A 122,791-nucleotide genomic window follows, 5' to 3' on the forward strand; every position below is an offset into this window, starting at 1 on the left:
GACACCAAGGTCTACTGGATCCAGGGAAGGACTCGGTAGAAACTACTGAGTGACGTGTTCACTCAGTAAAAAGCACTTTCCTTGTTTCCTATTTCTGTCTCCTGAGCAGTCCGCATATTAAAACAGCCTTGATTATGATGGTTCAAGACAACAACAAAGGTTTTCCAGATGTCTGCCGCTTACATGCCATCAAGTTGTCTCTGACAACGCTCCAAAATGTCCTGTCCTTTGCCGTTCTTGTCAACTCAAGGTTGTGGCTTCCTTGATGGGGTGCATCCATCTCATCACTGGTCTTCCTCTTCTTCTGACTTTTGCTAGCACGTTTGTCTTCTCCAGGGAGTTGCACCTTCTCATGAAGTGTGACAGCTTCAGATTTGTAATTTTTGCTCTCAAGAGCAGCTCTGGCTTGAAGGGATTCACTTGTTCCTTTTTCTGTCAGTTCTGGGTATTCACAAAGCCCTCCTCCACCATATTTCAAGCACATTCCTTTTCTTCCTGTCAGTTTTTTCCCCCATCCAGCTTTTACACATTTGGCCCTTGTCAATTAGTGGAGCTTTCCATCCACTTCACCGATTATCTCAGAGTACTGGTTTGGAGCAATATCAGTCACTTGGAAAGGCTCAACTCTTCCTCTCTTCTTCTACAGAATGTCCCTGCTGCCAGGTGTACAGAGGGTACCACAGGCAAGTTCCAGAAGGGAAACCCATTTGCTGCTATGGCTGTAGCCATTGTCCGGAAGGAACCTTTTCTAGCTGGGCAGATATTGGAAACCTTAAAAATCACATTAAAGAGCATCATTTCTGAGACAAGAGTGAAAGACAGGAAAACACGGCAAATTTCACAAGAATGTGCTCTAAGGTTTTCCTTTAAAAATGATCCGTTTAGATCAGAGATCCTCAAACTTTTTCAACAGTATTCTCCCACACAGCTTTCTCTGAGTAAGCCGCTCTGCCTCAGCCTGTCCACCCCGGGCTCGGCGAGGTGGCCACTGTGGTTTGCTCTCTCAGAGAAGGCCATGTGGCCTGACCACCCCTGGGCCCGGGGGCAGCAAGGTGGCAGTGGGCCTGAGCCTGGAGGCAGTGAGGCAGCGGTGGGCTTGCGTGCAACGAGGCAACGGCAGGCCCGGAAGCAGATGCGGGTGCAGTGAGGTGGCGAGATGAAGTCGAAGGCGAAGGCAGTGGGCCCAGGCCCACGCATGGTGAGGCAGCGGCAGCTTGCTCCCTCGGAGAAGGCCACGCGCTCTGGCCACCCCTGGGCTCACATAATTAAAAATAGATTTTAAAAAGATATTTTTCTTACCTTCAATCCTTTTTTAGTTTCTTCATCTTCATCACTCTTTCTCTTCCACTGTCTCTCTTCTGTTTCCTGCTCTGTATTCCCACTCTGTATATGCATGCAATTGGGGGGGGGGGGGGGCTGGCACACGCACAGCTGAGCTGTTGCAAGTTGGCGCATGCGCTGGCTCTCTCTGCTCCATTTTAAAGAATGATGCCTGCACCGGCTCAGAGTTTTTGGACTCACTTGGAGATCATTTTCTCCGAGCGAGTCCAAAGCCTCTGAGGCAGGCGGAATAAATGGGCATGGCAGGCCGGATTTGACCTGCGAGCCCTAGTTTGAGGACCCATGGTTTAGATAGTCTTTCTCATCATAACTATTTACACAGAAGAACTTTGTGCTCACTGCCCAGTTTTCTTGCCTAAATGTTTGAACACCACTTTTCCAACTTCTTTTGGCTGTTTGACCTGTTTGAACCAAACTCTAAACTCAGTAGGTGCTTGGTCATTTTCATAAGAACCAGGGCATGATATCACAATGCCAAACAAACTGCCATTTTTGCCGGAGTGTCTTTTGACATTTGTCCCCAGCCTGTGTACCAATGTTGAAGGATAGTTTGCGTTCTAAAAAACAGTTTGAATAATTTGTTCATTCACGGCCAACCTGGCTCCTACAGAAAGAATATCTTAGTTTTTGGAGATACTTTAGCAGCTCTTCTTCCTTTCAAATGCAGCTAATTGTGCCCCCTGCCCAGAAAAACAACATCCAAATTGGATCCAAGATCAATGCATCTTGAAAAATCTCAACATCTTGTCGTATCAAGAGATCCTGGGGTTTGTTATAGCGCCTTTAGCTCTTTTCCTCTCTCTGATCAAAACTCTCGTACTGGCAACCTTAATAAAATACTGGGATATGCCAATCATCAGAGCCGACAAACAACACCTCACCTACGTGCTCCTCATCTCCCTCCTGCTCTTCTTCCTCTGCACCTTCCTCTTCATCAGGTGCCCCATCACCTGTGTTTTGCGCCAAGCTGCTTTCAGCATCATCTTCTCTGTTGCCATTTGCGCTATCTTGGCAAAAACCGTCATGGTGTTGCCGGCCTTCATGGCCACCAAACCGGGAACTGTGGCAAGACAACTCTTGGGGAGCCACCTGGCAACCTCCATCATGCTGGTCTGTCCCCTCGTCCAAGCTGCCATCTGTGGGGTCTGGCTGCTGACCTCTCCCCCTTTTGTCAATTGGGACTTCCATTCCCTGGCTGGAGAGATCATCGTGGAATGCAGCAAAGGCTTGGTCGCCATATTTTACACTGCCCTGGGCTACACGGATTTCTTGGCCCTCATCAGCTTCACGGAGGTTTTCCCAGCCAGGAAAACGCCTGACAGCTTCAATGCAGCCAAGCTCATCACCTTCAGCATGCTAGGTTTTTTGCAGCATTTGGATCTCCTTCGTGCCCACCTACCTAAGCACCGAGGGGAAGGCCATGGTGGCCATGAAGTTCTTCTCCATCTTGGCCTCTGGGGCTGGTCTCCTTCGGTGCATCTTTCTCCCCAAATGCTACATTATTCTCCTGAGGTCCAGTCTCAATTGTAGGGATCACCTAAAAAAAAAAAAAATGTAATTTTAGCCCTTTGGGGAAATTCCGTTTGACATTTTCCAGTCATACACATTACCTTCATACTAATTCTTACAGAGATTGTGATCACAATTCATTTTATATTGAAATAAAACCATCCAATGAGTCAATTATTTGCATAAAAGGAGTGGGTGGATTGGTATCCTGATTGCTTGTGTATTTCAAGTTATTTATTTATTCTCAAGGTGCATATAGTGCTTTATATCTACACAATTTCCAGAGAAGTCAACAATGAAGGCCCCCCAAAATAAAAAGGATAAAATGCAATGGTTAACAATGGAATAGCAATAGAAAGAGAGTTTCAATAAAAACAGAAGTTGGTCAACCAAAAAGGATTCCCAGAATGATGAAGTCTTTAACAAGAATCAAAAACAACATGTGCACATGAGCTCCAAGGAAAAGGAGTTCCACAGAGCAGCTGTCCCCCACAAGGAAAGCTTTTTCTTTCTAGAGCCCAATTGGGTCATAGCTCCATACTATAAATGGAATACATAAATAATAATCATTGAACCATCAGGGAAATGGCCTCCAGTTACAGCAGTGAGTAAACAACTTGGTAAGGGAGTTTCCTGGTCCCATATCGTTTGGGGTTTTATACACTAGTACTACAGTGCATGGGTAGGGACTCAAGAGACCTGGGTTCTAATTCCCGCTCAGCCATAGAGTCAACTGGGTGACTTTGGGCCAGTCACAGGCTCTCAGCCCAGCCTACCTGTTGTTGTGGGGATCACACTGAGAGTAGGAGAAGAATGATGTAAGCTGATGTAAGCTGCTTTAAGTTCTTTAAAAGAAAAAAGGTGGAATATAAATCCAGTACACACAGGCATTTTGTAATGTTTGCATCTCCTCTGTGCCAAGTGACCTGCGAACCAAGGGAAAGTCCATGATGGCTGGGGAGATCTTTTCCATCTTGGCCTCTGGGGTTGGTCTCTTGGGGTGTATCTCCTCCCCTGCCACTCCCCTGGAATGGGGTCTCCGAAGCGGTATGCCTGACATGTACTTTGTATTCTTTTGAGCATCAGATGAGGACCTTTTGATTACACCGGCATTTTAACAATTTAACTTGTAAACTTTGTTTTTATATTTGTTGTTGTTGTTAGTTGCGAAGTTGTGTCCGACCCATCGCGACCCCATGGACAACACTCCTCCAGGCCTTCCTGTCCTCCACCATCCCCCGGAGTCCACTTAAGCTCACAACAACTGCTGCAGTGACTCCATCTAGCCAACTCATTCTCTGCCATCCCCTTCTTCTTTTGCCATCTATTGTTCCCAGCATTAGGCTCTTCTCCAGGGAGTCCTTCCTTCTCATTAGGTGGCCAAAGCATTTGAGTTTCATCTTCAGTATCTGGCCTTGTAAAGAGCAGTCAGAGTTGATCTGCTCTAGGACTGACAAGTTTGATCACCTTGCAGTCCAAGGGACTCACAGGAGTCTTCTCCAGCACCACAATTCAAAGGCCTCAGTTCTTTTATATATTCCATTTCATTCTGTATACAGCTTCTGTGCTGAAACGTAACAATTGCTAATACAGTTTTGTTCCTTTAAATTGTGTGTATATGTCTTTTTAACTTTTCCAACTTTTGTTTAACTTTTGTTAACCACCCAAAGAGCCTTGGCTATTGGGCAGTATTAAAATGAAATAAATAAATAGATGGTGAAATCTAACCCTTTGTGGAATGCCCCAGTATCCTGGTATTTAGAATACTGTCACATTGAGCATTTAGAACAGTGGTCCTCAAACTTTTTCAATAGCGGGCCTGTTGAAAGGCTGCGGTGACAGTCGCAGGTCGGTGAGGTGGGGGTGCCTGGGGGCGCGCGGGAGGTGGCATCAGGCGTGCACAGCAGAGGCTCGCTCGCTCAGAAATCTTCCAGCGAGTCCAAAACCATCTCCGAGCGAGCAAGTCCTTGCCTCCCCGCCCATGCCACAAGCGCGTGCGGCAAGCAGCAGCGCGGGCCAGATGGATGGCCATGGCAGGCCGGATCCATCCCGCGGGCCGTAGTTTGAGGACCCATGATTTAGAATAATATAGCGTATTTATAGAGCTTCCCCATTTAGAACGCAATATGCTGAGTTATTTCTTAAATACCAAGCCCTTTAGTGTTTTCTTTTTGGTGATACTAAACTTCTGATGATGCCAACGTGGGAAGTAGGTTTCTTTTTTAGTTTTCATTTGCAGGGGGACTTCACCAAACCTCAAGTTTCCCTTGATCATGCCATTTTTCGATTCTGTGAGCATTTACCGCTGCCTGAGTTCACCATTAGAGAGAACAATGCGTAAAGGCAAGTATATATAATCACAGAACTGAGTACACCCCTCACATTTTGTAAATATTCTATTATATCTTTTCATGTGACGACCCTGAAGAAATGACACTTTGCTACAATGTAAAGTAGTGAGTATACAGCTTGTACAACAGCGTAAATTTGCTTTCCCCTCAAAATAACTCAACACACAGCCATTAATGTCTAAACCACTGGCAACAAAAGTGAGTACATCCCTAAGTGAAACTGTCCAAATTGGGCCCAAAGCGTCAATATTTTGTGTGGCCACCATTATTTTTCAGCACTGCCTTAACCCTCTTGGGCATGGAGTTCACCAGAGCGTCACAGGTTGCCACTGGAGTCCTCTTCCACTCCTCCATGACGACATCACGGAGCTGGTGGATGTTAGAGACCTTGCGCTCCTCCACCCTCCATTTCAGAATGCCCCACAGATGCTCGATAGGGATTAGGTCTGGAGACATGCTTGGCCAGTCCATCACCTTTACCCTCAGCTTCTTTAGCAAGGCAGTGGTTGTCCTGGAGGTGTGCTTGGGGTCGTTATCATGTTGGAATACTGCCCTGCGACCCAGTCTCCGAAGGGAGGGGATCATGCTCTGCTTCAGTATGTCACAGTACATGTTGGCATTCAAGGTTCCCTCAATGGACTGTAGCTCCCCAGGGCCGGCAGCACTCATGCAGCCCCAGACCATGACACTCCCACCGCCATGCTTGACGGGAGGCAAGGCACACTTGTCTTTGTACTCCTCACCTGGTTGTCACCACACACGCTTGAACCAAATAAGTTTATCTTGGTCTCATCAGACCACAGGACATGGTTCCACTAATCCATGTCCTTAGTCTGCTTGTCTTCAGCAAACTGTTTGCGGGCTTTCTTGTGCACCATCTTTAGAAGAGGCTTCCTTTTGGGACGACAGCCCTGCAGACCAATTGGATGCAGTGTGCAGCGTATGGTCTGAGCACTGACAGGCTGCCCACCACCCCTTCAACCTCTGCCGCAATGCTCGCATCACTCATTCGTCTATTTCCCAAAGCCAACCTCTGGATATGATGCTGAGCACGTGCACTCAACTTCTTTGGTCGACCATGGCGAGGCCTGTTCTGAGTGGAACCTGTCCTGTTAAACTGAAAGGTAAGCGAGTTGAGGAGGGGTGGATGGCACTCAAAAGGGAGATTTTGGAGGCGCAAGCCTTGACGATACCTCTAGTCAGTAAGGTGGGGAGGTGGAGGAGAGCGTCGTCCTGGATGTGAAAGGAGGTGGTTAGAGGGATTAGATGAAAGAGGAACCTCTGTAGGAAATGGGTACTGGGGCAAATAGACAAAAGGGTATACCAGGAGGAGGAGGTCGCAGAAGGATTCTTCACAAGGCTAAGGCTGATTACGAGCTGAGACTTGCCAAGAATATCAAGAGCAACAAAAAGGGCTTCTTTCAACATGTAAATAGGAAGGGGAGACAAGTGACTGGGACCACTAAATAAGGAGGAAGGAGATCCAGTGACTGATATGAGGGAACAGGCACAGATGCTAAATGACTGTTTTGCCTCTGTGTTCTCCCCAAAGCAGGACAGGGGAGATCCGCATAGGAGATTAGATGAGGCTGGGGACTTAGGGGCACAGATCAGAGGCACCCCCCCTTGAAGTTGAGGGCTGCTCAGGGCATTGGACATTACAAAGGTGCCAGGCCCTGATGGGTTACACCGAGAGTACCTAGAGAGTTGGCAGGGGTTCTCTCAAGCCCGCTGGCCTCCATTTTTGAGGCCTCATGGAGAACGGGTGAAGTTCCAGAGGACTGGAGAGTGGCATCAGTGGTCCCAATTTTCAAAAAGGGAAGTAGAAAGGACATGGGGAATTATAGACCTGTTAGCCTTACGTCCATTGTAGGAAAAACAATGGAAAGGCTCATAATAGAGAGAGATATAGTGATGCTAGATAGGGAAGGGAGGCTGACAGCCACACAACACGGCTTCCACAAAATAGGTCCTGCCAGACAAACCTTGTGGAATTCTATGACAAGGTTTCAAGATGGCTGGATGGAGGGGACGCAGTGGATGTGGTTACTTGGATTTCAGCAAGGCCTTTGACAAAGTGCCCCATGATATTCTGGTGGAGAAACTGAGGAGTTTTGGGATACACCAAAGCACTGTCTGGTGGATTAGGGCATGGTTGACTGACCGAAAGCAGAGGGTAACCATTAGTGTGGAATCATTGGGATGGTGGCCAGTGACAAGCGGGGTCCCCCAGGGCTCTGTCCTGGAGCCGATCCTGTTTAATCTTTTCATTAATGACATGGAAGAAGGGGTGAACAGTCTGCTGATCAAATTCGCAGATGACACTAAAACTGGAGCAGCGGCCACAACTGAGGAGCAGGTACTCCAGATCCAAAAAGGATCTGGACAGACTACGGAAGTGGGCAGGAGACAACAGGATGGCGTTCAATGTGGACAAGTGCAAGGTCTTGCATTTGGGGCACAGGAATAGCTGTCATAAGTACAGGTTAGGTGACAAGTGGCTGGAGAGCAGCGCTTGTGAAAGGGACCTCGGGGTACTGGTTGACTGCAGGCTAAATGAGTCAGCAGTGTGATGCGGTGGGCAAGAGGGCAAACGCCACCCTTAGTTGCATAGCCAGAAGTGTGGCTTCTAGATCAAAAAAGGTATTACTACCACTCTGTATGACTCTGGTGCGCCTGCAACTGGAGTATCGTGTTCAGTTTTGGGCCCCTCATACCAGAAAGGATATAGCTAGGTTGGAGTCAGTGCGGCGTAGGGCCACAAGGTTGGTGGCCGGTTTGCAGGAGATACTGTATGAGGCGAGACTGAGGGAACTGGGTCTCTTCAGCCTGGAGGAGAGGAGACTCAGAGGGGATCTGTTGGCGACATACAGTTGTGTGAGGGGGTGTCACACGGAGGTGGGCAGAGACCTGTTCTCCCCTGCAGAGGAAGGCAGGACATGCTCCAATGGAGCCAAGCTCAGGGAACCAAGGTCAAATTTAGATGGCAGGAAGCATTTCCTGACAGTTAGGACCCTGAGGGTGTGGAATGGGTTTCCACAAGAGGTCGTTGAGGCCCCATCGGTGCGGGTGTTCAAGGACAGGCTGGACATCCACATGGTGGGCATGTCGTGAGTGGAGCTGGCTGGTGCCGGAGGTCAGACTAGATGGCCCGGGAGACCCCTTCTGACTCACTCTGTTTCTATGTTTCTTAACCTCTGTATGGTCTTGGCCACCGTGCTGCAGCTCAGTTTCAGGGTCTTGGCAACCTTCTTATAGCCTAGGCCATCTTTATGTAGAGCAACAATTCTTTTTTTCAGATCCTCAGAGAGTTCTTTTCCATGAGGTGCCATGTTGAACTTCCAGTGACCAGTATGAGAGAGAGAGAGAGAGAGAGAGAGAGAGAGAGAGAGAGAGAGAGAGCGCGCAAGCAATAACACCAAATTTAACACACCTGCTCCCCATTCACACCTGAGGCCTTGTAACACTAACGAGTCACATGACACCGGGGAGGGAAAATGGCTAATAATGCCCAATTTGGACAGTTTCACTTAGGGGTGTACTCACTTTTGTTGCCAGCAGTTTAGACATTAACGGCTTTGTGTTATTTGGAGGACAAGCAAATTTACACTGTTGTACAAGCTGTATACTCACTACTTTACATTGTAGCAAAGTGTCATTTCCTCAGGGTTGTCACATGAAAAGATATAATAAAGTATTTACAAAATGTGAGGGGTGTACTCACTTCTGTGATATACTGAAACATGCTAAATTATGGTAAATGTCACATATGCAGAGTGGGGATGCTAACTGTATGGTATCAGGTCAAATTTGGCCAGTTAGGTTGACAGACAGGGCAACTATAAAAAAGAGTAGATCAAGTAAGGAAATGCATATTGAATATTCATGTTGTTAATCACAGACGAAGCTTCAGCTATTAACAATACAGAAATAAAAATGGAGGCTTATAAATATTAATAAGTAATACTTAGCTACACAGAGGTCCCATTGAATTCCACGTGGATTTTCAGGGGTAAGTGCATTTAGCTTTGCATCCTAATTTCCACTATAGAATATGTTGGGATTATTGTACAACTTCCATAAAACAAGGAGCATACCCCACAGTTCTAATGCGCCTATTGTGCAACTCTCTGGTTTAATTGTTGGGAAGGCCTTTTGCACCTTTGCTTTTTTTTCAGCTGTCCCCTTCTAGCTGTTCCCCCCCCCACCCGGGGGGGTTAATGTTGAGTTTGCTTGATGGCCACCAGATGGCAGCAGATACGATAGAAGATAAACACAAGAGTAGCTGTCTTCCAAGATGAGCCTTTTTTTAATTTTCATTTTTCTAGGCTGACTTTTAACTGACACCTGGCCAGTGCCAGCTCAAATCACTGTCAGCAGTTTGGAAAAGGTTGATACAGACAAGCAAGCATGCCAGAATGGTCACACCATGCGATGCGAACATTGCTTTTGTAGGGCCAAGATGAGCCTTTTAGGAAGAGACGAAGATGCTTTATACTGAATGAGAATGTGGGCCACCTCCAAGGTTCCACAGGGAGGTTCCTACTAGTCTTACCCAGAGATGCATTGATACCTTCCACAAAAATGTCCTCTATTGCCCCCTTCCAGCCCAATCCTACAGAGACAGAAAGAAAAACCTCAGTCAGCAGGACTTGGGAATGCTGCAAGTTGTACTTTCTTCCATCTAAACATACAACGGATTGGACCCTAAGTCCTCTATTTCCTACCCCTCTGATTCCTGATCTTCCCTTCCTGCCTCATATTAATTCATTATGTTATTTATTGGATTTATATCCCACCTTTTTCTTTTTAAGGCCTCAAAGCAGCCCACATCATTCTCCTCCTCCTCCTCTTCATCTTACCCCCGCTCCACAACAACCACCCTGTGAGGTAGCTTAGGTTGAGAGTCTGTGACTGGCCCAGAGAGTCCCTTGGCTGAGTGGGGAGAATGACACTAACAGGGGAGATGTTTCTTAAACTTAAGTTTTTTCTTAATCAAATTAATGGCATTAATTCATTTTTATATTTATATTTCACCCTTGTTCAAGTAAGGAATCCAAGATGTCCACATAACACCCCTCCTCTCCCCTCTGCTGTATCCTCATAAGGACTAGAACCTGGATCTCCCAGGACCCAGTTCAACATGCTAGCCATTGTCTTGCATAGTGCATCCAGAAAGAGCTTTTTCCATCCTAAACTAAGGGGAGCAGGGCCTAGAAGCACCCACATCAGGAAAATGCTTGGTGATTTGTTGGCACCATCATTATGATGTGAGGCCTCATTTCAGTACCTTGTTTGCACAGCATATTGAGCGTATCTTATAAACTGGCCAGAGCCTAGCAGAATATACACATACCACAATGAATGAATGAATGAATGAATATCTGAAAGGCCCAAAAATGTCAAAGCCTTGATTCGTTACACCACTCGCACCTGGGAACAGACGTCCACACGCTTTGGTTTCAAAGGCCCAAAAGGGAACAAAAGTCAATCACACAAACCCAGGGGGGGCATGTGATTAACGCTTTTAGGAAGCATTGATGCACCCACCAGTATTTGAAACTCTTGGGCCCAAAGCCTCCTCAGGGAGTAAGCCTTGGTGAAGCCAAGAGAATGTACTTCCAAGGAGGTAAGCGCAGGATTGTGCGCAAGCTCAGAAATATGCCAGTGGAGCTGAGGTATTAGAAAAATGTGCCCAGGCTTACTGTGACCCATGCTGACAACGCAAAATGCCTTTAATCATTATTCAAAGCACATTCCTAAAGGGATGTCAAAAGTGTTTCACAAGGCAGTGAGCCTCCGAGTCAGAGAAGAGCTCAGTCTTGCACGTTCTGTTTGGTATTATGGTTCACTACAATGAACAATCAAAGTGAAGCCATGTCTGCATTCTTAAGAAGGCCCATCTAGTCCGGCCCTGGGTGCAAGAAGGAGAACGGCAATGTCCCTTCTGCCCATGCTCCCCATCCAGGATTAGCCACAGCTGCCTTGGAGCACCCGATTCTCCCTGCCCCAAAACTATATGCAGATGTTACCTTCACAGATGGAAGGATAGGAGGTTTGCTGCTGTTGTTTAGCAATGAGAAGAAACTCTGAATGTGTACAAAGCTTTTCTTCTTGTACAATTCAGTCCTAACTCAAGCAAAGCCTCCACTGAATGCTTGTTTATGGCCCCTTGGTTAACAGACATAAACACCCCCAAATTGGGTGCATGAAATGTGATGATTTGCCCAGGAGGTTGGTTTGGCACAATTTGGAAAATACCTGAACAACCAGAACCTGTTGAAAAATACCTGAACCAGCCAAACTTGCCCAACTAAGTTAAATAATACTATGTCTAGCATTTCAGCATTGCTGGACGTCACTACAAGCACAGCAAAGTTAATTTATAGCCAGGGAATGTTCATATATTTAAAACAGAGTGAGATACCAAAAGGGGTGGGAGGAGGTAAAAGATGAGTCCAAGTTACTCCGTGTACTGTAGAACCAGGTATTGTGCCCTGTGAGTAGCAACATGCAGTTACAGTGTTTGTTATCTCCTCTGCGAAGCACAGGATCCCCAGATGTCTCAAGACAGAAACAACGCAAAACTGCTTATAGTTATGTGCACAAACAACTAAACTCTACCATGGGGTGAAGAAACCAGCAGACTCCCACAGAGCAGCACTATAGCAAGAGAACAAACCCAGCAGGGAACCTGTAAGCCCTTGACTAGTGGTGGACCTTCATCTCCCTTGTCCTCCCACCCTGCATTTTCACTAAATGAGGTTTCTGGCCTACCCAGCTGTCATGCAGGAGGAGCGAAGGAGTTTGGAGTGTCTGCAGAATATCTTGCTTGACTTCCCCTGCCCTCTTTTTCCTTCCATCCCTCTCTGAGGTTGTTTTCCCAACTTCAGCATGGTTCTTCCCCTGTCATCTGCAAGGGGGCAGGGGAGGTGGGGATGAACTCCAGTTCCCAGCTCTGAGTTCCCCATATGAGAACCTGAAAAATTCTATGGGAGATCTAAAGCAGGGATATGAGACTAATGTGCATGCTTCATGGCTCAGATAATTGATAGGGAATGATTAATACTTCTACCATAGGAACAGCCTAGTGCATAAATTCCATTATATTGTGCTTTTCTGAAAATGAATCTTTAGGCACTGAGTCAGAACAGGGTATTGTTAGAGCTCCTACCCAAATGCTCTTTCAACAAGAGCGCCTCTTTATTTTGACAGCACTTCCCCATGAAATCGCAAGTTCCAATAACAGAGCAGTGCCTGTCTTCGTAATGCAAATTGACCCAACAATAACAGGGATTAAATGAGATCAGCGAACCATCCCCCTTTCCAAAAATGAGAGCTGATGGTAAAACTTCCCACCCCACCGCAAGGCTGAAACACAGTTCTGCATATTGAGAATGGCTAAGCCCTGTGCACAAAGGAGCAAATTACGGGAAAGGAGATTGACTAAATGAAAGCGATCAGGGAGGAAGTCAGCATAAAAAACACACCACAAACATTTTTAACCAGCCATAGATGCTACCATATTCAGTGGGACTTACACCTGAATAAGAGTCCTACCTCTTCAAACCTGGGATTTTAAAAATGTACCCCAAAGAGATAATACCACAATTTTAAGGTCTGCTGTGCAAAGCAAAGCATTGGAAAGGATCCCTTCGTGCTTAGGCCCCAGCAGGGTTTTCTTCTGTATAATACTGGCTTAGCACTCAGGTCAATTTTAGTACAGAACTGAATTTATTTAGTTATTTATTTAAAATATTTATATGCCATCCTGTTGCAAAAAGCCTCAGGACGGCTTACAACATAAACTACAACATAAATTCCCAACCCACACTGGCTGCAGTTATAAACACAGAAAAGACAATATTAAAAGTTATTAAAATATTGCTGGAATAAAAAGGTCTTAACCTGGCGCTGAAAAACAAATAACGACGGAGCCAGGCCGACCTCTCTGGGGAGCGCATTCCATTGAATGGATTCAGGATAGTTGTACATTTGTTAATTCAACCCCCCCTGCCCCCCTTTACCTCTCCTGATGCTGGATTTCCAATGTTACGAAGGTATGTAATACATAAATTTCCACAAGGGTTGGATTGGCCTTTCCAAGGTTGCAGCTTTCTCTCTACCCTAATAGAGATCCAAGCAGTATTTATATATATTTTTAGTTACTATATTTATATCCCACTTTTTTTGTTTCAAGGATTACCTAACTGGATCACAGTGTTCTTCCACTCTGCATTTTTAAAAGAAAACTATAACAGAGTGTAGGCATACATTAAAGTGTAAATACATTTCTTTGTATTTTGTAATCTTGCAAACTGCATTGACAATTGCATATAGATAGCTCTATACATTCAATTTAAGTTTCCTGGAAAGTGGGTAAAAGATGTTCCAAACAATTTTCAAGTGTATGGACACTTAGCAACATCTGCATATAGCTTACAGAACAAAAGCAAACAAAAAACCATGTGCAAAATCAAATAATTAAAAACATTAACAATATAAAGGAGGACAAAAAAATTCCTTTTAGCATAAAGGGAATACATTACCTGGCAGCTTAGACAGAAATTAGTCAGTCTTAAAATGGCCAGAGCCAAAAAGAAAATCCCAAGTACAACAGGAGTGCAACAGCACCATCCCACCCATGTTCCACAGCAACAGGGATACATGGGCATGAGGACTAGTAACCTCCTCCATAGCCACCACCACCACCACTTCCTCTTCCAGAAACCAGTCTAGCTATGTGCTCTGAGAAGTATTTCTTTTTCACACTGAAGTTCCTCCTCTCCATTCTATCCTTGCCACAACAACCTTGTGAGGTAGGCCAATCAGGACCAAAGTAAGTCAGGGAGTCCGATGGCTGAGGGGGGGACTAAAGTCTGGTTTTCCTGAGTCCTAGTCTAGCCCCCAAACCCCCACACCCCACTGGAGCTCAAAATACCCCTATAAAATGGGCCTGGGATTAAAACCCTATGCCTGTTCAGACAGAAAACGCCACACAGCAGGCCTGCTGGAAACCCACAGAGTGCAAGGAAGCCAGACACCTACAGCAAGAGATCGAGGAGAGGGCCCTGAAAGAGTCTCGGAAAATATTTCGGGATTTTTCCCCTCAGACCCTTTAATGCATGTATGGTTTTTCCTTGTTTTTTACTACCTTTCCCCCCATCTGGAGGCTTTCAGTGGAGCCCTGGGATGGAGAAGAGGCTATCTCCCAGCATAAGGTGTTTTCATTTGCACATCTTTTTTCCAGGGAGCGCCACGCGGGGAATTTGGGCCCCCTAAAATTAGTCCTCACAGGGCTGTCACGTAGCCAACGCCGTCCTTCGCGCCTTCAGCGCATGCGCAGCCAGCTTCGCGCGCTCGGACGCCCCCCGCCCCCGCCGCTGATCTTCCTAATTGATTCGACCGACAGCTTCTTTCCAGATAGCCTAGACCGCGAACCAATCGACCAGCTTAGCTGACATCCCATCAGCCAATAAAAGAAGAGATTTTCTAACCTGGCTCCGCCCTCTCCCTAGTGATCTTTTTTTGGTTATGGTTTGTCCCTCCGGCGCATGCGCTGTCTTAACCCTCCCCCTCCTTTTTATTTTTCCTCCGCCACGGCGCCTCAGCCAATCAGAAGCGTCCTCGTCCCGAAGGGAGGGGCGAGGTGCGAAAATCTTGTTTACATCAAGGAGAGAACGGGTGGGGGGGGGAGGACGGTAGGAAGAAAATTGGGGAAGTAGGCGAGGCCATTCCCTACTATACCGGGAAAGGGCGTGACCAGTGCGTATTACGCCACGGGGAAGGCGTGGCGTTCCCTTAAGGAGCTGAATGCTGACTGCGAGCTCGACGTGGGCGTGCCACGCCGCTGTACGTCGGGGGGCGGAGTTTCCGCCCACTCTTTATAAAGGCTGCTGGCGGCACGCCGCCGTCCGCCATTTTGTATAGCTGAAGGAAGAAGAAGTAGAGGGAGCCTCGCCGCGAGGGAGCCTGGGAGGAGGCGGAGGGGGCTCAGACCCGACCGGGGGTTCGGCGACCAGGGGGCGGCCCGGATGGTGAAATCCTCCCTGCAGCGGATCCTCAACAGTCACTGCTTTGCCCGAGAGAAGGAAGGAAATAAAAAGACGCAAGTCGCCATGCCCGCCCTGCCCGCCAACGCCGCTTTGAGGAGGTGAGAAGGAGGCGAGGAGCCGGCGTGGGAGGCCCTCCAGACGGCCGCGGGGCCCGCGCCTCAAGCGCCGCGGCCTGGCCGCGCGGGCCTCGCCCCGAAGCCCCGCCCGCCGCGGGGGGGCAGAAGGGGCGGGGCGGCCCTGGCCACGCTCCTCCCTCTCCGAGCAGCCTCCTTGGGGAGGGAAGCTTCACGGGGGCGGCGGAGACCCTTCTGGGTTCATTCCATGGATGCTTTTCCATTTCAGCCTTGCCCTGTCGCCTCTGTAAGTCAGAGGGACCCAGCACGGGGTCCTCCCGCTTTCCTTTTTCGGTGGTTTGGTTTACAGCTCACATCACGGCAAGCCAGCGTGTTCAGAGGTTAGGGTCGTCCACCCCATGGGGCAGGTGGCGAGTTGCGTCCCTCGACTTACTCCGACGGCTTGCCGAAGATGGTGTTGGAGTGCCCCTCCCATCATCCTCTGGCGGCATGGTCAAGATCTACGGGAGTTGTAGTTCGTTATCCCACCCCCAGCAGGGAGTTGGAGCTGCTGTCATTCCTAATCGGAATGGGTGTGACCATGCTGACTTGGCAATAATTGAGAGCTCTAGTGGCCTTAGAACACCTACAGAGCAAGGCAACAAACACCAAGTGCGTTTATCCACTTCCTCTAATATTTAGAGCATTTTTGCTCTTTGGCTGAAAGGCCTCCCAGACTGACTGGCGGACCATAGAAAGAATTCGGGTCCTGTCCTTGTGATACAAGTAGAAAGTATGTGGAGGAAAAGGGAAAATAAACAGTTATGTTCTGTTACTCGCAAAGTCGTGCCTGGCCTATCGCAACCCCATGGTCAACACTCCTCCAGGCCTTCTTGTCCTCCATCATCCCCCGGAGTCCACCCAAGCTCACACCAACTGAGACAGTGACTCCATCCAGCCACCTCATCCTCTGCCGCCCCCTTCCCCTTTGGCTTTCCATCGTTCCCCGCATCAGGGTCTTCTCCAGTGAGTCCTTTCTCCTTATTAGTTGGCCAAAGTATTTGGGTTTCATCTTCAGTATCTGGCCTTTAATGTGTTATTCCAGCCTTATTTTTTCTTAGACTGGTCTGCCTAATAACTAAATTCTGGGCATAGTGAAAGGAAAGGCGGGGTTTTACTCCTCAATTGTCTGTTTTGTTTTTGTCTCTTCACTCCTGGACAAAATTACACACATCAGCTTGGTAATGATGTTTTTCTCAAAATTAGTGGAAACATTAGAGACAATGGTGCTTTACCCCATTAGTTAGAGGCTCAGATTTTCAAGTGGCTCAATCCCTCAAAAACATAATGGTTATTCACAACACCTGACACCCTGAGAAGAGAGATCTGGCCTATTAAGGCACCCACTCCTCAGCAAAGAAGGAGATCCTGCTGGGTGGGGGGGGGAGGTGAGGGAGAGGCCAACCTGTGTTAATAGACAGGTAACAATTCTGCTTTCTCCCTCCACATTACTTAAGACCATTAATTATATTCTAATTAGGAAACTGGATTGAGGCCTCCATGGGGCCATTAGGAGAAAATAAATGCTGTTTTATTTTGAGACTCCCTGGCTACATCCAACACTTTGAAAAAGAATTAAGATTTTTGAAAGTGTGTGTGTATGGTAGGCATGGCTATCAAGCTGGGGAAGAATTAAGTCTTCATGATTTGGATGGAAAAGAAAGATCTATCTGACTGTTGGAGGAAATGGGTGTGCATTAATGTTCCTCCAGGAAAGAGCAAGATGAGGAGGCAGCAGAAAGAGTCTGTTATGCAGAATTTCTCCTTTCCTTGGTGGGAAACAGACCCTTCATTCATTAAGGGAATTGACTGTCTTCCTCTCTCTCCACCTCCTCTCTCCCTGCCCAGCCAGTGGGAAATATGCCTATTCAGGTACCTGCCACCCAAGAATGAAGAGCCATGAAATAGGTGGAAGAGCAAAAATGCATAGGGCATATCTGTCCATGCAAGGAAATGGGTGACCAGCTCAGTCCCTCCCTGACAAAATCATGCAAGCAGGCACTAGACAGCCAGGAAAGATGGGGACCTTATTTGATCAGTTGCAAGGGCTCAGTTTCATTATGAAGACACTCCCCGTTCTCTACCCATCCAAAGCAGTATCAGGGACATGTTTCTGTCAAGAAAATGTGTCCCTCCAAGGAAAAACGGCATCCTGCATCCCTGAAAAGGACTTCTGGGGTAGGGGGAGTTAACCTTTTTTAAGTAGGGCCAGTGGCAGAGAGAAATTTGCAGTTGACTCCGTCAGTGCAGCCTGCTGGTGTATTACTGCAGAATGTTATACCTATTAATCTAAGCAGTGACGGGTTTGCTACAGTAAAGGGGAAGTCACTGTGTTTGTGCTGAATTTCCTCTATCCCTCGTGTAGGTTCCAGTAAATGCTCATGTAGTTATGTAACACTCTGCTTTGGGCTCTTAGGTAATGCCAGCCTTGACCAATACACTTTAAGGGAACGGACGGGGGGTGGAGGGGGGGTAAGTGTGCTGAACTGTAACTCTCACCCTGTCTGAGGGGACAAAATCCACTTGGTCCTGAAACCCTTCTTGCCAAGCCAGTCCTCAAATGTTGGGGACATCGTGGACAAGAGCTCAGTGTGTACAGTAGTCAGACAGATTTGGCGCTGTAAGCCAACTCCACCTCGCATAGAAGCAGAGATCACTAACATAATGGCTCTTTCCTGACACCACTGCGCCATACAAGTTTGAAACAAGCCAGCTGTGCACACTTCCCCTCCTACCCTTTGGTCTCACTCACAGCAGAGTATGAGGCTATTGGCCTACCTGGAGTAGGCAGGGAGGAGAGGATAGGCCTGTGTAGCAGAGGCTGTTGGGCGAACAGCTTAGGGAAGCGGGTGCAGCGAGCCATGCCTCCATAGCAGGAGGCCTTGGGTCTTTTCATCCAATTAGGAGTTTATAATGTTGGGTACAGTTGTGAGGTAAGTGTCTGCTTTGGGGCAAGGGGAACTGCCGTTTTGAGGATTTCCTTCCTTGTGAGCTTTTGGTTCTTGAGGCCCTGTGACAGGATGCACTGCCTTGCCAGCAACAGCTGCACCAGCTTCCCCTTTTCTCTTGCAGGCAGACAAGTAGTGGCCGCACTTCAGTGGCCCAGCATAGACAAGTGAACTGCACAGGCAGGACAGGTCCTTCAAGGAAGACCTGGCAAGGTGCCCCTTGCCCAAGGGAGTGCTTACAAAGGCCTTGACTGGCTCCCTTGGAGAACTGAATCCACCTAGTCCTTCCTCACTTGGCCTTGCTGGTTTTTTCTGGGCTGGGGTGTGACTGCAGAAGGCTTTCTGTCACAGGCTTCGTTCTTGTGCTGCTGACCACCACCTTCCTTTTCCCCCAAGCACAGTAGTAAATTTGTAGCTGGTCTAAGAAGGGTCTTGTTTTACCCTTTTCAAGCACCTAAGAAGGAACTGTTTGACCAGATCAGAGGTATGGAATTGGGATGCACCTGCTGTCAGTGAAGGCCCTATTCACTTCTGGATTCAGTGGTTCTCCGTAAACTGTGTTTCCCAACCTTCGTTCCCTGCCAAGGTGTTGGGATGCATTTTTTCCCATGCCCAGTGCACAGGAGTGATGACACTCATAGTACAACCATACGTGTAGGATTGAAGGAGTAAACTTTTATTTATAGCTTTTATATCCCGCTCTTCACAATATCTCGGGAAGCATTTTCCATGTATCCCAGACTGGCCTTGCAGCCTGACTGTATCCCATCATTTGGGGCTTTAATGCCAGCAGTTCCAGCAGTCTGTGCCCAGGCAGAAGTGACTGAAGCTGGACAAAGAAACCAGTTCGAATCAATCTTTTCCAAAGTGCTCTGCTCACTGTTGCTGAGTTCTGAGTCATATGAGGTGTTTTCTGGGGCTGTTCAAAATGGTGGCCATCTTTCCCCACTGTTGGTAGCATTTGCAAATGGCTGCTGGCAGGATGGTTGTGAGGATTTTCCTGAGGGAGACCTTGATCTGTTGCATCTGGTGTCTGATGCAACCAGAGCAAGCTGGCAGGGTGAGGGGTGGTGCAGAGAGGAGGGGCTGATGAGGACAGCGATAGTTGGTGCTAAAAGGAGAAAGATCTCATTGACTTCACCCAGCTTTGCTGTTGACATAAAATCTTTTCTGTGTATACTAACACTGTGTGGTATTTTTCTCAATGGGCAGAGCATTTAAACAGTAACTGCAGGCACTGAATTCTCAAATAGCTGCTGGTAGTCCTCCCCCACCCCACCCCACCCCAATTTACCTCTTGTAAAGTTCTAGCTTCTAACTGTAAATATGCTGCCTTGAAATAGGATGTGCGTCAGTGTTGGAAGCAGCAAGCTTGCATGCTGACGTGCATGTTAGCATGTTTTCGTGCAAACTTGCACTTCCGGAATGGCGAGAAGAGTCACAGTCTTTGTGGCAACCAGTTGGGAAATTGTGGGGACGTCAGTTTGAGTCACATGCAGACACTTACAGACGCTAATATGGAAGTGAGTGTTTGTGTCATAGTGTGGATGTTAGATCATTTAAATTTCTGAGAGCAAGCTAGATCTCTGACACTTAGTACTGTGAGATTGGTGCTTCTTAGCAAATACTATTTAGAAACAAGGGCCTGTTTAGTCTTAGATGTGATATCATTTGTCCTTGGGAAATAAATTCTGCTTTTTCCTGGTACAGCAGAATGTAGAGTCAAAACGGTGTATGGGGGAGACAACTTGATTCCTTCCCCCAAAACTTCCCCTCAGTCATTTCCTCTCACTTCAAGATCACAAACCTGAGGGTGGGGAGAAAGCCGCCATGGGTTCCTTTTTTGCCTGAAGTGGGGGGAGAAAGTCCTGTAAAGAACCTCTTTGCACTTCGCCCTCTCGCTCATACGTTCGCTTGTCTTCCCAGTTCCAGGATGTCCTTCAGTTGTTGTAGTAACCTGGGTCCGGGGCCTCGGTGGTGCTCCTGATGCCCCTCACCCACCCCTGAAGATCCCAGGTGGGCGAGGGAATAGCCAGAGGGATCACAATCTTTCAGCTAATTTATTCTACTCCGTAAGTATGTGCATCCTCGAAAGTATGGCTAATGCAGGGTGTTCTGTTGGGGCTTGACCTGTTCTGGCGCAGGAGGTGTTGCGGGGGCTTGCTTCTAGGTCATCCAGTAATTCCTGAGCTGCACCTACCTCCAATGATTCGGAGTGTGTGCGACTTGGTAACAGTGGGGCCAAGTTGCTGGGGGGAGAATGTGGCCTCTGCTCCTGCAAAGGGCACATTTCTAATTCTGTGCAGCCTTAAATAGCTGCAAATCTGCTTTGCTTTCCTAGGATAATCGGCTGAATGTAACAGAGGAGGTAACATCAAACAACAGGACGAGGGTCCTGAACATCCAGTCCAGGCTGACGGACACAAAGCACATCAGTTGGAGAACTGTGCTGAACAACAACAACCTGTTCATGGAAATTCCCAGCGGCGCTTTGCCTGAGGGGAGCAAAGACAGGTAGGCCAGACGCAGATGCCACCATGTTGAGACCAGGAGGAAGGGCCTTGGCAGACTCAGAACATCAGCTGAGCCACATTCTTAATGGTCCCTTCGGCATTTGTTCTCAGATTCCTTTAAGGATCCTCTCACCTCAAGATGCAGGTTACAGCATCGTGTGTGGTCTGCATCTTGCACTTGTTGTGCCTTATCTACAGTCCTGCTGCCCCTCCTGATGCTATCTGCACCTCTCTCCAAAGGGGATGCAAACTGTTGGGAATGAACTTCAGCGTGTACAGCCCAGGGGCCTGATTGGAGTTGCAGTCCAGTCCTCTCGGGGTCCCACGTGGCCAACCCCTTCTCTTCCAGCTCCACTCATTGGGTGACTTGAGTGCACCTTTGTCTCCATTCCAGAAAGTTGAAATGCTTCCCCCCTTAAGGGGCAGGGAGGACTTCAGACTGCCACCCCTTGAGATTTTCAGGATTGTGGCTCTCCCTCCATTGGAACTTGCCCCTGAGAGGTTCTCCAAAATGTCGTTTGGCCGATGGACTAAAAGGGCCCCCCTGCCCCTCTCTCTGTGTGACTTAAATTGAGCCTGTGTTTGAGCAGCTGTCAGTGGAAGTTGTCTGGCAGGAGCTGGGCCTTGGCTAGGGCTCTTGCTTGAACCAGCAAGGCACTTGAAGCTTCAGTCTTTGCTGGTGATGCATCTGCAACCCCTTTTTTCCAGAGAGGGATGGAGATAGCCTTTCTTGTGTTCTTTCTACCCCTCAAAAGGAAAGAAGGGTGCACGTGCTCCCTAAGCCAAGTGGGCGCATTTTAATTCTCCAAGCCAGATCTCGCTAGCTGGATTAGTTGGGCATTCGTGCCAGATCTTTGGGGGACCATTCTGCTCAGAGCCCTCTTAAGCTGAACGTGGCAGCAGTAATTAATTGAATTGGTGCAGCTTCTACTTCGGTTATTTCTGTTCCGTTGCATAACCTGCAGTTGCGCCTTTTCTTTCCTTCTGCCAAAATATGAGCCTCAGCCACTTAAAAGCTTTAGAGGGACACAATCTCATTGCTTCCCTCTTCCCAGTTTTGCAGTTCTTCTTGAGTTCGCTGAAGAACAGCTCCAAGTGGGCCATGTGTTCATTTGCTTCCACAAGAACCGAGATGACAGAGGTAAGGAAGGGAAGCTGTCTTTTCCGCTGGTTTGGGCAGCCCTGAACGGCTGAGGGTATGGGCTTGGGTGCTTAGCCAAGTCTTGCTGCCACATCCTAGATCCTGAGGAACTCGCAGTAAACCTCTTTTCTCCTCGGCAGCTTCACTGCTCCGTACTTTCAGCTTCTTGGGCTTTGAGATTGTGAGACCAGGGCATCCCCTTGTCCCCAAGAGACCCGACGCTTGCTTTATGGCCTACACATTTGAACGAGACTCTGTCGAAGAAGACTAGACTGCAGTGTTTGCCTTGTAGAGCTTTCTTGTTCTTTGTCGGAGATGAATCGGTAGAAATTTTGTCAACATCTTAGCTTAATACATGGGCATATGTGTGCACACATAAATGACTTGGTCTTCGTACGAATTATTGTGACAGGCTGCTCTGGTGGTGGTGTGGGGGGGAGATGTTGAAAATTTCCTACTTTTGTCATCTTTCTCTTTTTTCCTGAATTTGTCCGCATGTTGTGATTGTGCAAAAAATAAATGCTCACTCCAAATTAGCAGTATATTTCTTGGAAGTTTAATATTGTGTGTTTGTGATACTGAAGTATTTGCTTTAATTCTAAATAAAGGTTTATATTTTACTTTATTGCTGGTTTTAATATTTAAACCATCCCAGAATTATATCCCTTAATCTTTCTTGGGGTGAGTGACTTGTATCCCCAGAAGAGCAGGTTTGGGTTCAATCTGGGCATAGCACTTCTTACATAATATAAGAAGTGGTGGCAGGGCCGAAGACGAGTTGAGGGGCACAAAAGCACCCTCCTGGCAGCCGTGAGCCAAGCTGGGAGAGCCCTGGAGGGGCTAAGCAAGTGGTGGTGGGTCATGTCAAGAGTGCAGTCTTAGGCATGTTGGCCAGAACGTCCTACAAGTTGCAGTGTTTGCTTGCCAGCACAACATGGCTAGGTGGGGAATGCTGACTTGCAGGACTACTTCTGTCTAAAATATTCTACCCTAAGTCAAGCATTTCCTTCTTGACCCTTCTATCTCGGGTAGAGCTGATGGATCTGGGGAGTTCCAGATACAGATACCAAACAGTCACCAATGCACTTCAGTGTGTTATGAGCAAACCCAAGTTCTGCTTTCCTGGGGGATCCTCTGGGCCACAAGGCTGCAGCATCTCCATGGAAGATGGGCCTTAAAACTCCAAAAAGGCGTCTAAAGATAAATTTTGCAGAGGATCGAGGTCAAAGAAAATGCTTTATATGCACCAGAAAAAGAAAGCAACCTTTGCAGGAAACTAAGTCTGTTTAAGATGTCCAAAGAGCAAGGAAAGCCCTTCCGAAAGTGTGCCTTTCCTCCCACTTCATTCTCTTCCCTCTCCAGTTCCCTGGACCACTTTTTCTGTGTTCTCCCCCTGCCTTCATGGCCTGGTGTCCAATCACAAGGGCAGTGCAGCCAAGTGTTGCAATATCCCTTCATCTTTCAGTCCCTATAGGTAACTCTTCCACGGCCTGGTGCCTTCCAAGCATTGCTTTCCTCCATCGCCCCCCTCTGCCAACTGGGGAGGTGTGGGTGACAAGGACTGAGAGACTCCTACCCTTGAAGGGCAGCCTTTAATTACCATTATTTGCAACTAACCACAAAGTTGTCCCAAAACACCTGGCACCGGCATGTGGCAGGCAGGTATAAAATGCCCTACTCAACCGCAGGCAAATGCTTTGGGACTGATCTGGGAAGTTTTTAACGTGGTCCAATAGGAACCTGAACTCTGGCGTGGTAAGACATCTCACAGTGCATCCATGCTTTCGGTCATACATTAGGTGGGGCCCCACACATCTTGCAAGGTAGGCACCAATTCATAGACTAGAGTTGGAAGGGGTCATGAAAGCCATCGGGTCCAACCCCGTGCTCTTGCAGGACAGCAAGTTACACCATCCCACTTTAATAAACCTGTGATAAGTGTTTCTTGTTGAGGCCAACTAGAAGGATGATGAAGAGCATATCTAAGAACAAGGCAGAATTCTGAAGAGGTAAAACAGTCTTCCCAAACATGTTCACTCAGGCTTTGCTGGACTACAGTTCCTACGATCCTGCATGGCTAAGACTGATCACAGTAGGCTAGTTGTCCAGCCCTGGGCTGGCCTTCCAGTTTCTACTAGGTCAGTTTCTTTACAACAACTGCTTTTACTAATGCTGTGGATACACTGACCTTGTGGTTTAAAAACTGCCAGTCTTTTTCTGTTCAGAAAGCAAGAAAGGACAGCAGAGTTGCAGAGGCAGGCACTTGCCTCCAAAACCCACATTCCGCAACACTTTATTTCAAAACATTATTTACCATGTCCTCCTTCCAAAAGCATTGCAACATGTGCAAAGACGATGAAAGCAAGTGCATAGTATTTCATAAACTGGTATTTCCCGGTTATTTAAAAAATTCATACAGTACCCCATCCCTTTGCTACTTAGCACCAGGACCAGCCACAACCATACATGTGATGTTGTGTCTCAGTCATTTCTCCCATCCACCCACCCTGCATGGGATCTCATGACGCAAGCTTTTGAACCAAAGCTTGAACTGCCTTAAAAACATTTGTGAAAGATGACGCTTTTACCCAGCCCCTTTGCTTGCTATCTTGAGCACAATTCCTGAGTTCAGATTTGCTTTGGTGAAGGGCTGACCCATGTTCCTCCCCATTCCTGTTTAGTTCCTGATTTTAGGCCTCTAAACATCGTTTCTTAGATCTTCTGCACGTAATTCCCAGGAAAAAGGCCTTCTCGCCCATGGAGACGTCCTTTCCACCATCCAGATGGATCTGCAAAAGTGGAAACCAAAATAATGTCATGTTTACCATTTTTCGCTCTGATGGAGTGGTTAGAGTTGGACTGAAGAAACATATTCAGATCCTCTCACCCAACCAAGGGTGCAAATGAAGCTTGTGCACTGTTTTAGAGTAGGGGGGGATGCAGAAAAAAATTGGAGAAGTGTCACCAAGTATGTGGGGGGGGAGCGGGGGAGGTTGTAATAAAAATGAAAAATACCTTTAAGGAAGAAAACTTAACATTTCCAGCCAGTTGTTTACATGCAGGGTTTCTTTTTTTTACTTTTTGGTATACATGATAAAGCTTTCTCAAGTCACTTTCCCTTGGCCACCTGAAGCTGCAGGTGGCTCCACCAGTTCAGTGGAAATTAGGCCTAAAATGGATATGGTTTCTTGGATGTCTCGTGGAAATCCTGGTGACTTTGATAGTTCAATGGGATTAAATGCAATTTTAAGTTTTGGATTTGTAGCTCTCTGATCTTGCGGTTTCTATCTAAATTGATACTAGATTAATGCAGGCAAGGGATGTTGGATATAATCCATGCCCTTCACCACCCAAGAATCTGGCTGCAGCAGCGTTCATGAACATTGGGTATTGGTTATTTAAGCAATTACCTCTTGCAAAGGACACACACACACCCAGTTGATACACTTCCTGGAGCACCAGAACTGCCTTACCTTCCAACAAGATATCTATCACATCGCCCACATTAAAGCTGAGCTCATCCACATCCTGCCCGATATATTGGTACAGAGCGCGGCAGCGCGGTCCGGAGATCTTGGGCTGTGGCTTGGGCCGCCCCACAGCAGGAAGTGGCCTCTGACTGATACTTCTCTTCCGTTGTGTCCTGCCACGTTGGAGGCAAAAACAAGTCAGCCCAGAACGCTGCGCAAATAAGTCAAAACATGAAAAGCAGGCAGGCCTGCTCAAGAGCTTCTGCTACCTCTTTCTCTGGCCGTATGCAAGGAGGATATTGCATTCCCACGAGAAGGTGGAGAATGCAGGACAGGGGTCTCAAGCTCGTGGCCCGCGAGCCAATTGCCGAGCCGGGCAGGGCACGGGGGAGGGCCCTGCGGCCTTCAAAGCGCTGGTGGCACCCGGGGCGGCCTCAGGGAGCAACGCGGGATGAGCGGCCCACCACCAGCGCTTGATGCGGCCCAGCCTCACCCAGACTCTACTTCCAGCGGCCCCCAGGTAAGGTGAGTTTGAGGCCCCTGATGTAGGAGGTATGGGATTCCTACTTGAGAAGCTCCATTTATGAGGATGGGGAAGGGCTATTCATCAAAAGGTGCAAGTTTCTAGCCCTCATGACCCCAGTCCTCTACCAGCTTCACTGGCTTCCCATCGAAGTCCAGGCTCAATTCAAGGTGCTGGTTATCACCTATAAGGCCCTTAACGGCCTGGATACCTAAAGGAATGCCTTCTTCCCTATTTGCCCTCCCCTGAGATCGGCAGCAGAGACCCTCCTCCGGGAACCCTCCGTGAAAGACATCAGGAAGCAAAGTACCCGGAGGAGGGCCTTCTCTGCGATGGTGCCCCGCCTATGGAATGCACTCCCCAGAGAGGTCCGCCTGGTGCCATCGTTATTTGTTTTTCGGCACCAGGCTAAGACCTTTTTATTTCAACAATATTTTAATAACTTTTAATATCAGTTTACAGGTTTTAATCCGCAGCCAGGGTGGATCTGGATTTTATTGTATTATGTTTTATTTTTTTTTATGTAAGCTGTCCCAAGGCTATGCGATGGGACGGTATACACATTCTCTAAATAAACAAACAAACATTTGAAGGCATTTAAGGTCTTGCCTGCCAAAATTACAGAATCTAGGGCAGTGGCTGAAAATTTCTATTGGTTTGAGATGTGTATCATTAAATGGTATGCTTGGTACCATTCCATTTGCTACCCTACAGCAACAAAGCCAAAACAACTATGTAAAGTTGTTTATAGTGAGGAATAAATTATGGAAATAGGATGCTGGCACCACTTTGCATGTACAAATTACAGGGTTTTTCTGACACAGAAATTGAAATCCCCATGCTGGTGCTTATTTTTAATCTTTTTCAGCAGTCATCTTTGGATAAGCAGACATATGACATGTCAGCTGCCTTGGACATGACTAAGATAAAGTTGGGCAAGAATTTCAGTTCACTTCTTTGTTGATAAGAATTTCTCAAAATCTGCAAACGTCTTCACATTCAAGATGGAAAACAAATCGATATACATCTATATATTTAAGAAACCAAATTGATCCTTCCTTCCATCCTGGAAAAGTGCTTAGATTTTCCAGCCCTGGGTTTGCTGCGGATTTAACCATGCTGAAAAGCTGCATGCTTAATCAGAAAAGTTGCCCCCCACCACCCCGGCCCAGCAGGTCATTAGTCAGAAATATGAGAGACCTTCCCCACGTGGGAACACCTGTACCTACTGAATTCTGCCAGTGCAGATGGCAGACCCTTTTGAATAAGAACCCTCCCAAATGTGTTCAGTTCTTCAAATTTGGGAGAGAAAGAACTGAAGATGTAAAATAATCTTCATAGGGAAGAAAGGAAATTAACAGATTTGGATATCCTTTTCCTTGAGGTTGGATCCAAATTCATCCTGTGTCAACTGTACTGCCGGAAGTGGGCTTCCCCACCCCTCTTCCCATGGCAGGCCCTCCAGCCCGCTGAAAACGCTATGCAGGGACTCGAGAGCCCCTGCAGGATGAAGGGAGGTATGGGAGAGAAGGGGCACCCCCCATAATTGTGGGGAGGGGAATTCTGCATGCGGAGCCCTCCTCTTGCAGAATGTCCCTATGAAGTCAACCTTGGATCCAATCCTTGGGAAATGCTTTGACAAATACCCCAATTTAAAAGCCAAGGTGAAGTTTTCTCCAGAGACAGAGCGGTTGTCTTTCTGGGGGAAACCCTACGCTCTGGGTGATAATCCAAGCGCAATCCAGATGGTCCTGAGCACCACTGGAGAGGATATGGCCTCTTGCACATACCCTGCCATGCCCTGGTCTGGAACGTTCAGGAACTCCATGTTGTGGTCGGATGGTGTCCGTGCCTTCACCCGCCGGCTCATTCCTTGTTTGGGGAGAGCAGTGGCAGGTGGCGCTTGTAAGGGTCTCTGCGGAGAACTGTACATCTGCGTCTGCTGTCTGTTGTTTCGAGAAAACGGCACTGACCCATTCCTGCAGCTGCCCGGAGGCGGTCCCCCTGCAAATGAGGGGTTACGGCAACGTTACAAATATATCCACAACATCTAACCCCCGCTTTCCCCTCTCCCTGGCCCTCTGGAATGGATCCTTAACATGCCACAGGTTGGTTAAGCGTAGAAAAGGGAATGTTCAAAAGGAGGCAAGGAATGTCTGGTTTAGTTCCAATAACATTGCACAGAAATTCAAGAAGGGGAACTTAGTGGCCCCATTGAGAGCATCTGGATAAATTCAAAGGGAGCAAAAAATAAGAAAAACATAGTTGTTGGCATATATTACCGCCCACCCAGTCAAAAAGAGCACAAGGATGCAACCTTCAAAAAGCAACTTGCCAGCATTTCCAAGAACAATGCAGTCATCATGGGGGACTTCAATTTCCCTGACACTGTAATGTGCTGGGAGACAGATTCTGCCAAGCATGGCCCCTCCAAGAGATTCCTGACATGTGTTGCCGACAACTTTCTCCAGCAGAAAGTAGAGGAAGCTGCGAGAGGATCAGCTATCCTCCATTTAGTAGTAACTAACAGGGAAACTGTCACATTGAATATTTCCTGTGTGTGGATTACGTCTGGGCAAGGTGTGTTTGGACAAATGCAATGTAAAAATAAAGTTTTCTTTTTGAAGCAGTACCCTAACAAGGGGGTTCTGTAGAGCTCCCAAAGTTGCTTAGGAAAGGCTTTTCTAGACAATGCATTTATTGTGGCTATTAATCACACTGTCTCCTCTCAGATGCACCACAGCAGTAAGATTTGAGGTCCACCTAAACAGCTTTTCTTTTCCTGCTCTCTAAACTTTAGCCGAGGAGCTGTGCTAAGCAGTATAGCACATGCACCAGGAGAGGGTCCCATTTTCCCTGTTGCAATTTAATAACTCATTTTCCCAGTTTGGAAAGAAGGAACAAGCCCTAAAAGTACGGAAGTGAAATGGAAGGATGCACTATTGGCTCAAGAGCCCATAAACAACAGCAAATACGGAAGGAATTGTGCACATACAATAAATTCCTCCTGTTCGGAGTCTAGAGAGTCACCTTTGGCCACAAAGCCCTGTTCCTTGCAAGGAATAATTGTTAAGTATTGTCACCAAATTGGCAGCAATCTACTAGGCAAGCCAAGTTTAATGTTCTAGCTCATTTTTTTCCTCCATCTTCCAACCATCCTGCAAAAGTGTTGATCCATACATATTGTTTTGCGTATGTCTTCTTTTACTTTTAGGGTATCTCTGAAAATAACCTATGTTAATGTTTTTGAGAACTTGACTTTTATGTCATGCACCTTGCAAGCTTTGTAGATCTCTGTGCTTTCCTTTAATAAAAGAAAAGAAAAAAGAAAAGAAAAGAAAAAAGGAACTTCTAGAACTTTGAGAAGCACAGAGAAAAGCAATACAGGCTATGCCTGTTGAAATTTCCAACTAGTATATGTGGGATTTGTCTAATCAATATCTTATTTGTCTCTGGAGAAACCTGTATGTGGTTCAAGAAGCAACAGTGAGAAGTGGACACGGAACCAATGATTGGTTCAAAATTGAGAAAGGAGTTCGGCAAGGCTGCATACTGTCGCCCTGCCTATTTAACTAATATGCAGAGCACATCATGAGAAAGGCGGGGCTGGATGAATCACCAGTTGGAATCAAGATTGCCGGGAGAAATATCAACAACCTCAGATATGCAGATGATACCACACTAATTTTATTGTTGTGAGCCGCCCCAAGGCTTCGGCAAATGGGGCGGCATAAAAATGTTTAATAAATAAGTAAATAAATAATGGCAGAAGGTGAAGAGGAACTAAAGAGCCTCTTGATGCAGGTGAAGGAGGAGAGCACAAAAGTTGGCTTGAAACTCAATATTAAGAAAACTAAGATCATGGTATCTGGTCCTATCACTTCCTGGCAAATAGATGGGGAAGAAATGGAGGTAGTGACAGATTTTACTTTCCTGGGCTCCAAGATCACTTCAGATGGGGACTGCAGTCAAGAAATTAAAAGATGCTTGCTCCTGGGGAGGAAAGCTATGGAAAATCTAGGCAGCATACTAAAAAGCAGAGACATCACCCTGCCAACAAAAGTGCGTATAGTCAAGGCTATGGTTTTCCCAGTTGCAATGTATGGATGTGAGAGCTGGACCACAAGGAAGGCTGAGCGCCAAAGGATTGAGGCCTTTGGATTGCGGTGCTGGAGGAGACTCTGCGAGTCCCTTGGACCACAAGGAGATCAAACCGGTCAGTCCTAGAGGAGATCAACCCTGACTGCTCTTTAGAAGGCCAGATACTGAAGATGAACCTCAAATATTTTGGCCGCCTGATGAGAAGGAAGGACTCCCTGGAGAAGACCCTGGTGCTGGGAAGGATTGAAGGCAGAAGAAGAAGGGGATGACAGAAAATGAGGTGGCTGGATGGAGTCACTGAAGCAGTCGGTGTGAGTTTAAATGGACTCCAGGGGATGGTGGAGGGCAGGAAGGCCTGGAGGAATGTTGTCCATGGGGTCATGATGGGTCAGACACGACTTCACAATTAACAACAAATATGTGGGATTACTGCACTGTGTTTTCACAAAAACCCTGCAGGGTAATTAGGTTGAGAGTTTTCAGATCTTCACTTCCAGATCTTCAAGTGAACAAGGGAATGCAGGCCAGATTCTCTTTGGTTTTGGTTCAGTTCTGTCTTCACTGAACTGAAGTTACACAGCCTCTTCACTCACAGCCTCAAGACTTTCTTTGGCTGGATTCAGAAAAGCCATGGCGAGCTTTTTTTTACCATTGTTGATCTGTTGTGTTGTCTGAACTCATCATGGTATTTCAGTGTGGTCTTTAGAAACCATGATAAGAAACAATGGTTTATTTTATAGTTTCTCTGTACCACCATGGCTTGTCATGTTGTCTAAACCCATGATATGCAACTACCATAGAGTCTTCTGGAAAGAGTGGCAACTGCAGGAGCCACTCCAACCATCAGCCTGTATGTCCAGTCCAGTGAAGAAGAGGTAGATGACATAGATCGGGATTGATGCACCTTGGAATTGAATTTCGGGCACAGTGTCTGATGGGATGCATGCCAACAGTGGGAGGACTGAACAGACAGAATGGAAACCATGATAACATAGAAACCATGGTGGGTCATTGTAAAAAACCACGAACTTGGGTAACCATGGAGGACGGCTAGCATTGCATGCATGCACCCTTTCCCATCTTTTGCACTTAGAAACTGCAGTTGCCTCCCTTACCTGTTGGTACTGGTGGGGCTGCACGTGATGGCGCGGCCTTCCTGGGATGACCTTTGCGTTGCTGCACCCCTTTTCTGGTGGGCTCTAAAGAAAAGGGAAAAACCAGGATCAGCAAAACAAGAGGAGGACAGAGCCGTTTTTGGATACTTTCTTGGCATACTGGGACACCAATGTTTACCTTTCAAGCTCTGACTCCATGAAGTTTAGAGCATTTTTGGGAGGTGCTGAATGTGGTAGGTTTGACTTTTCCGAGACTTGGATGAGCTTTGGTTGTACAATTTCAAACATTATCAGCAGTAGCACTTTGTGGGAGATTTCATTGGATCCCTGTGAAACTTATCTGGTGATTGTCTTCCTATCCCAAATGGAACAGTTTGTATCCGAGGATCACTTGCAGTTGAATGTATAAAGAACTTTCACTGTTCTTTATACTGTGAACCCAGAGAAAAAAATTTGCCCAGCATGCTAACCGCCTTGAATGCTTACTCTGATTCCGAGAAATTTGTGTTCTTGTTATCAGATGCTGATGCAGATATGTCTTATAGCATTTCTCTTTTTGCTCTGGCAGCTGAAAAGATAAGAGCTAAGGGAGGCTCTGAAGGGGCTACCGCCCTGATACATGATTAGACTTTTTCTAGTACTATGTTTTGCCACACCTGATTTATGGTTTTATGTGTTAATTCGTTGATTTGCTTTGTATATTTGTAAGGGTCTATGGCTAAATACAATAAACTGACTACTTGAACTCTCATGACCTCTCCCCACTGGCTAAGCTAGCTGAGGCTGATGAGAGTTGTTGTGAAAAGATTTGGGACAGAAGTTACTCCAGCACCCTCACAAACCCATGTTAACTGTTTAGCTGATTTTGCAGTCACCTAATAATTTTTCAGTGTAAATGTCTCTGTGCATTTAATCTGGGTTCATTGCATTTGCTTTTCAGTTGTCCCTTCATTTCATTTTTGTTTGATGCTTTGTTGTACAGGCCTTCAGTCTGTAAACAAATTGCTGCCTTTCAAGCTATAAATTCTTGGGAGCTCAGCTACTACAGGAGTGCTTTCCCTTATCCTGATCCGGAATGGTGAGGGGAAAGAGAAGCAGATCTAAAAAGAAAAATATTTCTTGCATACCAGCTGGAGGGTCATTCTGGAATTGGTTTCCCTCCCCACTGTCTCCTACAGTATTGAGCCCCCTTCCCAACACCTGTGATCACTTGCATACAATTTCCAGGTGGGTTTGACGGGAACGACAGTCACTGTTCAGCTTCCCACAATTCCCTGCAGTGCCTCTGCAAGGTGGGCATTGTGGGAAATTGAGATCGTAGCTCCCAGAATCAACTCTCCAGTGCTGAGCGTGGCAGCTGCAGGTTTCAGGACTGCCAGTTGCACCCCCAACCTCTCCAACTCACAAGCGAGTGCCCCCAAAGCCCACCACTCACTGGAGTTCTTGGGGAGTCCACTCCCGATGCTGACGTTGAGGGTTTTTCCTCCTGCTTTGAGGATGGCCATGTCACCCGGGCCACTCATAAAGATCACCGTCCGTGTTCCACCACCTCCCCAGCCTTCCTTTTTCACACGGAACTGTAGTCTGGGATGGTGGAGAAGAAATAATCCATCAGGAATAAAACACTGTGGCTGGCTAAGGTATAAAATTGGGGAAGCATTTTGGATGAACTGCTAATGCTCCCAGTTTTGCTTCTCTTGGGAAGCAGTGAGGAACACACATTTGGAATCTTCAGGAAGAATTTACAGATGAATGGAAAGCTTACGATGCACAATTTACTTAACGATGAAAGTAGAGCTTGTAAAAATATCATGAGCGAGTTACAGTTTTGATAGAAATGCTTTGTTGTCATTTAAAGTTAATTTGAAAGGAATTGAAAGTAAGTGAGCATTTAACATAGAAACAGAGAAACTGAGCAAGTCAGAAAGGGCCTTCTGGGCCATCTAGTTCGACCCCCAGCTCCATCCGCCATGTGCATGCCCAGCCTATCCTTGAACATCCTCACCGATGGGGCCTCACCCACCTCTCGTGGGAGCCCAGTCCACACCCTCGGGGTCCTAAAAGTAAGGAAGAACTTCCTGGCATCTAAACTGAACCTTGGTTCCCTGAGCTTTGCTCCGTTGGAGCGCATCCTGCCTTCCTCTCCAGGGGAGAACAGGTCTCTGCCCACCTCCGCGTGACACCCCCTCACACGCCTGCATGTCGCCAACAGATCTCCTCTGAGTCTCCTCCTCTCCAGGCTGAAGAGGCCCAGTTCCCTCAGTCTCGCCTCGTACGGCATCCCCTGCAAACCAGCCACCAACCTTGTGGCCCTACGCTGCACTGACTCCAACCTGGCTATATCCTTCCTGTAATGAGGGGCCCAGAACTGAGCACAATACTCCACTTGCGGGCGCACCAGAGTCGTATAGAGTGGTAGTAATACCTCTCTCCATCTAGAATATTAAGTATTAGAAAAATTGCTGTATGAGTTTCAGCTAAGTATTGATTAATTTAACAGAGTGCAGAAGAGAGAACAATTGCTGATGTTCCGTTATTTCTTTGATCTTGATATTCTGCTACTATTTGCATAAAGTCGAGAGAGGGAGGTGGAGAGAGAGAGAGATTGAGAGAGAGAGGAACATGCTTTTGAAACTTCCTTGCAGCCTTTCCTGACCCTGGTAGTAGAGCTCTCACCCAGTCGCTTCATTGGTATTTTTATTACTTGTATTAATATACCATCTTTCAGGATACGCACCCTAGTAAGGCCCTCTTGGTCCACTTACGTGTCATTGAAGCTGAGCAGGAGTTTGCTCCGTGTCACCTCCTCGTATCGCTTGCAGAAAAGGCTGATGAGCTCCGTCTTGAAGATGGACTCCAGGAAGATGTCGTTCTCGGCTTCATGCAGAATGAAAAAGTCGTCCTGCTTTGTGCTGCAGCAGTGGCCATGAAAGGGGTGCGGGGAGGGAAAAGAGGAGACAATCAGACCCCCTGGACAGAGAAGTGGCTGATGGAACTGAAGGCAATCTCCCAGGACCGCGGGGAAAATAAGAAATACTTGAGTCAGATAGACATATTTTAAAATAATTTAAATAAAATATCTTTCATAGAGTATTTATTTATTGATTAGATTTATATCCCATCTTTTATCTTACAAAGAACTGAAATTTTCTTACAAAGAATCGCTTCCATAATTCTTCTCCGTGCTTCATTTTGTCCCCAAAACAACAACCCTATGAGGTAGACTGGGCTGAGAGTCTGTGGCTGACCCAAAGGCACCCAGTGGGCTCCATGGCTGAGCAGGGACTCGAACCCAGATCACCCAAGTCCCAGCGCTACGCTCTTAACAACTACACCACTCTGTCTCTAGTTGGAATTCATGTTAAGAACACAACTGTATTTTTAAATCTTTCTACTAATATCCTGGCCCTCTGCTTAAAAAAACCCTCCTCAAAGCAGCCAATATTAGAAATAGCTTAACAGAACATCAGAACAAAGGATTAAGAACACAATCATAAAAGAAATGGACAGTAATAAACAATCAAACTCCCTTTAGCAGCCGGACTGGGTGATACGCCTGAGCAAATGTGACTTTTGTGACCTGCCACTGGAAGGTCAACAGAGATGGGAAAAATCCAGCCTCTTTTGACAGAGAGTTCCAGGGGCTGGGTCCTGTCTCCACGTCCCCACTAGACACCCCTCTGATGTCAGAAGAAAGGAAAAGAGGGCATTCCCTTAATTTCTTAAAACCCAGGCAGTTTTGCAGGGTAGAAAGCCGTCCGTACAAGTGTTCTTCATGGGCCCAAGAATTAGCAGAACTCTATGTGTGAAAAAGGTCTCTGTTCATAGGACTTCCTGTTCTGGGTACAGAAAACTTCAGAGGGGCACTTCAGAAAATCCCTTTTTCGGACAAAATCTAATCACTTACAGTACCTCATAGTATTAAATCCCCGAGGAAGGATCCCTCCAAATTTATTGCACCCCTTGTTAATGCTTTTTCAGCGCCTGGTGTTCCTCCCTCTTTCTCACCCAATCTCTAGGCCAGCCTTTCCCGCCCTGGTGGCTTTCAGACATGTTGGAGTACAGCTCCCATCAGCCCCAGCCAGCACACAAACCTTGCCAAAATGGCAACGACCAGTGACAAATGATACAAAATGAGCAAACAGGGCAGAAACGGAGTTAAAGATCACCTGAGAGATATTCTGTTGACTGCCTGGACCTCGACCTTCTTCTTCAACACCTCCCGAATTTGGCCTTTTTCGGGGCCCTTTTTCACCTTCTCGCGGCCAATCATGTAGAAGTGTTTGGGAGTCAAGATGAAGTCACGCTTGATAGGCTGCAGGGGAGGAGAGGGAAGGAATTGCACGGATGGAAGAAGAGACATCCTTCAACGCTGGGTCACTGTCCTTCTCGAACCCTGGACTTCCGGGCCCCTTGCTCTCTTCCCTTCTCCAGACTGGAATGTGTTTTCCCAGCACTGGCTTCAAAAGTGATGCACGTGTGGGGATCTTTGACTCATTCTGCTGAATGGGGCCATGGACCATTGCCCCATCATGCCAACTTCATGCTACCATATTTCCCGAAAATAAGACTGGGTCTTACATTAATTTTTGCTCCAAAAGATGCACTAGGGCTTATTTTCAGGGGATGCCTTATTTTTTTCTAACGAAAGTTGTATGATTCTTGCCCCAAGAGTCCTCCACGATTCCTTTCTTGTCCTAAACGGAATAGCTCTTTCTTTTTGCATCCATCTTGCATTTTGTGTCCATGCGTTAAGTACGACCGTTACAACACAAGACGTATTAACATTATTCGTGCGTTGTGTCTGTACTTTGATTGCTCATTCGGCAGTACGTCTCGTGTTCATTTATTTACACAGGTGTTTACCTCTCATCCAAAGGTGCCTGCTTCACTTTTACAAATACTTAATTATAATGTATGAAATCATTTATTTTAAGTATTGATGTCAATAATATTATTTATTTATATTTAATTTTATACTAGCATTGTTATTTTGTAATTCAATCACCTATCGTGTGTTGCAACAGACGTACGACCGAGTTTTCCCGTTCATCTGCCTCTGACAATCTTAACCAGGCCTTATTTTTGGGGTAGGGCTTATATTACAAGCATCCTGAAAAATCATGCTAGGACTTTTTCCTGTTGGGTCTTATTTTCAGGGAAACACGGTAGTAGCTCCCTGCTAGTATCTACCAGGTGCCTCTATGCTTTTGGTAGCAAGGGATTAGCAAGGCTGCTCGGTTGCTAAGGAGCGCACCAGATCCGAAACGACCAAAGGGCAACCAGATGACAACTGGAGTAATCCGCCCCAGACCTGAGTGACCCTGGAAAGAATCCAACCCATGGATTCCTCCTCAGACTGTCTCTTCCCAAGTCAAACAGCTTCTATGTTCATTTTTTTAACTTGCAGACAGTTTGTTTTTTATTTTCTGTAATGCTATGCAAAAGTAGCTGTCGAAAAATATGAAACACGAAATGACCCCATTCATGGATTTCTGAGAGGCATTGGACGACCCTCTGGAACAAGAAGGATGCATTCTCTCCTTGTGTTCTGAAAAGTTTGCCTCAAGCAGAGGCCAGGAAATCCCCAAGCCTAAGGGGCATGATGCCAACTTTTACTGAAATGGAAATACTGCTGAAGTGCAGACCCGGGAATCAAAGATTGGGAAAGGGATGTTGGAAGTTATGCAAACAACCCCCCTGTTGGGAATTTTCTCATAATGTTGGGTCAATACCCGCTGTGTTTTCCTTCTGGTTCTAGCCTGCCCTTTGTAGTGGCTGAGAACTATTCTGCTCCATTTCCTCTGTGCTTGTCCTTGAGATCTTTGAGAAATTTCAACCATTCCTCACAGTCTATCACAGAGCCACAGCTGCAAGCCAGGATGTACCCAGTTCGTATCCAGGTTTTGCTAGAGACCTCTTCAGCAAGCCATTCTCTCTAAGCCTTAGTCTTTCCCATCTGTAAAATGTGTATAACAAGGCTGACCAGCCTTACAGAGCAGTGGCAAAGAAAGAACAAAATAAAGAGCAGGGGATAGTGCTTTTTACACATGCTACTGTGATATTCTTCCAGGTTTGAAAGGCAGGAATGGGAAAGAATCAGCAGAATTTGAAGAGCTGCTTCCCCTTGGAAGATCAGCTTTACCTTAAATCGCCTGTCATATTTGGTGACTGAGTCTGCAAAATCAATCCGCTCTCTCTTGCCCAAGAACTGGCGTAGCTCCGGCTTGTCTTCCATGCCCAGGTAATCACCCACAAAGTTGCGGTTGATGCTGTTTCGTCGCCTCTCTTTGAAGTTGTACAGAAAGTTGGATGCTACAAAGGAGGGTTGGGGTGTGGGAGAGAGAAATGGATTGGGTACAGAGGCTTGGCTGGCATCCAACAGAAAGAACAAGCTGCTAGCGCTCAAGTTGCTTCGCTCATACTGCTAATTGGTTTCAAGCATCTGGAAATATCTGGAGGAATTCCAGTCACCAGAGATGACCTTCCAGTGAAGTTCTGCACCTCACCTTAGAACCACGAGCTGAACAGCAACAATGACGAGATCTGCTTTAATTATAACCCCAAGCCAGAAAAGCAACTTAATTGTCTTGTCCTCCTTAGAATATGAACAGTCCTTGCCTTCTTCCCTCATCTGTTCATACTTCCGGATAGCAATATGGCGCCGCCAGGCTTTCTGGATGACACGGGCATATCCATCAAACTTCCGTTCTCGCATCTCCTCTAGAAGGAAGAGCTGGGCAGAGGGGGGCAAAGAAGAAATTGGATGGATTGGAAGAGGGAGACAGATTAATAGATTTTTGTAGGGTCCTCTTTCCTTCACATTTTTTGAAACTGGAGTGGTACGGTGCTTAGAGTATTAGGCTCAGGCTCAAGACTGGGGTCCAAATCCCCACTCAGACTCAAAGCTCACTGAGTGCCTATTATTATTAGAATAATAACATTTCTATATCGCCCATAGTCAAAGCTCTCTAAGCTTTGAGCTATTCAGCCTCATCTACCTCACAGAATTTTTGTGAGGATAAAATGGAGCCTAGGCTCGGAAGAAGAAAACAGTGGGGGGAATGCAACATGATAATATTAATAATAATATCAAGAAAGTGTGGTGGAGACTCTTGAATCAGGATGTAGCAGGCAATGGGAATTCTTTTAAAACTCTTCTTACTTCAGTGTATTCAATGGTCTAGTCAGACCTCACCTGGAATACCGTGTCCAGTTCGGGGCACCAAGATTTAAGAATGATGCAGGTAAATTAGAAGGGGTCCAGTGGAGGGCAACAAAAATGATCCAGGGTTCAGAAACACTGCCCTGTGAGGAGAGACGGAGAGAACTGGGCATGTTCAGCCTTGAGAAGAGAAGACTGAGGGGGGACATGACATCCCTCTATAAGTGGCTCAAAGGCTGTTGCAAAGAGGAAGGTCAAGATCTCTTCTTGCTGATGCCAGAGTGTAGGACACAGAATAATCAGTTCAAGTTGCGACAACCCAGATTCAGGCTGGACATCAGGAAAAGCTTCCTCGCTGTCAGAGCAATACGAGAGTGGAAACAACTGCCTGGAGAGGTGGGGGGCACTCCCACAAAAGAGACATTCAAAAAGAAACTGGGCAGCCACCTGAGTGGGATGATGTGAATTGGTGTCCTGCAACAGCAGGGGGCTGGACCAGATGGCCTTCATGGCTCCTTCCAACTCTACTTTTCTATTCTATGAGTCTAATTAAATATCTGAAATTCCAAGTGAACCAAAGGCAAGATAAAACTGAATGGACCTCCAGTCTAGAACCTGATCTAGAACCCTTGGAAACAGCTCCTGACCCTGGGCTTACCGACTCTGGGTTCTTGACAAAAACTTTTGTGCGGCCCATCTGATATTGGTCCACATCCATGTTGACAGACCTCAGCAGGTGCTGGACACCCTGCCGTTCATCTCCACGCCAATGTGGCCAAGTCTCTGGGGTCAGGATGGCATATCTGGGGGAAGGAACAGCAGATATCCTAGTTCAGATAGTAACCCCAAAGTGGTGCTGAAGTTTGGGCCAGGGTTGTGGGAAGGAAGACCCACGGCAGAATAGAAGGGAAGCTTGAAATAGAAACTGGAGAACTTTTAAGGTACCCCTTTCCCCAGGCGCCAGAAGCATCCTTCTTGATTTAAATCAGCCCGTTTATAAAACATTTTGACTTAGGAGTGAATCCAGAAAATGCAGCTTCTTTCCCTGAAAGAAAGATCAGCCCTTTTCCAAAGAGGAGATTTAGAAAAGGATGCATTCTGTGCCCTCCTGGAGATGTGTCACTGCCATGCTGAGCTTCTGACTTTGTTATATTCCTTTTTCACGAGAAATGTCATGAGGCTGAGGTTGATGGGAGTTATCCACAACGTCTGGAGGGCGCCAGGTGTTGCGGGGAGAAATATGGCTGCTTTGGATGCTTGTCCTCAAGGACTGCTGCAGAGGAATCAGAATGTGAAGCAGAACTGGGTGAGGGGAACGGGGAAAGTGGGCCATCCCAAGACCCTGAAATGAGAGAAGCACAGACGCAGGCTTTGGGAATAACCAGGATGCACCATTGGCAGCGGGGACTTAGAATAGGGGAGCATTGCGAATGCAGGCAAGGTGAAAACCGCTCTTGACTCCATGATGTGTTGTCTGCAGAGAAGGGTGGCCCGATTAGTGGGAGGAGACCCGCTCAATTCCAAAGGCCCTCCCCCAAGATGGTGACCAGGAATGCTTATCAGGAGAGTTCCTGGAGGTGAAAACTTGACTGGGTTCAAGAAAGCAACTGTGTGCATGCTCAGAGGTTCATTTTGGTGCTTTGTGCTTTTGGGTCATTAAAGGACACTGTGTGAGGAGCCTGAGGCCTTTGAATGCATCTTCTTCAAGGTCTGGGCTTTAGCATGTGGCTGAAGATCCCTGGTGCAGAGTTCCCATGGTGCTGAGCAGGGATGGCCAGCAGGGGAAGCCAAACACTGGAACAGCCTTCCCTCCAGCTGAGCCTTGGCGAACAGAGGAGGGAAAGAGATGCCCGAGCAAGAGAACTGGCAAGCCAGGTTTCCCCCACACCTTTACCTTTGCAGAAATTTGTGGAACAGTCTGCGGTATGCAAAGCCAGCTCGGCGGACTCGGATATTCTCCTTCAGGCCCAGGTACTCCACTTGATGCTTCACCCTGTGGGAGGAGCCGTGCATCACAGAAAAAGGAAGCAAGCCAAGCGACACCGTGCAAACTCTCTTTTCACTGCCTTGCTGTCTCAGAATCCTGGGCTCCCCTGACCTCCTGCATTCTCCCTTTCTCCTGGGGAATCCTGGGAACTGTAGTTCTGGAAGTGCCCAGGATTCCCCGGCCAAAAGCAGGCATAGTTAAACTAGTTTAAGTCTCCAGCAGAGACAAAGTAGGGCAGGGAAGTTTTGGCCCTCCAGGTGTTAATTAATTAATTTGTCATCCCTATTTATATCTTGTCTATTTTCCCAGAAGACACCAAGGTGGCTTAGACATTCCTTCTGCACTTTATTTTACCCCACACAACATCCCTGCAAGGTAGATAAGGCCAAGAGTCAGAGATTGGTCCAAGCAATTGGTCCAAGTGGGCTTTGGGCCTAAGGGGGACTAGAAGCTGGATCTCCTGAGTGTCAGGCCAGTGCTGTAACCACTACACCACATGGTAGCCAAACTACAACCCTTATCTGTCCATCCAGTATGGACAGTGATCAGAAAGATGGGAATTGCAGTCCCATCACAGCTGGCTGGGCATGGATTCCCCACTCGGGTTGCACCTCTGCCTTCCCACTTCTGATCTGTAACTGTGAAAACTGAGATAGGACAAGAAAAATTGCCAGAATTCGTAATTCCTCTGATCCACTTTACTCAGATAAATTGAAATGCCATCCATGGGCAAGACCAGCAGCCCATCCCATTCCACCCAGCTCCAGAATATTTAAGCTTTCTCCTGCATGATTGCTCCTCCAATTTCTCAGCATCGCCAAAGCATTTTTAAAAGATTTGCTGCCCTCTTATGCCTCCCTTTGATCTCAGATTTGGGAAGGGCCGCCCCCATCCTTCATAGCTCTCCAGAACTCTTCTGCAATACTCTTTCTTTCTCCCTCTTTCCAGCTTCTACCAGATCCTTCTCAAAACCCTAGCAACTGGAGCAGCCTCTCTCTCATCTCACCACTCTCAAACCAAGCCAAAGAAAGTATTTTAGTTCACATTATGATCTTCCCACCATGGTAGAGTCATCCCACCTCCTCCCTCAGCTCGGGATGCCCTGCCCCAAGCACCATACAGTCCAAATTTTGGCAGCAGGGGTGGATGGTGCAGAGGGAAGGGAGGAGATGACCTGGAGAAGCGAAGGAAAACTCCTCTTGACAGTCATTGACTTCAAGGAATAGCAAGCATAACTTTTGGCTCTGAGCTGTGGGGGAGATGAGAGTCCACCTCTCTCTCTCTGTCCCCCCCCCCCCCGTTACCTGCTCTCCTCCCAGTCTCGGGGCCTCTTGGTCTCGTTGGGTTTAATGCAACGGATATAATGAGGCGTGCACTTCATCAGGGTGTTCACCAAGTCGTTGGCCTGTTTCTGTGTGGGAAGACCCGAGATTTGGGAGTTACCTGGCATGCCACTTTAAAACCACCCAGTTACCTGGCTCTCCAAAATACTGACAGTGAAATGCTAGAAAAGCCAAGAGCTGCCAATAAAAAAGGGAGAGAAGGGGAGAAGGTCACAGGGAGGAGAAGAGAAGGGAAGGGAAGGTTATGGGGAGGAGAGGAGAGGAGAGGAGAGGAGAAGAGAAGATCACAGGGAGAGGAGGGGAGGGGAGGGAAGTCCCTGAACAATTTTCTCATTGGAGTTCTGGGCTAGCTGGGCCGTTCCCATTTATTATTATTATTATTATTATTATTATTATTATTATTATTATTATTATTACATTTCTATGCCGCCCCTTGCCGAAGCCTCGGGGCAGCTTACAACACAATAAAATACATTAGAACATAATAAATTACCACCAAATACAAAAATACAAAAAATACACTGAGATACAAACATAATAATATAAAATTAACATTAACATTTATGAATTAATTTATGAAGGGAATGCAAAAGTGTGCAGTATTCATTTGTTAATACATGACCCAAGAGTGGTCAACACATTTTGTATTATGCATTATGTAATTGTACTAAGGTTTGTTTTGATTTTGTATTTCTTACAGTTAAATATTGTTTTGCTTGATTTTATTGCTGTAATGTATTATTGTATTTCTTTGGAATATTTTTTTTTGTTCTATCGTAAGCCACCCAGAGAACACTATGGGCTATGGGGTGGCATGCAAATGTAATAAATGAAATTAACTTTGTATAAATACTACAGAGAGTGGAGCTTCTCCTGTTGGCAACCTGGATCTTGCACCTCTGTGAACAAACCTACAATCATCAAGCGATGGTCAACAGACCTCCCCACAGAAAACCGTGCCCGATGTCCCCCTTCACACATCTTCCTGAAATGTTCAGATAAGAGAAGTGCTGGGTGCACAATAAGCCCTCTTCTCCATTCACATGCAGGGAGGTGAGATCGCCTGAGTGACCTGCATTTTCAGTACTGTCAAGCTTTCTCAACAGGATTTTTCCTCTGACAGCTTTCTCAGCTTCTCTTGCTGGAGAAGAAATGCAGAAACCAAACAGGCTCACCTTGATTTTGGACCCTGCGGTGGTGGGCCGTCCTTTTTTGTCCGCATCAAGTTTTTCTGGGAAAAGCATCCGGATGAAGCCACTGAGAGGCACAAAGGAAGAGCTTGGTGCATAGTGAAGTGAATCTTAGGAAACACCCAACCTCCGCTTTGGAAAAGGAGTGGCAGAGAAGGACAGGGGCCAACACTGCTGGACCAGATGAACGGACTTTGCTGCTATGACACCATGCTTTGCTGGCTCCCCATATTGCGTTCTGCAGTGAAGTGTCCCTAATCTGGCTAATATCTGTGGAAAGATCCATTCTTCCAAGAAGAGATCGGCTCTGTCAGACCTGTAGATCCATCCAGTCCCAGACGGCATCACCCTCCACCCTCCTTAGCAACCTCCCCCAATTTGGCTCCGCTGCAGATGTATTGGACTGCAGCTCCCATCCTCCCCATGGCTGGGGACAGAGGGAGGCATAGTCCAAAACAGGCTGGGGAAGGAGCAAAGACCAACCAGGATGGGGCTTGTGGGGATATGGTGGGGGTGACACTCACAATTCACTGCTTTGCATCAGCTCTATCAGGTCGGTGAAGAGCACGTCGCGGTTCCTTTCGCAAAAGCCACTCACGTCGTAAGACACCTGTGGGTAGGAGGGGCCAGTGATGACTATTCCAGCAAGCCTTATTCTAAAAATGGCATTTTTCTTTTGCTGGGAACCAGCTTGTGAGTTTGAGAAGGTGACCGACTGCAAACACCCTCAGGCTGTGCCACGCATGGCCACTTTGGCTCCTAGGCCAGATTTATTTATTTTATTTTAATTTTATTTAAAGTTTTTATATGCCGTCCAACACCACAGTCTCTGGAAGGCTCTATCTTGCTACTCAGTGGTGACACCCCAGAGAAAGAGGATTTTTATTTTATCTTTATTCACTCCTTTATTTGTCTTGCACTCCGTCTTTCTCCCTGAAACATCACTGAAATGGTGCTTCCAGAAAAGGGTGACTTGGCTTCTTCCCTCCCACTCCCCATTTCCTTGTGTGTTGTGACTATTAGAAAGTCTCTGGAGAACTGAACATTGGAGCAATTTCTTGTTCCTTACAGGGCTCCACTAGGAGCCTTCACGGGCTGATCAGCAGGGCCGAATAAATTAATATAAATAAATTAGAAAGACATGTTCCTCTAGGTCACGGGAGCGGCGTGTGCCAGGCCAATGGGCTGAAAGCTCTCCTTTCTGCTCTGGTCCCACCCCACCCCCCATAGGTGCCAAATGTTGCACCCCAAGGAAATTCGGGCACTGTGGGATGAGCAATGCAGAATGACCTATCCTGCCAACTCAGGTGTCCAGAGACCTTGCCAGCGTAATGGTGGATGATGAATCCGGAACTGGAGCCGTTGAAATGTTCGTGGTTGCCCACCGCAGACTGGAGTTTCTGCAGCAGCGTCTGGTCTGCCCCGTCGCCCTTGGCATAAACCGTGGCACAGACGTCATCCAAGATACTCATAATGCCCGGAGGGTTCTAGCAGTTGGAAAGAGACACAGAAAGCAAAGGTGGCATAAGTATTCCTTTTGTGAGGGCTGGGTTCCTCAGAGGTGCACAGGACTTCTTCTGGCTCTGCTTTAATGGAACAACATGACAACTCGCATTTCAACCCAGGTTTCAACAATCACAATTCAAGGACAACCCACACTCAACCCACAATGCAAGGACAACCCACACTCAACCCACACTCAACCCTGTTTGTATCTCCCGACTAAGCTGCAGCCCTGATCTTCCCTCTCTCTCTCTCTCTCTCTCTCTCTCTCTCTCTCTCTCTCTCTCTCTCACACACACACACACACACACACACACACACACTTTTGATGGCCAAGAAGGAGCCAACTCCTCCTCCAGAAACAAAGGAACAAACAGCAAAAGCTAAAATCCATTGAGGGGGGGGGGGACGGTTGTTCTGCTGGCTTGAAGTTCATCAGCTAAAGCTTTTGCTTTGTAGAAAAAGAGTTACTGGGCCAACATGCAGTCACAGAGCCAGTAAGAAATATTAAGTTTTAAAGCACCTGGACTTGCTGAAACTTGAAATCCATTCTTATGTTGACTGCTTTCTTAGGGGAAACATTTGGCTGAATAGCATCCGTACTTACGGAATTTAAGGCTGGCCAGAGGCAATTTTGTGTCTGGGGTCCAAAACAACCCCAGAAACAATGACTGCTAAGTAAGCGGGATGGAGATTTGGTTCTGCTTCTACTGGCTTCACCCAGGTCTGGGGGAGCCACTGCTTTGAATTTTCCACAGTGCCCCTAAAAGTTGAAATGGTGAGAACAGAAGTAGGGGCTGCTCACAAGGACTCGGCTTAAGGCCCTTCAACCTCCCCTTCCCCTTCCATTTAATTCTTCTTGACAACTGTGCTGGGCATTTGTGTGGCTTTTATTAGTTTGCAGTGCTCTTGTCCTGTGAGTCTCTTACCACCTTGTTTTCGATGAGGTCACAAACCACTTTGTTGTTGAAATATTCAATTGGGGTCCACCGTATTCCCTCTTGCACATATTCTTCCTAAGACAAAAATCAGGAGAGTGAGCTGAAAGTGTGGTTTGGAAAGGAAGAAGGGAAAGAAAAGAACATGGACTGGATGCATTCTATCCAAACCCTTCTCCGGGAACCCTCCGTGAAAGAAATTAGGAGAGTAAGTACCCGGAGGAGGGCTTTCTCTGTGGTGGCACCCAACCTATGGAATTCACTCCCCAAAGAGTTCCGCCTGGCACCGTCGTTACTGGTTTTTCGGCGCCAGGTAAAGATCTTTTTATTTAAACATCATTTCAATTGTTAAAACATATGATCTGGCCAGGGCAACTTCTTCTTCCTTCTCTTTCTCCTCCTATATTTTTATTTTATACTGATAATTTTAATTTTATTTTTGTAAATCAATGTATTCTTTGTATTTTTATATTTAATGGTAATTTATTATGTTCTATTGTATTTCAATGTATTTTATCGTGTTGTAAGCCGCCCCGAGGTTTCGGCAAGGGGTGGCATAGAAATGTTGTAATAATAATAATAATAATAATAATAATAATAATAATAATAATAATAATAGTGAGAGGGGTTATTAAGGTTCAGCAGGTAGCTGCACTTTCCCAATGCCCAAAAGCCAGGATAGATTCCCCCCAGAGCTGGCTGGGGAATGTTGGGAATTGCAGTGACTCTCCAGGACTCGGGCAAAAGTTTTTTCCCACCACTGGCTGCTACATGATCCCTTTTAAGGAACCATCTGCACGCAAGGCATATTTCCATCCGCTGACCTGTAGCACTTTCCTTAAAGACCAAGCATGCTTCTAGTCCTCATGGTTCCAGATCAAGGACTAAGTTCATTAGAAAGATCTCTACAGAGATCTGCCACAGAGAAAAGAGTTTTTCTCGCTTATTTATTCATTATATTTCTCTCACATCCTTTTTCACCCTGCAAGGGACCAAGGTGGCTACACAATCTACCTCTTTTTACACTCATATAAAGGTAGGTTGGGCTGAGAGTCACAGATGGCCCCAAGTTACTTGGTGAGCTTTATGGTCAAGTGGGGATAAGAACCCGGATCTCCTGAGCCCCAGGCCAAGGCTTTCACCAGTATGCCACATGGCCCTCTCCTGCTACTTAGTCTTCTTAACTTCACACACCTTCAGCCTGCAAAGCAGGTGTCCCACCGCTCAACTGAGAACTATCCCTCACACTTCTGTACTTTTCATAGCTCTTCTGGACACAGTGGAATATTTTCCCCATCCACAAGCAAGAGCATGCCGTAAGCCATACCTGCTCCGCTTTGAGGGTGAGTTCGATGAAGATCTGCTGCAGCTTTTCATTCACAAAGTTGATGCAGAATTGCTCAAACCCATTTCTCTGAAAGGTGGGGAGGAGGGAGGGAGGAGAGAGGGGTTTTATAAACACGCATGCATAGGGATCCGTGCTTTGTGATTGCCAAGGCTGCATTGCCCATCAGACCCACCGGCTGGAGATCTGGTGCTCCCAGCTTCATTTTCACAGAGCAATCATCTCTTTCTAAAAACATCAAGGGGGCAACCACAGTGTAACAAGCACAGTTCCTATACCACAATTCCTGGACCAACAGCTCTGAATGCCTTTATCCTTTAATTTAGAAGTGCAGGCTCTTGTCTTTACATACAATCCCAGAAAACATAATTCCACACAATGCTTTCCATTTTGGTTGGGCATAGCAGTTCAAGACCACTGCCAGAGCAATCCTGTGGCCCTCATATTGAGTCCAGGGAGGCAGCTCATCCCTTGGATTCTCAGTTCTGTAGTCTGAGACCGAATGCCAGTTTCAGAGCTGGGATCTGCATTTGAATTTGCCTTGTCGCTGGCATGGAAAGGACTGCACAGGTTGCACCAGATGAAAGGTTCACGTGGCCGCCAACCGGATTGCACCAAGCGCTCTTCGTATCTTTCCTAATCAAAGATTGCACTTCCAATCCATAGCACTACTGGGACTCAACAAACACAGGGCCCTTTGGTCTGAGTTCATTCCTAAACTTGTTGAATCAGATCATACCCGGTCTGGGCCAACCCCTGGCACAGTTCCTGGGGAAATCTCCAATTCAGAATTCACTGGCCCTGTATTTTGGCCTACCTGGAATATTTCATACATATGTACACACACACAATCTTCATTTAAAAGAATAAATAAATAAATCTCACACACAATCTTCATTTAAAAAAATAAATAAATAAATCTCACACACAATTTTCATTTAAAAGAATAAATAAATCTCTCTCTCTCTCTCTCTCACACACACACACACACACACACACAATTTTCATTTAAAAGAATAACTAAACCACACAAACACAATTTTCTTTTAAAAGAATAAATAAATAAATCTCACACACAATTTTCATTTAAAAGAATAAATAAATCTCTCTCTCTCTCTCTCTCTCTCTCTCACACACACACACACTCCCAGGAAGGAAAAAAGAATACCAAGGGATATTACAGAAATATAGCTTATAATTTCAACAACTAACCTGTTCATAAGAAAGCAAAACTTTTTTTCTCCCCTAGCCACAGTTAGATCAATCAATTCTCACTTAAGGTCCAACAACAGATTAAACTAATTTATCAAAACATTTGTGAATACTGTCATAACTTTATCATGAAATACATATCTCTAATGATTTTTTTTTACAAATTCTCTTTTCCTAAATATTGGTTGAATTGCTCATAATAAGCTTTCCATTTTCCATTCAATTCTTTGGTAGGTCTTCTGTTTATACAATTTTCTATTATTCCATATTCAGCTAGCTTATTTTTCCAGTCTTTGGTAGCTGGACATTGTTGTGCTTTCCACTTTTATGCTTTTGTAAATCTTGCCCATGTTATCATATATTCAAATAACTCTAGCATGGTTTTTAGAAGAGTCTCTGTTACAGTACTCAGTAACATATTCTTAACATTCATAGGAAAATTTCCTACCTGGAATATTTCAAAGCCATAAATGTCAAGAACACCGACACTGTATTCCTCATATGGCTTTTGCATGGCCTTGTTGATGGACTAGAGTGAAAGAGAACAGACTAATTATCAGGAAATAAGAATTTTGTTATCAGAATCTGCATGAATGTTTGCCTTCAGAGATCTATGGGGAAGCCCAGCCTCTCAAAAGGAAACCCTCCCCATTTGATTCAAAGAACTGGAAGGTAAGAATGGACCTCCAGTTTCTTCCGCAAGCTCTGTTATGTCCCATCCTTCCCTATTTAGGGCCCAAAGAACCACAGACCTGGAAAGATAAATTGGCCCTCACTGAGGGAACTGGGCCTCTTGAGCCTGGAGGAGAGGAGACTTAAAGGGGATCTGTTGGCGACATGCAGGTGTGTGAGGGGATGTCACATGGAGGTGGGGAGAGACCTGTTCTCCCCTGCAGAGGAAGGCAGGACATGCTCCAATGGAGCAAAGCTCAGTGAGCCAACATTCCATTTGGATGCCAGGAAGCACTTCCTGACAGTCAGGACTCCGAGGGTTTGGAATGGGCTTCCACGGGAGGGGGTTGAGGCCCTATCGGTGCGGGTGTTCAAGGATAGGCTGGACGTCTACATGGTGGGCATGTCGTGAGCGGAGCCGGCTGGAGCCAGGGGTCAGACTAGATGGCCCGGGAGACCCCTTCTGATTCGCTCTGTTTCTATGAATCCTCACCAGCTTAAATCTAGACCCAAGCAAAGCTGTCCAAAAATCCATAAAAACTGGAAGTGTTCAATGGGTCGCCATTGGGTTAAATTTCCTCCAGCAAGTCAGTCAGTCAATCAGTTTATTGCATTTAGCCATAGGCCATTACAAATTAACAAGGGAAAACATTGAATTAACAAATAAAATCATAAATCAAGCATATTAAAGCATAATACTAAAAGACGGAACAGGGGTGATTCAGGACAGGGTCCCCTTCAAAACCTCTCTAGCTCTTATCTTTTCAGCTGTGAGTCCAACCCTTACAATTTGGTTTTCAAACAGTAGAAAGTTATAAACATTGCCCAAGCAAAGCAGGTAGCTTGAAAAGAGGGGCTTTTCCCAGCTGTGACACCCCATTTATGGAATGCCCCCCCCAAATGGAACTGATGCTGTTATCTTTTCAGCACCTGTGAAGACATTTCTTCCCTCCAAGGGTTTTAGAGTTTTATCTTATGGCTTTATTTACGTATTTTAAATGCTATTTTTCCTGTGTGTTTCACTGTTGCTCTGTGCTTTTGTTCTTTTGTCACAGAACATCCATTGCAGGGGTGGGGGTGGGACCTGAAGCCCTAATAAACTTTCCCAGGGATGAGCCTGAAGTTTTGTATTCAAAGAATGACAGTGAGAAATGCTGCTGAGATCTTCTAAGATCCCCTCTCTAAAAAGAACTATTCTCCAGATCAAGTAGTGAAGAAGCCAGGGAACTTCTCCTGGGTTCAACAAGCCACCATCCCATTTAGCTCTCTCTATTAAGTCCCAGTCATTGGTTGGACATTGTGTCCAGAGAACCATAGAAACGGAATAGATAGACTGCCAAAACTAGAGCAGTGCCATATTCCAAGCATGGAGTCTCCACGCAGCCTGAAGTGCCTGATCCTGTCCAGGTTCGAAAGCTAAGCGGGGTCAGGCCCAGGTAGTATTTGGATGGGAGACTTGGGGCCTGCGCTGAGCAGCAGGTTGGGCTTTCTAGGCCCTTCCAACTCCGTGGTCCTGTGCTATTGCTTACCTCCACCAAGAAGTCAAAGACCCGTGCATAGAGTCCTTTGGCAAGGGCATCGCGGGTGTAAGATGCTTGCTCTACGTTGAGGGTCACATTGATGGACTCTGACCGGCCTCCCCATTTGCTGTCCATTTTTCTACTGGTGAGCTTTTCATCCAGCCGGTCCTTGTCAATCCCCAGGAGGTAGGCTGGAAAGGCAAGCACTAAGGTGGGAGAACAAAGGAAAGCTCCATTGGTATCTCTAGGAGGCTTGGTAGAACATTTGGAAGAGCAGAACCTAGTGAGATCATCAAAAACTGCATGCATCCAGCTTCCTCTGAGAAAGTCAAGGCAAAACAGCCTTGCAAGGCAAGTTGAGAGAGGCCCCCAATGAGTCAACAGTCTACATTTGTGGGTTTTGTTGGATGGTTCTACTCTGTTTCTATGTTAGCTCTTTCTGGCCTAAGTCCAGCACTCTACCCACTACAAGGACAGGGTGACAAAAGACCATTTCACCAGAGATGGTTTCAGACTCAAAAGGCAGTGTGGCACAGTGGTTCACATATGGGACTTGGGTAAAAGAGGCCCAAAACTGAATTCAGGCAGACGTTAAAAGAAACAATGCAGCTTCCCAAAATCTGAAGGCAAAAGTTTCACTCCTGTTTTGGTTAGCATAGATGAATTGCTTCAGTTTCAGTTCTCCAGTTTTTGGGGTTGTTTAAGCTGAAATGCTTTCTGTCCCAAACATGAAGAAAACGGCACATTTGGAAAAGAACCGAAGCTATATTTTCAGCCAACTCTACTTGATGGAGTAGGCAGAGGCAAATACTTACGGTCTGGACTTTCCACTTGAGCATAGTTGCCCTGTTCCTGGAAACTGATATTGCCCAGGTGAAGAATGCCAGCTATTATCTGCAGGACAAGCTGCTTATCTTGACCTGTGATTCCAATCACGTCCATGGCATTCTGCAGGCAAAGAAAGAAAAACTGAGAAGACAAACCCAAAGATGGTGATGGAAGAGACAGAAAATAGGCCTGCAAGCAAACACTGAGTCTGCCCAAGTTCTCCACCACAATTGCAATTGTTGGTTTTGTAGTTTTGCATAAAAGTCCGTGCACTCTTTGTGAGTATTTTTCCAAATGCATGCATTAGTGGTGTGCATTTTTATTTTTGACTCTCTCTCAAGGGACTTTATGCAAAGATTACATATACTGCTAAGTGTGGGAAGTCAATAATTATTATTACTTCTATCAATTTTATAACCATAGTTTTGACTTAATAATACTTTGTTATTACTAAAGAAAAAAACTATCATGGGTATCAAGTAAATAATAATTCACCTTATAATATATCCACAAACCCATCAGCAATTAGTATTTGATTTTTTCCCTTTTTCCTGGAGGAAATGATATCATAATACAAAAGTTAGATTCATAAAGAACTATGTGCATCTTTGAAGGGCACCCATTTTTCTTTGCCTGCTTCAAGTGAGTACATATGTGCATTTTTCAAAAGAAAGCATTTTCCTCATGCATTTTTCAAATGCTCTAGTCCCTAAATCACATCACAATTTGAGAATGTGCAGGTTTCAACTGCCACATAACTGAGTTTGGGCAGCACAAGCCACACTTACAGGTTAAACCTGGGTTGTCACTGAACCAGCCAAAACAACAATGTTTGCTAAAAGTCCTTCCCCACAAACTGCATTTACTCTCTAAATTCAACAGGCAGTTGTATAGCCCTCTGTCAGGGATGCTGGAACTTGGAGTCCTGCCTTGAGCAGGAGGCTGGACTCAATGGCTTTATAGGCCCCTTCCCATTCTATGATTCATGAGTTGTTCTTGGTTAACTAACTTGGCTTGTTAGTGCAGCTGGGTTCAGAAAATACCGCAACCCACAGTTAAACCACAATCTACTTTCAACCCATATTCAACCCAGAAGCATGGCTTGTCTGAACGCTGTCACTGAGCCTGTCTGGAAGGGATGGCCTAGGCAAATGCAGATTAAAAGATGAACCAAAGCCAATCCCGAAAAAGAAGGCATGGCAATCCATGCAGTGACACATGGATTACAGGGTTTGGCCCCAGGGCTGACAATAGACACTCACCATGGTCTCATGGAAATCGCTTCGATCATCTGTACCATCCACTTTGTATGCATCCGATTGGCTTAGATAATAGTAATAGTCCGGGGTCATAATCCCCAGGTTATGCTTCTGTTCTTGTGAGGCTCCCTCGATGAGCTGTGTGTACGAGAAGAAGGGAAAACATTGCACAACACCACAAACACAATAGCAGCAGGAATGGCTGGAAATCAGTGATTCACCTGAGGTGCCAGGAAACACCTGGCTCAGTCTATTGCTACTGTGCACCTGTACATAACAGCAGTAGTTGTCTGCATAAGCTCGTGTGCCATCGGTTCCCCTACCTGGTAATAAATGTGGAAGTTTCTCTCACTCTCATTTTGGCTCACTACCCGGGACTTTTCCAGCAGGAAGTTGGAGATCTTCCCCCCATCGGGCTCACCTCCACGACTGAATTGGATTTCAAAGTATTTCCCCTGGTGGGAGACACAGTGGATTGGATTAGGCAAAGGAGCATGGGTATGTTGTGAGCTCAAGAGCTGCAAGAATCCAGAATGTATGCCCCAGGATTGTCTGCAAATGAGACTTTACCCAGCAAGTCACATGATTTTGGAGCTTCTGCATGTTAGCTCAGTTTTGGTTTGTTTCCTTGGATTTTAATGCCAGTTTTAGACTGGATAGTGATTAAGGGTTGAAGCATTTTCCTTATTGTATTTCCCACCCTGAGATCTAAATGTCTTAATGAATACAGAAACCTGAAAAGACTTACAAATCTGCTGGAATTGTTGTTTCTGACGGTTTTGGCATTGCCAAAGGCTTCAAGCAATGGATTGGACTGGAGAATGATGTCTTTGACATGCTAAAGAAGATAGAAAGTCATCACTGCATTTATAGTCTACCTTTTTCCCTCTTGCAAGAAACCCAATAATGGCTAATGGAACCCCCTTTTCCCTTTTAAAGTAGGCAAGGTGGAAAAGCAGTGACCAAGTTCTGACAACTTTTTGTTGCAGTTGTTCTGTGACAATGAGGTTAGATAGGTGGCTAGAAACAGCTGTCTGCAGGGTTTGGTGGGCTGCAGAATGGCCAGGAAAGCCCACCAAGAAAAGTGGACTTTCCTGGCCATCCCAGGATACTTCACTCAGAGATGGAGACTCTGTTGATTTAGTCAAGGCTGCAGAAGCCCTGAAACTCATTTGGCCTGGGGATCATCCAGGGCTTAGAAAGAGAGAAATAGAGCAAGTCAGAAGGGGCCTCCCAGGCCTTCTAGTCTGACCCCTGTCTCCCACAGCTCTGCTCATGACATGCCTTCCTAAGAGAGGGGGCAGCTCTCATCCCTGGAGCATTTCCCCTTCAAAAATCATTCCCTTTATTGTCCAAGAGGGAGCTGAATGCCATGCGAAGCCAAGGTGAGTCCACACTGCCTCGTGGCATTATGGGAAACCAGAAAGGCAACCCATTAAGAACACAATTCTTACATTTTTAATTTTGGGATTATCAATGAGAAAGGAGCCTCCACACCTGGGTGCCCACCTGGGCCTCCAGACTCCCATCGCCTGCGTGGTGGCTGAGAGTCCCACACGTCTAGAAGGAGAACATGCCCCTAGTTACGGCCTGCCCAGACACACAACTGAATCCCCATGACATTTTGAGAAAATGCTTCTCCTCCCCGCAGCTTAAAGGGAAGGGAACGGCAGGAAACGAACCAGAGAACCAGGATTTCTTCAGCTGGCTCATCCCTGCTGAGACGTACCTGCACTTTCTCGCCCCCTCCCGACACTTTGGAAATGTATCCCATGATGTATTTGGCTGCCACCGTCTTCCCCGCACCACTTTCGCCACTGAAAAGACACACGTGGAAACAAGGGAGGGGGAAGCGGAACAGCGTGAACTGAGGAAGCAAGAAAACAGCAGCCGGTAAACCCAGCAAGGGCTCCATATGGCCCCGGTTTGCGGGCATTTGCCTTGCAGAGAAACAGCAAGATCCCGGCCAGTTTCAAGCCACGGGATATTTGCTCAGTCTGTGGGGCTTTCCTCCATCCAGCCTTTTCCTTTCAGCTGCTCATGGTGCGCCATGATGGTGAATCTATTGTGGGAGGAAGTTCAGCACCACGGAGAGCTCCTGAGAAGCGTCAACAGCCGAGGTGCATCACCAGGGATTTGGGCAATGAGAACCTAAAAAGAGCCCCGCTGCTGGAACAGCCCACAAGCACATGCGGTCCAGTGTTCTGTCCCCATGGAGGCCAACCAGCACCCTCCTACCCATGTTCCCCAGCAACAGATGCACAAAGGCATATGCCTCCTGTACCAAAGGCAGCACAGGGCCATGAGGACTAGGAGCTTTGATTGCCTCCTGCCCCACCATGAATTTGCCCAATCCCCTTTGAAGGCCGTCCGACGTGGTGGCCATCACATCTTCTTGTGGCAGTGGGGTCCATAGTCAACTCTGCTCCAGGGCCCCTCCAGGGTTGCTCCTTTTCCTGCCACATATTTCCATAGATCCACAGCCCCCTTCGTTGCCTCTTCCCATATGGCTCACTGTTGCCGATGCCTGGCTTTTGGTTCCCCTGCTCTGGGCCACCATCTTCTCTCTTTCTTCTCCCAGAGTGCCTGGAATACTTTGCTGCCCACGCTCCCCAGATCCAGAGTGTGGGACAAACCAACCTCCTGCAGCCCTCCTTCTCCAAACTCTGCTCCAGAGAAGAATTTGGAGGGGTGCAATCCCAACTGCAGGAGGGGCCAAAGCAAAGGAATGGGGCCAAAATATCAGCTTATTTTTACTTTCTTCCAATAACCTGCCATGAACGTCCCTCTTTTTTGGTACAAATAAACTCGGAACAAAAGAAGAAAAGCAACAACAAAAAGAAGAAAGCAACTAAGCCTGCAGACAACCATGAACCATACAGAAGTGGTTGGATTCCAGTTCCCATTTTCCTGGATGCTTGACTATGCTGGCTGAGGCTGATGGGAACTGAAGTTTGGACAGAGAGAATGACACATATTCCCCATGCCTACTGTAGAATCCAAGATATGTGTGTAGGAAGGAAAAGCTTCACCTGTTGAATATCTGCCTGCCATGTTAAAGGGCAAAATAGATTACCATCATCTCTGCCCTGTCCTCATGGATTTTTTAAAGGGAAGAGGGCAGAAGATCCGCTCAAGCTGGTGCGGTAGGAGGGAAATGAGCTTTGCAAGCGTGAAAAGAGAAGTTGTTTCGTAACGGGCAACAAATCTGCCTGTTGCAATGATTTCATCAGGGGTCAGAAGGAACTGAAAAGTGTGTGGATGCTGCATCCCACAGGGCCCAGTAGTCTCCTGCTATTTTTCTTTTTTCCATACAGCAGTGGACGTTTCATCTTTTATTTTCTTTTTTAAGAGGGTGTGATATGGGGCTGTTTTCTCCTTTGCTGCAGCCCCAGCAAAACCAAAACTTCTGCATGTATGAGGCAGCAGAGCTTCAGTTACAGGAAAAAAGGTGTCTGCCCATATTTCAGTTTACAGTTTTGGTTCCTATAATTCAATAGTTGCAAATATAGTATTAAACTCATTTTCTTTTCCTTTCTTTTTTAAGGATGTCCATTTACTGTGGGTTTTTCCCAACCTCCCTCCTGTCAGATTTATTGGGCTACTATGTCTAGCACCACCAGACAATAACAGCCATGCTGGTGGTGGGTATTGTAGTCCCCTCCACGCAACCATTCATTTGGAGGGAATCAAGGTAGACTCTCAAAACAGAGACAGAGGCTGGAGGGTATGTATTGTGCTGAAAATGTGCCTTCCAGAAAGGAATAAACAGCAATCCCTTTTCCAGGAAGTTGCCCTTGTTTGTTTTGTGTTGACACGTACCTCATAAAATCAGTAAATTCTGTAAATGTAGCAAGCTTCTGCATCTCATTCTTTATCCCTTCTGGGACTGCAGACGAGCTGTCTGTTTCTCACCATCAAGCAAATAGTGCTATGAATCCACTTAAATACAGATTATAATCCTTTGATTCTATTCCCCCGTTCCCATGGCAGAGCTAAAGTTTGAAAGAGATCAGGGTTTGGAGAAAGATGATTCCAAAGCACATCTTGGGAAGAATTTCCAACGCTTTAACAGTCTGGAGTTTGCCTGTAGGAGCTTCATCGGTGTGAATGGGCATGAGAATCCTCATATTAGCTTCCACGTAGCCTGAAGTGCCTGATCCTGCCTAATCTTGGAAGCTAAGCAGGGTCAGGCCTGGGCAGAACCGGGATGGGTGACTTGAGTGTATGATTCTATGATTATTGCTGTATACTGCCCAGAGAGCTTTGGCTATGGGCAGTATAAAAATGTAATAATAATAATAATAATAATAATAATATTGAAGCAACTCTAGGCCAGGAGAGCTCCATATAGACTTACATTCTGTGCAAAGACAAGGCAAAATATATAGAGGGCATAAAGAGTCCCTATGCCACTACATGGTGGCGTTGCAGCAGGAAAACATGTGAGGGGGGCTGTGCTCTCCATCTTCTCCATCCTCATGGGAACATTCATGCTGTTTTTATTTCATTACATTCATATCTCACCTGTTTTCCCTCCAAGGAACCCAAAGTGCTCTGTTTTATTCTCACAACAACCCTGTGAGGTAGGCCAGGCTGAGAGTCAGTGACTGGCCCACAGTCACCCAAAGAGCTCATGTCTAAGTGGGGACTAGAACCCAGAGTTCCCAAATCCCCGCTCTTAACCATGACAGCATACCCATTCGTGGCCAGTTACTTTCCTTCGGGTCTCTCCCGCTGGGTTTTGGGGATGCGCATGATGTATAACCAGGCATGACCACCATGGCAGCCACTTCCTGAATGGGGAAACTCCGCCTTTGTACGTACAGCAGGGAGTCATCTTGCATCAAAAAAGTCACACTCTTTGCCCAAGGTTCCAACCACACACACCAGAATCCCCACCCACTGGGGATACACCTTACCTGATAATCACACACTGGTTCTCCCCGTCAATGAGCATGTTCCGGTACATGTTGTCAGTCAGTGCATAAATATGCGGTGGGTTTTCATACTGAGCCTGGTGCATAAACCAGAGGCACAAGGTCAAGGCTATATGACAATCCTTTCAACAGCCATTTGAGCTCACATGATCCAAGAACTGAATTCTGCTCCTGAGAGGGCTGCAATCCAAGACCCATTGACTTGGGAGTAAGTGCTTGGCATGAATAGGACATCCTGCACAGGTTGTCCTCTTTCCTTACACTTCATCATTTCTCAGGTTACATCTGTACAGTACTTCTGATGGAAAGACTCACAAAATCTCCCTCTGTGAGGCCATATTTCTCTGAATGCTCTATTGTTTATGTCTGTTTACAGATTGCAGTCCCCTTGGGGCAGGGACCAGTTCTGTCATCCTTTATAAAATGCCGTGCACCAAAATAATCATTCATTCTACAAGATGCTTTCTACCCTATCAGTTTTCTTTTCTTGATACACAATTCTACTCCCCTTCTATTCTATTCATTTCTGGTTCCCCCATCCCTCTGCTTTGGTTACATCAGGCTGTTTTTCATTCTCCTCCTCTTCCTCATCTCCATACCCCCCCCCCACATGATTGTTTGCATTTCTGCAATCCTTGGTGCTCCCCATGGATGGAAGATTGGGGAATTATTAGTGCTGGCATTGGTGGGGCAAACATAGGAACATAGAAACAGCGCGAGTCAGAAGGGGCCTCCCGGGCCATGTAGTCTGACCTCCAGCACCAGCCGGCTCCGCTCACAATATGCCCACCATGTGCATGTCCAACCTATCTTTGAACACCCTCACCAACGGGGCCTCAGTCACCTCCCAGGGAAGTGCTTCCTGGCATCTAAATGGGACCTTGGCTCCCTGAGCTTGGCTCTGTTGGAGTGCGTCCTGCCCTCCTCTGCAGGGGAGAACAGGTCTCTAAACACCTCCATGTGACATCCCCTCACACACCTGTATGTCGCCAACAGATCCCCTCTGGGTCTCCTCTCCTCCAGGCTGAAGAGATCCAGTTCCCTCAGTCTCGCCTCATACGGCATCCCCTGCAAACTGGCCACCAACCTTGTGGCCCTTCGCTGCACTGACTCCAACCTGGCTGTATCCTTCCTGTAATGAGGGGCCCAGAACTGAGCACAATACTCCAGTTGCGGGCGCACCAGAATCGTATGGAGGGGCAAGAACAGCAAAGAAACCCTCCAAACCCCTAAAAGCAGTATGCACCCACCTGTCTGTTTTCAGAGATTTCAACCCACATTATCCACACACTTTCAAACTTGTCCTTGCGATCTTAAAGACTAGAAACTTGAAATTGCCTGGCAAAACAAAGTTGCACAGTCAAGAGTTCTCTGCACTTTTTGCTCCCCAAAGAGTTGGGCCCATTTTACTAATTTTGCTCCAATGACCATTTCCTGCCAGTCTGGTGCCTGCATCTCTGTGGAGTCTTAGAAATAGCGCTGCCAGGACAAAACCTGTGTGCCCGTCTCGTCTCTCTCTTGTCACATCCAAATGCTCCTTACCGCTCCTTGGTAGAGTTCAATTTCTCGGTCTGTGAAATAAGGCATCTGTTTGAAGGGGTTGACGGAGATGAGGACTGGGCCAATATATGTCTGAGCATCACTTGTTAAGGTCCAGACGAACGTCAGTTAGGAAAACCCACCTTCGGTTCCGGGACAGATTTTTGGCTCCAAGGACCAAACACCCCAACTCTTTCCCCAAAAGCAGCACTTCTGTGAGCTTACTCCAAATGGGAAAAGAGGTTTAACATGAACATCACTGCTGAATATGCATTATTGTTGTTGTTTTCCATAAAATATGATTACGCAGTGCCAATTTTTAAATATATAAAGCTTCCCAAGGTGGCTAGCAAGTAACAACATGAAACAAGTATGTATATACTCATAGTACAGATTTTTCTTGTTAGTATACAGAACACTAAACTGCTCAGGATCAGGAAATCCACCTGATTGCCAAACTCTCCTTTCATCTTGCAAGGAAGACATATTGATTGTTGCTCAAGCTGAACTTGGTAACGGGACCTTCTTGGTACTGGCCACCCTTACTGTCTATTTTCTGTTTACAAGTGGCAGAAGGTGGGTGGAACCTTAAATGCCTCTCTGTGACAGGCAGAAGATGTTGAAGGCATAGAGACAGTGTGGTGTAGTGGTTAGAGAAGCGGGATGGGAATCAGGAAGTTTGGGTGTCCACCCAGCCATGAAGCTTGCTGGGTGAGTTTGTGCCAGTCACAGACTCTCAGCCTACCTTACAAGGTTGTTGTGTGGATAACAATGGAGAAGGGAAGAGAATTAGGAAAGCTGCCATGGGTTCCATGCATAAAAAGTGGGAAATAAATATAATGAAGAACACTCTGTTGTGCACGTGTGTGATGTGAATTGCTTTAGAAAGCAGCTTTTTGCAACCGGGTGGCCACTGTATGTGTTGGGTGGGTGTTGCTGGGAGTTGTCGTCCCCATATCAAAAGAGGAAGATTGAAATTGGATGGACTGAAAGGGCAGCACTGAAATACTGTTCCAATAAAAATCATTGATGGATAAAAGCACAAAAAGACAACGTTTGAAATAAAGGGCAGCTTCAGTCAAAAGCCGTCCTCAAATTAATAAGGCCCATTTCAAATGACCATGATTGCAAGCCAGCCAAGGGTCCCATGAAATTTATTTTGCATTGTTTTGGAAAGAAAAGCTGCCCAGGCAGAGCTCTGTTTTGCACCCTCCCCAATGCATGGCCCAGCTCCCTGGGGGGGGGGGGAGCAAACAGCAGTGGTCACCCACCCACCCCAAGATAAGGGAGAATATGTATAAATAATTCTGCCGAGTGACATTTTTTCTGTGTGTTGTGGGGGAGGCAGAGGGAAGAACCTGACAAATATCTACCAGAAAAACACCTTCTGAGAAATGTCTCATTTCTAGAACTTACTGATAGTTCCTCTTTTCTTTTGGGAAGGCAAGACTGCCTAAAATGAGAGAGGAAACAGAGCCTTCCACCAGCCCTTCTGACAAGCCATTTGCTTTTTTCTCCCCTCTTCCTTCCCCATCTCCATTTCCTTTCCTGTCATGACTTTGTACAATTCTAGTTTGTAGCAACAAATGTAAGTTGACTCAAGACAGACATTAGCTGATTAATAGAATTAATATGCCTTAAATAGAGAGCCAGTGTGGTGTCGTGGGCTGGGACTTCAGCAAACTGGGTTCTATGCAGTCAACTGGGTGGCTTGGGCCAGCCACAGGCTCTCAGCCCAGCCTACCTCACAGGGTTGTTGTTGTGATGATAAGCCTGAGAGCAGTAGGAGAAGAATAATGTCAGCTGCTTTGAGTTCTTGAAAAGAAACCTTATTTATAACCCTAATAAATAAGTAACAAAATAAATACATAAAAACTATAAAATAACAAGAGGAATGCGAGCATGTGGAGTTGGGAGATGCTTGCTGCATACCAAGATGGGCTCCTCTGATAAGGGAGAACAGAAATCATTTAGAGACAAGTATTTTTGTTTCTTTTATGTTGGCACCAAAGTGGACCAAAACATTTCAGAAGATCAGTCTTTGCTTTACAGGCTACAGCAAAGCCTTTGACTGTGTGGATCATGTGAAATTATGGGTGTTCCTGAAAGAAATGGGGATACCTCAGCGCTCGATCGTTCTGATGGATAACTTGTATCATGGTCAAGAAAACTGGAGAAACACAATGGCTTCCTATACATGAAGGCATCCGACAAAAGTGTATTTTATTTCCTCCAATCTGTACACCAAATGTACCATAAAGAAAGCTGGATTAGGATCAAAAGAAGGAGTGAAAATGGGTAGACCATCCATCCATAATTTAATATCACTGATTGAAAGCATTGAGGAATTGAAGGGATTTCTGCTGAAAATGAAAGAAAAAAGTTCAAAAGCAGCACATGAAGAAAATGAAAATCCGTGACTACAGAAGAATTACAGAATTTTATGGTGGAGAACAAAGGAATCAAAATTATGAAAGTTTAGAAACATAGAAACAGAGCAAGTCAGAAGGGGTCTCCCAGGCCATCTAGTCTGACCTCTGGCACGAGCCGGCTCCGCTCACGACATGCCCACCATGCGCATGCCCAGCCTGTCCTTGAACACCCTCACCGATGGGGCCTCAACCACCTCGCGGGGAAGCCCATTCCACACCCTCGGGGTCCTCACTGTCAGGAAGGACTTCCCAGCACTAAATGGAATCTTGGTTCCTCTGAATATCTTTCAAAAAAAAGTTTCTGCATATCTTGGCTCAAACATCAGTTCAAATGGAGATTATGGTGGTGAAATTTGAAGAAGACAGAGACTTGGAAGATCCTGCAAGGAAGGAACTAGATAATATCCTCAAGTTAAGGATGTTTCTCTGGAGACTAAGGCCAAGATCACTGTTGCCTTCCTGTGCATGAAAGCTGGGCAGCAAAAAAAGCTGGAAGACCAACGGATGTGCTGCAAACCATGGTGCTGAAGGACAGCTCTGCAAATTTGCTGGATGGACAGATAAACAAATAACTCCTGGATCAAATCAAGCCAGAATTTGTCCTGAAAAATGATGAAGCATTGGACACATCACGAGAGGACAACAAACATGCTTGAGAACATTGAAGGCAGGAGGGAAGGAAGAGCACATAACAGATGGCTTGAATCCATCAAGGAAGCTACCATCTTGCATTGACAAGACGTGAGCAGGGCTGTCAGGAACAGAAAATTTTGGAGTGATTTCATTTATAGGGCAGCTGTAAGTGGAAATGACTTGATGACACGTCACAACAATTGCCCAGCTCCTTAAACTTCTGCCACAGCTTTTCTTGCTCAGTAACTCCCATCCCCGTCAAGTAAATTTCATTCCCTTTGATGTGGCAGATGATGGGAGAATCAATAATGACTGAAGAACTTCTCCTGATCACTGAGCTAGTCTCTGCAGCTGTGGTGCTGTTACGTTGTTATTTTTATTTTGCCTGTGGCGGTGTGGATTTCCCCTGCTTTGCACTCATGTGTGGTTCTCTGTGAGTTCCTGAAGAAGGACCGCATGGCTCTAAAGAAGCATTTTGCGATGGCTGTGTGAACACCCACCACAGAGCACTCATGATCATACATGATCCGTCTTCCTTCTTTGTGCAATGCGGGTTGTTCCTGAGACCAAAAACAGTTCCATCTGGCTATTTTTGTATGGATTGTTGTTACAACACACCAAGGGTGGAGATTGACAGCTCTGAGAAGCTATTGATTTGGCTTCCAAATCATGCTTTTCTCTGTGGCTCTGAGGAGTAAAATATTTGCAAAATTTTATGCAGTTTTGAGGATTCCCCACCCCTTCGTTTTGCTCTCTTGATTTTACAGTTTCTTGGTTCTTTCTGCAATGGGAGAAGGTGCTGGAACAAGGGAATCTGGGTAAACCTCCTTCTGCACCCCAGCCAGTTTGAACTTACCTTAAAACTCATGCACCTCAGTTTCCACTATGACATGAATTTCTGACAGTTGGTAAATCAGAAAGCAGTTCTCCCCTGCAGCTCACTGACTTCACTAGGCACCAGCCCCCTCTTTGCAAAAGCACTTTAAAATGATAACCCATCACCTCTGGCCATTTTATGTGATAGTGGTTGGACTGGGAAAGGAGAATACATTGACCAAATCATATCACCTAACTCAAAGTACAGTTTAAAAGGAGGGAAGAGAATAAGAGAGGGGGGAGCAAATGAAGAAAACAGGTATTCCTTTGAGGAAAACCTCATCATAGTTTTTGCCCGAAGCTCTCTTCCAATGCATCACTGATTTGCTGATTAGGGCTGGGATTTATTGATTCAGGGGATCGCAGAACTGCCAAGGGGTAGTTTGCCAGTAATTTCACAAGGATGTTAGTGGAACTGTGGCTTACAGCGTGTGACACCAGCACCTTTTTGGTAGCAGCGTCAGTGGCCCAAACTGCAGACCTTCTTGTTCCCTCCAAGCTTAGATGCAAACCACGTCATGGCAGCTGCTGGGGTTTGAGGACGGCTGCATTCTCCTAGGACCAGATTGGGATGCAAAATATTTGGGAGCAGCTTCAGCTTGTGTGGGCAGTAAAAGCCATCAGCTCACAAAAGAACCGCTGCTAGCTAGTGGAGGTGAAAATTGGTTAGAACTGGTTTGTTGATAGGGACTGGCGCAGCTGGCCTGGTTGTTGGACTCACCTTGGTGGTGCAGCTATGGGGTGGGGGGGGGGAGGTATCATGAAGAGTGCCTGCATGTCCAGCTAGCCAGATGCAGTGGGGAAATGGCAGGGGAAGTGACACTCACTCTTGGGCTTCCTGGAAGCCTCCGAGGCGATTGCTTCTGCCAACAGAGCACAAGAGTCGACATCAGTTCTGTGGGTTTTTCCTCCCCCAGCCCCTTCCCTTTCTTCTTCTCTTTTGAACAAGCATTGTTTTTTTGGAAATGACATTTTCTGCACCAGACATAAATGGATGCATCGCATCTACTGATCTTGCATATTTCACTACCTGCACAGCCCACCCCGCTCCACTTTTAAATGACAACGACAACAAATCCTTGCGGTTTTGCGGTCAAGGCTTCTTGTCATCCTCTGGCTGCAGCATTGCCAAATTTGGCAGCTGCAACCAAGTGCTAAGCCCTCCTCTTCCTTCACCTTCGCCTTGCCGCTCCTCCCACTGCCATTTTGCCCTGTGGAGCAAAGGGGGCGGCTTCATGTCCCCACCCTTAGCACACCCCATGTCTGCATCTCCAACTTGTGTGGTTCCCACATGTTTTCTGAAACCTTGTGCCAGATAATTGTTGCGATCACAACAATTATCTCTCTGAGAGACCCAGAGGGCCTGGCTAATGGTCGCCATATAGGTTAAAGAATCGATCCTCTTTGTATAACCTTTTATGAAAGCGTTCCCTAGGAAGGGTAATTTATTGACTCATCATGCAAGGTCCCTGGAAGGTTTGCAGAGATGCTGGACACCAAAGGGGCTCAGGAGTTTAGCTTGCATCTTCGCCTACCCCACACCACTGGCATATGTGTGGTTTCGCCCACCAAAGGATACAAAGATATAATCATCCATGAACCGCTTCTTTAGATTTTCAACAATGGCATCCTCGTTGATCTTGGAGAGGAGGACCATGTCGTCCACGCCGCTCTGCTTGACATTGTGACTCTGCCAGTGGAAGCGTTCCTTGCTGCCCTGCAAGGTAGGCCATGGAATGATTTGAGAGTGAGAAAGGAGAAAAAGAGCTGCAGCCCATCCTCAGAGAATTCCAAGTTATCCCCAAGAGGCAGGGACTGTGTGTGGCCAGGACCGGCCTGGACCAACCTGGGATCCTCCAGGAGGTTGGCCTACAAGTCCCATCAGCCACAATCCGCATGGCCAGTGGAAGCCAGTAGCAGGCCAAAACATATGGAATGTCCCAAGACATGGAGGACTGACCCGCTCCAGGGGCAGAAAACTCATATGGGTCTGGTGGCCAGATAAACACTATTCTGATTATTGGAATAACGCTATTGATTGGAGAGGGATAACTTTCTCTCTCTGTGTTGTACTTGATATATTTGTGCATGTGTGTTGCAGATGGTTGAAAAGTCAAGCCTGACCCATCATGACCCCACAGACAACATTCCTCCAGGCCTTCCTGTCCTCCACCATCCCCAGGAGTCCACTCAAGCTCACACCCACCGCCCCAGTAACTCCATCCAGCCACCTCATCCTCTGCCATCCTCTCTTCTTTTGCCGTCAATCCTTCCCAGCATCAGGGTCTTCTCCAGGGAGTCCTTCCTTCTCATTAGGTGGCCAAAGTATCTGAGTTTCTTCTTCGGTATCTGGCCTTTTAAAGAGCTGGTATGTGTGCATACAATGTTTATATATAAAATTCGTATTTTATATATTTATATGTAAATATAAAATATGTTTGAATATGTAAAATTAGCATTTTATATCATGTATGTGTTTAAAAATGCATTTGTAAAGTTTTAATCTCTTTAAACTGCTTGGTTAATGACTGTTTAGAAATGTAATAAAGGAAAAGTTATTATGATTGCTATTAATCTCATTTCCAGGCCACTCAAGTAGTGGAAACCACCTGGACCCTTTACAGCAATACACAAAGTTAGAAAATCACAAACCACAGGAAAACACAGGAAACATTTTAAATTTGCAAATAATAAAAAAAAGATGATGATGAAGTTTAGTGGGCCAAATTTAGCCTGGAGGTTGGAGATTCCCCTCTCCCATAATCTACTGCAGAGAGTACAGATTTTTAAGAATAATCTAGGAATGCAACAAGAAAACATGAACACTTATGGCTGCTCTCCTGGGGGTGTTTGGAAAGAAAAGATATGGAAATAGTCAACATATCTCAGTCAGTGTAAGAAAAAGGGGCCTTCACCTACCAGCACGCCCCGGCCTGGATGGAAAAAGTTTGTAAAATTCCCAGCATGCTCCAGACTACATGGGGAAAAGGTCCTTCATCTCCCAGAATGCCCCAGCCAGCATAGATGATGGAACCACTGGAAGCTGTAGGACCTCCGCTCTCTCCATCTAAGCAAGCATAGAATTGCCTGTTTCTTGCACAAGATATAAGTAAGAGAGAGCCAGAAAAATAACTTCCACTTGCTATTTCTGGAAATCGTCTTAACTCACTCAGGATACAGAACCCCTTTATAATTTGCTGAGACTTGGTTCAAAATGCAGCCTTGATTGTCTTAGCTGCTGCTGAATTTATACATCTCCAAAAATAATTCACCCGCAATATCCTGCAGTGCCCAGCTGATCACTGAAATGTAGCTTAAGAGCGCAGTTTTGCTCTATGACAGAAAAGGAAAAGATGAATCATGTACATGACACTGGGGGCAGTGTGCTGGACCTTTGAGAGCAGCAGTTGAATCCCTGCTCAGCCATCTGGGTGATCAGTCACAGGCCTACCTTACAGAGTTGTTGTGGGAATAGAATGCAGGAGGAGAGAAGGCTTGTGCAAGCTGAATTGGGGTCCTTGACAGAATAAGGTTGGGCACAAATGCAATAAATTCATAAAGAAGACATTTTCTAGGAAAGCACTTTTGCTAATGCATAATCCTTTCATCATTGCAGCCTCAAGTGAAACGTTACTTCCATTCTTGCAGAATATGGATATTAGAAAATGGCAACCCTTGCGATTCCAAGGGTCAAGGACTTCTTCCAAGTCATGCAAATTTCATGTACCTTTTTTTAAATGTTCCAGTTTTGTACAAATTTATTTGTGGAAAATAAGAGCAATGAAAAAAAAACCACGCACACAACCCTAATTACGCATGGCCCTTGTATCCTAAAACATCAGAATGCACAATTTTCAGGGATTCATCTATGTTTTCTGGGGGAGGGGGAATTGGTGCTTTTTCAGGAGTGAGAATTTTTGCAAGTGTGAATTTGCGGAAGTGCATACAAATGCTTTGCACAAGAACCGATTCTGTCACTGAATGGAGAATGGCAAGAAGGGTGTGTGACAAAGAAAGTTGTGCAAAATGTTTGAATGAGATGGCGGGGAGATTAGCATCCAGGTATGCTCTTTCTCCAACTTCTGCAAAATTCGCTCCCACACTTTTGTTGCTGGGAGCCAGAGCACCACAAAGTTGAGAGGTCATCTAGTCCAGCCCCTCTTTTCAGGGCAGGCTCTGTCATGCTGTTCAGCCCCTGTTCGAAAGCTTCCAGCAAAAGAGAACCCTCCAGATCCCAAGACAGCCAGTTCCATGATGTAGTATGCCTCACTGTTAGGAAGTTTCTCCTAATATCCAGCCAAAATGTACCTCCCCACATCATCTCCTGGATTCAGTTCCCCAGACCCCTCAGCATTCTATGATCATCAGAGAAGTCCAGCTGGATCTGACACTTTATCTATCCAGTCCAGGACTCTACACACACGGTGGCAAACCAGGATCCCTCCATCAGGATGGGTGCAAGATCTCCCCCTCCCCAAGCTCCTCAGCAATTAGGGGAAGCCGGTCTGGCCCCACTGGTGAAGGAGGGAGCACACAGCCAGCAACCCCTGCTCCCTCCTGCCTTTATCATCTCCCGCTTGCTCACACCCTTGTTAAAAGGTGTTGCTCATCTCCGTGCACCTTACTCCTTGCTCTCAGGCAGCCTGGAAGCTTCACCTCCTGGGAGCCGAGCCCTCTGCTTCTCCTAATGCAGCCCAAGGGCGCATTAGCTCCTTCAGCAGCTGCAGCACGGTGCTGGCTCGAGCTCAGCTTAGGACCACTAAGGGCACCACCCAGCCCCTTTTTAATTTCCAAAGCAGGGCCCCCACACCCGCTTCTTGCATTCCACCACCCCAAAGAGGGAGTGGCTTGGAAACAGGACTGCAGCCTGGGAATAGTCTGGCCCTATCTGGTCCTCGGCTTAGCACCCCAGCCTCTGAAGTTTCCAGATAGTTCTTGCAATGGTCCTTGCCCCTCTGGTTTGCAACCTGCATTTGAAACTCGACACAAGAGGGACAAGGACTGGAGGGGAGGAGGCGAAAAAAGCCATCCTTTAAGATCAGGCCAGGGGGCCCTTTTGCAAGTGCCATCCCTCGAGGGAGGCAGATGAAGGGCCTTCTCGGTGGCTGCCCCCTGCCTCTGGAATAATCTCCCCTGGGACATCGGCCTGGCTCCATCTACTATTGTTTTGGTGCCAGGCAAAAACGTTTCTTGTTAATATCCTTTTTAGTAATCGATCCTGTCCCCCTTCTCACTGCTCGCTTTGTTGTGATTTAGTTAGGTTTTAAATTTTGATAATGGAGATTCATTCTCTATTTATTGTTATAGGCATTTTATCTTTTATTGTAAGCCACCTTGAGACTTCAGTAGTAGGTGGCACATAAATGGAAGTATAGATAAATAAAACAAATATAAAATTTAAATCTTACGAGGGCCAGCTAGGATGGATAGAAAGACTTTCTTCCCCAAAGCCTAAAACCTGGACCAGAGGATAATGGATACCCCAAATTGTGTGGTGGGCAGAACTTCAGGATTCAAGGATTCCAATTCCCTAGCCAGATTCCTCTGATTCTCTCTTTAGCGCTCTGCAGCTGTACATTTAATGATCCTTAAGCTAAGAGGCAGGGTAGCGTCGTGGTTAAGAGTGCAAGTCTGGGACAAAGGAGACACAGGTTCGAGTCCCCGCTCAGCCATGGGGCCGACTGGGTGACTTTGGGCCAGTCACAGACTCTCAGCCCAGCCTACCTCACAGGGTTGTTGTGGTGGGAACAAGATTGAGAGCAGGAAGAGGAGAAAGATGGAAGCAGTTCTGAGTTCTTTGTAAGAAAAAGTCTGGGTATAAATCTATATAAAATCTATTTATAATTATTATAAATTTATAATTATTATAAATTATTTTATAAATAAAATAATTGCAGGGTTTTCATCCCTTGACTATGCAGATCTTGCTAAAAAAGAAACAGCCATCTCCCAACAAAGAAAACACCTGTTTGAATATGCACTTGCACCTAAAACGCTGGCAGCACACTTGCAAAAGGACAGAGAACTGCATCTAATAGCACAATGGACTAGAGACTTAACAAAGCTTTACACTTTTGAACCAGGCTCTTCTTTTGGGATCAGCTTCAAATGGATTAGTTCTTGGATATCTGGTCTACCTTCTCTGAGAACTACACTTTTTCCCTGGTCTAAAATCTAAAGGGGAAAACATTTCCTACACCTCCATTATAATTGATCTACTCAAATGTCAGTTAGGAAAACTATACATTTATTTATGTATTTTTGATAGCACCCCCAACTCCAAAATCAAGCTTCTAGAAACCCCAGGGACAGAGCAGAATCTTGAAGTTTTAAACTTCCACCTACACCTATACAAGGTATACCCCAGAGAAAGGAAAACAGGGGGAAACTGAAATCAGTAGGGCTACCTTGGGACAGACAAAAGGGAGTTTGTGGACTGAGCAGGGAGTTCAAACTCAACAGGGCCAAGTTCCCCCGTTTCGAAATATGTGAAGGCATATGCATATACCCAAGCCAGTGAAACCATGAAATCCAGTAAAATAATTTACGTGTTGTTATTTGAACATGAAAGCCCTCCACATTGTCCCGTCCTCGACAGCCCTGTGCAACTCTTCTAAGTTCAAGGTGGTGGCTTCCTTTGTGGATTCAGCCCATCTCCTAACTTAACTATCCCTCTGAATAGAAGGGGGGCATCAAATTGCCAGGGGGAGACCAAAAAGAGGGACCCTTCCTGGTCAACAGAGGCACCGAGGACATATGAAATTTAGCTTTAAACTCAAAAATACAATCCGCATGTAACAAGAAACCACTGTGGGTGAATTTCCTGGTGGGCCTTGAGTGGCCGCCATTTTCAATATTCAAGTTATGGGGCGGGGGGGGGGCACATGCAAAGCCAGTGAGGCTGGGTTGTCAGGGATGGTTAGCAAGGCACCCAAACAGCCTGTGAGTTACGGAGATGGTGGGTTCATCTATAAGGCTAAAGGGTTCCATAGAAGCCTGGACTGAGTTGTGAGGGTGTCCACACCCTTCCATTCTTGCAGGATATACAAACTTCTTCCTCTGAGGTTTGCACATTGGCCTGAAGAATGTTGATTTAAAGGAAGGGGGAAAGCGGAACTGGGCCTGTGTGCAAGGAGTTGAGAAAGCTGTCTGCATCTCCCAGGATGTTGTGTCAAAAAGGGAAGGGGCAACCTGATCCAACCTCAAGCAACCGATTCACCGATGGTGCTGTACAATGCGGGTGACTAGATTATCTGGGTGCTGCAAAACACACACCCTGACCCCACCTTTCGGAAAAAATAAACTGTCAGCCAAAGAGGCCTGAAATTGCAACCCTGCATGAGTCATTGCCCAGGTTTTGCTTCCTTTAAGCCAGGAGGTTTGGCTAGCGAGTTTCACCTGTGTGATAAAACAGCACTTCCTGTACTCACGAGTACAGGGACAGGAAGAAGATGCACTGCTTGTAGTTCAAGTCAAGAGTGATAGCAAGCAGAATCATTTTGGGGACGTTTGGAGTAAACAGCTAAATAAGACTGTATAGGTGGTAAAAGTCAGGGTTGTGCAGCTGTTTGCACTTTGCCCCGGGACTCGAGAGACCTGGGTAACTCAGTGGGTAGCTTCATCAAGCAACTTCCTCTCAACCTAACCTACCTTGCAGGGCAGTTGTGACGAGAAGGATGAGAGGATGAGAAGTGTTCTATAACTCCACCCTGGGTTCCTTGCCAGATAGATAGAATAAATCATCCCATTCCACGCCCATAGAAAAATAGCATGCCAAAGAGAAATGTGGCACAGCCTCGTGCTTTCATTGCATGCTTCTTTTCTGCATGCAGGGATGTCTGATTTTGTTCTTTCTGTGGAGCAGGGGCACCCCATTAGGAGAGCCCTTTGCTACAGCTTGAACAGGGGCAGAAAGGGCCATGGGTACCACACCCTCTGTGGGCAACACTCCCTCCATGGGTCCCCTCCCAGTGGGAGAGTTTCTGGGAGGGTTTCTCTTCCTGCCACTGCAGGCACCATCTGTTCTTGCTGCTCCTCCTCCTCACAAAGGCGCTTGCTTGCTTGCTTGGCCACCAGAAAGCCAGGAACAGGGAGGCTGTGGCCGCCCCTGCTCTCCTCCTCAGCACTGCTGTTGTCTTAGCAAGAGTCAGAGGCCCAAAGAGCAAGCAAGCAGGTGAAACAACAGGTCAGAAGGATAAAGAAGCAAAGCCAGTTAAGGGAACTTTTGCCACCTGCTGTGGACAATTGGGCAAGTACTCATGTATCCCCTTTTCCGCTCGCCTTGGGTACAGCCCCGATGGAGATTGACCGTCTCATGGGGACTAGATTCTTTCAACAAATATGTTTTATCTGGTAGCACAGTGTCTTTTCAGACCATGTTTGTAGCTGCTGCTGCTGCTGCTTCCAATATTGCTGGTTGTTTTATGCCCAACCAAACCAGGAGCAGAGTGGAGGCAAAGCACATGGGGGATGCTGGGACCCTTTCAATTCACCAAGATGCTGCGGTCATCTGGTACCCCCTCAACTTCTCCATCCCCCTCCCCCCCCCCGAGCTCAGTTGCAGTCCTCCCTGGAGCTGCATGAATTGGGGGAAGAGATTTCCTTGGTCATATATTTCTCCTTGTTGTAATGCAAGGCATTTTGGGATAGCTCAGTCCTGGATGCAGAATTTAAAAGGCTTTTCCTTACAAAAGTGAGGTGCACTTGGGGAAGAGAGGAGAGGGAAAACGGGGGTATGGATTGGCACAACTGCCTGCTTTTCTGTGCACTCTCCCAACATGCAATCAGGTTGTGGTGAGTGTCCACACTGACCCAAACAAGATGATCCTCACCTCAGCCTGTTGAAAGCAGGCAGGTGGCTACGCAGGCATATGGTGGCCATGTGTCCCCCTCTGTTCTGAAGGACTGTCTAATCTCAGAGTTTTGGCAATTCACCCACACAGAAAAACACACAGACAGACTCCAGAGTTTTCATGCAGTGATGTTAAACCTGCACACTCTGTATCTGATTTCTAACTTGTTCTGTGCTGCTCAGTGGCTCTTTTATTCTTTGCCATCTTTCTGCTTTAAAAAAGTGTTTTCAAACACCAGGTCGAGAACATCAGAAGAAAATAACAGGCATTGGCTTTCTCTTCATCGTAATCAGTCCTTCCCTAGGGGCACTTAAACAGGTTTCTCTTACCTTATCTTTTTATCTATTTATTATATTTATCCCAACTCATTCTGGCAAGAAACCCAGCACAACTTGTATAACCTTCCTCTTCCTCTTCCTCATATTTCTATCCCACCCTTTCAAGGAACTCAAGGCAGCTTCCATCATTCTCCTCCTCTCAATCTTATCCTCAGAGCAGCAGCCTTGTGAGGTAGACCAGGTGAGGGCCAGGGAGCTCCATGGCTGAGTGGCAAACTCGAACCCAGATCTCAGGTGCCCTAGCCCTGTACTCTTAACCACACCAACTCTCTCAGCTCCCAGCTGATGAGTCCAGGCAACCAAAACATGCTTTTTCTCCAAGTCAGCTCAGGGGTGCAGTACGAGCCATGGAAAGTGCACCACCTTTTTCTGACACAACCTGGACCGAAGCTTCCAAGCTGCACACACAAGCAGCGATGGCCGTCAAACCAGGACGCAAAGTTGTCTCTGCTTCCCACACCCTGCTGAGACTTACCATGGTCTTCCTCCTGTCTCCTGCTCTCCAGCCTGGCTGAGACCACCCCACCAGTAAAAGGGGCCACCAGCTTAAGTCACTGAGATCCACCAGTGGGCATGATCACAGGGGTGAGATCTCTGTGCTGGCTCGGGTGTTATTTGCAACAGCAGAAGCCCAGCAGAAGTGCAACAAGAAGTTCCTCTCCTTCCCCCCACCCCTGACTCGGCGCTCTCCCTCACTTCCTCCTTCAGGTTCAGCCGATGGGGTAGGTGGAAACGAGGGCGGCCCTTGTGCACTTTAAGCAAAGCTGAACCCACTCCAAGAATGACTGTGCTGGACACGGTCCTGAATGGCGACAGGGATTTAGCTGGCTGCTTGAGAAGGAGCCCCTCACAACCAGAGCACAGCAAGACAGAACGCACTGGTGGGTTTGTGCAAAGTCACAGCTCCAGTCGACTGCAGCAAGCCACAAATGCACGGAACAACATCTGGGAGGGTTTGTTGCATGGTGTCCCTTGCCGCTTCTAAGAGAGGGGAAGTGAAAGGAAGGACCAAAGTCAGTGGTTCTGCATCATGAAGCTATGAGATCAGCCCTGCTTAATGGCAGCACCGGCTCCAGTCAAACTGTGCAGCACCTAAGAGCCTGCAGGAGGACCTGGGAGTCCTTGGCAGCAGGGCCATGGATCTCGAACTGAGGGGGGACATGACGTCCCTCTATACGTCCCTCCAAGGCTGTCACAAAGAGAAAGGGCAGGGTCTCTTCTTGCAGATGCCAGAATGCAGGACACAGAATGATCAGTTCAAGTTGCGGCAACCCAGATCCAGGCAGGACATCAGGAAAAGCTTCCTCACTGCCAGGGCAATACAGCAGTGGAAGCAGCTGCCCGGTGGGCGCTCCCACACAGGAGACAATCCAAAAGAACCTGGGCGGCCACCTGAGTGGGATGGTGTGAACTGGCGTCCTGCAACAGCAGGGGGCTGGACCCCATGGCCTTCCTGGCCCCTTCCAACTCTACTATTCTATGGTTCTATGATTCTGTGCTTGCTGGGAATGATAAGAAGTGTAGTCCAATGTATCAGAACAACAGCTTAGCGAAGGCCATTTTAAATGGTTATTTCATTAAAGATAGCTTTAAATGGAACCAGCTTCCTAGAGAGGTGCTGGGCTCTCCCACATTAGAGACATTCAAGAAGAAACTGGGCAGCCACCTGAGTGGGATGGTGTGACTTGGTGTCCTGCAACAGCAGGGGGTTGGACTGGATGGCCTTCAGGGTCCCTTCCAACTCTACTATTCTAGGATTCTAAGAAAGCCCTATGAGGAGAGACTGAGAGAACTTGGCACTTGCCCTTCCTGTTCAGCCTTGAGAAGAGAAGACCGACAGGGGTCATGACATCCCTCTAGAAGTCCTTCAAAGGCTATCACAGAGAGGAAGGTCAAGGTTTCTTCTCACTGATAACAGAATGTATGACGTGGAATAACCAAGTCCAGCTGCCGCAAGCCAGACTCAGGCCGGACATCAGGAAAAGCTTCCTCATGGTCAGAGCGACAGGACAGTGGAAGCAGCTGCCTGGAGAGGTGGGGGCCCTCCCACACTGGAGGCATCCAGAAAGAAACTGGGCAGCCACCTGAGTGGGATTGTGTGACTTGGTGTCCTGCAACAGCAGGGGGTTGGACCCGATGGCCTTCCTGGCCCCTTCCAACCCTACTATTCTATAGTTCTATGATTCTATGCTTGCTGGGAATGATGAGAGGTGTAGTCCAACGTATCAGAAGAACTATGATTCTATGATTTCTCTGGTGGAAGAGAAGGGCTTCCATTTTGCTGGGGCTCAACTTTGCACAGGGGCTGAAGGAGACTGGAAAGAAGCCACAGGCCAAGAGCGCAGGCGACCAGAGCTGAAGGTGCAGGATTGCCGAGGAGAAATAAGCATCTCTCCCCAGGATACAATCAAGGCAGGCGGGAGGGATCCGGTTCCTTTTCCAGTAAGCTATCACCCTACATGGATGGAGTTTGACCCTGATGCGTCCATGCAAGCATCCTGCAGTCACAGGACCCCTGACACACAATTTATTTAATCCCCCCATTGAACCGCCCCCCACCTCCTGTTCCACTGCCCAAAGTCTCTCCCCATTTGGCCCTTTTCCTAACCTTTGCCCCAAATCTACTTCCTGCAAGTTTATCCCTAGGAAACAACAGATAGCAACTGTTCTATTTTCTGCAAGATGTTCTTTCGGAGAGGTGAGTGCTTTTCTCCCATCTCTGACTGGTCAGATAAAAGTGCTCCTTCAGAAACACCAAACAAACTGGTAGGTAGTCCTTTATTATAAAAACCATGCGGTAATTTCTCTCATTCTCTCTTGCGCTCTCTCTCGCTCTCTCGCTCTCCCTTTCTTTCGCCCTCTCATCTTGGAAATAGGATTTTTAAACAATTTCTATAATAGCAATAATAATATTAATACAATATATCTGTAAATATTTATATATGAAATTGTGAAAACCATCCTGGCCCACAAGTGTCAGAACAAAATGCTTTCTTTCAGCAGGAACTTGCCAAAACTTTTCAGATTCATCCCAAACTGTAGTAACTGAGAGATGACAAAAGCAGCAACAAGTCAATGCAGGTGCCCAAATTTCACCTGTTATGAAGTCGAAAGCACATTTGAGCAAGATACATTTCTTTTTGGGACAACATCTGGGTGGGGGGGGAGGGATTCAAGAATAATTGTGTCTGGTCTGCTCCCAAATCTCATAGAAAGGAAAAATCTGACCCAGATTTGGGTGTTCCCGCTCAGGTGAAATTTCAAGTGATACCAACAAATGTTCTGTCAAGATAAGCAAAATTCCATAGAACGTTTAGACCAAGCTTCCCCAACCTGGTGCCCACAACTTCAAGCATCTCCCAGACATATTCCAGGGGGAAGGCGAGAGGAATGGGTGCTGTATGGGGAACTTTCAGAGCTGGGATTGGGAGGCTGCCCCGGAAAACTGTGCTAACTGCCCCCCTTCCAGGATGGAATTTTCCTCCTGTGGGAAGGAGTGCCAGGGGTCTGGGGAGTGGAGGAGGCAGGGACCCTCAGCCTCTTTCTCTCCCCTTCCTGGCACTTAAGCCACATACTTTAAAATGGCCGTCAGGAGAAAGCACCAAGGTGCTGGAGCTTACCACTGTCTCCTTGCAGGTTGACCAGATCAGACCCTAATAGATGGATTCCTGTCCTGATTTTAAATTGAGAACTGCACTGTAAAATTCAGAGAAGTGCACATTTCTAAGGATAGCTGAATTTGGGTTCATGTAGTGGTTCAAAAGTTCATCATTGGGTAAGTGCTGGATTAATTTCTCTCCCACCCAGGGATGCAAAAGCGTTTTGACCCAAGATTTTCACAAGGGCATTCTCAGAAGGCTGCTTCAAGGAGCCCTTCCCCAAAATTAAAAACTCAATACATCCTGACATCGTATCTGAATCAAGACCGACCCTTCCAAATTTCCACCTGATTAATTAGAATTTTTTAAAAAGTTAGAGATGTTATATTGCAAGGATAGCAACAATTTGTTATTGAAAACTGCACATTCAAACACTGGCCAGTCAGGCAGGCCATGGAAATGTGCAGTGCCGAAATATGAAAAAGCTGAATTTGGGAGATGGCCCCAGCACCAGCAAAGCGATTTTTAAAACATTGAATTAAAATGCAGCATCTTCTTATCCCACACCAAAGCTGAATTTTGGCTGCTAATTTCCAATGCTCCCTTAATGATTTGCAGGAATTGATCCACGGGAATTGATCAACAGAAGGAATCCATCCACTGGGTTCTTCTCATGTGAGAACCTAGAAGCTCAACTGTGCTCAAGGGATGCAAGAAATCCAGTCGGGATGCGAAAGACTGTGAGAGGATGATGAAGCACTGCCTAGACTTCCTTATAGTTCCTCCCTGGGAATGCAGAAGTGGCTTTTTCCCTAGTCCTACCTGGGCATGCCAGAAGCAGGACTTGGAAACTTCTACATGCAGCTGTGGTCCTTCCCCCTAAAGATCAAGTGTTGGTGCTGATGTTTCTGGATAAACCGTGGACAGAAATTGAACCCTAGGAAGTGCCTATGCATTCAGTCAGACCACTGGTCTGCATTTGGTTCTGTGAGGTTGTTGCTAATCAACAGCCGCTCTCCAGGGCTTTCTGAGCTCTGTCTAAAGATCCCAGGGGCTGAGCCTGGCTTTGGATGCTCCATTCTGTCCCCTCTTGCCCTCCTGAGTCCGAATTCCCTTACCATTTCCCCCTCCACAGTCCCGTCAAAGGCTGGCTGGCAACAGTGCCACGGGAAATCCCAGGTGTTGCCTTTAGGGGAAAGTCACAGTGGGGTGCAGGTGACACCCCCATCCCTGTGGGGTAAGGGGGTACCCCAGTGGGAGGGCAGCCAGCCGGTGATTGTGGTACCCAGCTGTGCTATGAAAATAAATAAGGTCAGAGTTTCAAGTAATGCACTCAGCTGCGCTGCACCCATGCCCCCATCTCTGCCCATGGACAAAGTGCTCCTGCCCCCTCCCCTGGCACCCGCTGCAGTGGCCCCACTGGGCTTCCCAGGGAACGGGGGGGGCACGTGGTCAGCAGGGTCCTGGGAGTCGCGTGGCTCAGGGCACCTGCTTGAACTCGTTGGCGATGGTGGGGCAAAAGGCGGCGGGGGGCTTCTCGGAAGTGGCCCGGCCGCCCCTCCTCCGGGGCCTTTCCAGTTTTCTCTCAGCGCTGAGTTCTAATGCCCCTGGCAGGTTTTGCAACACATCTGTCGGAAGTAAGTCCGGCTACAGAACTTAAACTTCAGCACCAAAGGGCAATAAGCGACTTTGTTCACATCTTTGCATTCTGGAGAAGAAACGGGGAGAAGGAGAGAACGAGAGAGAGATTTGAGGATGGGAAGTTGTGATTAGTTGATAAATTCCACGCATCCTGTCAAATTCTGGCCATCGGCTCTGAAAGGTCCCTCGCCCACTTGGCTGTTCTGCCAGAGGGCACTGAGCACCCCATGATTTCTGGGTCCACCCAGAGAGACAGACATATTTGTCTGTTTCCATTTCTCATGTTTCCCATTCTAATTCCCACTGTCCCTGAACTTGTAGAATTTTCCCAACTATACGTTGGATTTTTTTTCAAAAGCTTGAAAAATGGAATATATATTTACATTCAGTCATCCAAACAGATGCTTTTTGGTACCTGATTTTATTTAAGATAAGTTTTCCCAAGCAATTTCCCTAAAATAATGCCATTCGGAATGCTATCTTGACATTCACACCAACACTCACATATTTGCGTGCCCTTTCCCCAAACACCGATATCCTGAATTCAAGTCCTCCACTGCAAAATCCAGGAAAATGTGAACTGAGAAGATAGCTGAGTTTTGATTCACATATTGCATAGAAAGTGTCCCTTTAGCTAAGCACTCATGAATATGTGAGCCAAAGTTTTTATTTTATATAAAACCTTTCTAGAGCATCTCCTGAAGTCTCGGGATGGTTTAACAATACAAAATGTAAAAAAATAAACACAGCATCCTAAAATTGAACTAACAATAAAACCCCAGTTAAAACATTAGGAAAATAAAACATTAGGAATGTCTTAAAATGTTAGGAAAATAAAAAGGTTTTGGCCTGGCACCAAAAAGAATGAAGTGACAGTGCCAGGTGGACCTCTCTGGGGAGCGAATTCCACAATTGGGGCGCCACTGCAGAGAAGGCTCTGCTCCAGGTAGCCACCCTCCTAATCTCCGTCAGGGAGAGCACCTGGAGAAGGGCGTTTGCCCCAGATCTTAAGGGCTGGGCAGGCACCTTTCATCTCCCATCCCTGCTGCAAGACAGCCTCAGTATCTGCTTTCACAGTGGAAAAAACCTTGCTTCTCCGTGAGTGCAACGCAAATGAAGAACCACCCCTCACCACGGGTACCTTCAGGAGTTTCTGTCGGCCCCGCGTGACACTTGCTTTCACATTGCTGCATCGGCAACGGCTTCAGGGTGTCCACGCACTCGCTGGAGGGCTGCCCGGTGTGGGTCACGCACTGGACCAAGCGCCTTTGCTGCCCGAAGCTGCACTGCCCAGAGCACTGCGGGACAGAGCAAGGAACATGCAGAAGGGATGGGCTAGGCTCAGCAGGAAGGAACCTCTCTCAGCTTTCGCCTTTGGCCCCCGCACCAATCTTTTCATTCCCTCCCTCCCCCAGTCCTCCCACCTTGGTCCACGTGAGAACACAAGGACTTTATTTATTTATTTATTTATTTAAAAATTTCTGTGCCGCCCCATTCTCCGAAGCCTTGAGGCGGCTTACAAAACATCAGTTAAAATATAAAACACTAAAAAAATAAAACACATTCACATTATAAGATAAGTCGCCCTGGCCGAAAGGATGTAAGAAAAGCCCTGCTGGGTCAGGGCCAAGGTCTGCTCTAGTCCAGCACTCTGTACATGCAGTGGCAAGCCAGCTGAACACAGGATCCCTCCAGCAGGAAGGGGGCAAGACCTCCTCCCGCCCAGCGATGAGTGCGTGCAGGTGGGCCGCCTCTGGGGAAGGAGGGAGCCCATGGCCAGCAAGGCTAGTAGCCACGGAGAGCCTCCTCCCTCACGCATCTGACCAATCCCCTTTTGAAGCCATCCAAATTGGGGAGGGGGGGTTAGAGACTCAGCAGTATTTTCCTGCCTTTTTGTGGGTGGCTGACATTTTGTTTTCTCCAGAATACCCCTTGGAGGGACATCAAGCCCAAACAAGTGATGGCAGCCACAAAAGGAGCAGGATGAATTTATTTATTTTATTTACTAAAATTGTTTCTAGTCCGTCCCATTACTGAAGTCTCGGGATGATTTAACAATACAAAATGTAAAAAAATTAAAACACTGCATCCTAAAAATTAAACTAATACTAAAACCCCAGTTAAAACAGTCATGTCTTAAAACATTGGGGAAATAAAAAAAGTTTTGGCCTTGTGCTGAAAAGAATGAAGTGATGGCACCAGGTGAACCTCTCTGGGGAGCGAATTCCATAATTGGGGCACCACCACAGAGAAGGCCCTGCTCTGGGTAGTCACCCTCCCCATCTCCTTCAGGAGAAGGGCTTCCGCCCCAGATCTTAAGGGGCAGACATACACAAATGGAAGGAGACACTCCTTCAGGTAACCAGGCCCTAAGCCATTTAGGGCTTTATAGGGCTTTGTCCCTCCCCTGCTTCTCAAATTTGACCGGTTTGCCTCTCTTTAAAAAAACAGTAGAAGTCTGATTTTTTTAAAAAAGGCAAATTCACAATTTGCAAACTTTCAGCCAGGATCTAAATGATCTTTCAGCTTCCAAGAAGATTCTTCCTTGGGCTTCCCATCCGTGTATTTCCCACCCACCAACACTGGTGGTGATAAACCAATATGGCTGCTCTTCTCCAGAGCTCCCCCTAGTGGCCCATTGTGGAATAATTGCTACCATGAATTGCTGGAGGAAAGTAAGAGATGGGGTTCCATACCTCTCCCCATTCACCAGTGACCCACCGTGGGGGTGGACAGCGCCGGAGGCTGCACCTTATGCTGGTGGGGGGCCTAGAGCTCTCCGGACATGCAGAGGCTGGCAAGGTGGTGCCGTGGTCACCGCTTTTGCAAAGGACGATTCGGTGGCGGAGGCCAGGCCCGCAGCTTGGGGTGCACTGCAAGGAAGGGTGGATGTTAAGGCCAGGAGGAAGCTGTCAGGACAAAGACCGTCATGTGTGCATGGGCTCTGGTGAGATTCCCTGGTGTGCCCAAGAACCGGCCTGTTTTGTGGAACAGATTGCTTGGACACAGAAATGAGGCAGGGGCTGCTGACCGAAACCAGACTCTGGTAACGGAATTGCTGTTGCGACGGACTGCAGCCCTGGTCTTGCAGTACCCATGTGAGCCTGCTCTGGATGCAAGTAGCTCAAGACACCCCCGGAGCCTGGTGGGAACGAGGGAGAAGAGCAGCAGCATCCAGAGCAAGGGAGATGCGGAGTTGGGGAATCTCTCGGAGAGAGAGCGCCCACCTCCTGAGGATGGACCCGAGGGCCCATCGCCACAGCCACTGGCTGGCCCAACTGGGGGCTGAGGGGGCAGAATGCAGGTGCGCTGGTTCCACAGTGCCTTTCCCTCCCAAGACAGGCCCCAAAGGGTTCAACAGCAAAGCTTTGGGGGCAGAGAGGGTTCAACATCTCACTTTGTGTATGCTTCGGGACTTCTATGTAGGACAAAGACGCTTACAAGAAGAGCTGGGGAGTCTGTCTTGCTGGGGAGGGAACTCCTGGCTCACAACAGAGACTACCTGTACTCAGGGGAGGGTTCTTCAGACACAGGCTTCCAAGACTTGTAGAAGAAGAGAGGCACAGATTTTTTTTTAAAGGGTGTGTATGCTTTTGTGCACCGTGGAATCACCTCAGCAGTGAGATGAGGACACAGGAAGGACCCCGGCAGAAGAAGAACCTTGGCAGATCAAAGGCAAGTTGCAGCTAGTCCAGCATCCTTTTTGTCCCAGTGGGCAGCCTGATTATCATGACACTGCATTTCTACCCAGCCCTTTTTCTCTTACTCAAGATAAGTTAACAAAGCTCCATTTTAGCCACACAAACAGCCCTGTGAGGTAGACTGGCCCAACGTTCCCCATTGAGCTTATGGCCAAGCAGAGACTAGAAGCCAGTTCTCCCTGGCCCCTGGACCAGCACTGAAACCCCCACCCCTCACACAATGCCTCCAGGAAACTCACAAAAGGGGCATGCAAGCCCGAGGCCTCCCGTGTTGCCGGTGGCTGCATTTTCTTACCTGAGCTATCCTTGCCTCCCCCACCACACACACACACAATTTAGCCCCCTGAATAACGGCCACTGACAGGGAGAGGTCCCAATCCTACACTCCACAAGAAGGGTTCAGAACACTGCTGACGCCGCATGGGCAGCAACCAAGTACGCACCTCCGACCAATCCAGGGCGATCCATTCCGGGGGACACGTCTGGTTGTTGCAGGGCTCCAGCACAGGCGGGCGCGGGAGGCTGCAGGACGTGTCGTCCAGAACCCTCTCCTCCACGGTGGAGACCTTGCGCCGGCAGCTGACGCTCCGGGTGCGCACGCCCTGGTTGCAGCTCCGGCTGCACTTGGACCAGTTCCCGATCACCCAGCTGAGGGAGACATGCGGCGGGGAGCAAGGAGGCACGATGGACTCTGAGAAACGCACAATGAACCCAGGGGCCTGGTGCATCGCCTTTGTCTCACTGAACTCCGCAGGGACTTTGAGATCCTGCTCAGCCTAAATTGGCCGGGCTTCCCCCTTCCTTTGCACCAGGAAGGGAGACAAAGAGGTCTGAGAAATGGATTCTCACTCTTGCTTCAAAGCCTTGGATGCATCTGGCCATGTTGGAGTCCAGAGCTGGGATTTCTTTCTCTCTCTCGCCTATACTTCATTCTTCCTTCATTTTGCTCCAGGTTTCCTTTGGGCTACATATCCCTGCCCCTTTCCTTCCATCAACTCTCCCTTTCCAGGCTCTGCCTCAGTTTCCCCCCAGCTATTTCTCTCTCTCCCTTGTGTCCTTTCCTAGTATTTATTTATTTATTTATTTATTTTACTTATTTAAAACTTTTGTATGCCGTCCCTTATATGCATGGCATCTCGGGACGGCTTACAATCATTAAAATAAATAACAATACAACAGCACAACCACAACACAGTCTAACCACAACACTTAATAAGAACAACCACAAGGAATCTGTCCACTGAAATGCCAGTTTAAAATCCAAGGGTGTCCTTCTGCTCTTGGCCAAATTGGGCACATGTCCCCCAAGATCAGGCTCCAGGCCTCCACTTCTGTATAACATCTGCACCCAGGTTCCACCCCACAGAAGGTGGGAAGGGGTGAAACGCACCTCGGCGGACAGGGCTCAGTGTTGCACAGTCTCTGCCTTTCCGGGAGCTTCGTCTCCGGGCTGCAGAAATGGTTGAAGACGGTGGAACTGTCAGCCTGGTTCCTGCATACAACGGTCTGAACTTGGCTACCTGCAGGATTGTTGTGAGAGGAAAGACAGCAGTGGAACAACGATGCATAGTGCCCCGAGGCCCTCAGAGAAAGAAATGACTTTATCAAATGATCTATGTGAAAGTCTCAGCCCCTCTGCATGCCCAGAAATCAGTGTCGTGGCCCTACTTTTAGGAATGGATGGATCTGCTAGTGCTGGTATCGCTGCATTTCTCCTTTTTCCAGTCATAAAATGGTTGCATTCCTATATATTTTTACTTACAAAGACTTGATATAGCAGGAAGCCAACAGCTCCCTTCCTCCAAGTAGCATCTCCAACAGCGGGGGGAGAGGAGCCTTCTTGGTGACAGCCCCCTAATTATGGAATGAGCTCTCCATAGCATGGATTCTATTACCCTTCAACACCAGGTTTAGACTGCCATCTGTGCTGAGGAATTCAGTAGCTTTTAATGCCATACATGGGGCTTACGTCAGCTGCTTTTTCTTATAACAGGTCTGGCAGCATCAAACTTTTTTTTTCTGTTCAAATTGTTTTAAATTTTGCTTTTAATTTTAGATGGAAATGTTATGTAGCTTCTACTTCATGTGTGTTTTACATTGCATTTTATTGTATTCTATAACTTGCTGTTAAGCACTCACAAGGCTTCAGTTATTGGGCAATACATAAATGAAATTAATAACAACAACAACAACATCTTCAGACTTTGAGAACATTTTAAATTTAAGTTCAGATTCTTTCAGGGCACATAAAATTTGTGCAATGTCTGCAATCCTGCCTTACACATTTTGTAAAAACTATCCTAATGCACTGGATTCTAACATTATTTTTGCTAAGGTGTGTGTGGACCTTCTAGTACACAGCTTTTGTTAGGCATGCTTTGATAAGACAACTCCACTGCACAATTTGAGGAAGAGCGAATGTCAAAGGCTGCGTTTTTGTTCACCTGTTAGTTCAAAAGTGCAAAATTAGGCAAGTCCACATTAAAACATGAAACAAACCAATTTCTCTTCTATGCCTACCCCATTTTTGTGGGCAGAGAACCTGAGAGAGAATCCTGCTAAATTCTGCAAGTATTTCTTAAGTGTGGGGCTCCCCATTCCGCAGGGGCAGAAGCACGATCCGTGTGCTCCCCTTACCCCAAGATTTTTGATGGTGCTTTGCTTTGGCTATTGCAAGAACAGCTCACAAGCACCTACTAGTCATTTAGGTAACTTGGCCATCAGTTCAACTCCACTGCAATGCTGCAGACCAAGTGCCTTTCCAGGGCATACCAAACACAATAATGGTGGAGAATATTTGGAGAAAATTCTGCAAATCAGCAGTGTTTTTCTAGACTGAAAGGAGGAGACCAAGAAATGTTTTTGGAGAGGCGTAGACTCTACTGGACACGATGTTATTCTTCAAGTCACACCAGCCAAACCTTGGCCATCCAATGCAACCTTGTTATCTGAACTTCATCTCCCCTCCAGCATCCCATCTGTCATCTCCACTATAAACATCCTCACCTCCAGCACAGATGGCTGAACATTTTGTCCATGAGACGTACTGCCACAAGTACTGGGCCACAGAACGGCGAGCGATGGGCGCATTGAACTTATATCGGATCTTCTGCAGCTCTTCCCGCACAAAGACCTACAGAGAGCAACGTTGCAAAATTAGAGGTACAGAGCTGAAGTATCTCTCCCCAACACCAAATAGACAAGCAGATTTCAGTGCTGGAAGAAGCTCCCCGGGAACTTGGGAAAGAAATTTTTTTTTCAAGTATTACAGGCCCTGTTCTGTAATAGCATCACTTTAGTTGCATCATTCCTCAAATTTCACCCTTAGACATGGCATAAAAATAATTTTGAACAAACACAAAAATGATAAATGCATCCCAGCCAATCAGGGATCACACACTGGACAGGAGAACATTGGCCTATGTAACCAATCAGTTGCAATAAGATCACTGAAGGTAAATGGAACCCCTTAGAATTATGGGCAGTATTTCTTGTGATAGTCACTGAGGCAATCTTAGTCTATCAAGCATCACACTACAAATCCATTTCTCAGACCTCTCTCCATTACCTTGTGCAAAGAGGGTACCCCACCCCCAACAACTTTTGAAGCTTTCTCCACATTCCCTTCCTCTCCTCCAAAAGACATTTTGGCTCAGGGATGGAACCAACCATGACGATGAGGGTGATGTTAGTTGGACCCAAGGCCTCGAAAGATTCCAGGTCGCCCTGTGAGCGCTTGTAGTGGAACGTGGTGCCAGCAATGTCAAAGCGCCGAGAAGCATCGTTGGAGAGTTTCCCATTGATAAAATATTCATCATTCTCCCCTCTTAGAGCTGGAAAAAGAAATCAGGAAAAGCAGTTTAAGGCAAAGATGGGTCATTCTTGGACTTTTGAAAAAAGAGAAAAGGATGATTCTGGTAGAAAATGGCAGTGGATGATGAGAGGGAGAGAGAGGGAGAGATTGAGAGAGGAGGTCCTATTTCTAGGCTGGGAAGGAAATTCATGCAAATCTAGCAGGAGGAGGTCACCTTGAGAATCTGTCCAGAAATGTTGCAGAAATCCACAGTGGACTCAAACCATTTCGCATGCCGAAGAACTTCCCACATGGATTCTACAGTGGAGAACCTTTTCCCAGGTCATGTAGATTCCACAGACTTGTGGACCATGGCTTTCAAATCGGCTAATTTTTGCAAATCGAGTTACAGCTTTTCTAATAAAGCAAAAATACACCTTTCCTCCAGAGTATAACATGGAAAAATATGCCTTTCTCAGTGATTTCTGTGTTTTGGGGAAACTGGGACATTTTCGGGGGTGCGAATTTGCACAAGTTCACATTTGCACAAATTTATGTATGAATGCATTTGTACATCTATCAAACAGTGGAGGATAAAACAAAAGGTGTTTGATGATACACAAAACATAGATGAAGAAGAATTTACTTCATCTGTACAACTGGAAGCTCAAGAGTCTTTCTGGGCATCTCACCAAGATAGTTCAAGGAAAGATTGAGCTCCCGGATGTCGATATGCACCGATCCTTTGGGGATCCATATCACCTCTTCATAGCCTGCAGATCAAATAAAGAAAATTAGCATGGGAGGTTAGTCTTAAAGACATACTTTGGGACTGCCAATTTGGCAGAAGCCAGATGGGGAATGTGAGTGGCCAAAAACCCAGTCGGTCCATTTTCCCATCGGTATTGTCTGAACTCCATCCTCATCTCATGTATCTCATCTCAAGGATGGAGTATCTCATGACTCATCTTTGGGTTTTTTCCCAAGGGAAATCAAACCTGAGGCCTTCTGCATGTAAAACATCCCATCTGCCATTGCGCTATGAGCTTTCCTCCTAACATCGAATCTGAGAGTTGGGAGAGACTGTGGAGGTCTTCTCATTTTGGCCCCTGCTCAGGATGGGTATCTTTGATGCTTCTCTGTAATTCAACAGCCATCTCCATTCTCTCTCTTACTCTTCAACATGGAAGATGCCCTCTAAGCACAGGGTTCCATTTTGCCATTGGATACCCTCCTGCCCAAGTTCCCCAGCAACTGGTATTCAGAGTCATGCTGTCTCTGGTATAGCAGGTGGGTTAGAGCCAGAAAGACTAGCTGCCACAAATAGCATTCTTTCCTCCACATATCCAGCCGGGCCTTTTCAATGCCATCCAAATTGGTGGTCACCCCTATAGCTCACAGTGAAGGACTCCACAGGTGAACAATGCCTTCCACCTTGGCCAAACTCAGGAAAAAAGTTTTTGTTTCACCTCCACCTAGAAAACTTGGTGGTTGTTTTTTTGATGCAAAGAGCTTATTTCAGAGTCAAGCACATATTTCAGCCTGCAGAGGAATGGAACAGCCTTTGCAACTCTGATGGTGTATGCCTGTTATTGCCCTCCAGCTCTTAGTCCCACCTCCGTCAGGCAGCGATTGGTTGAAGATCCCTTCAATTGTTTCACAGGTGCTTCCATCTCCTCCACATATGCGGCATTTGTCTTCCTTGGTGTCCGAGCCGAGGATGCGGTCACAGCCCACGTGCTTACGGGAAACAAATGAGGCAAGATAAGGGAAAGCCTTGCTCCATCGGACCATGGACCTTTCTGGTAAGCTTGCCATTCATACATGAGCAACAGCTTTCACTGGGCCGTTCACAGGAAGGACACGAGTGCAAAAGCACCAGCCCAGTGCATTTCCCAGCAACTGGGGCACACATGTAGCAACTGGGGTCACCCCATGAAGCTTGCTGGGTGGGAGATCCAGGACTGATTGAAGGAAAAACTTCTCTCCACACCGCCTCATTAAACAATAGCACTGACTACTGCAGGAGACTTTAAGAGCAGAGTCTGTGCACTTGTGGAGCGTGCCAATGTGTCCAATGTAGGAGGGACCACAGCTAAGAAGGTCAGTAGCCATCAGTAGCCATTCTTCTTGTTGACCCCCAAACAGCGGCCCACCCTCCCAATTAAGCCCCCAAAACTGCACATCAAACTGAATCACTATTCAGGGGCATAAGGGCAGGCAAAGATGCCTAGTGGTTAGAGCAAGCACATACTCACCTTGCATTCTCCACCAACACATATGTCGTTAGAGTCCTGTCGGCAAGGGGTGCCATCCACCACGGCCGCTGCTCTCTCCGTATAGAAGTTGAAGCCTTCAGCCAAGCAGTTGAGAGAACAGGACTTAACCCCACCTGTGGGGAGAGAAGCCATTGAACTGGACGGATCTGGGGAGACCAAATCCATGCCTGCTGGCAAGTGATACCCTTTGTGGCTGCAAGAAAGATCCGTTCCAGGACCAAGTTAGAGCAAAGGATCCCAATGCCTTCCCCTGGTGCAGCTGCCCGAGCAAAGATGGGATGGGGCCTGCCAGGACTGAAAGAAAACATCAACGTCCAGCTGCGATTCTAAGCATTAAAACGATGCTTCCTTCTCTGCAGACGCATCTCCGATTGCACTGGGAGCTTGTAACACTCTATAGCTGTGAATACATCCCACAGAACGTGGGAGCTCACATGAACGGACTTGCCCTGTAAAGGCAGTAGTTAAAAGTGGATTCTGGGACCGGAATGTTCTATATTTGCCTGATCTGAAGAAAGCCCAGTTGGCACAAGGAAGTCTCCTTACCTAGGAGCAATCAGTCATTTCGAGATGAAGAGATTATTTATTATGGCGATTTATGTTTATCCCACCCTTTCTCCTTGGAGGTCGGGGGCAGCATTCCGATCCCATGTCGGCCTCTTTGCAAACCTGCTATATTTCGCACTGCAATGCATCCTATTTCCCCCAGAATGTCACTTAGGGTGCCACTGTGCACCCCCAGTCCTCCCCATACATGATATACACCCCACATCAAGGCTAGCTTGGGCTGGGTTTGAGAGTGTTTAAATGAATCCATCCAAAGGGACCCCAGCTCCTGGGGCCTGCCGCAGCAGCTGCAAACACGAGCCTGCCCTTTCTGCCTCTGAGATTCTTCCCCTTGGCATCCCCTCCAAGTATTCCCACCCCCTCACCCTCTGGTCCTTTGAGCGTCATGGAAATCAGAAGGAAGGCAGTCAGAAAGCAGGAGAAAACTGCCTGTGAGAGGAGCCACTTCGCTCCCCCAAAGGGATTTCCTCTTTCCCTACCTAGCTCAAAATACCCAGGCCTGGGGGAAATGGTACAAAAATCTTTAGCTTTTAAACCTGAAGTTTTCTTATTAGGCATTATACTTGTTGATATTAGTAAACAAGAAATGTACTTGATTTTACATGTAATTACTGCGGCAAGGATTGCATTTGCCCAACACTGGAAAAGTGAAGAGTCACCCACCGACGAACTGATCCTAAAAAAGATCTTGGACCATGCAGAAATGGATAGACTGACTTTGTCACTGAAGGAGAAAGAAGATGCTGACTTCCATCAAACTTGGGCCTCTTTTTATTATTGGCTAGAGAAACGGGACTTCACATAGATGATGTTTCTATGGTATCATAAATGGAAAAAAATGTGGGGGCTGACCCAGCGGGCTCAATGTTTTTGATGATGGATGTTGCTTTTCTTTGTTTTTAGGACTAAAAATTCTGAATAAAACTTATTATAAAAAAAAAAAAAATACCCAGGCCGGGGCGGGGGGGAGGGGGCAATGATTCAGAGCTCTCGACCGACTGTGCCCCTCCTCCAGTCTCCACTGCTCCTCAGTGAGCAAGCAGCTGTCCAAAGCCCAGTGTTTGTTCTGTCTTCTGCTGATTTATGGGCCAAGTGGGAGAGTTTGTCCTTTTGATAAGAGGGGAGGGGAGGGGAGAAAGTAGAAGTGGGGGCAGAACACAGCATGTAACCGTTCAGCCATCTGCTATCGAGAGGTCAAGAAAGACCGCAAGGCTATACTGTCTGTGGCATCTTAGCCTTCATGCACTGAACATCAGTGTTCGGCAGGGGTACCTGCCCTGTCAAAAGTTATAGTATCAGTGCCCAGGAGCTAGAAGGCACTCATGCTGACACAATTTTAATAAGGTCAATACAAAGAGTGTGATGATGCTGTCTTACCTAGAATTCCAGTATGGGTCCATTTAGCTCACTTGTGGCAGGTTTCACACGCAACACTAAGCTGTGGTGTGGGTTGTTGAAAGAAACCTGGCTTGTTGAAAGAAACCTGGCTTGTTGTTGTGTCTGAACACATCTCTTCAAACTAGCCATGGTTTGTTAACTAGCTATGAACCAGAAATGGAAAATGTGAGCCGGGTTAGCAGAGTCACAGGACTTCTGCCATGGATAACAGGCCCCACAAAAAGCCACTCAAAGTATGGCTCACAGCCCACCGTGGCTTGTCATATTGTGCAAAACCACTACTCTGACATTTCAGAAGCCCCAAAGTCACCCTGGTGGGTGCGTGGAGCAGGGACACATTGCATGCCGTCTTAAGCCAGCGACGGCACCATTTCCAGCCCCCCAGACAAGGTCGCTCCAGACAAGTGTGTCTCTGAGCTGATGACAAGGAGAAGGGAGGCTGAGGGGGCATTTTTCTCATAATTCCAAGCCATTTGCCCAGGAGAATACAGGAGCAACATCCCGTTCTCCCTTCAAAAATGGCCCCTCAGCCTCAGCTGGGAAGTGTGAATTCACACCTTCTCTTTCCCCCATCAGAAAGCGGAGTTTGCTTTGCACAGCAAGTTTTGCCTCAGCAGAGACATGCCTCCTTTTCTGCCCCACAGGGCTTGCCCCAGAGGAATCCGCTGGGATTATCCCCCACAGTGCAAAACCTTTCCTTTCTTGGCAGTCCTCACAGCCTCCGTCCTGCAGCCCTCCCTCCCTCCCTCAACTCTCCCCGTCGCCAACAGACAAAAACAAGGAGGAGGAAAGCAACATAAACATCGCGGGAACGCCACATTCCACACGAGGCTGCAAGCTGAATCTGCAAAAGACGGCTGAGCTCAGCAGTTCCCTCATTGCGTCTTCTTGCAGGCCTCTGGCTCAGAGCCATGAAACAGGGGTGGAAGGAAGGACTGCCTCAGGCCTGGGGGAAGGAGCAGCTTCAGGCTGCGGAAATGGAGCAAGCCGAGGGCGCATGGAGCCGGCGGCCATCGCTCCTGTGCCCCCCGGCATCGCCGTTCCAGAAGGCAGAGCCCTGTGCTTCACCAAGCCCATCCTGCGCCTCTTCAACCCCCTCTCTGCTGCTCATGCGATGAGGAAAGTCATCGCGTTACCCACATGGACACGCCATTCAAATGAAAATCCAGCCAGGGGCCTGAGCCTGCCCTTCACCTCAGCCCACAAAGCGTCTTGGGCCAGCTCTGGTCGGTCCTACCACTCTCCCCTGGTTCTCCACAGTTGCTTCTTCTCCCCATCCCATGGCCCCAGGGGAGAAGAAGGTGGCCAATTTCTCTATGGCTTGGCAACCTCCGAGCTGAGACCGTGGGTTCACCAACAGTGCCACTCCTGTTTCCTTGCCTTACTGAAGTGCTGACACGTCCCTTCGACCATCCATTGCAGACAGACCGGGCAGGTGAGCGCTGGTCACCTGCTCCTCCTTTCCCTGAGGAGCTCCACAGAATGGGGGACACCCCACAGGAAGCCCTGCTCCTCACAGCCAGCATCCATGCCACACAGGGGAGGGCATCTAAATCCGATCTGCATTGATGGGAAGGGGAGAGAAAGCTTGTAGGAGGCCAGGTGTGCTGTGAGGTGCTAGGCTATGTGGCAGCTTGGCAGGCATTGTCCCTGACTCCCCCGGGGAGGAGATGCAGGGACACCAGAAGAGCTCCGAAGCTGGATCAGGCCCAAATCCATCTAATCCAGCATTCTGCCCTGCAGCTGCCCCCAAAGGAAATCTACAAGCAGCCCGTGAGCCCAACAGCACCTTCCCACCCGTGTTCCTCAGCAACTTCCCCATATTGTCTCTGATACTGAACGAAGTGGACCATAAGGAAAGCTGAGCGCTGAAGAATCAAGGCCTTTGAATTGTGGTGCTGGAGGAGACTCCTGCGAGTCCCTTGGACTGCAAGGCAATCAAACTGGTCAGTCCTAGAGGAGATCAACCCTGACTGCTCTTTAGAAGGCCAGATCCTGAAGATGAAACTCCAAGACATTGGCCACCTAATGAGAAGGAAGGACTCCTCGGAGAAGACCCTGATGCTGGGAACAATAGATGGCAAAAGAAGGAGGGGACGGCAGAGGATGAGGTGGCTGGATGGGGTCACGGGGGAGGTCAGTGTGGAGTTGGGTGGACTCTGAGCGATGGTGGAGGGGAGGAGAGGCTAGAGGAGTGTTGTCTGTGGGGTTGTGAGGGGTTGGACATGGCTTTGCAACTAAACAACTGAAGGAAGCCATCAGGGCTTGCAGCCACGGATCTCCTCACCCCGCTGCCCGAATGTGTCCCCTTTTAAGACTGCCCAAATTAGTGGCTACTTCCCATGGAAGCAAATTCTGTGTCTCCTTCCCGGGTGAAGTAAGAGTTCCTTGGATCTCCCACCATCACCTCCATGGGACAACCCTACCTGAACCCCAGTATTGAGAGGGAAAAAGTCGCCCTCTCTACTTTCCTCACGCACGTAATCCCATACACCTCTTCAGGTCTCCCCATCACACCTTTTTCTGTCCTTTCCCACCTCTATAATAGCCTTTTTTTAGCTGCAGTGGCCAGAGCGGTACCTAATATTCTACCTGGGAGAGCGCCGGAGATTTGTATGGACTAGGAACTTGGCTTCAGGGTTTGCTTGCATTCTGCCTGATTTCTCGCCCTGGCCCCATGGGTCCCATTTTCTATCGGAACTTGAGATGCTGTGGGGCTGTGTGCCCCGAATGATATTATCCCGCATCACAATGATTTGTGCCACTTGTTCCCTTTCTTAGCTGTTCAGGCGTTGGATGCCTCAACTTAGCTGGTAAAATCACAAGGCAGGATGTTATTAGCACCTCTGGGGAAGCCCAAGGTTGGAAAAAGCAGCTTTTGAAAAGGGAAAATTTGTAAGTGCAGGAGGACCACCTCCCCCACTCAGATAGCCCCATGGAGATGGAGATGCCCTGTAACTATGGAACGTTCCCTGACTGTGGATGATGGGGAAGGAAAAGGTGGGTGAGGAAGGGGGAATGACATGGAACATGCTGGAAAAGGGCTGCCTGGCAGGAACTCTGAGCAACTGTGCTCCACACTGCAGCTTCCTGTTGCAGCTCTCGCTTGCATGCTTATTATTATTTATTTATTTAGGATTTTTGTATGCCATCCTTTGCAAGAGCCTCAGGACGGCTTATGAGTACCACTGGCATGTAGCTGCTGCAGCTGAAGGCAGGAAAAAATCTCACTTACCTCCGCGATATGTTTTCCAGGTGTAATATTTGCCTCGGAAGGGGATGTGATCAAATTCGGCACACTGAAGTTCTCTGAAATCTTGTGAGCCTGGAGGGCAGTCCTGAAACAGAACACAAGGAAAGAAGGACCGCCACTTTATCAGCAGCTTTCTCTGGGTCTCATCCCTCCACACCTTTTGAGCACAGATAACACGTTCCAGCTCTTTGATTCTAGCAGAAAACCTCGTTGGAGGAAACCGAAAATACTTACACCAAAGTCTAAGGGGCCCTGGTTAGCTCAGCTATAAATTATATGCTCTGATCTGCGAGGGTTCTTCTTATATTCTTACATATTCCTGTGGGACTCATCTAACCAAAAAAGGCTGTGCCAGAGATTAAATGAGGGTGGAACCAAAATACCAGAAAAGCAAACATCTGTTTGCTCAGTATTCTTACTTCTAGACATGACGAGGAGGCAGGATGCCATTTCAATCTTTTGGAGTGCTGATGGGGGGGGGGGGGATTGCACAAAAACCATCAAGGAGGAACCAAATGATGCGTGTCTGGGAGAAGGCATGTAGCCATCCCCGGGACCCAAAGGGCTGGATTGGGCCCGTGCTTCCGATTTCCCCGCTACTCACGTCAGTGTTACATGACCGATAGCGCTTCCGTTCCCCCAAGCAGTACTTTCCCCCGATGGTCGGCCTTTGGGGACAAAAGCGAGGAAGGAGGCGTGAGTACCGAGCACTGCTGAAACTCCAGGGGGGCACCGTGCCTTGGGACTGGCGCACGTACCGCGGGCTGTCGCACTGGCGGATGGAGGAAGAGACGCCTCCCCCGCACGTCCGGCTGCACTCTCCCCACGACGACCACGTCCCCCACGCTCCGTCGACGCCCTCCGGCCGTGTGCCAAAAGGCACACACTCCCGCTTGTAGCACCACTGGCGGGGATGAAGGGAGGAAAAGATAGATGCAAAGCGTTAGAGACCGTACACCAGGAATTAGGGCCGTGAGTGGGACACGGCCCACTGGGGTTGACTCGGTCTTCACCCTTCGGTCCTGAGCCTTTTCCAGGAGATCAGAGCTCTAAAGAACATGTGAAGATCCACGCTGGGTCAGACCCAGGTTCTCCTAGTCCTAGTCTGTTCACACTGTGGCCAACCAGCCACCTATGGGAAGCGCACCAGCAGAGCACAAGCGCAACCACACACCACACCCATGTTCCCCAGCATTACTATTTCTAACGCTGGTGACAGCTTAGAATTTAACAGCCCCTGCTGAAATTCTTCTCCAGGGATTTCCAAATGAATGGCCACCACCAGTTGGCAGTTTCCATAGTTTAATTCTGTGAAGAAGGATCTCCTTTGACCTGTCTGGAATATCCCACCCTTTGGGGTTCTAGCATTAGGAGGGAGGGAGAAAAATGTCTCCCCATGCATGTGTTTCACACTGTGTATAATTGTGACCAATCAGCGCACCATGGTGGGATGGAGACAATCAACTAATCCGCATGGATCAGCGGGGTGTGGGTGTGGTGGCTTGGGAGGGAGGGAGGGTTGTTGCACAGTACTTGTCAGAGCATTGTGTGAATAGTACGAAAAGGCTGCCTCGGTGAAGGGTCGCCCCTGGGAGATGGCCAACTGGGAGATCTGGTGCCCAGGCCAGAAAGAGTTTCCCCACCCTGCACTAAGCAAGCTTCAATGACCCCCCTACTTGACCCCCCCATACAAAAGCCCTCCCATTCCCCTGTGGGGTAACAGTGCTCTTGACCAACTGAGGCATAAATGGAGCTAGCTAGAGGACTACTTCCAATGGCCACCCCTTGGCAGTGAGGGCAAGTGTCCTCTAAAGGAGTCCATTGTCTAATGCTATTGATTGATATCTTGACTATTTCTGGCCCATTTCTCAGGGCGCCTAACCGTTGCCCTACGTTCCTGGACTACCTCTTTGCTCAGCTGAAGCAGGGCAAGGCTGAGCGGCAAGAGAATCTTCGGAGAGTTAAACACGGCTCATTTGTTCATCCCTAGCAGTGACACGCCTTACTCCAGGGTAAGTTTGCACAGCCTCACCTGGAGACGCCAGGGAAGGAACCTGAGACCTTTAACACAGAAAAATAGGAGTCCTGTGATTGGGTTATGGCTAATCTTGGGCATTCAGTGCCTTCTCCGGCTTGGGCACATGGCTTCTCTTACCCCCTTTTCAATGGTGTTGGTTTGGCAAAGGGTTCCTTCTGCGGCTGGGATGCTGTTGGTGATGCACTGATTGCTCTTGCTAAGGCACCAGAGTTCGTTGCAAACTTCCTGGAGGGTGAAAGAGGCAGCAGTGGATGGGGCAGAAGGCAGGGGAAAGGAACGGTCCAAAGAGGCGTCGTGGATGGAGGTATGCGAGCTACAAAGGAAATGCTTCAAATGCCTGGAAGAAAGAAAAAAAGCTTCCCCTCCAACTCAAAGCAAGTCCCTGCTGACTACACGGAATCCCAACCAGAATTTTAAGACTTTTAATTTAATTTTGAGATGCAAAAGATGAACCAGGGCGCAAACAATGTAGCAAGCCATTGTGGTGCAGAGAAACCATAGAACAAGCCACTGTTTCTAACCGTGGTTCTGAACGACCAAACTTACCATGGTGAAATGCCACGACTGGGTTCAGACTGCACAACAGACCAACAATAGTAAAGCACCACCAGGGCTTGTGCATTGTCTCAACACAGACTGTGGAGATTTACACTTTCTTGTGGTGCATGATACCTGGTTCTTTTTTGGCAAGGTGCATCATTCCAAATTACAAACACTCAGTTATCCTCTGTTGGTGCATTATCTGATAATGTCAGGAAGGTCACCTTTGGTGGTGGCACCGTGATTGTGGAATTCCCACCTTTGAAAAGCTTCCTGAGGACCAGGTTGTGGTTCTTTCAATGCCAAATGAAGCCTTCATTTTATTCCTTCTCCCCCTGCCCCCAGCCTTTTGATTCTTTCATTTATGTTAAAATGTCTGTTCTTGTGCCCCTAATTATTTCACCAGTGCTGGGTCTTATTGTTCAAACACTTTTAAATTATGTTTTATTATGTTGTATTTTTAAAGCTTAGGAATCACCCAGAAAGCTTTAGCTGTTAGACAGTATACAAATGTCACTAACTGTGATCGTAATCTTACTTTTAATCTTAGTCATCCTCTATAAAAAGCACACAGGTATAAACCATGCCCTGCTCTCAAAAGCAGAGCTTAAATGGATGCAGACTGAAATTGGGATGTGCACAGCCAATGCACACGTCCAAACTGTGCATCGTGCTTTTCCTTCAAAGCAATACAAACAACCATTTTTAATTCACACGGATCTTGGTCTAGACGCATAGCAGCTTGCACACGCATCGCATGGCGCTGTTGCACAAGCAGTTTGGTCACGGCTTCTTTTGCCCCTGCAGGTGCAAGCAAAAATATTTGCAAACGTGCTGTCTGTCAGAGACGCTGAAACTGCAACAAGGACGATACTGCATTTGCTCTTTGGAGGGGTGCAGGGAAGTGAAGGAAAGACACTCGTGGTGTACTTCCTTTCAGGTGGACGATGGCATAAGCATAAATCTGGTGCAACATGGCCAGGTGGTCATGCCAAATGGGACCGGCCTGCCGGAGGTGCCAAGGGGAAGGCAGAACCGCAGAAGAGCCAGAAGACAGCGGCTGAGTGTGGCGGTCAGGGGAGGGACAGCTTGCCATGCATGGCCAATTCTCTCGCCTGAGGGGCAGCCCGACCCACCACCCCTTTGGGAGTCAAGAGTAAAAGCAGGAAGGCTTCTCTACCCCATATTTACACTGGCGAGATTTAACTCCGTACTGAAAGCGGCACTGCTCGTCGGCATCATAGGCTTGCCCCGGAGCCACGGTTGGGTAGATGAAGTCTTGCTTGAGCGGAGCGTTGTTCAGACAGAGCCCCAATCCAGAGCTAGAGAGAGGGCAGAGGGCATGTGAGAGAGAAGTGCATTGGGTCAATCTACCTTTGGAAAAGGAGCAAAGGGACAGGACAGGATGGGAGGGGAGGAAGCAGGCCCAGAAGGAAAGGCAATCCTTACTCCAGGAAGCTGGTAATATAATCCCGGCTGCAGGAGGACCACACAAAGGGGTTGGTCTTCATGGTGATGTGGGCGGCCATGAGCTTGGCTGTCTCCTGGTCCCGGGAGCCACAACTGTTTCCGACACCATCATGATTCATGCCGAAACTGCAAGGAGAAGCATGAGGTGACCTGTGGGGGTTTTGCAGCCAGGGTGGCTCCTGCAGGATAAATAGGGCTGGCAAGCAAAGGTGAGAAGGTCCCAGTGCTTCACACAGCTCCTCGCAAGCCACATCATTTTGGTGGGGGGAGGAACGCTGGGGATGGCTGGGAAGAAGTGTCTCTTGCACAAGTGGGTCTGACATCACAGGGAGTGTGAAAGGGGAGGGGAGGGGCCAGGCAGGGTGAGGGCTTTGTCAAGAAGTGGACAGTTCATCCCACTAGCAATTGGAAGTCATGGAGTGCTCCAGGGTGAACTCCAGACTGTGCCAGTGAAGGAGGAAGAAGAGAAAAGAGGGAAAAGAAGGGAGAGTAAGAGGAGGAGGAGAACAAGCAAAAGGAACAGAGAAAGAAGGGAAAGAAGGAGACCACCTTGCCTTCTATTGCAAAAGCAGCTTCAAAGAGACCTGCAGTCATGCAGGAAGCCATCCTCCACAGAGGAAAGAAAACAGAATTAACGGAAGCCACGGTGAGAGCCGCAGCAGCAGCGGGAAGGATCAGCCAGACTCACGTGTGTCCGATTTCGTGGGCGATGGTGAAGGCAGTGGCTAAGCCCAGGTCTTCGTTGATGCTGCAGCTCCTCTCGCGCTCACACATGCCACCCACGGGGGCCAACCCTGAGAGAGGCAAAACGTTCCCGTGGAGCTTGCTGGAAGCTTCCCCCAATCCATCGTTCAAGGGGTTGGCAGGTCCAATGCCGAAGCCCAGGTCGCCGGCTTGCGCCAAACTAAACGTCTCAGGATTGTGTTTATGGGCACAAATCGTGCAATCACATGCCCAGACATGTATGCGAGGATGAAAGCGTGTTCTCTGAGAGTGGCCACGAGTTCCAGAAAGTGGGTTTGAAAAAATATGCACGCCTTTCTTGCATTCTCAAATTTCCTCAGCATTTTCTTTTAATGTTCAAAGCACAGCCTATCTTAGAGATAGAGGCCTGTGATCAGAGCGAACCTGTACCAGCTCAGGCCTGGCAGACCCAAACCTGGGGAGGGAGTAGCAGTGAACAGCCATCTGATTTTTCAGCCCCATCAAATCCCGCAAGTATCTCCTTCCCCTTACATACACATGTGCCTTTGTTTTCCTACCCTTTTCTTATAACAATGACATTATCTTGCTTATATCATAACTCTAGATCAGGGTTGGCAGACTGGAACTCTCTAGAGGCCCTGGACCACAACTCCCATCATGCCCAGCTACCCAAACCAACAGCCATGGATGATGGGTGCTGCTGCTGTGGACGGTGCCAGAGTCTTCCTGGCACTGTCGTTCCTGTCTCAGATGATGGATTTCACTGCCATTAGTCGTTGGACACAGACTATTGCCAATCTGTTTTGTTCTGCTTCCACTTTTAAACATCAGTCCTAGAGGTGATTAATTTTGCTTTTCATAGCTGTTTCCTTAACCTCTTTGCTGGGCCAGAGGTTTTAAGTGCTTGCTATTTTTCTTATGGGAATCTCTGCTTTCAACTTTTTCGGTGAGTCGGCCTCCTTCTCCCCTCGGCCTGAGAGAGGTCAGTTTCTACAAGGGGCAAAGCGATGGCTATCAGCGCAAATACTTCTTCTGGTAAATGTTCTCAGACGCTACAAAATATGGCCCAGAAGTGGCCCGTATCTGTAGGTTGCTTCCCCTGCTTCCAAGACACTTTTTTGCTTCTGCATTGGATAACCGCTGCTTCATGTCCTTACTAGGAACATTAAGAATTCACATTATTCAGGTCTTTAAGACTTTCATGGCTGATTTTTTTTAAAATATATGTTCACTGTGTGATGACAAGGACCAGGGGACTGTTGCATGGCATGGGTGGGGAGGTGGGGCCCTTAGCCCCTCACGTCAGCCTTGGACCAGATCCAGTTCCAGATTGCTTCCCGGGATGTCCTTCCCCTCTGCCAGAAATGCACTGGGGGGAAAATCAGCCATGGAAGGGCTAAAGATCTGGGACCTGCCAATCCACCTTGGCCACCAGTTGCATTAAAAACTGGTCTTCCATACGTTATCCCCATGGCTGAAAGTCAGAACAGTGAGATGGTAACAGTGCTGTTCCACTTACCTAGAGTGCCACACGGTTTGTTTTTGTAGATGCAGATATCATACCTGAAAGTGGGGAGGGGAGGGGGGGGGGAGAAAAGACAACGCTGAAGTAGAATCCACTGTATGGATTGAGCAAGTTGTGGGGTTTGTAGGATCAATGGCTGGCAAAGATACCTCAAAAGATACAATGCCGCCCACACAAAAACAGTCCCCCAGAGATGTGTTGGTGTGTTGCCTGGATGTAGAAAAAATGGGAAGGATGGACAGGAGGGAGGGAGGGAGGGAGACAGACAGGCAGGCAGGCAGGCAGCAGGTGTTATCAGGACGCAGTGAAGACTTAACACTTCATCCCATCCCAGTCCTGCCTTCATGCCTCAGCCTCTCACATCCCACAAAAAGACCTACAAACAGGCTAAAGACAACCCACTGTGTGGAATGGAAGAAAGGAAAGGGGCAGAAGAGATGAAAGAGGGAGCATGCTTGGTTGATGGCGTTTCACAATCATGTCGTGCAACAAGACAGGACTGGTGCAACCCAGTGCCAATATGGGGAAGGGGAGGCCTTCCCCAGTCCTAGGATTGCTGTTTCTGAAGTTGGAACACTTTGAAAATTATCATTATCTAATTCCAAGTTACTTGCAGGATCCTAGCTGGGCCAAAAGGTGAATCCTACCTATCTAAATAAATGACCCAAAGTGAGAAGCAGTTTGTCCGTCACTATCACTGCTGTATGACTGTAAAATCTAGACACCAAAAATGCAGCACACAAACTGCAAGGATCCTAGAAGTATTCATCTCTCGGTTATTTAGTTTTTTGCTTAAATGCATTCATAGATGGTCCAACTCTACTATTCTATGATTCTATGAGAGCAATGGGGCAGTGGGACCATCTGCCTGGAGAGGTGGGGGGCCCTCCCACACTGGAGGCATTCCAGGAGAAACTGGGCAGCCACCCGAGTGGGAGGGTGCGACTCGGTGTCCTGCACAGCAGGGGTTGGCCCCTATGGTCTTCAGGGCCCCTCCCAACTCTACTCTTCTAGGATTCTATGATTAATTCTAAATAATTGAAGTGTGTCATCTATGCGGATGAAACCAATGGTATTTTCCATCACTCAGAGCAGACTTCACCAACCTGCCAGAACTTTGCATCCTTTCTGAAGACGGGGAAGGGTGGTGGAATGAGGAACGGAGCTGCAGTGGCTCCTCCTCCCCTCCAGGGCAAGAGAGTGGGCAGACCCCTCCCCAGGGGGCTCTAGGGGTGCACCGGGTGCCAGTTGACTCGGACAAGGTGGGGCCCATCTGCCCAACCCCGTCCACGGCGTCACCGCTTGCAGGCTTCATCGTATCAACCGGAAGAGCGCTTCCAACCCCCTTACGGCTTGCAGTTACCTGGTGATCAAAACGGCGGTATCATGGTTGGCTATGCCATTGTCCGGAATGGCGTTGCCGTTGCCATTGTGGTTCACAATGGATTTCTGCCACTTGCAAAAGCTGTCGAGGGACTTTCCGGCATGGTGGTTGATCTCCAGGGTTGGCTGGGGGAACAGGGAGCATTGCCGTGTTTCAGCGCATGGCGCACATATGCACAGACCTGCCCGCTTGTGGAGACCTTTGGAATGCCAGTCCAGTGCCGGTCATTGCAATGGAAAGCCCACCCTGTTTTGATGTGCTCACTCAATGGCTCACTAAATCCAAGTCTCTCCGGAGCATTATTTAATTGTGCTTCTTTTTTTAAGGGAGACTGCCTGGGGATCTCGGGGGGTTCAGGAGAAGCCAAAGGTGAACGCCACCCTCACTCTGCATTTATTGCTAGAGTTGCTTCTCTCCCTGCCTAGCTTGAACATCTCAGAGAGAAGCACTGGGTCAGCTTGTATCCTGGCCCTCCCAGTCTCTTGCCAGACCTGTTCCCCAAAATGTCCTTTCCATTGTTCTCCTGACCTTAGAGAGCAGCCATGAAGGGAAGCCAAGCTCTGATTCTTCCATCCAAAGATGGGGGACGTAAATGTATGCCCCAGCTTTGCTCCAGGCAGGAGGACTGAAGAAACATAGCTCCATGAGGGGTGCCAGAGATCACTCATGAACTCAGCTCCCTCCCCAAACTACAATGCCCAGTGGGGAAGCCATGACAAATACCCAGCTGAGGAAGTTTGCAAAACACAGCCTAATTGGCTCCTGCCTGAGAGGAACCACTGGCTGCCTTCTGGGTGGGTCTCTCTTCTTTCTTCTCTACAGGAAGCCTTACCTGGTCCTCCGTGAGCAGGATGAGGCGTGTGACGAGGATGTTCACAATATTGCCCAGACTTGAGTCTTGGAAAAGTTTAGCAACCTGACCTCCAGAAAACAAAGAAAGACCAGTGTTAAAAACAAGGTCGGTTCTGCTTTGTGGTTGATCAAAAATGTACAGGTATTAGCATCCTTCCTGGGGGTCTCTAAGAGAAAGAATAAAGTTCAGGGGAGAAGGAGAGCAAGTTTCTGCTTGAAGCATTTGCTGTTGGCAACGTCCACTAAACCCCTCAAGGAGCCACCTGTAAGAAGCACTTGCCACCTTTCATCTCCAACAGTCCAACCTGGCCTTTGCTCCACCTCTCCCAACCAGTGGGCTCCACCCCCATCATTAGGCACCACCCCTTACTTCCATGACTCCACCCCTTTAGTCTGAGAACATCAATGAGTTGGAAAAAAGTACAGAGGTCAACGAAAATGATTGTGGGGTGGAACATCTCTCCTGCAAGGAGCAGCTTCAAAAAACGGGGTGGTTCAGCTTAGAAAGAGGGCAAGAATGTGGGGACAAGAGAGGTTTTTAAAATAATGCACAGTGTGGAGAAAGTGGAGAGGGAAGCGAGTTCTCCCTCCCCCATTCCCCTCGAACCCTGGTTATCCTATGAAGTTGATGGGTGAGAAGTTTAGGACAGATCAAAGGAAGGGTTTCTTGGTTAAACTATGGAATTTGCAGCCATGGGAAGAGGAGATGGCCACCAATCTGGGGCATTAAAAGTGGAATGGACAGATTCATAAGAGGAGGCTATCTGTGGCTACTAGCCTTGCTGGCCATGGGCTCCCTCCTTCACTGGAGGTGGTAAGGGGGCTCCCCCCTTGCATGCGCCATTGCTCAGGAGCTGGGCAGGAGGAGGTCTTGCACCCGTCCTGCTGGAGGGATCCTGCGGGCAGCTGGTTTGCCACTGTGTGTGCAGAGTGCTGGACTAGATCAGACCTTGGGCCTGATCCAGCAGGGCTTTTCAGATGTCTGTTACAAGAGGCCAGGAAACCTGTTCATGTGTTGAGGTCTTAACTCCTGATAGAAGCTACATCGCCAGGGAGCAGGTCTGCTGGCTGGTGCTGAGAATCATGTCCTGGTTATAACACTTACAATATTCATGATGGCCAGGATGTACTGCTCAATGTCCCGCCGGCCGTGGTAGCCCACCATCATCTTGTCAGCCACCACGAGGGTCTCCACGTAACGCTCAGAACTGACCGACCTCTTCAGAGGCAGCTGTCCCCGTTGTGTGAAGTTGCCCAGCGTCTTCGCAGGGGAGGGTTTCAGCATCCGCAGCCACCACGGACGACCTTTCCACGGTTTCTCATCTGGGGGAAAATGGCTGTGAGGTGCACTACCTCACTTCACTCTGTCCTTCGAACGTGGGTGAGCACCAAATCCAGCCCTTCTGGGATTTCAATCCATTTTTCCTCAGCTGGCCAAGCCTCCAACCCTGCCTCGTTTCCCCCAAACCACAGGTGCTTTCTCAGCCATGGTGCAGTTTCTCCACCTCTTCAAGGACTTGGCTTTCTAGCAACAGGAATGTCAGACTGAAAGATGCTCCCCTCTTGGCTCCACCCCTTTGGCTTCAGCCCCACCCACCACCAGAATGCGGCCCCCGAGGGGTCTCTGGAATGAAATCCGGCCCTTGGGCTCCAAAAGGTTCTGCACACCTGCTTTAAGGCGTACGCACTGGCATTTCTATCAGAGAGAAAGCTGCTGGGAGTTTGATGCAAAGACTAGTTTTAGGGCCGCCAAGGTTTTCACTGGCCTTGCTTCTTTTCTTTAATAACAGTCTGAAATGTCAGTATTGATTAGGTCAAGAAAGCGCAACCCAGACAACCCCTCACCATAACTAAAGCTGCCCGGGACTAATGGGAGGAGTAGCCCAAAACTTCTGCTGGAAATTGGCTTGGCTATTGAGTGGTATAAACATGAAATAAATAAGTTGCCCACTCCTGAATTAGGCAATACCATTCATATTCTGAATACTAGGAAATGGCTTACCAGATTAATTTCCTTTTATAGGCTTGTGTTGATGATGCAGGAACAGGGCTAACACCAACTAGCTAGATAAAAGCTATCGACTTTCCTTGCCACAAGAGGGCGGAATAGAACTGTGAAATTCTTTGAGAATCTGTTTGCCTGTCTCTAGGGGGCAATAGACTGACTGTTCATGTTAAAATAGATCAACATCCTAAATCTGCCCCAATCATGGTGCTTTTGCTTCATTTGTGCTCAGCATTCCACCCTAAATGGAAAATCGCTTCTGATTCTTGGAGATGGGGCCAAGAATCACCCCACACACATTCAGTCCCCAGTTTGGAAATCATAAGGACTAGAAACTTCATAATTATTTCTAAAAATCAGGAAGCCAATTCTCAGGTGGTGAAATTCTGTACCCAAGACTGTCACATACTTCTGCATGCTGAATGTGGGCACTGATATGAGCCAGGTCATACCTAACACGCCACAGGCTGCGTCCATGTGGGGGGGCTGGAGAGAAGAGCGTTTATACACCACGTGGGGGCTCCCTTCACTTTCTCGTCCACCGCTGATGTTGCCGCCGGAGGTGAGTGGTTCGATGAAGTACTCCTCGTCATCCGCAATGATCACTCCATGCTGAGGCAAAAAGCAGAGGTGTGTTTTCATACCACAGCAAAATAAAACGCACAGCCATGTAGCTCTGTATCCCTGCATCTTCTCCACATAACGAGGCATTCCAGCTTGGTTTTGCCTTGGGTAGGAGAGCAAATGGAGAAAACTGAACCATGTCTGTGCCACTTCATTAACCGATGGGAAATAACTCCTTGAGCTGGATTGCTGCCCTGTGCTGTAGGAGGAACTGCCTTGGAAGAAATTTGGAAGCTGTGCAAAATGCAGCAGGGACCAGATGATTTCCACACATGGAACCACGAAGGCTTGTTTGCACCGGCTGCATTTAAACTTCCAAGCCTGGTGCAAGGTGCTGGTTTTGACTTACAAAGCCTACTGGGGATTGGGACCACGGTACATGAAGAAGGCCCTTACCTAGCAAGAATGTACCTAAGCTCAGGATTCATTATGTACCACTCTTCTCCAGGCGCCTCCTTTAAGGAACCTGCTCAAAGGGCAGCAACAAGGGGGATAGTCTCCTCCGTGGTGGCCCCCTGATTGCGAAATGATCTAACGCCCACCTGGCACAAACTTCTTATTTTTTGGCACCTGGCTAGGATGCCTTTCTTCTCACATGCATTTGGCAGCATGCGATAAAAGTTTTAATTCTTGCTCTGGATCCTTGAACTGGTTTTCAGAGAACTGCGTCTCTCTTGGGGGGTTTCTGCTTCTGTGCATATGGTTTTAGAATGCATTTTTAAGGGTGCAGTATTTGCCAGCCCTCCAGAGAGCTGTGGCTATTCAGCAGGACAGGGAATGAAGGGAAAGAATGAAACACACACGCTACACACAGTGTCGGGAAGCAGCTCTCCAGCAAAACAAGCCATGGGCTGGCAGAGATGGCCTTATGAAGGCCTCTCTCCCCAAACCACCACACGTTCCAGCTGAAAAAGCCCCCCTTCCTTTCACTTGGAAAGGAGCTACATCATGGGCGAATTTTATGGGGGGTTGCAATGTCCCCAGCCCCCACCCTGCTGCTGAGCCACAGAGCACCTTTCCATGGTTTGGGGGATAACCACAAAGGCCGCTGCTGCACCCCAGCAAAACAAAACCAAACACGGCTCTGTGGTGCCGTGGGCCACTGACGTTCAGTAGCAGAGCCTCCGGGCACTTGCCCGACAACAGACAATGGGCTCCAGCCGCCTGGCCAGCTTCATGTTGCCCAGCACAGACAACAAAGTGGTGTCATGTGGGTTGTCAGCAAAACAGGGCCTGCAGTGTTGGCTGAACTCAGCTGAGAGGACAGCCCACAGTGCACAACCCGACACCAAACCATGGATTGTTCGCGGTTCAGGCACTCTGGGTTCTGGCTGGACCATCATCCCCATTTCAGAGGCAAGACCTACTCGACCTTTCAGGCCTGAGGAACTCCACTGTGTCGAAGAGGAAGAGGAAGCCAGGTTCCAGATATGCTACCCACTCAAGGAGCCCTTCCAGTTTGTCCTGAAGTTATTTAGTTAACTTTCATGTTGTATTTAATCCCTGTCTTTTTCCCTGTAGTGATCCCAGCCAATTTACGTAATCGACCTCTCATAGAATCACAGAATAGTGGAGTTGGAAGGGGTCATGAAGGCCATCAAGTCCAACCCCCTGCTCTTGCAGGACACCAAGTCACACCCTCCCACTCAGAGGGCTGCCTAGGTTCCTTTTGAATGTCTCCAGTGTGGGAGGACCACCACCTCTCTGGGCAGCTGCTTCCACTGTTGCATTGCTCAGACAGTGAGGAAGCTTTTCTCCATTTTATCCTCACAACAACCCTGTGAGGTATGTCAGGCTTAGAGCCCAGGATTGGTCCAAAGTCCCACTATCAGCTTCCTGGATCTCCCAAGTCACAGCCAACACTCTGACCACTAGGCAACACTGTCTCTCTCTTCACTGATCACTTCAGCTTGTTCAGTGGGGAAGGGGAAGTTTGAAGGACGTCTCATTGGTGCATGGGTAAAGATTGTGTGTGTGGGTGTGAATGGCATCCAGGCAAGCACAGCAGCAGCTGTGCAGCACCCCGGGGGTGCCCCTGCTGAACTGGGGGCATAGCTGACCTATGGTAGGCATCCATGTGGCAGGAGAGCCAGTGTGGTGTTGTGGTTGAGAGCACGGGACTGGGACTCAGGCGATCCGGGTTCGAGTCCCCGCTCAGCCATGGAGCCAACTGGGTGGCTTTGGGCCAGTCCCGGACTCTCAGCCCAACCTACCTCACAGGGTTCTTGCTGTGGGGAGAAGATGGAGGAGGAGAATGATGTAAGCTGCCTTGAGCCCTTTGTAGGAAAAAGGCAGGATATAAATCCCAAAATAAATAAATAAATCCAGCCTCTAGCGCACTTGTGGCAAACCCACTGCAATCTTCCTAGTGCCCCACAGACGAACGCAACACATGTAGACCTGAAAGGCACTCTGGAGTCCCATGTTCCCGGCAGATGCACAGCCAAGCTCTGGTTAAATGCCTCATGCCAAGGACTGCCCGCCACTTTGCGAGGTGGCCAAGTCCCTCTCCAACAGCTCTTACTGTTCGGAAGCTTCTCCTAATGTTGCTTCCTTGCCAGTCTCCACCCCGTCCGTTCTAGGATTCCTAATGCGCCGGTTTCGCTTTGGAAATCAGGCCAGGTCACCTGAAGAGGATCTTGGAAATGCCCCTTCCCCTTCACAAGCTCCCGCCCTCCCTGCAGCACGCATCCCCCAAGTGCCATGCTATAAGCCAAGGGGTGCCCCTCTTTTCCAGCCCCCTTCGGTCAGACGCCCTAACCTCACACTACCTCACTTGTGCTTGGAAGGATGGCTGGGTGCCAAGAGCAACAGAGCTTGTGTATGAGGAGGAAATCCACCGCTGGGCCATCAACACCAGCCCCTTCCAGGGAATTTTACACTGTAGGCACACAGAAGTGATTCAGCTCTTGCTGCGGGTGAGGGGCGGGGGCGGGGGAGGCACTGGGACAGCCAAAAGAACAACGGGGAACTGAGTTTGCTTGATTTCTCAAGTGCTGCTCCTGGAGGGTGGAGAGGGGAAAGTGTAATGCCTTCTCTAAGAGAACGGTTTCCCCTTCCTGGAATGAATCAGCAAAACCATGAGCTTGTTGAGTTCTCAGACTTGCACCCTGAAGCTCATGTAGAGGGTGAGCCTGGTTTTTATTGAATTTTCCATGAAAATCCATCTGCATTGTTGGGAAAATTCAGATAAATCCTGGCAGAAAAACATTGCTTATATGTGCCTTTGTGTTACAGAATCAAACCTGCACCCCTTTCTCAGAAGGCACCAGAATTCCAAGCCAGGTCACTGTTTAGCATAGCTGTTGCTTTAAGAAGATGGCATTCTTAGCTAGACTGAGAAGCCACACATACCTGTGTTATTATCAGCTGTAGAAAAACTGAAATAATGCTGTTCGTTAGTTTCTGGATGGGCCCACCGAAGCAGAGGCAAGTCCTGCTGAGTTTAAGTTGCCAAACCAGGCTTCCTAAATGCTTCCTCCCTCAGACACATTTGCATGTGTGAACAGATGGACCGTCTGACCTGAACTGTCCAGAATTTGCTAGACTGACCCATCAAGACAGCAACCAGTCATGCTTCCCAGACTGTTGTTACCAGTATTTCTGATGGGTTTAGAACAGTGGTGGCCAACCTACGGCACACGTGCTGCAGCGGACACACACAGCGCCCTCTGTTGGCACGCGAGCCCAGTCGCCCCAGCAGCCGAGCATCAGAGAGCAGCGCACATAGGGGCCATGCGCATGCTCAGAAAGGAGTGGCGGCGCCAGGCGATGACATCACAAGCCACGACTCATTAGCCGCGACTCATGTGAGCTTTCCCATGGCCGGTCAGTGCGCTGTCAAGGATATATATATGTTTGTATCATTGAAAGCTCCGTTACTGTGTTTTTCTTTTAAGACAAAAGATGTTAATGTATGAGTTGTTTTTTCTAAACTAAAACCTCAGTATTCAGGTTTGATTGCAGTGTAGGCACTTTGCGATAAATAAGTGGGTTTTGGGTTGCAGTTTGGGCACTCGGTCTCTAAAAGGTTTGCCATCACTGGATTAGAACATAATTTCATGCCCAAAGACAGCAGGTGCTCTTGTACTGAGATTATCTGGAAACTTAACACTCTGTATTGCTGTATGTGACTAGCAGGGTATAAAAGCATCTGTACATGGGCTGTGATTTTGTAGTTGAATTTACCTCTACCCGGTAATGGATTATTGTGACTGCAGATACTGAGGTCAATAAAACAGCAGAGGTTCAAACGGTTGATCTTTCCCACGAACCCGAGTTTTAATTTCTTCCTCACAAATTGAAAACCAAGATTCTCTCAGCATTTTTGTGGTGTCTTTCCCCAACAAGGGTGCGCATTTTTCAAATATAAACCACTTTGGGTTCCTTGAAAGGAAAAAAAAGGAGGGGCAAAAAATAATGCCATTATGAAAATAATGATAATTTGCTTCCCTTAATTCATGCATTTGTGTACATGTTCCATGTTCCTTTTCTGAGGAGCATTTTGGAAGTGTGAACATTTTCTTCCAAAGCTTTCCTGCAATGGGTGTTCCACAAGCCACATGGCAAGCTCAGAAATAGCATAGCCCATAACCTCTGCATCCCATATTCTATTCTGGGAGATCTGAATTAGCTAAATTCTGCTCAAACACCTGTTTGCCCTCTCGCCCTGCCTCCCAGATATTCCTTTGGTTCCACTGTCATCCAAATTAAACAGAGCATAGCAGTTTGGAGAGCTGTATTGAAAGATATGGAACATGCCATCTGTCCTTTTTAAAAATCCCATTCAAGTTGTGTTCTACAAGGAAAGGTGCTTATTTATTTATTGGATTTATATCCTGCCTTTTTCTTTTTTGAAAAACTCAGATAGGCTGAACACTGAGGGGAGACATTAGACCCCTCTAGAAGCCCCTCAAAGGCTGTCACAAAAAGGAAGCTCAAGGTCTCTTCTTGCTGGTGCCAGAGTGTAGGACATGGAATAATCAGTTCAAGTTGCGACAACCCAGATCGAGGCTGGACATCAAGAGAAGCTTCCTCGCTGTCAGAGCAATACAAGAGTGGAACCAGCTGCCTGGAGAGGTGGGGGGCTTTCCCACACCAGAGACATTCAAGGTAAAACTGGGCAACCACCTGAGTGGGATGGTGTAACGTGATGTCCTGCAGCAGGAGGGGGTTGGACCTGATGGCCTTCTTGGCCCCTTCCAACTCCACTACTCCGTGATTCTATGATTCTTCTCATTCATGTGAGTGTAGGACACGGAATGATCAAGTTCAGCTGCAGCAAGCCAGATTCAGGCTAGATATCAGGAAAAGCTTCCTCATGGTCAGAGCAATAGGACAGTGGGGTCAGCTGCCTGGAGAGGTGTGGGGGGCAGGCTCTCCCACACTGGAGACATTCAGAAGGAACCTGGACAGCCATCCTAGTGGGAGAGCGTAACCTGGAGTCCTGCAACTGCAGTGGGTTGGACCAGATGGCCTTCATGGCCCCTTCCAGCTCTACTATTCTATGATTCGTTTGACTCCTGCTTCTCCAGAAAATACAGTTTAATACAATAGTACCATGTTCCCCAGTCATTGATGAGCACAGATATTATGCCTCATGGCTGTGGATGGTTTTCTCCTCTGTAAATTTCACCCTTCAAGATCACAAATTTCTTCTGAATTTTGCAATGGCCTGGAAATTGTTTAGAGAATGCTGGAGGTTGACTCACTTTAGAGAAGGTCTCAGCAGAGCTAGTTTTCTTTAGACTGGAGTTGAGCTGGAAAGCCCCTCAAACCAGATGTGGGGACTTTTCTAGTACCAGCCTAAAGCTGCCCTTTACTCTCAGGCATTAAATGGCATTTAATGGATTATGAGGGGGGCAGTTAAAGCACCATGTTCACTAGTATTTTTAATTAGAATTGTTTGTAGCCATTTGAATTGTCTTAAATTCTGTCTGTGATTGCTTCATGATCTCTCTTTGTGGTTTGGAACTTGATGGGCTGTTTTAAACCAGCCTGGAACTTCATTTTCTGTAATGTTACATGGCCTTATATCAATGAATTAATAAAATGAAATTATGAATATTGGCCTGACCTCAGACAGCCGTTCAAATAGAAGACTGTAAATTGAGACATATGGAGACCTGGTTCCACAGGGATGCTTTTGTCCCTTTTGCAGTCAAAAAAATCCAGCCTTATGTCCTTAGATAACCTCTATCTCATCATTCTCAAAATCCCACCAACATCCCATCCCAGGCTGCTGGAAGAAATGAGACTGAATAGTGCAATTCATAAAGCCACAGAGTTGTTTTTTATCACCCGTTACTTTCAAACAAAAAGTTTCCCTCAAAAAACAAGTGTTGGATACAGAACCCCTGTGGGTAACTTCTTCCACTCTTGATTTAGCCAGAGTCTTCCCAATGCTCAAAAGGCATCTAATTCTTTCCTCCTTTAATTTAAGAAGGAAAATGTTAGGGACTGGGAACGTTTAATGTTCAGAACAGTTCAGAATTCGCTCCCCAGAGAAGTACGCCTGGCACCAACTCCACACGTGTTCCAGCACCAGGCAAAAACTTTTTTATTCACTCAGCATTTTTGTGTTTCAGTGATATGTTATTAATATCTATGGCCAGGTCTTCATTTTATTTTCTGTTCTGGTTCTTGTTTTTATTTGTTTTAATTGGGAGTTTGTATTTATTGATTTCTTTAATTATGTTGCCATTTGCTTTGGTTATTGCTTAAGCAGAATGTTTTATGGATTGTTAATCTGTGGAGTATTGTGTTCAGTTTTGGGCCCCTCGTTACAGGAAGGATATAGCCAGGTTAGAGTCAGTGCAGCAAAGGGCCACAAGGTTGGCGGCCGGTTTGCAGGGGAGGCCGTATGAGGCGAGACTGAGGGAACGGGGTCTCTCCAGCCTGGAGAAGAGGAGACTCGGAGGGGATCTGTTGGCGACATGCAGGTGTGTGAGGGGGTGTCACACGGAGGTGGGTAGAGACCTGTTCTCCCCTGCAGAGGAAGGCAGGATGCACTCCAACGGAGCCAAGCTCAGGGAACCAGGTTCCATTTGGATGCCAGGAAGCGCTTCCAGACAGTCAGGACCCTGAGTGTATGGACTGGGCTTCCTCGGGAGGTGGCTGAGGCCCCATCGGTGTGGGTGCTCAAGGATAGGCTGGACATGCACATGGTGGGCATGTCGTGAGCGGAGCTGGCTGGAGCCAGGGGTCAGGCTAGATGGCCCAGGAGCTCCCTTCTGATTCGCTCTGTTTCTATGTTTCTGTGTGTTATGTCTGCATTTTATTGTGCGTAAACTGTTCAAAAAGCCAGCATGGCTGAGAGAATGGTAGACATTTTTATATAAATAAATAAAACAAATAAACAGGGCAGCCATGAGAATAACTTGCCAAAAAATAAAATCTCGCCTCTCCTCAGTCTTTCTCTGCCTTCATCCCCACTGCTGCCCTGCCCTGCCCAGGGCAACATGAGGAAATATTCCTGCTGGAATGTGGGTATATTCTGGAATTGCAGCCATACAACCCTAAAACCTGATTTCAGAGGGAAGAGCTAAGATGCTTGTAAAACCACAAACAAAGTTCTAGAGCATAACTTTTCAAAGCTAGGCCTGAGTAACCTCCTATTACTGAGGACGCCACATTTTAAGACGGGTGTTATTAACAGCTTTCCAAAAGTGTGTGATGGCACAAACATTTCTCTACAGCTCCAAAGGTCAGGACTGAAACAACCAGGTAGAAAAAGGAGACAAGGCACACCTAAATAATGGGAGAAACTTTCTAAAGGCATTTAGGGGATTTAATGGCACCTTTATGTTTTAACAGCTCTGGCTTAGACTGAAATGCTTTCAGCGGTCAAATTGTCTTTCATTTAAGGCATTCTGGAAATGCCATATATACAGTTTAGTTAACTGCGGGTCTGCATTGTTGTTTGGTCAATTGCTGTGAACCTCCCAGAAGGTTTTGGCTGTTGGATGAAAGGGAAGAGAAATTATAAATAAAGAGGTGCTCAGCACTCAGATTGAGGGACAACGGGAGGTATTTAGCAGAACTGGAACAGCCAGAGAATAGGGGTGATGGAATTGTAGACCCCATCCTGGGTGCAAAGAAAGACCTGAGGACCACCAAACCCTCTTCTTATTCTAAATTGTTAGGATTCTCTAAGCAGGGCTGAAAGGTCCTTAAAAGTGGAAGCTAAACAGTCATGCTGGGCTGGACCAAATGTCCATCCAGTCTACTACCATTTCCTTACTCAGCCAGCTAGATGCTTCTCAGAAGTCAGATGAAAAGAAAACAGCCGCCTCAAGATTTGCCCGGAGATAGTCATCATTCACCAACCTGAGTTTCTCCCCAGATTTTTGCATTCCAAGTCACCTGACCTTCTTTCCTAAATGAAACTGGTGCATTAGGAAACATCTACTATTTTACCATTCATTTCCAGTTTTTGTAGAGAGAGTAGTGTGCACATAGTTTGCATGCTTGTTGATTTCCCTCTATGTTGTGTGATCCCAGCCAATCAGGGGTTTGAACGCTTCGAAAATTTTCCAGTGTGATCCCAGCTGATCAGGCATTTGGATGCTTCTAATTTTTCCAGTGTGATCCCAGACAATCAGGGATCTGGATGCTTCTAAAAATTTTCCATTGTGATACCAGCTAACCAGGGATGTGGATACTTCTAAATTATTCCTGTGCAATCCCAGCCAATCAGGGATCTGGATGATTCTAAAATTTTACTGTGTGATCCCAGCCCATCAGCTCCACCCAACCAATGCATACATATACATGGATTAAACACTGCAGAATAACCTTGTGGTTGCAATCTTGTAGGTGACTTCACCAAGGGAATGATGAGAAGGGAATAAAATTGTGACATTCTGCAGATGTTCGGAGTTTTGTGCAAAATTTAGAAAGAATATAAAAAGAAATGATGTAGTCTTTCTAATGTAGTAGTACAGGTTCTATTCCAAAGACAAGACATGGGCATTCAGAAATCCCAAAACTTGGAAAGGTCTTCATCCCTGATAGCCTAGGATCAAGCAATAAAAAGGAAAGAACAATCCCTGTTTCAGTTTTTTCCTTCTTTTCTAAAGCGTTATCAGAACAATATCTGATGGCAGGTATAAGGTGCATGCAATACTCAAGCACAAAGCAGGTTTGTTTTTCTGGTTGTCTTTCACACCTCTCCAATTTCACACCATCTCACCTATGTCTGAGGCTGAGAATGAGGTTTTGCTCTTATTCCAGCTGCTGTAAGAGACTGCATTGCCTAGCAAACCTTCTACCACATCTTTTCTCAACTCTCCCACCACAATGCAGGAGAAAGCAGGGCACTTACCAGTCCGTTGCAGTTACTGATGGCAACTTTTGAGTTCAGGTACTCATCTTGTAAGTGCCCAGAGTAGTGGCAGTCTTCATGGAATTCATGCTGCTGATCTATCCCATCTCGTTTCCAGTACTCGACTCGGAAACGCTCTGTCAGCAGGTTGGTGTGCAACGTCAGGTTGAGGAGAAACTGAGTCCGGTGGGCAGAGACTTTGTAGAAGACTTTCTGTTCGGGGGAGTCATAGGCTGGATGGTCCATACTTCGGCGAGACCTCCGTTTCCATTGGCTTTTAATGTCAAAGCTGAGAAAGTCCCCATTCTGGTCCACCTGGACTGGAAAGGCGATTTCATAGTGGTCCAGGCTGGAGAGGAATTCCTCTGTTGGAGGAAAAGGGGACACACAACTGTGATATTTGGACCATCCTGTCTATTTATCGTTTCAGAGTTTCATTCTGTGTTACATTCCGTTTGTCCTGCATGCCAGACTCAGGAACATCTGGAATTGAAGGATGTACTCAGCAGCTTTCAACGAATCCCTAGCTTGAGAACATTTTCAGCAGATGTGTGTAGGCTATGCTTGGAAGCTTTGCAAGCAAAAATAAAATCCTGGCTTTACATGATCTTGAGAGTGACTCCACTTGTGAGGCCCAGGAGTAACTATATCTGTTCCACTACAACTACCACCCCTTACTTTAGCGCTGCTTTGCCATTCCTTCTACTTTTCTTATTTATTTAACTTCTATACTGCTGAAGAGCACCGAAGAATTGAGGCCTTTGAACTGTGGTGCTGGAGAAGATCCTACGAGTCCCTTGGACCGCAAGGCAATCAAACTGGTCAGTCTTAGAGGAGATCAACCCTGACAGCTCTTTAAAAGGCCAGATATTGAAGAGGAAACTCAAATACTTTGGCCACCTAAAGAGAAGGAAGGACTCGCTGGAGAAGACCCTGATGTGGGGAATGATTGACGGCAAAAGAAGAAGGGGACGGCAGAGGATGAGGTGGCTGGATGGCGTCACTGAAGCAGTCGGCGTGAGCTTAAGTGGACTCCGGGGGATGGTGGAGGACAGGAAGTCCTGGAGGAGTGTTGCCCATGGGGTTGTGATGGGTCGGGCACGACTTTGCGACTGACAACAGCAATGTATGGCTGTGAGAGTTGGACCATAAGGAAGGCTGAGTGATGAAGAATTGAGGCCTTTGGATTGTGGTGCTGGAGGAGACTCCTGCGAGTCCCTTGGACTGCAAGGCGATCAAACTGGTCAGTCCCAGAGGAGATCAACCCTGACAGCTCTTTAGAAGGCCAGATACTGAAGATGAAACTCAGATACTTTGGCCACCTAATGAGAAGGAAGGACTCGCTGGAGAAGACCCTGATGTGGGGAATGATTGACGGCAAAATGAGAAGGGGACGGCAGAGGATGAGGTGGCTGGATGGGGTCACTGAGGCAGTAGGCGTGAGCTTAGGTGGACTCTGGGGGATGGTGGAGGACAGCAAGGCCTGGAGGAGTGTTGTCCATGGGGTCGCGATGGGTCAGATGCAACTTCGCAACTAGCAACAACTGCTGAAACTCTCTGGGCAGTTTACAATAATCCATTAAAACACAGTCAAAAATGCTCCATAATATAAAAGCACCAGGGAAAAATTACTATAGAAAAACTTTAAAACTATATTTAAAACATCACATTTAAATATACAATTTCAAAAACCTAAAATAAAACCCGATTGAACCTGGGTTAAAAACTAAGTGAGCCCTATCTAATTAAATGCCCTCCAGTTGTCTTGACCTTGTACTGAAAGGTTGGCACCAGGCGAGCCTCTGTGGGGAGCTTGTTCTGCAACTCAAGGCCCACCACTAAAAAGGCCCTTTGCATTGTTTCCACCATCCAAGACTCCCCTGGGGGAAGGAGTTGGAGGCAGGCCCCAAGGCGAGATTATACTGCCTAGGCAGATGAGTAGCTTAGACAGATGTCCAACCCTGCTATTAAATGTGAAACCTGGAAGCCTCTGCCATTTTGTATTTTGTCAACGCTTCAAAGTGCCATCATGCCTGATGGAATAATATGCAGTTTACATCTGCTATACAGAGTATTATTATTAATTTCACTTTGATACAGCCCAATAGGCAGAGATCTTTGAATTATGGCATTTTTGAAGGGGAAAGAAATAGCAAAAACCAGGAAACTACCAAATGATCAGCAAGACAGAGGAAAGCCATGGCCAAGATTTCTTCTTGCTGATTCCAGAGTGCAGGACACGGAATAACCAATTCAAGTAGCGGGAACCCAGATTCAGGCTGGACATCAGGAAAAACTCCTCACTGTCAGCCTTGCGAAGAGAAGACGGAGGGGGGACATGAGATCCCTCTATAAGTCCCTCAAAGGCTGTCACAAAGAGGAAGGTCAAGATCTCTTCTTGCTGATGCCAGAGTGTAGGACACGGAATAATCAATTCAAGTTGTGACAACCCAGATTCAGGCTGGACATCAGGAAACGCTTCCTCGCTGTCAGAGCAACACAGCAGTGGAACCAGCTGCCCGGAGAGGTGGTGGGCGCTCCCACACTGGAGACATTCAAGAAGAAACTGGGCAGCCATCTGAATGGGGTGTGGTGCGACTTGGTGTCCTGCAACAGCAGGGGGTTGGACCCGATGGCCTTCATGGCCCCTTCCAACTCCACTGTTCTGTGATTCTAAGAAAGCCCTATGAGGAGAGACTGAGAGCACTTGGCACTTGTCCTTCCTGTTCAGCCTTGAGAAGAGAAGACCAACAGGGGACATGAGATCCCTCTATAAATCCTTCAAAGACTATCTCAAAGAGGAAGGCCGAGGTTTCTTCTCACTGATAAAAGAATGTAGGACATGGAATAATGAAGTCCAGCTGCAGCAAGCCAGATTCAGGCTAGATATCAGGAAAAGCTTCCTCATGGTCAGAGCAATAGGACAGTGGGACCAGCTGCCTGGAGAGGTGGGGGGCTCTCCCACACTGGAGACATTCAAGGTGAAACTGGGCAGCCACCTGAGTGGGAGGGTGTGCCCTGGTGTCCTGCAACAGCAGGGAGTCAGACCTGATGGCCTTCATGGCCCCTTCCAACTGTGCTATTCTAGAATTCTGTGATTCTAAGGAATGGGATCCATTTAGAACATCCCAGAGAGTTAAACTGGGACTCATTGTGGATTTTACCCATATGCCTGATATCCCACAGCTCTCCCTTTGGGACTAGAAACTTCCTGATGCATAGAATTTTGAAGGTGCCGTCAAAGATTTTGGTAAGACGAGCAAGATGCCTCCAGCATACATTCCCCAGCAACACCTCCTCGTTGCAAGCTAAAAGATGACACGGCGTCCGCCGCATTTTGGCCTCCACAACCGTACCTTGAGACTGGAACGTGTAACCAGGAAGGTTGCCCACAAACATGGCGGAGACAAGCGTCCAGGTCAAAAACGCCCAGGCTGTGGCCATAATGGGCAGTGAGGCTCTTCGCGGTGCGGGCTGCGTTGGACCAGGAGGAAAAGCTCTGCCGCCACATTTCTTTGTTTGAGCCACCACTTATGCTACGAGAGGGGTCCCCACGTCCTCGGTGGCCATGCTCAGGCACTGCACGGAAGGACGGAGCAAGCGTTGTGGCGTGTCGAAGCAGGGCGCTGCTCTTCAGCATGTGCCGGTGGATCGCAGCATTGCTCTGCTGGAGAGGAGAGGAGAGGCAGAGGGAGAGGAAGGCCACGTGACCAGGAGCTCTGGGGAAGCACAGACAGGATGTCCAAATCACAGAGGGGTTAAAGGGCTAGTTACTGGAGGAGAACCAGCGCTAGACTCCTTACACTCCTCAGCACACCAGCTGGGCACCAGTTCACTTACTTACCCACCACCTGGGCCAAGTCTGAAGGAACCAGATTGGCTGGGGGGTTGCCTCTGGGATTCTCCAGGAGGCCATGCGGCCCCCTTGGCCTGGCCAAGCCGGCCTCCCACTAGCCCTGATCTCGGAGCCCTTTCCCAGCTTCTGTGCAGTTTTGCTCCTTGACTGGTTGAAATGCCACCCTGGAGGCATCGTGGTGTTGGCTCCTGCCGTATCGTCCTGTGCTGCTACCCAGTGGGGTCCTTTGGCTTTTATTAAAAAGCGTTTGCTTCGTTTCAGTTGAACCTTCTCTAATCTCTAATATTAGACAACAACTCTCATCATCCCCAGCCACCACGGCAATACATCCAGAAGGCCAATATACATCTAGACTGTTTTTATGAAACAGTCACTGAATTTTTCTTGTAACCCTAAGGGTGCAATCTAATCCATGTTCCACTAGAAAATGTCCCACAATTCCCTGGGTGCCCCCACCAGTGCGCATGAATCCTGGGAGCTGTAGGACTTTTGTCTGTCCAGCCACACATAGGCGTCATGCCCCTAAATGTTTGTGTTTGGTTGCTCAGATCTAAACATGTATTGGATTTTATCCTTACCACTGGGGGGTTTTAATCATTCATTAATTCTTATTGCACTATTTAAAAACCCAAACCACACCATAAACAGAACAAAACAGTAATATTACAATTTTGATTACAATGCAAAAGTATCCATTCTATATCTCTGTAAGTTATATAATAGAGCATACTGCTCTTATTAAAAAGAGTCATGCCTAGACTTCAGCAAAGGCACTCCAAATATCCATTAATTTATCAGTATGTCGATGGCACCTACAGGCCAGCCTTTAATGAAGATTTTGGTGTTAATGGAAGTTCCACGCAGTCCTCCACCCACTGGGTTAATGCAAGCGGTCATTGATCTTTCCGGTGTTGTAATATTAGTCTTTTAGCTGTCAAGAGGGCATGGAAAATCCATTTACACTGACCTCGTATCAAATTCCAAGAGACGGGTGGGTAATTCACAAGAACATGTGCATCCTTGAATGCTGAAGAACTTTCCATCACAAGATTTATCTGAATTATTACTTCCTGCCCAAAGGAAGCTGCCATTTGGCAATGCCAAAACATTTGGAGAAGAATGACCAGCATTGCGCTTCCAACAAATTGCCAATTTAATTAGGCCCTTCTCAAAAACAAAGCAAAACAAAACAAAACAAAGTGACATCCAGTCTACACAAAACATCAATTCATGCTGAATTAAGGGTAGTCTGCACTGTACAGTCCCCTGCCTAGGAAATCATATTGGGGCATTCCTCTGCTGAGCAAGATGGCGTACTCCATTCCACCATTCCACTTGTGGTTAAGATCCTGCACTGCGTATTTATTCACGGCTGAGTGGGGACTCAGACCTGGATTCCCTGAGTCTGGTCCAACCCCTTCCCCACTATGCCAGATTTGCAAACATAAAATCTGAATGCATTGCTAGATGTAAACTTATACATGAATAAATGCAGGAATGACAATTTGGTGTGCTCTCCCGTCGTCCCACGGATGTAGCACTCCATCTCGGGACATCACTTGACATCTCTCCAAAGGGACTGCTTTGCATGTTTGCACCCTGAATGTCACAAGAGGCAGTGCCGTGCAGTGGTGAGGGTGCTGATCTGGAACTCAGGAGATCCGGGTTCAAGTCCCCGCTTGGCCATGCAGTTAATTGGGCCAGTCACAGACTCCCAGTCAGACCCACCGCACAGGTTTGTAGCGGTGACGATAAAATGGAGCTAGGTGAGCCATCCTATGTTCCTCAGAAGGGGGGGAAAAAGTGGGGTATGAAAGGAATGGAGGAGGAGGAGGAGGAAGGAGGAGGAGACAGAGATGGAAATGGAGACAGACAGAGACGTAGGAGGAGAAGGGGAAGGAGATGGGGATGGGGATGGGGACAGGGATGGAGACGGGGACAGGGACAGGGATGGGGACGGGGAAGGGGAAGGAGACAGGGAAGCAGAAGAAGGAGAAGGAGAACTGTATATTACATGCAACAAACCAGCTAACAACTTAACAGGCAGTTCTGGAACACTGAAGGGGACTGAAAATAAAAGCCAGTTTTCAGTGGGGGGAATTCTTCAGCTGTTTTCACTCAACCCAAAGGAGAATTGAAGGCAGAGAAGGAAGGAAGATGGAATTGATGGGGGAAAGAAATGGAACTGAGTAGTTCTGGACACTTCAAATACAGGAAAGTGGGGTAGGGGGACACAGTGATGGACAGATAGAGATGGAAGAGATAATTGAAGGTCAGAAGGAAGGAAGGAAGGAAGGAAGGAAGGAAGGAAGGAAGGACAGACAACAGCTCCAACAGAATGTATGGATGAAAGAAAGCAGGAGGGGAAGAGAAGTAGTAAATCGATGGAGTGGGATGGGACAGAAACAAGAAAGACCCGACTAGACAGACGATGGCAAGCAAGGCCGATAGAAGCAGCAGGAGGGAATCCAGCCCGCTGGATGTCTGTCTGAAGTCAGCACTTTTTGGTGACTCTCTGGCTTTGCAGCCCCACAATTCTGTGCTGTTCTGTGTTCCAGTCTCCCAGCAGAGACTTCACCTCATTCTTGGCTTCCTTCCGCGGCCCTTGGAGCGGCTTTCCCTGAGCTCCTACCGCGACTTCCCATTATCCTTCGGCAAACCCCAAGGATTCTCAAGGTGCAGCGGAGGGCCTCCTGCAGGGGTCTGCCCCACCTCAGTGTCCCCAAAGACCCCCTCCCCACCACTCCGGCAAGAGTCCGTGCTGCATCTCGGAAAGCCACCAAAACCAGGAGGGTCTCTTAACAGCAAGAGCAAAGTGTGAGTGTGGTTGAGAAGGAGGGGGGGTTTCAACAGCGTGTTGTTGTGCAGAGGGAGGGACAGCAATTGTTCCTAATTTTGCCACTGGGGCTGGAAACAGCTCAGCTGTTTGGCTACAGATCCAGCTGCAGGATATGCTAATGGGAAGCAGATGGGCCTTCACTGCAGCCCACGGGGTGCCTCTTTAACTGCAAAGAGAATAAGGTCGTTTTCTACAGAGTTTCATGTTCCTGAGACCATGTTTGCAGATTGGAAGCCCTGGTCCGCCCAGGTTTATTTCAAAGGCCTGAAGCAGACTGCCGAAAAGGCCACTAGCTTTACCCTCCTCCTCCTCTCCTCTCCCTTCTAGCAAGAGAGGAAGGAGAATCTTACTCTGTTCAAACTGCAATGCAAGTTCACCTACATTTAGAAAAATAGCTTGCAAGCCTGCACTGCACATTAGACCCCAAATGCATACAAAAATACGCAGACCAGGAAAAACAAGCACAACATTCTTTATGCATTTACATGCAAACATAACCAAAAGACAATCCTCAAAGTTCAGAAGGAACTGAAATAAGACTGGAAGAATGCAGAAAGATTTGAGCTTATGACTGGGAAAATGAGTTAACTGAGAGAAAACTTGAATGGATGGATTCCTCTGTTCCTTGTTGTCACAGCCTTGTTGGGCTTCTTCCCTTTAAGAGCTGAAGAGGGGAACTGAGCAGGTAAAAACTGACCCCTGATTGTCACCTTTAGAATACACAGGTCCACCTGTCCAAGCCAGGTTTCTTTTCCAGCAGCAACCAAACCAATGCTTGTAGGAAGAACCCCACTGGTGGGATATGGAGCTGTAATATTTATTTATTTATTATTTATTTATTTAGAATTTTTGTATGCCGTCCCATTCACCTGAGCCTCGGGACAGTTTACATACAATAAATAAACACAATACAAATAGTGCACATAAAATCCAGATTCACCCTGGCTGTAAAATTAAAACCAATGAATAATATTAAAATTTGTTAAAATATTGTTTAAATAAAAAGGTCTTGGCCTGGCACCGAAAAACAAGTAACGATGGCGCCAGGCGGACCTCTCTGGGGAGCGTACTCCATAAGTGGGGCACCACGGCAGAGAAGGCCCTCCTCCGGGTACTCACCCACCTAATTTCCTTCATGGAGGGTTCCCAGAGAAGGGCCTCTGCTGCCAATCTCAGGGGGTGGGAGGGCAAATACGGAAGAAGACAGTCCTTCATGTATCCAGGTCCCAAGCCGTTAAGGGCTTTATAGGTCAAAACCAGCACCTTGAATTGAGCCTGGACTTCAATGGGGAGCCAGTGAAGCTGGTGGAGGACTGGAGTTATATGAGAATAATGCCCAGTCCCTATCAGCAACCTGGCTGCTCTGTTTTGCACCATCAAAATACTCTCCTGCCCATCTTCCCCAGCAACTGGTGGAGATAGATCATATGGCCTGAGATAGCGGAGGCAGCATCAGACCGCAAACAGACATTTCCTCTGTGAATTTGCCCAGGCTGCTTTCCAAGCCATCCAAATGGGTGGCCGTCCCTCCATCTCCAAGAAGCAAATTATATTTTATAATCAAATTATAAAATCAAATCAAATCAAAAGCAAATTATAATCCGCACCCTGTAAAGATGTCCTTCCTTATATCTGCCTGGAGTTCACCTGTCACTTCAGCACAACGTCCTACTGACTCTTTTTAAGCAGGAACGGGGTGTCTACCAGTCGGAGAGGTGGCATAACTTGAACATTGGCTAGGAATTGCATTACAGCAAGGTTAGCCACCTTGTGGCTTCCGCACATCCCACTGACACATGGCCATCAACTCTCGTCAAGGATCTTAGATCTAGTCCAAAACATTTGGAGCAACACCAGTTCCCCTTCTGTGGACTAGATGCCCTCTTGACATACTCTCCTGTTCTACAATTGTCCAGCCAAACATCTTCTCGAAGTACAATTAATTACCCAAAGAAAGGAACATAAGTTGGGCATAGAATATACCTGGAACATTTATTCAGGGCATGCAGTAATCAAATCTACCCAATGTAAGTATAATTGGCTGTGAAACATCCGGGGGGAAAGAGTGAATTTAGGACAAAATTGCTTCCCTTCCAGCCTGTCTTGAACCCTAAACTCCCCCTACATTAAGTTCCAGCATCTACCATCCCAGCCCATCAGATATTAAAGAAGAAATTGTCGAGGTTTCCATCCTGACAAACATTTTCTTGGAGGGTTAAAGTGACACGTTCTAAGTGATTAATTGAACTGAGCTGTGGATTGCTGGATTTGCTTTTTATTCTTCTGTATGGGGAGAATGCTTTTAAGGATGCAATGAGGGAAGCATATGACTTGCTGCTTGGTGCCAGGAACCCAGCAGCTCTTGCACAATGGAGCCCCACTGTTTAGTGATTTTTTCCAGGAGAGATGCTTTGGAAGTCTCCGATCATGCAGGGAAAAGCAGAGCAAAAGCCATGCAAAAGGGAACAGGAGTGTGTGCTTCGCTGGGGGAAAATGGAGAGGCAGAGCGTTCCGCAACGGCCAAAGGCTGCCACAGAAGGCAGGTCATTAAAGCTTGCCGGAAAGTGGAGAGAAAAAGTCAAAGTGACCATCTCCAGGGAGGTGGAGGCTGGAGCGCCAGCCTGACGACCAGATGGTTGAGGCCAGGCGTTGGCGAAAGGAGGCGAGCCGGCCCGCAGAAACATGGCCCTGCCATTTCTGCATACGTGTGGAATTTTCAGAACATCTCCTGAACATTGCTGGCATTCCCCAAAATCCTTCCCCTCCAACCCCCACAGAAGGCAATGACCCCCACAAATGAAACATTGCTAAATGTCAACCCAAAAGAAATGTAGGATCCTCTTTTCACCACCAGTTCGCAGACCTGAGTGTCGAAAATCCCATCCTTGTAAGGCTTTTCTTCCTTCTGTTGTAAATTCAAGAGAGCTGGGGAGGGGAAGGGGAAAAGGAGGTAGAAATAACATAATCATTTGCTTACCCTTCGCTAACTCTTTTTTCTCTTTCCCTGGCAGCCAAAATTCACTTTTTTGTTCTCAGAAAGTTCTCTAGGCTCAGGGTGAAAATTTCCCCCAAGCAACAGCTGGAGGGAGAAAGAAAGTCAGAGAGAGAGAGAGAGAGAGAGAGAGAGAGAGAGAGAGAGAGAGAGAGAGAGAGGGAGAGGGAGAGAGGGAGAGAGAAGGGAAAGTTCACTCCTGCAGAATTATGGCTGCTTCTTGAGCTAACGGATCCGCTGCTAAGGGGCTCCTTTCAAAATGCAAACAGGACTACGAGAAGGCTATGTAGCAGCGTGGAGAGACAGACAGCTTAAAAAATGAGGGAATCGTGCCAGGCAATTTCGTTTTTTCTTTTTTCTTTTTTTCATCCATGCTCCTCCTCCTCTGGTGACGCCATCTAACAGTAGGTCTATTTCTCTTACAGAATGAGGACACCGTTGGTTTGCTTAAAGGGGTGTGGGAGAGGATCCAAAGAAGAATGCAGAGATGGGAGAGCAGTTTGGCTGAGCAGACAAGCAAAAGGTGTTGGCTTCTTTAAAAAAGACACACACAGCTTTAATCAATCCCCAACTTACTTTCAAAGAAAGTTTTGGGACTGCAGGTTTCTGTGTCTTGTCTTTGCACAGCTTTTGCCTGCACTGAAGAAAAGCTG

General features: G+C 47.4%; 3 protein-coding genes across 3 annotated transcripts; 1 reads left to right on the top strand and 2 right to left on the bottom strand.

Annotated features, from left to right (window-relative positions):
* Nucleotides 1-15,119: 15,119 nt before the first annotated feature.
* Nucleotides 15,120-22,596, top strand: OAZ1 (ornithine decarboxylase antizyme 1). The gene is given in 6 exon segments (XM_044426176.1): nucleotides 15,120-15,354; nucleotides 20,244-20,301; nucleotides 20,303-20,389; nucleotides 20,659-20,831; nucleotides 21,886-21,971; nucleotides 22,112-22,596. Coding segments are annotated over 6 exon segments (654 nt in total). The 5' UTR covers nucleotides 15,120-15,235; the 3' UTR covers nucleotides 22,243-22,596.
* A 1,651-nt stretch (nucleotides 22,597-24,247) lies between these two features.
* Nucleotides 24,248-72,387, bottom strand: MYO1F (myosin IF). Its single transcript, XM_044426175.1, has 28 exons — nucleotides 72,228-72,387; nucleotides 64,142-64,279; nucleotides 58,625-58,714; nucleotides 57,065-57,159; nucleotides 53,872-53,959; nucleotides 52,891-52,980; nucleotides 52,466-52,597; nucleotides 52,146-52,280; nucleotides 50,871-51,003; nucleotides 50,065-50,261; nucleotides 48,312-48,392; nucleotides 46,634-46,720; nucleotides 45,298-45,384; nucleotides 44,185-44,352; nucleotides 43,390-43,475; nucleotides 42,851-42,932; nucleotides 41,637-41,743; nucleotides 40,240-40,338; nucleotides 39,004-39,148; nucleotides 37,802-37,916; nucleotides 37,326-37,495; nucleotides 35,350-35,495; nucleotides 33,946-34,092; nucleotides 32,616-32,764; nucleotides 31,181-31,264; nucleotides 27,755-27,968; nucleotides 25,445-25,614; nucleotides 24,248-24,760 (listed from the first exon to the last, which is right to left on the bottom strand). Exons 1-28 carry the CDS (start codon nucleotides 72,228-72,230, stop codon nucleotides 24,684-24,686), a joined length of 3,315 nt encoding a protein of 1,104 aa, XP_044282110.1. The 5' UTR covers nucleotides 72,231-72,387; the 3' UTR covers nucleotides 24,248-24,683.
* Nucleotides 72,388-74,796: 2,409 nt separating this feature from the next.
* On the bottom strand, nucleotides 74,797-115,920 carry ADAMTS10 (ADAM metallopeptidase with thrombospondin type 1 motif 10). Its single transcript, XM_044426178.1, has 24 exons — nucleotides 115,808-115,920; nucleotides 112,452-112,816; nucleotides 102,955-103,114; nucleotides 101,603-101,820; nucleotides 100,478-100,561; nucleotides 99,625-99,770; nucleotides 98,256-98,299; nucleotides 96,720-96,825; nucleotides 96,011-96,157; nucleotides 95,742-95,883; nucleotides 94,139-94,246; nucleotides 92,742-92,887; nucleotides 92,588-92,651; nucleotides 91,966-92,068; nucleotides 86,745-86,878; nucleotides 86,103-86,226; nucleotides 85,179-85,259; nucleotides 84,363-84,526; nucleotides 83,700-83,826; nucleotides 82,084-82,213; nucleotides 81,137-81,341; nucleotides 79,689-79,865; nucleotides 78,134-78,290; nucleotides 74,797-77,059 (listed from the first exon to the last, which is right to left on the bottom strand). The coding sequence occupies exons 1-24, from the start codon at nucleotides 115,893-115,895 to the stop codon at nucleotides 76,950-76,952; spliced, it is 3,330 nt and encodes a 1,109-aa protein (XP_044282113.1). The 5' UTR covers nucleotides 115,896-115,920; the 3' UTR covers nucleotides 74,797-76,949.
* Between the last annotated feature and the right edge of the window lie 6,871 nt (nucleotides 115,921-122,791).

The sequence above is a fragment of the Varanus komodoensis genome, unplaced genomic scaffold (genome assembly GCF_004798865.1).
Source record: "Varanus komodoensis strain SLA01 unplaced genomic scaffold, ASM479886v1 scaffold164, whole genome shotgun sequence".
NCBI classification, from domain to species: domain Eukaryota; kingdom Metazoa; phylum Chordata; class Lepidosauria; order Squamata; family Varanidae; genus Varanus; species Varanus komodoensis.

What these genes read in the sequence shown, in the direction of transcription:
- MYO1F (XM_044426175.1), bottom strand. An exon ending in ACTTCCACATTTATTACCAG is followed by an intron (nt 52,281 to 52,465) that starts GTAGGGGAACCG and finishes TCGTACACACAG; the next exon opens with CTCATCGAGGGAGCCTCACA. An exon ending in TTCCACAAATTTCTGCAAAG is followed by an intron (nt 39,149 to 40,239) that starts GTAAAGGTGTGG and finishes TCCTTCCCCCAG; the next exon opens with ATATGCCATCCTGACCCCAG.
- ADAMTS10 (XM_044426178.1), bottom strand. Translation starts at nt 115,895, where the DNA reads ATGGCCACAGCCTGGGCGTTTTTGACCTGGACGCTTGTCTCCGCCATG. An exon ending in TCAGTAACTGCAACGGACTG is followed by an intron (nt 103,115 to 112,451) that starts GTAAGTGCCCTG and finishes TTTTTGCCTCAG; the next exon opens with CATGGAGTGATCATTGCGGA. An exon ending in GTGTTGGTGGAGAATGCAAG is followed by an intron (nt 86,227 to 86,744) that starts GTGAGTATGTGC and finishes GTTTCCCGTAAG; the next exon opens with CACGTGGGCTGTGACCGCAT.